Below are 144,179 nucleotides of genomic sequence, written 5' to 3' on the forward strand. Positions count from 1 at the left end.
CACATTTAGTGTGGATTATCAGCTACAGCAAAGGTATCAATGAAATGCTCAGGAAAGACTAACCCCTTTGCTCAGCTATGCCACTTATTCTCCATTCCATGCCATCAAGTTTTGAAGGGGGCCTGACTTCAAAAATGTTGTTTATTACTATTCAGAGCAAAACTGCTTGAAAATCTCTGTTGTAAAGCATTTATACATTTACACGCCACATTATTGTGAAGGGTTCTCAGTAAAAGTGTTCTGAAATCCGTTTCTCACCGTCCATTGAAGCACAGGCTTTACATGAGGCATGTAGAGAATGTTTATACCACTCCTGGCATGCACGTGTATGTAAGGAAATCTGCTGGGGCTGAGGGGTGTGAACATTGCAAGTGCTGCAGGTGCCTAGAAGAAACGTGTTCTGAAAGGGGCCTGCAGAAAATAAGCGCTGCTGGCACGGAAAAACACATACTTCAGCGGTCTGCATGAAGGGAGTGCTGCAGGGGACTAGAATGGCATCGCAGCAGGTGTTAGGAGCAAGGGAATTCTTTCTTTCGAGCACTGCAGGGGCTGAAGGAGTACAACAATGGCAAGAGTGCTAAAGAAGAGATCCCTGGCAGACCCACGCAGGAAGAGAGCGCGTATAATCCAGCGTGTGAGTGTATTTAGGGGAGAGATCTCTAACTCCATGGGGCATATTATCATATCAAGAACGGCGTTAAAATGATTGCCCCTTTAGCGGCAGGAAACTGCCACTAAAGCGGCAATAATGGGCTTGATAATATGCCCTTGAGAATTCCCATAGAAGTTCATGTTCACACCAGAACATGGGCTTCTATGGGAATTCACAAGGGCATATTATCAAGCTAAATATCGCCGCTTTAGCGGCAATTTCCTGCCGCTAAAGCGGCGATAATTTGAATACGGTTCTTGATGATATGCCCCCATATCTTTACATGGAATATTTTGTTGTTCAGTGAGAGGATGCCACCAATTGAAAGGGAACGACGGCCCAAAGACGTCCACTATTTACTAACTCTCAATATGTGAATGTTAATAATACTGTGTACAGGGCTTTAAGTGGGATGAACAAACTGGGGGGTCTCTCACAGAGGCGTGTTCAATGTAATTAAGGGTGTGGATTAAAATACATTAGGCTAAAAATGTTTGCTTAGCATAGTGTGCCGCCAGACTTGTATTTTGCTGTTTCTGCCATTGCATCCAGGTATATGATACAAGTAGCATCATACCTACACGAAGTCAGGACTATTGGCTTTGTCAATGGTTGTTAGTTGCAAAAGATATATAGGCAGCAACTATAGCTTGTTACATATAATATTGAAAAAGCTTCCACTTAAAGCCCTGGTGACACCACAACAGTGTTGCGGCTCCTGCGTTTCAAAAAGAGAAGTGGGAATTTGCAGTGTGTGCCATTCAATAGGGCCCCCTCACTCACAACAGCCCTCAGAGTCTTGTGTTTTGAAAAGCAGACACATGGGAGATGTAACAAGCAAGGATTTCCCTCCCCCTACAACGCTCACCTGCATGTCGTCATGCCGTAACTTCTCCACTAGTGAGAAGTGAGCAGTGTGTGCTCGCTCACATCGTTGTGCCTGCTGTCACTGCAGTCTGGAAAAAAATGGACCGCCTGTTCCAGGGCACAAAACAGAGCCCGATAGAGACTCGTTGTGGTCCCCCTTTAAAAAACTGCTAGTGCTCAGACCCAGTGAGACCCAGCCAACTTAAAGCCCTGACTGTGTATGCTGCAGAATTGAAAATAACTGCCTACCAAGGATGTGTGGAGGGGGAGGGGGTGCCTGTAAAATACTTGATATTGAATAGTGATTTTAGATAACAAGAGGGAACCGTCAGGATTGAAGAGGAATTAATTCCCCAACTTAAAACGCGCCACAGGGCGTGTTTGCACACATATCACCTCAGGCCCCGCCCGTTCCTTCACCACTGTGAAAACGCCCCCCCTGGCGAGTTGTAAATTGGGGGATTTATTCCCCTTCAATACCGAGGGTCCCTGGGGGCCAACTAGTCCACCAGGTACCTCCAGTATGCGCCAGAGAGCTGCGTTGCAGAGATGTGTTCAGAGGCCACGCCCCTTTTTACACCTCTCTGCAACGCAGCTCTGTGGTGCTTACTTTAGGTACCTAGTGCGCTAGTTGGACCATAGGGACCCTCAGGATTGAGGGGGAATCAATTCCCCAACTTACAACTCACCAGGGGGTGAAGAGAGGGGACTGGGCCTGAGGTGACGTAGGCAAACATGTCCTGTGCTGCGTTTTCAGTTGGGGAAAGGATTCCCCTTTAATCCTGAGGGCCCCTGGGGGCCAACTAACCTACCAGATGCTTCCAGTAAGCGCCACTGCGCTGTGTTGTAGAGAGGTGGTCCAGGCCGTGCCCCTTTTTACACCTCTCTGCAACGAGCTCTGTGGCGCTTACTGGAGGTACCTAGTGGGCTAGTTGGACCCTAGGGACACTCAGGATTCAAGGGGACTTAATCTCCCAACATAACAGGGCCACAGAGCGTGTTTACACAAGGGTGAATTGAGGGGACGGGGCCTGAGGTGACGTGTGCAAACACGCACTGTGGAGCGTTTTAAGTTGGTGAAATAATTCCCTGTCAATCCTGAGGGCCTCTGAGGGCCAACTAGCCCACCAGGTACTTTCAGTACATGGCACTGCGCTGTTTGCAGAGAGCTGATCTAGGCCGTGCCCCTTTTTACATCTCTCTGCAACGCAGCTCTTTGGCACTTACTGGAGGTACCTAGTGGGCTAGTTGGACCCTAGGGACCCTCAGGATTCAAGGGGACTTAATCTTCCAACTTAAAATGGCCACAGAGCCTGTTTACACAGTGGTGAAGGGAGGGGACGGTGCCTGAGGTGATGTGTGCAAACACACCCTGTGGCACGTTTTAAGCTGGGGAAATAATTCCCCTTCAATCCTGAGGGCACCTGGGGGCCAACTAGCCCACCAGGTGCTTCCAGTAAGCGCCACTGGCTGCGTTGCAGAGAGGTGGCCTAGGCCGTGCCCCTTATTACACCTCTCTGCAACGCAGCTCTGTGGCGCTTACTGGAGGTACCTAGTGGCCTAGTTGGACCCGTGATGTCATCAGTGATGTAATTGACCATTTCATGAGTGATGTAATATGTGACATCATCAGCAGTGCATTGCGGGTGCGCAAGTTATAGTTAGCTCAACTAACTATAACAGGCAAATTTCTCTGGTTTTATATGAGTCAAATGTCCCACTAACTATGACGTCCCTTAAACCTATGTCTTTTTAGTGAATTTTTAAGGTTTTTTAAATGCTAATTCCTAACTATAACGTGCCTGAAATCTATGTTTTTTCAGTGAATATATATATGTATTACCTGCTGGCGGTCGCCAGTAGGTATATATAGTTAGGATTTTTTCTCTATGGGATTTTTGAAAATTCTATGTCTAATAACTTTGGAGATTGTGGACGGAATTGGCTGAAATTTTCAGGAAAATGGCACATTTTGTTTCTGAGCAGCCCTTGAAAATTGGGGGGGGGTTCGTCAAGGGGGGGCCGAGAAAAAAGGGGGGTCCCAAAACGTGTTTTTAACATTGAGTTTTCCATAGGGCGGTTGGCCTCACTTTTAGCCCGAACGGCTGAATGGATTTGCACGAAACTTGGCAAAATTGTAGGGACTGGTAGCCCGATGTGCCTTTTGTAGGTCTCAATATATGTGCTACAGTGGATTTTGAGAAATTAACGTTTAAAAAAAGATATATATCTGTAACAGCGGACCGGGCAGCGCTCCAGGACGCGTACTTTTCGCGCAACGGAGCTTTGTGAAGCGAAGCTGATTGGTTCTCCGGCGTCTGTCCACATTCCAAACAGTCCGTAGCGGCCGCCATCTTGTCTCTCGGTAGGATCGAGAGACAAGAGGAGGCCAAAGCGAAGGGGCAAATGACCATAAGGGGGAATAGTAGATCCTCGCTGACCCCCTAGGTTTGATGTGGAGGTTTTAAAAGGGCCCCGCGGGGCAAAAAAAAAAAAAAATAATAATAATCGAACGGCTGAATGGATTTGCACGAAACTTGGTAAAATATTAGGGACTGGTAGCCCGATGTGCCTTTGCTAGGTCTCAATATATGTGCTCTAGTGGATTTTGAGAAATTAACGTTCAAAAAAAGATATATATCTGTAACAGCGCTCCGCTTCGCGTAACGGAGGTTTGCGAAGCTAATTGGTCATTCTGTCACTGGGCTATAGTTGGGCTACATCTGGCTGATATTTGGGCTACATTTGTTTTTTTTGTCTCTGGCGGCCATCTTTGGGCTACATTGGGCTACATTGGGCTTCATTGGGCTTCATTGGGCTACATTGGGCTACATTTGGGCTCCAACATATATATAGGCCAATGTAGCCCAATATATATTTTTCAAAGTTAATTTTCGTAAAAACCACTGGAGCATATATCTTGAGACATAGCAAAGGCACATCGGGCTACCAGTCCCTACAATTTTGCCAAGTTTCGTGGAAATCCATTCAGCCGTTCGAGCTAAAAGTGAGTCCAACCGCCCTATGGAAATGAAGGAAATGAATGGGTAATTTGTAATTAGCAAATAGCTAATCGCAAACTAGGAATGGTAAAGAATCGCTATTTATTCCTTAAAGTTCGCTATTTAGGAAATGCAAAAAACTTTGATGATACATATGGCGGTTCATCTCGAACAAGATAAGAAGCATAGGGATAGATTTATGATGACTGGCGAATCACCAGGGATGTGTTAGTCATTCTGTGCCGCTGTTCCGTCACCTATGGTGTGCTGCATTTACAATGCGGCGCATCATGGGGCAAAAACAGCACAGATGCGTGATGTAACTGTGCCGTAAAGGTAGCGCATTGCTGGAGTTGTATCGCAAGTGTGATGAAGCTCCAGGAAGGGTCGGGGGTGCCCCTGTCGCAGGATTTCTGTTCTCACACAGAACTGTGGACAGAGGATTGGAACCTCGGCGAATTAGGGTGCCCCAAAACTCACCTTAGTACTCAAAAACCCCTTAGCAAGCTAGGTACAGTGTCACATTGGATATAACAAACTCTCAATGTTTAGACAATCCAGAATATGAACTTATAGTACCTCAGGATACGTGGAACTCATGAACAGTCGGTCGTTATATATTTCTTAGAAACCAGAACATGGAGTTAAGAAGAACACATGTGTATTTGAAATGTTTATTTACTAATGCCGTCTTCTCAGGCGTAGTATCTTAGATAATACAAGTACACATATTATCAGTAGCAAAATTACCAGCATAGTTACTAGTACATAAAAAGCGAATGGTGACAGTATGTTAACATGCTGTAAATGAATAAGAGTTATCAACACTTATAAGCAGCCACGGGCCATGGAGGGAGTTACGGTGGGGCAGGGAGGCGGGGAGGGGGAGGGGCAGGGTAGAGAGGGCTCCACCCTGCCCCTCCCCCTCCCCGCCTCCCTGCCCCATCGTAACTCCCTCCACGGCCCGCGGCTGCTTATATCTCACCCTCCCTAATACACATATTATATTATTTGCTAAGAAGGTCTCTTTGTGTTGGTTTAGGGCGTGCCCATACTTTAGTGTCTTAGATTTGAAGGAATCACATCAGCATACACCAGCTCTCTCTTCATGTGAACCGCATCAAGTGTTGTGTATGTGTGTTCGGCAAAGCAATATAAAACCCGCCTCATGCCCAGAATTGGCAGAAGCTGCACTTATGTTATGAGTATGAAGTCGTGGAGATCAGACCTCATAACAATTCTGTATCGTGTTGTTCTTGAAACTTCAGCACTCGCTGTACAGATATAGTTTAACAAGTAAAGCAGATAGTAGAGCAATAACATATTATTCTCATGTAAATCACGATGAACTATTAGGTTGAAAGCTAAAGCAACAACTAAGTGTCGTGTGCAGAAGTTGCAAAAAAGGAAAAATGGCGTTTAAACCGGTAATGAGCCCATGCTAACTTAACACGGTGTAAAGATATCCAGGACCTAGATGACACCTCCCCATGATCCGGAAACGAACTGAATAAGATAATAGAAGTGCCATCTCATGAGAGCAGATTGCAACTTTATATGTGGACGGTCCGCAAGGTAAAATATTAAAAACTAGGAAAATTTAATGCTAAAGAAAAATAAAACAGCCAAGTACTTTATCGAGTCTTAAGCCAATAGGCAAGCTAAATAATAAAAACTTGACAAATAAGTCAATGAATTGTCAATGAAATGCTAGTACTCAGCATATCAAAAATGAAAAAGGTCTATGACATAACTGTGTATGCAAAATAAGCTGCAACAGCCTCCAATAGGAAGTCACCGTCTTCATCCGAAAAGAGTTCAGCCATCCAATTTAAAAGCGGAAAAGAACATACGTGCTCTCCAAGCACCGGATCCTCTATCACCATCAGAGGACAGCTCGGTGGGTTTTCAAGAAAGCTCTGTTCCAAGAAAGACTGTGTTGCCGCCAGTAAATTCCAGGGACCAATTAGTCCATGCATCAATGCCACAGCCATAATCCTTTCGCCAGGACAAACCAACTCGTGAGTAATGATAGGAGTCATCAGCTGATTAAAGTCGACGTCAGGAGAAACCGGTCCGCAGAGACACAAATCAATGGCCCAATCGAAATCACAGGTCAGGCAGTGAAATACAGGCTGGACACAGGTGAAGTAGGAGAATCGAAAAGATAATCCATATGCCGTGCTTAATATCGCCAACGGCATTGTGCCATAATATTCTAGCATGCGATTGCGGAACAGTGTCAGCAGCTGCAGGGCGGGAGGTTGCATAGGAGGGACATCCATATTTAAAAATGTAAAAAAGCACAAGAGCGTCCGCTGGTAATGCAAGTAAAAATGGCAATCCACGAAGCAGAGTGGAAAAAATAGAATGAAAGAAAGCAGGGATGACTCCAAAGATTTTCTCAAATGAAGTCACGAGACCACTGGTAACAACTTTAAAAAAGTGCGCCAGGGCCTTTGTGGAGGATGCGTTAAAGATAGTCCGAACCATCTTGCTGAAATGGAAAGGCAAATCTGAATTGAAAAGGGTCTGCACCTCTGTACGGGTGTTCGCTATGTGAAGCACGAAAGTTTCACGGGCCGAACTCAAGGCCACCTCTCTCTGAGACAAAAGAGCTCTTATTCTTGCCATGCCGTTGAAATCTGCTCCCAAGGTTGGTATTTGTGGCGAGATTGAAAACTCCCTATGTTCATGTGTGGGAGGAAATAGAACATTTCTGCAGCAAATAACCCGTTCACTTACTGTTACGATAAAAGGAATACTTTTAATTAACCCAGAACAATCTTCATTATTGAGCATCAAATAACTACCATTTTCCAACAACTTGAACGTGGGGATGATAGCAGGAACTGGCGTGCCTTGCAACACGCAAGCCATATTTGGTCGGTGTTTGTTGCATGAACCGTGTAACTGTATGTGCCTACACATTAGTGAATGATCTGGCGTCTCAGTGCATTCCTCTCCATTCAGATAAACTTCTTGATCATCTTTGAAACATCTGTATGTGTATGGAAGCGACCAGACCTCATGAAGAAAAGCACTACCTAAAGGTTCATAACGACCTATTGGTATATATTTCATACAATTTGAAAACTTATATAAAGCAAAAGGCAGCGTTATTAAACCGTGGATAAGGCACGTTGCCAAAAAACCCGCAATCCTCTGCTGATGATGTCACTGAGCATGTCATGAATGATGTAATATGTGACATCATCAGCAGTGGATTACGGGTAATAGTATCTCTAGTTTACTCCCCTATAGCTGTCTTTCTTTTAACATAAGTGTCTGTTTCCTTCCCTTATACTTACTGTTTTTGGTTCGCTTCCGGTTCGCGTACCGGCGAGCGAACTGGGAAGCGAACTAAGAGAAATAGAGGTTGGCACAGTTCCAAATATTGTACCAATTTTTTAATAACGGGGAGGTAGTTCTGAAAAGAACTTTTTTTTTTATTGTTTTTGTTGTTTTATATTTTTTTTATTATTTTTCGGAACATTTTTTTACTTTTTTTGAATTTTTCTGAACAGTTTTATATTTTTTTGGGTTTTTCTTGGAGGGGGCAATGAAAACGATTCATTGTAAAGGGCTCAACAGGAGCAACAAAACAAAAAAAAAGTATTTATTATTTTTAAGCATGGGCGGATTTTGCGGATTGGCAATCCGCGAACTTGCGTATTTACGGATTCGCAATCCGCGAAGATCCGCGAACTCTAGCGGATTTGCGGATTTTTCCGTTTTTTGTGTTGGCGCGTGTTCGCGCCGATTTTGGGACAAGTTCACAATTGCGAACTTACTTTTCGGCTTGCAACGGCCGCGACTATGTTGTTTCTACGTCTGGTTTATCATCACAGGTTCACAGCACCCTCTGTTTCACCACTGCCACCCTCTGGGACACCCATGCCACCCTCTAGTACATCCTCACAGGCACCTATTAGGTTTATTTATTACTGTAGATTATGGTGGTTGAAAAAAGCTAGCACACCTGCCCTTCTTCAACTGCCATCAATTAATTTGTGTTTCATTAATGTGTCAGTAATTTTGAAAGTTCCAGTCTGGCTGGCACCTGCTTCCTTCCTTATCTGTAATTTGCTTTTTGTTGCAGTGAAATTTTTTTTTTACAGGACCTTTATGGTGCTATTCTATGAGCCTGCTGTTTGGGTCATAGCAGGGTCATAGAATTGTTGCAAACTCTGGAGGGGCCCATCAGGAAGCACTACCTTGAATGTTACTAATGTTAAGTTTGAACTTTTGCACCTGCTCATTGCTTTCATTTTAGCTAAAATCGTTTTTTTTGCAATTTCGCGCGTTATTTGGGGCGCGAATCCGTGCGAGATCGATTTCGGAAGCCACGAATACGTGCGAATACAAAATTGTTTTTGTTGCGACGTGTATATTCGCGTGATCTTGCGCGTGTTCGCGAGGCGCTTCTAGCTATTTGTTTGCCAAGTTACCCTATCGGTCGTACACGGGCGCGGCCATCTTGTTGGCGTGACGTAATTCCGTTTCCGCCCGCTATGTGTAATCTCGCAAAGTGTGCTGCTCGCGAGTACAAGTTCGCGCGTACTCGCAAGGAAAATCTCGCGCGAACTTACCCACGCGGTCGTGAACGGGCGCGGCCATCTTGTTTCTCATTCATTGCTATGGTTCTGGGCATGCTTTCTCTATCCTCTCTCAATCTCTGCCATCCTTTGCTTGTTTGAAGTTTTTTTGATCTAATTTTACTTATTATCTAACCCTCTATTTTTCTAGCTCTATATTTTTGTGTTTTCTGCAGCTTTTAGTTACTTTTAAACTACTTTTTTAAACTCTTTTCTTTTCTTCTTCACTATTCTATTTCTTCTTTATCATTTAAGTTTATTTCTGCCCAGACCATGGTAAAGGGAGCCGGGAAGCACCCTGAGAAGGGGAAGGGTCCCGCACCCCGTGCCCGGCTCCCGTGCGGGCGTTTAAGGGGGGAGCAAGTGGTCCCGAGGGAGATCTTCAGCGCGGAGGAAGTGGCGGCACTGATCTTCCATGTCCAGCGCCGCCTCCCCAAGACGATCCTGGGAGGCGGCAAGATCGCGACCGGCTATGGCATCCGGGAGCGCCGCCAGCGGTGGGAGAAGGTGTGCCGGGCCATGTACAAGATCTCTGGGGTCCGGCGCACATATAACCAGGCCACCCACCGCTGGACCGATGTCATGGACCGGGAGCGGGACTTGCTGGACGCGCTCGGCGTAGAGGTCCCCGGGCTTGGTGAGTAGTAGTAGTAGTCCATTTACTACTCTGTTTTATCCTGCTCTGTTATTTGCAAATCTTTGTTCTTTACCAAGAGCAATAATGCTGCCGATTACATTGAGGTAAATTATATTTCAAAATCTTCTATGCATTTCATTTTCAGGTGCACTGCTCTCCTTCTCAGTAGCCTTGCTTGCTACTATGCTTCTTTGTTTTGTATGTTGTGTTCAGAAGCATTTCATTGGCCTGAGAAATTATGTATCAGTGTACTGTAAAGAAAAGAACTGCGTAATGCTAGACAGTAAGGGTCATATTTTCAATTACCGGCGCATCCCTGCAAAGTAGCAGGGATGCGGCAGTAATTGTGTGCCATGCCACCACCACCCATTGGCCCAAAACGTCACAGAAGCCTTACGCATCTGTGCCGTAAAGGCAGCGCATTGCTGGAGTTGCGTGCCAACGATGGCGCAGCTCCAGCAATGCTCTGGGGTACCCTATCTCCCCAATGCTGCATCAAGCCGTACGTCGGCTTCAAGCGCGCAGGGTTTGAGTCATGCATCATTGTCATAAAAATGACTGATTGACATCTTGTAGATTTCCCCCAGCCACTTTTAGGATTCGTTCCTGCGCAGGTACGCCCTCCCTTGCGCCGGAACGCCCCCTGATGGCGCAGGGCTTTACAACGTGATGCATCGCCCATATGCCCATATGTGTTGTTTTTTTTAATATATACGCCGCACCAACACCATGGCGAGTCTTTTGTTCTGCCGCTGCGTCAGAAAAGGCACGCAACAATGGAGGAAAATCAGCCGCAACTTCCGCAAGGGACTTATAAATCAGCCCCAACAGACTGAAGTCCAGTGTCCTTCCTTTAGACAGTCACATGGCTATCAGAAGAAATAGTGGCGGTGGTGGCGGGTGGATTGATAGTTTGAGTATTCACTGATCTGCAAGCAGGATGGACTTTGTCTGTCACGTGTTGCGCACTACTGCCTGCAGTGCCAGGCCTAGGCAAACCTCTTTAGTAGTCTGTTTATTGAGTTACATAGGAACTTTCTAAGTCAACGTTCCGCAAATCAGGCAATACGAATAACGTAGTATACCACATGAGATAGATCCCGTGGAATAGTTGTCTATCTATTTGCTATTTTTCCAAAATATGTTGTTATTGTTCTTTTGAAATGTTTGATTTGGTTGAAAAATCTCATCCATGTTTTATGGTTTTTCTTTCTTTCATGTTGTACATCAGCTCCCCCCAAGGGCAAGAGGACACAGGAGGAGGGTGCTGAGGATGCAGGCCAGGATCGGGCAGGCGAGGGCTCCTTTGCTGGCCCCAGTAAGTTTACATTTTACTAAACAGTACCTATTTTTTCCTAGCGTTCCTCATTCGATTTTTTCTAAATCGTCTTTGATCTTCTTGTAGACTGGATATAAATTCTTATCCTGCCTCGAATATGACTCCCTGTGGTATTACTAGACTATTCTTATTAGTCTGTCTGTGTAGCTAACTAAGATTGGACATTTGGCAATTCCATTGGACTCCCATTATATTCAGCAATACCTCTATGCACTGTCTCCTTACTGACTAGATAGTGTGGCAGAGTCATTCAGCTCCCGAAGTCACCGATTATAGATCCCCAATGATCTCTAGATTATCGTACGCAGGACAAGAGAGTAGTACGGAGTCACAGCACAGTCAAGAAGTGTCAGAGGCACTCATGCTTGCAAAAATTCCAAAACCTTTAGCTCATCCACTCTAGTCTAGAGGAACAAAAACCACAGAGTCTATTTAAGTGTAAAAGCTTTATTAAAAGTAAACACATTTATTGAAATCTACTTTGTCATAAAACTATTTAACTGTAAACGGAAAAGTGGTTAGTGCTGACGATTAATTGGACACATTTCTTGTGGTCGAGCCGAACTCTCACCTACTTTGAACTTGATCCTGGTCGTGTTCTTAGGACTCAGGAGTCAAGCTTCTGTCTGTTAGGAGAAAAAGTGGTGCGTGTTAAAAATCAAAAGCAAGCATTCATCAGTTGTGCATAAAAGTGCAGCAAGACAACAGCCTTCCCTGGAAAATGGGACATTTTTACTATGGAGTAGACAGTCACAAATTATTACATTGTATTCTGTTTTTTTAACATTTCTCCTAGACCAAATATTATATAGTAGTGAGTGGTGTATTCTAACTTTCTTAAATGTACTTTGTAGGTGTAACATCTGGTGACGGGGCCAGCGCGGAGGTGGCTGATGTGTTGGACTTGGACTCGGAGGCCTCTGGGGAGGATGCGGCGGTAGAAGAGCTGGTGGCCGTTCCTGTGGGGGATCAAACGGTGGTGGCGGAAACAGGTAAGCTATATATTCCTTACTTATTGAGATTGAAGACTGCATAGTGTGCTTTCTGCACGGGTGTATTACAATTACAAATCAACCAGGTAGTAGCCTCCTCGAAATGTACTTCGACTTAGCTGTGAAGTTTTTGGTGAGAAGAATCCCAATAAGTTCTTAGACGAACGTGATGGATGGGATGAACGAAAAGCGAAAGAAGGGTGTAAGTAAGTGGGACGCGAACTTGTATGATGGCTGGCAAAGAAGAACGATATGTGTTTGCTTGGACCCAGAGGTGGCTGGGAAGGAAAGAATATGGTATGGTGCATGGCTGGGTCAATGATGAAGCAAGGATGGGTGGAAGGACAGCAGCCTGGGTGGGTGAAACAGAAACTGTATGTGTGCGTATACTTTGAATGAATGGATGCCTGGAGCATGGTATTCTCTGACTCTTACATAGCAAATGTGTATCTAGAGAGAGTAGATGGTCGCCAGGTGAAGTAAGTGTTACCTTGAAGAGCATGTACCACCGCACCCGCACGTCCGTCCCAGTGCAGGGAAGGCAAGGAAAAGAAATTGTAAATGTGTCCAATACTACCATGAATAGTAGCAGTACTTTGTATTGCGTTTGCATTCACAGCATATATCTGGTTATTACGGTGGACACTCCGTACCTCTCTTAATAACTTTAGTTTACTTGTAGTACGTCATTCATGTGTGGGTGTATCACTGTGTTCACTCAATATTAAGCAAAGCACCTAAAGTCATCTCATCTGTCATTAAATACGTCCCATGTGAAGTGATAGATAATCAAATTAGTTAGCTTCTTCAGTTTCCTTTTCTAGTACTCATTTGCACTGTAGGGTGAAAGGTAAATTAATTAAGCAGTAGCCCTTGTAACAGAGTATTCTCAGTGCCACCCGTAATAGAAAAGTAATAGCTTCACCACCTGCATGTACTGGACCGGTACAGTAACGCAAGTCTGTCTCCATCATCATGGTGTGCAACTTTTTTTCTCGGGTGCAACTTCACTGTGCTGTGTCCATGTCATTCTGCCGGCTTGCATAAGATAACGTACCCATTTCCCTAAACAAGAGAGAAGAAGAAGAATAAGACTGGTGTACTGTCATAGTCGACTGTAATGGAAGTCCATAGTGGTCGTAGAATTAGTTCATTAAACTACCACTACTGTTAGAGCAAGGATGCAGAAGTGGGAGGTTACATAGATACTGTCCTCAATAGTTATGTACTGTGCTTTCAATTTGCTACTTGTACTCTGTGACCCAACTTTCGGCTCAATCACTTTGTGTTATTAATAAGGAGCATTGGTTACAGACTATGTCTTTCTTTCTTCATATAGTTGCTCCTTCCAAATCAACAACAAGGAGGGAGCAGGCTAGATTGGCCCGGCAACGGAGGCTGGAGGCCACAGTCGCCGAGTATCGGCGGCTGGTGGCCCTGGAGGAGGAGGAGGACACGCAGTCGAGCGGGGCAACATCTTCGACTGTGACCACTGCATCCTCCTCCGTGACTAAACCAGCGGGACCGAGCCGGGCTAAGAAAGCCGACCGCCACTGCCAAGCACCCGAAATACCAGCTGCCCCCCACAGGAGCTGCAAGGAACGCCAACACCGCCTACGAGTCCGCATGTCCAACCTGGAGCAGGAGGTCCTGAGGTATAAGACCTTGGTTAAGGGCCTCCGCTCCGAGCTTGCCACCCTCCGCAAGGAGTATGATGCCCATGCCGCATCATGCACCAGCACCAGCACCCTCCAGTAGTGGAGTGTCCCTTGCCCTTTTTTTATAGACTTTTGGGGGGTGGGATTTGGGAGTTGGGATCGTTTTGGGACGTTTCAGAGACAATCGTTGGGGTTAGGGTGGGTGAGGGAGATTATTTTGTTAGGGATAAATAAATATATTTTTCAACTACTTTATCTGACCATACCTGTTTTTTACTGCTTTTCAGTCTGGTGGGTGGGGGGCGGGGGTGTAACAGTAACTTTGTTTTCCTGAACAGTCGTAGGACTTTAGTAGTACAACCGTCAATCTCTTGTCTACTTCGAAATAATACTCCATTATACTACCTCCCACCAAACGCTTATCTTACCTGTAATTTGTGTTAGAAATTAGGGCTAGGCCCAGGGCTGGCTCCAGGTGAAATGGGGATTAACGTTGTCATTCCTGGGCGGGTGACATTTCCTCATTGCGGTGTTACTAGTGGTGTGACACAGTGGCAGTTGCATGCCTATGGAAAAAAAGAAAACGAAACCTTGTTTGTACTCCTTACTGTAGCATTACAACGGTTACGGTACGATCGAGAAAATAGCAGGTGACAGTACACTAGAACAGTGCCATAATGTAGCCTAACAAATGGTAAAGTATTGCAAGTATAACTAGTACTTGCGTTGAATTTATTTGACATTGGCTACTACTACTAGAAGATATAGTACTGAAGCTGAGTAAGTCTAGAAGATATCCTCGTATTCCTTCACCAGCCTGTTGCTGCTATCACCTTATCCTCCCCAGCAAGTGTGTGGAATTATTGATGTCATTTTAGTCAGACATCAAGCAAAACAACACAGCCCGGGGGAAGAGGGTTAGGGTTTGTAAAATGGATGGGAATGGGGGTTTCTTTTTGGGTAGGTTTTGTTGAGAGAAGGAAAAAAAAGCAGAGCATGGACAAACAATAATTGAAGATACAGAGTTTACAGACAATCTTTGGTTACAAAGTAAAGGTAAGCACATGCAGTCACACTCATAGAATAAAAGACAACAATGGATACTGTATCTGTATTGCGTATGTTGTTGGAGTTGTCCTGTTGAAATTGGTAAGTAAGTTGCATGCAGCAAACAATTCCTCTTATTGGCGGCACTCCTCCATTCCAGCTGACGCTTCGTCCATCAATGTGGTGGTGAGTGACCACTGACAGAAGAGACACCCTGTCCACTGCCTGCCTGGCGGATGTTGACTGAAACCCGGCCTGTAATTATTGAACGGAAAACAGGAAGTGCTATTACAATACCACTGATAAATAAATAAAAGGTATGTACGCTGTGTGGTTCAAAAAGTCACACTTTGATTTCCCTAATAGACAGTACAATATTTTTGAAATTGCGTGCTCTGTCTGAGTCACCTTTTTAAGGATCAATAAGTATGGCCAAAATATTATAGCGGATCTTTCCCCTCAAGGTGGGTGTACTACTGTGTTTTAGAACAAAATTTGACCTTCCCAGCAATGCTCCCACCAAGACCCTTACTAAAGCCAGTCGCAAAAATGAAGAAGAACCCAATCATATCTCCAAAAACGATGCCTAGCAGAAAAATGGTTACAAAACGTACTTTGAAAGTAACAGTAGACCCAAATACAGACCGTGGATTGTATTCAAACCACTTGCCTGCAAGCAAAAGTATCCATAGCCAGCATCGCTCCAACAGTGCTCTACAACAACAGAACCGCGTTGCAATAGAACCCCCCTAAACACATGCAATCCTGCTGCTAGGGCTAACCCTAACGAACCCTAACTTACAAAAAGTGCAAAAACTGGTGTTTCCTTATGGATTTTGTCCAACAAACTTCTAGCCGGTATTAGACCTTCCCAGGAATGCCCCAGGCAAGACCCGCCAACCCACCCGCAAAAAAACACGCGACACAACACCACCAAACAGCGAAAAAGCTAAATCTCATACTTACAATGTCTCTCGGCCTTCGGTCCAAACGCGGCGCTGTGCAGCTAGGTCGTCATCATCATCAATCATCATAACTCCTGTTTTCCACCACGGATTTCCTGAAAAGCAAATGCAATCAAGATTAGACTGTCGCAGCAGTGCTTCGACAGAGACCCCGGCCGCAACCCACCCACGAACAGCAGGAAGCCCCCCAAAACGCTACATTGAGCAAGATGTCTGAAGAAATGGCAAAAAAAAGGCTGTTCCTTATGGATTTTGTCCAAAACACTTGTATCCGGTATTAGACCTTCCCAGGAATGCCCCAGGCAAGACCCGCCGGCGCCAACCCACCCGCAAAAAAACACCCGACAACACCCCCAAACAGCGAAAAAGCTAAATCTCATACTTACAATATCTCTCGGCCTTCGGTCCAAAGTAACGCGCTGTGCAGCTAGGTCATCATCAATCATCATAACTCCTGTTTTCCACCACGGATTTCCTGAAAAGCAAATGCAATCAAGATTAGACTGTCGCAGCAGTGCTTCGACAGAGACCCCGGCCGCAACCCACCCACGAACAGCAGGAAGCCCCCCAAAACGCTACATTGAGCAAGATGTCTGAAGAAATGGCAAAAAAAAGGCTGTTCCTTATGGATTTTGTCCAAAACACTTGTATCCGGTGTTAGACCTTCCCAGGAATGCCCCAGGCAAGACCCGCCGGCGCCAACCCACCCGCAAAAAAACACCCGACAACACCCCCAAACAGCGAAAAAGCTAAATCTCATACTTACAATATCTCTCGGCCTTCGGTCCAAAGTAACGCGCTGTGCAGCTAGGTCATCATCAATCATCATAACTCCTGTTTTCCACCACGGATTTCCTGAAAAGCAAATGCAATCAAGATTAGACTGTCGCAGCAGTGCTTCGACAGACACCAAAAATTACACACAAACCCCCGGAACCCCGCCAAAGAGCACCTCAAAGGCAAGCAAGTCAGCAAAAACGGCAAGAAATTTCCACCTCATATTTGGTCCAAAACACTTTTGTCCATTATTAGAGCTTCACAGCAATGGGCCCAAAACCGTCAACTCACCCGCAAAGAAGTACAACACCCCCACAAGTGCTGAGTCTTTCTTCATTGTGCGTAATCCAGCACTCTGCTTGGAGGGAAATCGCAGTCTGGAGGAGGAGGATAGAGGAGCATGTTCTTCAGAACTTGTGAACCTGAGGAATGTAGACTGCGGCACCTTCAAATCAATAAGCAAACAAGTGAAGACAGTTCTGATGATGGTCTTGTTTTTGGGATTAGGTGATTAAAGTTTGAATTAAATTAACTGTGCAAAACAAAGAAAGAGAGACACAAAGCACACAGGAATAAAAGTGAATAAGGACGAAAAAGAAAGTTCTTGATTGATTGTCTCATTTTCAGGGCTCGGTGTCAGGGAATAAGAACAAGATTTCGTCATCATACTCTGCGAATTCAGGCTGGATGAGGTCAGTGGCACCGAACAGAGAAAAAATCCCCTCATCTACGTTGCTGTCCTCATCGTCTTCATGTGGCGTGCTTTCTCGCACTTTGTAATCTGGTGGTATGAGGTGCTGATTCATCTTGATCATTGTCAGCCGCTCCACATTTTTGGGCGATAGGCGGCTCCGTTTGGCAGTTACAATGCCACCAGCAGCACTGAAAACACGTTCAGAAGACACACTTGCGAGTGGGCAAGACAAATAGTTTATAGCCAGGTTGTAGAGCTGTGGCCACAATTGTTTTTTGCCATGCCAATACTGCAATGGCTCCTCATTAAGAAAGACCACTGTTGAGTCATTCAGATAGTCCTGCACCATCGACTCAAGGTCATCAACTGTTCCTCCACTTTGCTTACTTTTTGCTGTGCCTGTGACATTTTTTAGAGAACCATACCCCATCAAACTTAGCCAATCCTCCTCCCCAGCCACTGTTAGTGTTGTCATTGTGTGTGGTGCAGATGATCCAGTTGCCGGTGTCTTTAACGGCTGAGAGGTCACTTGTGCCCCAGCCACAGGTGCAGAAGTGGATTCTTGTGACTGCGGATGGCCTGCTGATGCTGATGCTGATGTACTGGCTTCTCCTTCAATAACCTGCCGTTCTTTTTCAAACCTCTTGGCTGACCAGGCTAACCAATGTTTGTACTTTTGAACATCTGCATCAGCGAAAGGAAAGAATGCGTTGTCTGCCAGCGCCTTTTTGTAGCGTGGATCCAGAATAGTAGCACAAATGTAATGCTGATCTGAGTTGATGTTTTTAAGACGTTCATCACCACGTAGGCGATGTAATAATTTCTCAGACAAAATGAAATGGTTTTTTTTTTTTCATCTTTTTCAAACTCAGAAGAAACCGCCATCAGTTGGTGCTCCAGTATGCACAACAATGGGATAGCTTTTCCCAAATTACAGTCCTCCTGGCTGACTGCACGCGTGAAGAACTCAAAAGGACGAAGCATGTCTGTCAGGCTTTTAACTATGGCCCATTGCGCCTTACTCATCCGCAGGTCCTCCTTCTGAGATGTAGCCTCTGTCAAGAAATAGTGATCGAGTACCGTATACTGCTCATGCAGACGCTCAAGCATGTAGAAGGTTGAGTTCCAACGTGTTGCCACCTCCTGGATGAGTGCTTTCACTGGCATTCCACGTTGAAGTAGCAGTCTCCGCAGATGCTTCCGGGCCTTAAAAGAATGGCTGAAATGGTTGCACATTTTGCGGCAGGTGGCCATTACCTCGAACGCTGGACTCTCTTTATCACTCAAGAATTTTTGAACTACCAGGTTGATACAGTGCGCCAAACACGGCACTCTAACATGGTGACCCTGTGACATGGCCTTAACTACATTGGCGCCATTATCCGTGGAAACATAACCAATCTTGCGTTTTAGGGGGGATAGCATTGACAACACCTTTTTGTCAAACTCTTCCAAAAGGTTTTCTGCTGTGTGACTTTTCTCCAAGGCAAACATGGCTAGTGTTGCATGTTTCCGAGCAGCTTTGAAAACTTGGTCCGGGTCAACACCTGCGTTTAGCTTTGCTATAACACCTGAAAAAGAGACCCAGTGTGCAGTGATGCACATGTAATCATCGCCTGGGCCACTGGTCCACATGTCTGTTGTCAGATGTATTGTGTGAACAGCACTCTTCTGCAAAGCTGCCCCAATCGCCTGCAGCACATCTTCATGTAGTGCTGGAACCGCAACTCTGGCAAAATAGAACCGGCTCGGAACCTTCCATTTAGGGCAGAGCGTTGCAACTAATTCAAGAAAACCTACCGCTTCTACAAAAGAAAAAGGTAGAAGGTCCACAGCTAGCATTTTAGCCAGCTTAGTGTTATACAGACGCGTCAGTGGGTGGTTGCGTTCATATGGCACGTCTGAAGTAAGCATTGTTCTAATGTTGGCCTGGACCAAGCATTTACGGGCTGATAATGACTTCGTTGACCCAATTTTGCTCGCTGGTGAACTTTTGTGCGTTGGTGTCTCACTCGCTCCAACACTCTTAGTGTGCCTCACATTGGGTGTGCTGCTGAGAGGGGTACTGGGTGTAAGGGAAGTGTTTGACACGTCTTCTTCCTGCTCGTCAACATCAGATGAAACATCAACGTTTCCTTGATTTTGGCCTTTCTTGATCGCAGCTAGGTGCGCAAACCATTGGACAGCGTGCTTTCTGTCAAGATGACCACTCTGGCCGCCGGTACCATAGTTGCTACCTGGCTTACCACGACTAACTGCAAGCTTACAAAGGGTACAAATGGCAAACCTTGGATTTTTGGGACAAACAGTAAAGAAGTCCCAAACTGGGGACTTGAAGTGTCTGTGGGACCTGGAGGAGGCGGCGATACTGGTGGTGGTGGTGGTCATGAAGCTAATGCCAGATGAAGTGGAGGATCTGGATTGGCCAACTTTTGTACGTTTTCCACTTTCACCGCCACTAATTAAGGTCGAGGTTGACGCAGGTCTCTTCTTGCCAGAAAGAAATATGGAAGCGGGACGAGTTGGTGTACTACTTAACTCCAATGATTGTGGTGTTTCCACTGCCTCCTCATCGACAACATCATCATCATCATCATCACGCGCAGCAGCTCTTCGGGCTAGGGTCAAAATGTCTGTTTGCTGCATGCCCGCTGGGGCTGCAGTGACCTTTATGATGACTGGGTCGTCGTTGGCAGAGTCTTCATCAGCAGCAGTATCCGCCACTTCTTGTTGAGCCTCATCACACTCCATAAGTCTGAGACTTTGGACGAGCTTCCTTTTACGCTTAAGTACCTTTGTTGGATCATGGTGTGCCTCACTCTCAGACGGCTGTGGTGCTGGTTCCCAAGTTTGATCCGTATCATCAGAAGGAGGTGTGCTTGAAGAGGATGTAGACACCACCCTTGATCTCTTCCTTGCTAGGGTTGTGGAAGACAATGAAGGATCATCAGGAGGAGTGGCTTCCTCAAATGATACCTCGCCTTGATTGTCGATTTCCTGATGTGCCCCTACTTCGGGAGGAACAACTATTGTGGGCACTTGTTGTGACCCTCCATGCACCTCTGCATGCGCATCTCCTTGCGCTGCCTCTCCTTCCACATGTACTTGGGCTTGTACTTGCACATGTGATTGTTGTTGCCGCTGTGGTTGTTCAACACTCGTCAGATGAGCTACAACAACCTGTGTTGATTGAGGGACATTGCTGCTGCTTTCTTGCGATGAGCCAACATCACTGGTCGATGGTGATTGAAGAAGTATACTGGCTGCCTCTGCAGCACTCAAGGGCTTGGACTTAAGTTGGCGTGGTGGTGGTGGTGGCACTGAGCCCAATGGAGCGGGGGTGCTGCTGCCAGCTTGGTCCCCAGCAGATCCCGCTGCAGCTGCTGCAGGCATACTTTTTTTTTTACTCACAAAAAAAGGGGCGGGCGGCACACCAGTGTCCTTGGTAACTTGCTTCTTCTGCTCCTTACTGGCACCTTTCTTGCTAGAGGAGCTACGGGTTACTTTTTTGGGGGCCATCTTCTTCAGAGCAGGTCAGCAGGCAGCAGTTGCACGAGTTGCAGAGGGTTCTGTGTCCAGACGTGACGTCGCGTGACGTTATGCTGCACACACCGCTGCAGGACTTCTTCCTGGCACTGGTGGTTCTATTGAGTCTTCTTGTGCACCTAAAAGCAATGGAAGACAGAGGAACATCAGTTCAGTTATACACCCCAAAAAATCGACAAAACACAGAAAAATGAGCACAATCCCATGCCATCCATGATGTTTACATTGAAGACACCCCACAGAAAGACTAGGGACATGCAAGTATGCAACACTCACTACCCCTGGGCATAAGGGATGAAAAGTAGGCAAAATAAGTGCAGGCCTCAGACACTGCCTCTCCTCAAAATGGCCCCCTTACACCCCAAGCACATGTTGCCTGTACCAGCCAGCACTCAAGATGGCCACCACCACCACCCACATGGCCAGTCCACATCAACAGTACACCCCCAAAAAACAGAAAAACAGCCAGAAATCACCACAATCCAATGCCATCCATGATGTTTACATCAAAGAGAGTGAGACAACACCACAGGCACACTCAGTCCATGCACCACCACCACCCCTGGGCAAGCAAAAGGCCACACCAGCAGCCCCCCAAAAACGACAAAAAACAATAAAATAAGCACAATCCCAGCCCATCCATGGCCTCAATTATGTTTAAATTCAAGAAGACACCCCACAGAAAGACTAGGCCCATGCAACACTCACCACCCCTGGGCAAAGGGCCACACCAGCAGGCCCAAAAAAACGACAAAAAACAATAAAATCTGCACAATCCCAGCCCATCCATGGCCTCAATGGTGTTTAAATTCAAGAAGACACCCCACAGAAAGACTAGGCCCATGCAACACTCACCACCCCTGGGCAAAGGGCCACACCAGCAGGCCCAAAAAAACGACAAAAACCAATAAAATCTGCACATTCCCAGTCCATCCATGACCTCAATGGTGTTTAAATTCAAGAAGACACCCCTCAGAAACACTAGGCCCATGCAACACTCACTACCCCTGGGCATAAGGGATGAAAAGTAGGCAAAATAAGTGCAGGCCTCAGACACTGCCTGCCTCTCCTCAAAATGGCCCCCTTACACCCCAAGCACATGTTGCCTGTACCAGCCAGCACTCAAGATGGCCACCACCACCACCCACATGGCCAGTCCACATCAACAGTACACCCCCAAAAAACAGAAAAACTGCCAGAAATCACCACAATCCAATGCCATCCATGATGTTTACATCAAAAAGAGTGAGACAACACCACAGGCACACTCAGTCCATGCACCACCACCACCCCTGGGCAAGCAAAAGGCCACACCAGCAGCCCCCCAAAAACGACAAAAAACAATAAAATAAGCACAATCCCAGCCCATCCATGGCCTCAATTATGTTTAAATTCAAGAAGACACCCCACAGAAAGACTAGGCCCATGCAACACTCACCACCCCTGGGCAAAGGGCCACACCAGCAGGCCCAAAAAAACGACAAAAAACAATAAAATCTGCACAATCCCAGCCCATCCATGGCCTCAATGGTGTTTAAATTCAAGAAGACACCCCACAGAAAGACTAGGCCCATGCAACACTCACCACCCCTGGGCAAAGGGCCACACCAGCAGGCCCAAAAAAACGACAAAAAACAATAAAATCTGCACAATCCCAGCCCATCCATGGCCTCAATGGTGTTTAAATTCAAGAAGACACCCCTCAGAAACACTAGGCCCATGCAACACTCACTACCCCTGGGCATAAGGGATGAAAAGTAGGCAAAATAAGTGCAGGCCTCAGACACTGCCTCTCCTCAAAATGGCCCCCTTACACCCCAAGCACATGTTGCCTGTACCAGCCAGCACTCAAGATGGCCACCACCACCACCCACATGGCCAGTCCACATCAACAGTACACCCCCAAAAAACAGAAAAACAGCCAGAAATCACCACAATCCAATGCCATCCATGATGTTTACATCAAAGAGAGTGAGACAACACCACAGGCACACTCAGTCCATGCACCACCACCACCCCTGGGCAAGCAAAAGGCCACACCAGCAGCCCCCCAAAAACGACAAAAAACAATAAAATAAGCACAATCCCAGCCCATCCATGGCCTCAATTATGTTTAAATTCAAGAAGACACCCCACAGAAAGACTAGGCCCATGCAACACTCACCACCCCTGGGCAAAGGGCCACACCAGCAGGCCCAAAAAAACGACAAAAAACAATAAAATCTGCACAATCCCAGCCCATCCATGGCCTCAATGGTGTTTAAATTCAAGAAGACACCCCACAGAAAGACTAGGCCCATGCAACACTCACCACCCCTGGGCAAAGGGCCACACCAGCAGGCCCAAAAAAACGACAAAAAACAATAAAATCTGCACAATCCCAGCCCATCCATGGCCTCAATGGTGTTTAAATTCAAGAAGACACCCCTCAGAAACACTAGGCCCATGCAACACTCACTACCCCTGGGCATAAGGGATGAAAAGTAGGCAAAATAAGTGCAGGCCTCAGACACTGCCTTTCCTCAAAATGGCCCCCTTACACCCCAAGCACATGTTGCCTGTACCAGCCAGCACTCAAGATGGCCACCACCACCACCCACATGGCCAGACCACATCAACAGTACACCCCCAAAAAACAGAAAAACAGCCAGAAATCACCACAATCCAATGCCATCCATGATGTTTACATCAAAGAGAGTGAGACAACACCACAGGCACACTCAGTCCATGCACCACCACCACCCCTGGGCAAGCAAAAGGCCACACCAGCAGCCCCCCAAAAACGACAAAAAACAATAAAATAAGCACAATCCCAGCCCATCCATGGCCTCAATTATGTTTAAATTCAAGAAGACACCCCACAGAAAGACTAGGCCCATGCAACACTCACCACCCCTGGGCAAAGGGCCACACCAGCATGCCCAAAAAAACGACAAAAAACAATAAAATCTGCACAATCCCAGCCCATCCATGGCCTCAATGGTGTTTAAATTCAACAAAACAGTTGTATCATGCACCCATAACCAACCCTGGTCCTACTGGATACTGTGGCTACCCACAATATAATTTATTTAATTTTCTGAAAAAGTTCCAAAATTGTACTTGCAGCAACTGTAATGCCCCAAACAAACTTACTTGTGAAAGTTGATTTCTAATCCAAAAGTGATCCAAAGACAGTCAAAAAGGCCTCAAATCCAAATATCCAGCAGCACCCACAAAAAGTAATCCTTCCAGCTCCAGATCCAAATGAAAGTGACCAGGAGATGGACAAAGCACTGGGAGGAGCCTGCTGGACAGGAACAGGAAGTTGGAGACTGTGGGGCACTTCCTTCCTCCCCCCCCCCCCAAAATGGACTCCTTGCAAAAAAAAAGGCCATGCAAATGTCAACCTGAGGAGTGATTCTGATAAAAATCATAATTTTCTGAAGGTTTATCCTGTTTGCTGGTGATTTTCTTGTGCGAAATTGCAAAATCTCTATTTCGCAAGTGCGAGATTGTTCCTTTCCGCCGCAACTACATGTTCGCAATTGCGAACTCTCGCGAGGTGTGCTGTGCAAGGTGGCAAGCCGCGAGTACGTATTCGCGGGCGACAAACTCCCGCGGGAACACGCAGCAAGATCTAAAATGGCGCGTCACTCGCAAAGAAAAACAACTCGGCAAACGCTAAAATGACGGAAAGTGAACGCCGTGCACCACGCCGCGCGCCGCAACCAAGCAAAAAATCCGCCGCGAGCGGATTCACGGATTTTCGACAAATTCGCGAGCGTTCGCGGATTGCGGATTTGCCGAAAATCCGAAAAATCCGCGAGCGGAGCGGATTTTACGCCCATGCTTAATTATTTTGGGCGTTTCGTACAAACTTGCATATGATAGTCAATAGCTCTGTTGATCAGAGTGATGCTTCTTTCTCCGTAGCAAATGAATCCATCGCAATATACGCAGATGTGTTTTACTTCACCAAATCTCATTTGTATATTTGGCACCATCTCCCTGCCCTCTGGTCCCGTTACTTCCGGTACAACAGATCTTCTGGCCATAATAGGGAGATTATCTAGGTCGTTCCGAAACTGTGCAGCACTGTAGTTGTTAGGATGCCACCTAGTCATATGGCGATGCATTGTGTAGTTTCCGAAACTGTATTTTTTCTCGGTTCCTCTGGACAGTCTATCTTGACATATAAGGCAAGTTACGTATCTTGCATTTACTTTTTTCTGACCTTTGGGAATTTTAAAAAATTGCCAAATGAAGTTTTCTTTCCGGTGAGACGTCCTGGGCTCCTCAGGCAAAAACTGCCTCTCTTCGTGCTCGTCGTCCTGTTCCTCTTCTTCCTCTTCTTGTTGAATTATAACTTGAGCAGGTGGTCCACTCTTCCTTGGATGTGGTGGAGGTGGTGGGGAAGCACCAGCTGAAGCTACTAAAGAAGCCATTGCTCAGTGATCACAAAGGGTCTTTCTCTCACAATGATGAAAGTCAGAGTGAGGAAAGAAGGAGGGATTTTCATCATTTGGGAAAAACAAGAGTTCTCAACCAATGAAAAGTGTTCATTTTAGATTATATGACCTAGTCTTACATCATTAGGAAACCAAAAGTGAAATGAACCAATGAAAAGTGTTATTACCAAGTCACATGACCTGCTGTGTTTACGTTAAGCGCTTTGCAGGGCCTCCCGGTTTGCTTCCAGAAACCTGCGCTTTGCGACTCGCTTCGCGTACCAGTTCGCTAACGTAGCACGTCATATGACGTATCACGCGACAACGTGAAACGTCATGCGGACGGGAGGCGTCACGATGTTGTTTTCTAACGCGGCAGTTGCGGTAAAGAAACGTTTACTGGCTCGCGGTCTATTTCGCGGCATCAAGGTCAGCTAACGGGAAGCTTCCCAATTCGCGAAGCGGGAACGAAGAAAAAAAAATATTTAAAAAAAAAATTATTCATAAACATATAAAATATATTTTTGGATTTAAAGAAGAATACATTTTACAGCTACAGATATTAGCTGTTAAAAAACCAATGAAATTCACTGAAAAAACCATAGGTTATAGACCATATATAGTTAGGAATTAGCATTTACAAAACCTTGAAAATTCACTGAAAAAACCATAGGTTATAGACCATATATAGTTAGGAATTAGCATTTACAAAACCTTATTTTACTCACACAAAACCATTGAAATTCCATATATAGTTAGTTGCACTAACTATATATCGCGCACCCGCAATCCACTGCTGATGATGTCACATATTACATCATTCATGACATGGTCAGTGACATCACTGATGACATCACTGATGACATCTCAAATGACATCACTGATGACATCACTGATGACATCTGATTTGACATCAATGACCACATCACTGATGATATCATTCATGTGACAATACAATGCATCTCCTCACATTTTAATATAACCTCTGTTTCACCCAGTGTTAAATACAGAGTATAATTTTTGAAACCATTGACACACCAATACTACTTACTACATACGCACTCACTGATTCCTATGTCTACACACACATTCACTCATTCACCCATACAATCATTCATACATACAATCACTCATCTTTACAACACTATCATATGCACTCATACACCTATACAGACACTCACAGTCTGCCACTCATCCATGGAGTTACTCACACACGTAGTCAGTCCTGTTAAAGAATCAATGACACTTCCATTTTCTTGTCTATACAGTTAAACATAGAGCACCTTACATTTTCAAACATATACTAACACATACTTACCTTCTTATAGAATCATTGATACAAGTACACATTGATCTGCACAGAGTCACACACCTCCCAGCCAGCCAGCCACACACACACTCAGTCTCCCATACAAATACTTGGACAATCAATCAGTAACCCATATAGTTAATCATATAGCTACTGATCAACACATGCAGCAGTTTACAGAACAACAGACATAATGATGCTCAAATTAAGATAGTTTAGTCACTAACCCATGCACTCAGTGAGACACATTTAATCACTCACTCATACATTCAGTCATGCACCTACTAAATCCTTTGTCCAGACACTTATACTTCCACTCATTCTTCAATATGTAAGACACATTTTAACTTTACAGAAACACACAGTCACTGGATGATGTCATCAGTGATGTCATCAGTGATGTCATTTGAGATGTCATCAGTGATGTCATCAGTGATGTCATTTGAGATGTTATCAGTGATGTCATTTGAGATGTCGTCAGTGATGTAATCAGTGATGTCATTTGAGATGTCATCAGTGATGTCATCAGTGATGTCACTGACCATGTCATGAATGATGTAATATGTGACATCATCAGCAGTGGATTGCGGGTGCGCGATATATAGTTAGTGCAACTAACTATATATGGAATTTCAATGGTTTTGTGTGAGTAAAATAAGGTTTTGTAAATGCTAATTCCTAACTATATATGGTCTATAACCTATGGTTTTTCAGTGAATTTTCAAGGTTTTGTAAATGCTAATTCCTAACTATATATGGTCTATAACTATGGTTTTTTCAGTGAATATATATATATATATATATATATATATATATATATATATATTTGTGGTTTCGATCCGACGTTGTTTGCCCGAGTGGTAATGGAGCGTGATGGATGGCGTCTGTTGAGCATATATATATATATATATATATACCATTTCTTACCTTAACCACTTGCACCAAGTATATATCTTTGCCTTGTAATGGCATGCGTGGTAAAGGCATATGCAATGTAAAAGTGTGCGTTGTAACAACACTGACAATTGATATTCTATCCAATAAGGACAATAGCGACCCAGCAACTTAAGGCATTACATCTTTAGTTGAAGCCAACACCTGGCCCAAGCAAACTATTATTGTCATGGTACACTTGAGTTCCCTATTTCGGCAACAAATCAGGCTTCCCCATAAGTGTAGCATCCATCGAAATCCACTTCTCCATTCGCATATCTGCCAATGCTTCAGATTGCTTATGTGTTATATTTTCATAATTTCAGTGTAATTGTGAGTGACATTTCAAGGACAATGAGTGACACGTTCTTGTTTGTTTTGACATAAAAATATCAGCAATTTCACCCATTTGAGAAATGAAATGGTCTCTAGAATCATGTGCTCAAATACACGTAATTAAGCTAAACAGATGCAGAGCAGACTGGTGACCAACAACTCTAAATAATGATAAAACAACAGTAAGCCTTCTCCATCTATGCATTAAGGATCTGTAAAAACAGCCCTGTATCTACCAGGACTCCCGCAACACTGCTCCAATTAATGAAAGAGTTGTAGACGCACCTTTTTAAAGAAGACAACAGTACAATACAGTGATATTACACGTCTACTCCCAGAACCCATGTAACTCTCCAATCACTCGCTGACTGTATTCCTGCCTTGGACCTGCCTAGGTTTGTGCTACTAAAATAGCACATAGTCTGACAGACTAATCTCCCTTCACAGAAGCTACACTTCAGAGTACACTACATGAACAGGTGCAATAATGCAAATGTGTTGCTTACTCATATACAGAGACTACTAGAATGTTATAAGCAGAGAAGAAATACTAAATACAATGACCAAATTAAAAGTTATCTTTTATTTAAAAGGTACCACTGCAAATCTGGATAATAATGTTGAAGTTATTTTAATATAGTAATATATCTAATGATTGCAGCATTATCAATGCACTCTTAAAGAAATTAACACAGTTAAAGTGCTCTTGTACCTTAAGGAATTTTGACTTCTCAACTGGCAAGAATCAGACCGAATACAGATACAGCCCTGCCTGTGGTTGTTTCTCTTCACTTTCTCTGTTTATTTTCTTTTATTGTTGTACCCGAGCTCGGCTCTAACACTGCCTGACGTAGCTCCAAAAGTGCCTAGGAGCTATTGCTGACTGTGCCATGACTCAGGTGTAAGGGTCTGGAAATACCCAGCTGCTCTGCTGACCTGTGCATGGCTGAGATGGTGCAAGGTTTGAGGATTCACCTGCCGTGCTCTAGCATCTAGCTCTAGATAGCGCCTCTATGACAGGAGATGGACTGATGTCTCGGAAATGGTGGCTTTGGTAAAGTGGGGGTGTGGTAAGAAGGAGAGAATACACATTTTATTTATTTATTTACCAGTGAACATCATCCAAAAGTGCCAGAGCGTTGTATAGTAGTAATATGGCATTACATGGATGGTTACAGTTTCATAAGCGCTACAACTGAAATCCCCACAATTAGACAACTCTCAGTTTGCAGACAGTTTTCTAAGCATGGGCGGATTTTGCGAATCGGCAATCCGCGAAATTGCGTATTTACGGATTCTCAATCCGCGAACTCTCACGAATTTTGCGGATTCTTTTTTTTTGTGTGTTCGCAAGTGTTTCTGCCATTTCGCAAGGGTTTTTTACCAGTTTGCAAACGCGAACTTACTTGTCGGGTAGCAACGGTCCCGACCATGTTGTTTCTACGTCTGGTTCATCACAGCACCCTCTGTTTCACCACTGCCACCCTCTGTTTAACCACTGCCACCCTCTGGCTCACGCATGCCACCCTCTGGCTCACCCATGCCACCCTCTGGTTCATCACTGTAGATTATGGGTGGAAAAGCACACCTGCCCTGCCTCAACTGACATGAATTAATTTGGGGCTGATTAATGTGTCACTGAATTTGAACTTCCAGTCTGGCACCTGCTTCCTTATCTGTAATTGCTTTCTGTTGCAGTGTAATTTTTTTAAACAGGACCTTTGTGGCATACTTGTAGCTATTCTCTGACCCTGCTGTGATGGTCAGAGCAGGGTCATAGAATAGTTGCAAGTAGGCAACTGAACTCTGGAGGGGCCCCTCAGGAAGCACTACAGGGAATGGTTACTAATGATAAGATTGAACTTTTGCACCTGCTGAGTGCTTTCAGTTTTGCAAAAATCGTTTTTCTGCACAATATATTTTATTTAATGTTCTGAAAAAGTTCCAAAATTGTAGTTGCAGCAACTGTAATGCCCCAAATAAACTTACTTGTGAAATTTCTAATCCAAAAGTGATCCAAAGAAAGTCAAAAAGGCCTCAAATCCAAATATCCAGCAGCATCCACAAAAAGTAATCCTTCCAGGTCAAGATCCAAATCAAAGTGACCAGGACATGAACAAAGCACTGGGAGGAGCCTGCTGGACAGGAACAGGAAGTTGGAGGCTGTGGGGCACTTCCTTCCTCCCACCCCCCCAAAATGGACTCCTTGCAAAAAAAAGTGCAGGCAAATGTCGACCTGAGGAGGTTTTCTGATAAAAAATCATTTTCCGAAGGTTTATGCTGATTGCTGGTAGATTTCTTGTGCGAAATTGCGAATTTTGCAATTTCGCAATTGCGAGATTGTCGCTGCCCGCCGCATCTACGTGTTCGCAAGTGTTTACTCCCGCGATGCGTGATCACGGGCCTTTATGACGTACTCGCGTTGCCAAACTCTCGTTGTGCAAGGTGGCAAGCCGCGATGACGTAATAGCGGTCGACAAACTCCAGCGGGATCCCGCAGCAAGATCCAAAATGGCGCAGCACACGCAAACATGGAGAAAAACAACTCTTCAAACGCTGAATGACGGTAAGTGAACGCTGCGCGCCGCAAAATTGTATAGTATTCTATTTGGCAAGTGCGACCAAGCAAAAAATCCGCTTCGCGCGGATTTGCGAATTTTCGGCAAGTTCGCGAGAGTTCGCGGATTGCGAATTTGCCGAAAATCCGCAAAATCCGCAAGCGGAACGGATTTTACGCCCATGCTTACAGTTTTCCTAGCTATGGGTGTTGCAATGCTTAACACAGAAATATATTCTGACAACAAACACATTGGCCGGACCGGCATCCGACAGACACCCACTCCCCCTTCTCCAATAAATAACCCATATTGTGCCCCATTACTTCAGCTCAACCGGGCTCATGGCCTCTTCACCTGATGAGGCACCAAAGACAGGGTCCTCCTTAAAAAGACATTGATAAATGTTAGGTAGGGGCATCCTGTTCAGGTTTCTAATGAGTCTGCCGGAAGAGGGGCAGTACCCTGTTTCAAAGTGCTAGGATGGCCCTACAGGTAATAGTGTCACAGGGCTCTGCAAAAAAAGGATTGACACAGCTGAAAGCTATCCCCTACAACTATGAGAGGGAGCCGAGGAGAGGGCATGGACTAGTCTGCAAGAGTGACAGTGCCTGATGAAGAGGAGCTGGTGTCTTTCAGTGCCAAGAGGTGAATGAGACCGCAATACTGCAGATTAGGTCTAGATAAAGTGAAAAACTATCTGGTAGTCAAAAGGTAGTCAGTGTGACACTTACTGTAGCACTGAAGTGCCATCACAGTACAGGCCAGCCTGCCCAATGACTTCCCCTTGCCGCAGTGGCTGCAGTTCAGACCTTGAATCGAGGACTGGGGCGGTGCGGCATTTTGGTCATGGCCTCAGTGCTGCTGGACTCACTGGAGTACTACAGGCTTCAGTGCTTGTTGAGGCACCATCGCTTTTGTGGCAGAAGGGTCACAGTGATATTATTGTCACATTATGGCACAGGCAGTCGTTCAGGGCACAAAAGTTCAAGTCAGCAGCGTGCAGGAACTTTCTGCACAGAGGTGCCATGGGTGAATTACAGAGGCGTAGCTAGAGCTTGTGGCGCCCGGGGCTATCCCTCAGATTGCTGCCCCTGGGGAGGGGGGAAGAGGGCAGGGGAAAAAGGACTGAGAGACACGTAGTATTGCCGCTAATAGTTACCTCGATCATGCAAGTTACATGCATATACATGACACGGTCCAAGGCTACACAGTTAAATACACCGGTGACCGGCAGTACAAAGGAGAACACACAGACTGCCACCACACTAACACTTACGTTTGAGACATTCAATTGCAGCTCTCTTCAGCACCAGCACCGCCAAATATGCAGTTCAATGCTTAAATAAAATATTGTAGCGTGAAGAACAAACTGACGACTTAACGCTCACTATAAGACAACACATCTTTGCTAACATGGATTGTATGACTTGGATGCATTTCTCAGAATATGTATCTACAAATTGCAAAATGCTCTGACGTCATCCTGATAATTTCTTTGTAAATATATATGTTAATTATTTGGAATCATTTCTCAAATTTTTTTGTAAAAAAATAACTGTAGAGTACTTTAATGTTGTATGCATGTGGTATAAAATTTCAAATAAAGAAATAAAAACGTAGAAATTTCGAGCATTCGCAGGGTTCTATACTTTATGGAATGTTGTCCGACACCCCACTGTACAACCGGCGGCCATGTCTATGTTTCTGCAGTGCCTGCAATGTTCAGCTCATGGTTTGTGCACGTGGAGGGGCGCAGCTGGCACCGGAAGTACAGGTAACAGCAGGCCGGACATAACATAGCTGCCAAGACTTCAGATTGCTAAGTGTGACATTTTTATAATATCAGCGTAATTATGAGTGACATTTCAACAACTATGAGTGACACTTTTTTTGCAAGGAAAATCAAGCAATAAAAACAATGGAAACATAAATATCAGAAATGACACCCATTTGAGCAAAGAGAACTGTAAGAAGGCACACTTACTTCAGTTCACACATCATGCAAACATTGTACATCAGGCCGCACCTCTTTCCTGCAATGCTTTCTTTGACAGATCAATTTGCTAATGGTAAATGAGTAAATGTGCAGTTTAATTTGTCGTAAAAGTCATAACTTTCTGACAGAAATAAGAAAGTAGAAATATTTGTAGTTCTTGCCAAGATGTGAGGTTTTTAACAAACCTACACAAAGATTCTAAAAAATCTCTTTACATCTTCACGCATGGCTGCATGGATCAGTATCACACATCACTGCCTGGCACATTCCTGCTTGAAACACGACAGCAGGCCACTGAAGACGATCATAATGACCACGCTATTAATTTAAAAGAGAATGTTCTTGAGCAGAGAGATATCATTAGGAACTCACTATTCAGTAACGGGCCGCCTCAAGGTCGCAATGACTTCCGCGGAAAACACAGCAGTCTGGCATGCTTCTGGGGCTCAGCGGAGCTCTGCGCAGAAGTGAAGTGCAATCATAGTGGTGGTGTGTTGTCTGGGCTGCTGAGAAACCACTCCAATGTCGACCAGCAGGGTCAGTGTGGTTCACTCAGCTGCCGGTGGATCGTCGGGTCTGCTCGCAGGATCGGCATTTACTTCACCGTGACACACGCAGGAGCAGCACACACTGCCATTGCCAATGCACATAGCTGCCAAGGTTTCAGATTGCTATGTGTGAGATTTTCATAATTTTACTGTAATTATGAGTGACATTTCAATGTCTGTGAGTGACACTTTATCACAAGCAAAATCACGTGATGAGGGAAACCTAAATATCAGAAAAGACACCCGTTTGAGCAACGAAAAACTCAAGTGACGCCGGCCGTGCTGAAAGTTGACAGGCACCAGTGTACTGGTCACTGCACGCTGGCACTGTCTCTGCACTGATTAGGGCTGCCTGGGCCTCCGGTGCTATCTTGATCCTCGGAGGAGATATCTCGGGACAATTCTTTAGGAATCTATGTGCTGCCCACAGTGGCTCGGGAGATTGTGCCAAGAGGTTGTGTTGCCTGGCAGCCTTGTTAATAACCCCCGTTTCATACCAAGAGTTCTCAGGCCCGCTGTAGTGTTTCGAGTGATTCATGGTTTTGAATCATTACGTGTTTTTAGTTTTTAGTTTTTTTATTGCACATCCATTTAGTGAACCTGTTATGTTAAAGATCACTTGCCACCAAAAGGGTCTCTGTGCTAGAGTAGAGGGGGCCACTACTGTTGTCCTAGGTATTTACACATAAGCTCGTCTGGCCAGCCAAGTTTTCTGCGTTTTTATTCTAAATCTCTAGTTATTCACAGAAGATTTTATTTCAATCAAGGGGGAAAGTGGTCCGAGTGAAGGAAGAAGACAGAAAACCTGACTCCCTCAGTCTCTTTTACTTCTAGTAACAGGATATGTGGGCCTAGATGGGGAGTTTATCTGCTGCCCTGCCCCGCGGTGACGGGTCTCGCTGGCGGGCTGCAGGTCACAAGGTCATTCCAATCCAATCTGAACATCGGGCTCTTAGTGTCTCTGTAACGGGACATGCGGTGAGTTATGGTATCTGCGCGCTGTAGGACTATTTTAGGTAAATGTAATTACGGTTTTGCAGCCTCAGTGCATGCAGCGTGAGTGCGCTACAGGCAGCAGTGAGTTTGCTTGCACTTCATCAAACTGTGCCGCAGCCTTAATAATTTATTTGGGGGCTGGGGACACTGACTGACAAAGTGTCAGACAGTGAGTGTCTCCAAATAAATCATAAAGGCCGCGCAACGGGCCACAAGTGCCCCTCTTGCCACCTCCAAAACAGTGCCGCCTGGGGCGGTCCGCCCCCCTCGCGGTAAACATCCTTTACAATGAAACTTTTTCCACGCAGTACCTTTACAACGCAGGAATTACAATGCAAGTCATAAAATGAATTGCGCCGGAGGGCACTGTAGGATAGGGAATAGTTTAATTTACTATCCAAAACCTTTGCTACTATCCACATGGACTGGAGTTGGAATAGTAAATTAAACTATTCACTATCCAGCGCCCCCCAGAGCAAGTCGCTGTAACGACTTGTGTTGTAAAACCTGCGTTGTAAAGGCATGCGTGGAAAAAGCATGCGTTATAACGACATACATCCCCCTCCCCCCCCTAGCTACCCCAGTGGTGAATTATTAACATTGTAACCTCACCTGCCTGAGGCCAGAGCGAGCTGAGACAGACCCCAAGCCAGCCTGCAAGCAGCAAGGACCTTGTGCTGCCTGCCAGCTTTCTGTCAGTCACTCCAGCTTGTTGACAGCCCAGGAGGTGCCATAAATGCATGACTTTCCATTTCAGATGCAGACCACCGCACTGAAATGCGTTCATTTAATGCCTGATGTGTGGTACTTGGCAGGGCTGCATTGAAGTCCCTATACTAATGGGAATACTCATGCCTTTCCCCATTTCATTTGTAAACCAGAAACACAGGAAAATATAACTCAGCATTACTTCAGACATATATTGTTTTGGATCTTTAAGGGGGAGGGTCTAATCTGCATATAGTGAGCGAGGACAGTCTTTCCGCAACTCTGAGCTGTACGCTGGAGCGGTCAAGCAGCTTTAATGTGCCTGACCTGACAGGTGCATAAATCACAGGTCGGTGCACTTCGGGACACGATATTCAATGTCCGTACAACACAGAGGAATCCGTTGATCTCCGAGCTGCAAGGCTGGAGGTAGTTCTTCCTTGAGTGTAATTTTGGAAGACAGAAGATATGGTTATTTGCGTTTAATTTACTGTGCACCATTCATGCGGATACTATGATTTTCCTACTTAGGAACTGAAGGAAGCTTTACGTATTCTTTAAGAAGACCCTTTTCTAATGAGGCTACCGTGATTGACAACGCGCATCACACACTCGTTTTCTAGTCCTGATGAAGACCACATAGCGATGGTCACAAAATTAGCACTGACAATAGAGGGTCGAAATGTTGACGTATTTAAAAAATCAAACGCTGTAGTCCATGTTGAACTTTGAGTTTCTCATTAACTTTATAGGTTTAGCATAAGACTAGTCTCATATGATTTGGACGTTGATACTATTGAAAGCTTTTGTTGATTGGATTCGATTTGTGTATTACGTATATAATTGTCTGTATTGTGCACTACATTTTCACTTGAGTTTTTGTTTTGTAATTGTTTTTGGAATAATACTGCGTGTGACTATATGTCATGCCTCTGTAAATTTATATATATGAATTATTTACACTTCACAATTTCGTTAGTTTCTTTCTTAATTTTTGGAATATTGAGAGAATCGTTTTTTCTATTTCATTAATTGAATAATCCTTTCATTGAGTTGGTGGACAAATATAAGTAATTAACCCCCTCCTTTTGAAAACCCAGGTTCTGGACATTATTGGGTTACCCAATTGATATTAATGGGCCTGATGTGTGGTACTCGGCAGGGCTGCATTGAAGTCCCTATACTAATGAGAATACACAAGCCTTTCCCCAATTAATTTTTAAACCAGAAACACAGGAAAATATAACTCAGCATTACTTCAGACATATAGGGGCCAGATGTAGGTTTCCAAATACCGGTCGGAAACGGCCGAAAATACCGATTTTCGGCCGTTTCCGACCGGTATTCGGACATTGGCATGTAGGGGTTGCAAAATCATACAGATTCGGTAATTTTACAGATTCAGTAAAATTACCGATCGGTAAAATTACCGAATCTGTAATTTCTTATGTAGGTAGCACTTTAAAGCCTTTAGAATTCGTTATTTGCCACCTAATACCATTGGGTGGTAAATAACGAATTCCTGTGTACATGCACATCTGTGCATGCACACCTGTGCCATGTGGCACACATACATACCCTAAGGGCCATGTGGCACACATACATGCCCTAAGGGCATGTATGTGTGTCACATGGCACACAAGCCAGAAACAGGGGTGTAACAGGGTGTCAAAGTGACACCCTGTCCCCCTTGTCAATTCTGTATTTTTACTGATTCGGTAATTACCGAATCGGTATTTGCTATTGATTCCTATGGGCTTCAAGGCCCATAGGAATCAATGGCAAATACTGATTCCGTAATTACCGAATCGGTAAATACCGAATCCTACCGATTCGGTAAAAATTACAGAATTTTTACCTACATCTTATTTACCGATTCATAAATACCGAATCGGTAAAATTCTGTATGTATGAATCGGTAAATAAGATTTATCTACATCTAGCCCATAGTGTTTTGGATCTTTAAGTGGGAGCACGGTCTTATCTGCATATAGTGATATAATGAAGAGTCCTCCCAGGTAGCTGTTTGCCCCAGGCTCATGCCTGAGTCTGCAGCCTCACACCCAAGGACTCCACAGCTAACAAAACAGTTCTTGGGACAGAGGGCATCTGTGTCTGGTATTCATGGTTGCTGAGAACCAAGCTGAACAATTCAGACCCTCATCATTGGTGAGGAGTACAGCAAGCATCTCCATTTTAGGATATCTTCACCTATTCCGATACTAGTGAGAACCACAAACAAATAGGGCTAAAGTACCTTGTTGAACACCCTTTCTATAACTTGGTCACCACCACAGGTCTCACTTTCTCCTGTGGCACCATATCCTTGGCACAGTAAAGCAACGCAAATTCAAGTGTGCACTGCAACCTGGGATAAACCCATTTTATCATCATACACATGATTCCCCACTATCCGCAAAATCTAGTTAGCTAATACTTTGTCCTGGATCTTATTTCCTACTTTTAGTATGAAGCCTCTATGAATTTAAATCCAAGAGGTCCTTTCCAGGCTTCAAAGGTCTAACAGCAAGGATTTCCTATAAATTGCTGGCAATGTACCTGACTCCTATGTGTCTGAATACTTTTTCAGTAATTTAGGGACCAATTTTACCTGGTATTTACTATAAAAATCAAAGGGATGGCCATCCAGTCCAAGAGTATTAATAGTGGGCAACTGTTTTATTTCCTCCGGAGAAGTTGCTAATGTCAACATCTCAGTTTTTACTTGCATGACTCTAGGCAGTTGTACCGTGTCCAAATACATAACCATCTCCATCATATCTAACAATGAAGGTGCAGCATACAATTCCTGATAATATTGCTTGGATAAAAAATATATTTCTGCCTGTAAACTGACTATATCTCCAGCAGGTGACCGTATGGCGAATAACCATTTCATCCTGCACTACTTTTAAGCAACTAATCCAATAATTACCCATATTTACCTCATTCCCAGTGACTGCTGAAGATGCAAACAAAAGCATAAACTCTCATTCACATCCCATAGGGTCTCTTGACCAACCCAATTACTCAGAAACCCCCCATTCCATACTTACCGACCCAACATTTGACCTCACCACTGTTTAACTGTATCCACTATGTGTACTACTAGAACCACAGTTGTCCAATATCAAATTATGTTATCAGCCAGCATGCAGGTCACTTAAGGGCTTCCTTCGAGGACATCTGCAAGTTCTTCTTCATCTGCATCTGCCCTCAACAATACACAGCTAGAAGCCGGGATAATCTCATGCAACTGATGTATTTATTTATTTTATTTATATTGCGCAACATTCATCCGGATGGATATCACTGTGCTAAGGAGAAAGCGACCTAATTGGGAGTGAAGTAATGGGAAAAGGTCTCTAAGTCACTGATCAGACCCTAGGGAACAGATGTGTTTTCAGTCTCTTCCTAAATACCAGGTAGTCATCTGTAAGCTGGAGTTCTAGTGGTAAATCTTTCCAGTGAGCTGCTGCCAGATGGGAGAAGGAGCGACCCCATGCCCTGGTTTTCTTGATGCATTTAGTTTTTGCCTGTGGTTGATAGCACGACCTCAGGTTCCATGGAGGGGCATTGAGTTCAACTCTATCTTGCAGAATTCTGGGACCAAGGTGGTGTAGAACTTTGGGTACATGGCCCAACAGCTTAAATCTAGCCCCTTTGTTGCACAGGCAGCCAGTGGAGCTCACTCATGCATTCTGACGCCAAGCTGTACTTGCTCTTGTTGCACACTAGCTTGGCAGCCGCATTCTGGACCACCTGCGGACGAATGAAAAGGTAGTCTGTCATGCTCACATAGAGTGCATTCTCATAGTCCAATTTACTTATAAGCAAGGCCTGAATTATGGTTTTCCTACACTCCAGGGGCATCCAATTTTAGCAAGTTTAGGTTGCAAAGTCAATGAGAATGCCTATGTTTTTGCAATCTGTTTGGGTGCGGGTGCATTTCCTAGTGATGGGGCCCATCAGGTTGCGTCCCAGACTAGATGTGCTCCTCCAAAAAGTAGAATCTCTGACTTATCTGCATTCAGCTTCAGACAATGGTCAGACATCCATGCCACTGTTGCTGAGAGACAGCTGGTTAGTCTGATCCTAGTATCCTTGTGTCCATCAAGAGCAGTCATCTGCATAGGAGCAAATACTGACTTCCCATTTTTCGCTGATGGAGAAGATACATAGACATTAAATAGGGTGGGACTCAAAAAAGCTCCCTGGAGAACGCCATACTTAATAGATTTGGGGTTTGAGTAAAAAGGGCCTAGTTGTGTCGTCTGTGTTCCATTGCTTAAGAAGGAGCAAAGCCACTGAAGGCCTTTAGAGTGTATACCCTTTTCATAAAGGGTTCTCAATAGTAGGTCATGTGAAACTGTGTTGAAAGCCACCGATAGTTCCAGCAGGATCAGAACGGCGGCTTTACCCTGGTCAGTAAAGGATCTAATATTAACTAGGACTGCCAGGAGAGTGGCTTTAGTGCTATTAAAGACTCTGAAGCCGGTTTGAGTTGGGTCCAGAAGCTCATTGGTTTCAAGATAGTCAGTCAGTCAGTTGTTTGTTTACCAACTTTTCCATCACTTTAGATAGGTATGGGAGCTGAGAAACTGGTTGGTAGTTTGCCGGGTTTTGAACCGCTGTACCCGCTTTTTTTATATAGGGGGTCTATAGTGGCTTTTTTCCAGATCTCTGCAAATACTGCGGTATGTAAGGATTGGTTAAATATGCAAGTTACATAAGGGCATACAATTGGTATGATCTGGGAGAAGATAAAGTGAGGGCATGGATCGAGTGGGGACCCTGCTTTAACTTCAGCCATTGCTTTTGCGACCTGCTCCTATGTAAAGAGGTCAAAGTTGCTGAGGTAGAATTGTGCCTTAGGATGAGGGTCCAGGGTTTCCCAATCTATGTCATCTGATGGGGGCTGATCTTTGAATGAAGAATAAATTACAGAGATTTTATCTGCAAAAAATTGCTGAATGCCTCACAGCACTCTGTTGAGTGGGACAGGAGTTAGGACATGCTAGATGGTTTGCATAGCTCTTTAACTATTCTGTAGAGCTTCTTGGCGTTTTTAATGGCATTATTATAAGTTCTCATTTCCACTTTATATGACAGTCTATCTGTATCCTGCTTCGTCAATCTCCACTTGTGTTCTAGTGCTTTGCACTTTCTCTTCAGTATCCTAAGATCAGGTGAGTACCATTTTTCAGATGGTGTTCTTCTATTGGATCTGTTCCCTAGTCTATGGGCACATTGGTCCAGCGTATTGAAGATTTCTGCTTGGAAACTTTCTGCACTCATTTGCACAAGGGGTGACTTCAGAGCTTTTGGGTAATTTAGGGAAAAGTGAAGCTCGAATGTGTCAGGGCTAACTAGCCTCCAGGTTCTCTTTACCACAGCTGACGATATTTGGGGATTAATTAAATTTGCCGGTAGGTTAAGAGTAAAGGAAATCAGGGAATGATCTGTACACGATAGAGGCCTTACCTCTGGGATTTTGGTGGATTCTATATTAAAAGACAAAAGGTCCAAGGTGTGCCCGGCAATGTGTGTAGGTTCCCTCAACCACTGTTTTAATTGCAAAATCTGTATGTCTTTGTCTAGGTGTTTTGCCACTGGGTTGTTGGTGTCTTCAAAATGAACATTGAAGTCTCCTATTAATATAAAGTGCTTGTGCTCTAAACATGAGGGAAACAGCTGAGTGAGTAGCTGAGTTTGGAAATCTGGTTTATATCCCGGGGGGTTAGAGATAAGTGCCCCCCAAGTGTTTTGTGGGCACCGTTGGATACTTGGAATGCTTGGATATCGTGCTTCCCCAGCTCTACCACTGATTCAGGAAAGCATGTGAAACAATCCTTAAAAAGCAAGGCTATTCCACCTCCCTTCCTGCCCATTCTGTCCTGTCTTAATTTGTAGCCAGTTGGTAGGGCGATAACGATCTCTGGAGAGTTTTTATCGTCTAGGAAAGTCACTGTAATAAAGGCTAAGTCGGGCTTTATCTCAGCCAGTACATCCCACATCTCAAGAGAGTGTTTGGGCACCGACCTTGCATTAGAATAGATACATTTCAGGCATGAGAAGGGACCCACCGTGCTCCCTGGAGAGGCTTTGGCACAATGTGCCTTGTTACCTGGCATGCATTCTGCTAATTTGGTGAGTTTTTCTCTTGATTAGCCACGCCGACTGTTTGAATCTGAGTTGGGAGATTCAGGGGTTCTGGCCCCAGTCGAGTGTGGACGGGCAAAGACAGGCTTGCTTTTGGCATGCTGCGGCCCCGTTTATATGGCTGCGCATGTGTAACATTTGCCAACTAGACCGCCGATTCCGGATACTGCTGCTTCCGGTAAATTCCGGCTTCAGTAGGTCCTGGGTCATGATCCCAAACCCTCCCGCCTTTTCAAAAGTGCTACATGCAGGTAGGCAGTTGCAAATTCAGTTCAAATTCAATTTTAACAGTTAAAAGGCGTCTTGTGGGCAAATGTTTTGGAATACTAAAGAACCTAAATAAAACCTTAGACCTCCTACCCTTAGCGGCCAGAAGGACACTAACACAGGCACTGGTGACCTCGCGGTTGGACTATGGAAACATTTTGTTCCTAGGGGCAACCGAGGGCAGCCTAGGCCGCCTACAAGTCATACAGAACTCCGCCGCCAGACTGGTGTTAAGAAGACCTAGGAGAGCTAACTCGCAAAAGGCGCTGGATGCGCTTCATTGGCTGCCTGTTAAGAAACGTGTGCTGTTTAAGTGCCTCCTCTTCTGTCACCGAATTGTCTGGGACAGGTCGCCCGCATACCTAAAGGATTTAGTCAGCCGATATGAACCAACTAGGACCCTCCGTTCGGAGGGTGCCGGACTGCTGACAGTCCCCAGCACAAGGAAGGCTAGATTAGGTGGACGATCCTTTGCGCTCCAAGCAGCTCAACAATGGAATAAACTTCCCCCTGCTCTGAGACTGGAGAGCAGTGAAGCGAGGTTTAGGGCCATGCTTAAAACACCACTATACACTGCGTAGATCATAGGCTCTTATGTCATGCTGTTTCACTGATAGCTTCAGCGCGGGGACACGCCGCGATGGCGTTACTGAGCGCTCTATAAGCTCTTTTATTATTATTATTATTAAAACAGTTTGACATTTCTGGCTATGAATATCTAAAACAAGTGCGAATTTCGGCAACTCAGTGCGCAACTTAAAATGAGCTGATCCCTAAAATAGGGCTCGTAAAATATGTTAATAACAAGATTAAGAATGGATAAAAATGCTGCGAGTGAGCTATCTCACTTAGAACAGACAATCCTTATTGTTCACAGCGCCACAGCCCTGTTGTTATGGCTGCCCATCTTTAACATTTGGCAACTAGACCACTGACCTTGGATACTGCTGCTGTCGGTAACTTCCAGTTTCAGTAGGTCCTGGGTCACGATCCCAATCCCTTCCGCCTTTCCAAAAGTGCTATGTGTAGGTATACAGTTGCAAATTCAGTTCAAATAGAACAGGCAATCACTGATTAATAGAGCAGGAACATTTAGCTTAAAATAATTGCCCTAATTGCTGCAGTATAATAATATGAGAATGCTTACAGTATGAAATAAAAGACAAGATGCCTTTTCTTAAACCTGCAAATTAACATGTAGCATGTTTTTTTTTCTTTTGGATTAAGTACTCCTTTCTTTTGTAATTACGATGAAAAGTCAGATTAGGCCTCATTTATTTCTCTAACACTTTCCTTAAACCCTTTTCTGAACATTTGCTTTAACTTTCTTCTTAAATAACTAAAGGCTTTTAGCAGGTGCTGAACTGTTCTGTGTTAAATAAATAATTAACTTTTGACTTCATTAGACATGTCTTCTTTGTAGAAGGTGATGATGTTGAAAATGTATTTTCCTTCCGACCTAAGCTATATGTTCTCATCATATTTAGTTAGATAGTTGCCGCCACATATTCCATGTAATTATTGCGAAGCAGTTTATTAAAACAATGGTGCCTACATTAACATGGTGATCTCAATGCTTCATTCAGTAAAGTTACAACTGTAATGTTTCTGCTGTAGAATAGTTCAGTGTTATGCAGTAGAGTTTGAATAGCTAATAGTATAAACTGCAGGGTTATCGACGGAACTCAGAGTAAATCTAACACATATGAATGTTAGCAACTGATTACATGTTCTGTAGACAATACCATGCCGATGTCTTACATTTACAGTGTGAAGTGGGAAAGAAGCAGCAGACCATCAGGCAATTCTTTTCCATTGGGTCGAGATGACCTAACACCGGCGTGGATGGAAATATGTATTTTTGTGTTTAATATACTTGTTGCTAGTTAGATTTACAATACTTCTTCTTCTTCCTTAGAACATGCTCTGAGTTGTTTATGCTGCCCAGATTGGTCCAGGCTATTTGTTCTGCGACCATCCTTTTCCTTAGCCTTAAGCACTAATATTTGTGAGCTACTGCTGACGGTGATTGATGTTACCTACTACTTTATGTGTGTCTAATTTCTTTAATGGTTATAGCTACTGCTACTACTTACCTAGTTTAACTTTGAACAGTTGTTACTGCAATCTTTTGCTGATGCTGTTTGAGAGAGGAGATTCAGATGAGTTTCGAGAACTGCTCTTCATGAAGAGTTCAACTACAATCTGATTCTATTTCAATGCTCCCTTAACCTCTTCCATGCTCATGATGAGCTGAGCTGGTCATGAGCCACGGCGCTCCTGTGCTCATGACGAGCTCAGCTCGTCATGAGCCGTGGAACGCTCACATGCGGGGATAATTCCCCTGCTGTGCTGAGCGTTCCACGGCAGGTAATGCACCTGTGATGAGCTGAGCTCGTCATCAGCACCGGAGCGCCGTAGCTCATGACGAGCTCAGCTCGTCATGAGCATGGGGGTGCTGTGCGCGCCCCCCTCCCCCCAGCACAGCGGGGGATTAACCCCCGCAGCGAAGGGATTAAATCTCTCTCTTTTCTGAAAGGACTCTTTATTGGTTCTGGTAGGTTAGGATATGAAAAAGTAGAATGGGACGTAGCTAATATTTCCTATAAGGAACACATTATACTTTTCTTGATTGCCTCTAACTATAATTTTCTTAATATGTCTGTAAAAGAATCTAATTGCTAATTTCAATCAGGATACTAAAAAGCTAAATACTAAACTCCTAATGATGAATAAAGGTTTCTGAACTAACTTAAAATTCTCTTTATTGACTGAACATAATACTAAGGGGCCCATTAGGATGGCGGGCAAATCGGTCCGGCTGGGCCGGTGGTAGCCACCGCTGGCACGGCGGGGGCGATCCGCCCAACATCCATGCCTGATTGAACCCCCCCCATATTAATATGGCTGGGGGGTTTGCAGTGGATGGAAAGACCGTCCACTGCTTTTCCGCAGGTTGACTCATCAACCGGGCGGAAAAGGAGCATAATATGGTAGCAGTGTCAGCAAGACACCGCCATCCATATTATGATGCAGGCGGAGATCAGCCTTTCCACGGCGGCGTTGCAGCCATGGAGAGGCAGGCGGTTCTTGCTTTTGAGGGTCTGTTGCGGGCCCCCAGTGTTTTGAGGGTGCACATGGGGGGTTCCTATGGAACCCCCATGCATTTGCATGCACAAGGTGGCAGGCACCGCGCGGTGGCTGTCACGCTGTGCATGCAAATGAACAACATGCATTTTTTACATTGCGGCAGGTGCTGCTAACAGCACCGCCCGCCGCAATGTAAACAATGCGGATGCACCCACCAGTGTGGCGGGCGCATCCTAATTTCAATGGCGGGACCGCCGCAACATCGGCAGTCGGTCCCGTGCTCCGATGCAGTGGCGGTATTGTAATAGGCCCAATAGTCTTTATTGTAATGTGGTTGGCTTATGCTCCATTCTAAAATAGTGGCAAAGATCCAGTCGACTTGAAGAATACGGCACAGAGTTGGGGGCGATCTTTGTAAGTCAGGGGTTCAAATGCTTTAAATGAAAAGTATTTCCGTGCCAGCAATTGATCATACTGTTTCAGATCTGCCACAACTCTCGCACAGTCTTCTTCTGGCTGTTATCTAAACATTGTTTGGGGATCCCCAACAATATGCTCTACTCGCTGGTGGTACCAGCCCAATTTGATTTTAGGGCACCAGTTTCTGTTGGACAAACACAATTCCATTGAAGAGCAAGCAGAGTTCCATTAAGGAGGGATTTCGGTAGTTCTTTTTTGTACAGTGTAATTAATAGTGTTGCTCCCAAAGTGCTTATCTGAGCTCTTTAACCTACCTACCTGTGATAACTTGTTTGTCATCTAAACAATTGTGGCACTATTAAAACACCGTGGCAATATTTTAAGCCTATTTTTAGTCTTTATATTAGGTACATTTTGAAATGGAGTGGGCTTGGCTTGCACATTAAAACGCGTTTGTAGAAGTGCCGGCATATGCGCTTTGTTTGTGTCTAAAGCAGGAATAGTGTACAGCAAAGCTTTAGAATTGTTTTCTTTATGATACTAATATGGAGGTAACTAAATGCAGTAATGTGGAGCTAAACCATCAGGGACAACTACAATGGAATACTACAAGTCCCAGAATACAAAGTGTTCTTGGATAATATAACAGGAATGTTCGAAGGTGTCAATCACTCAGAGAGTGATGGTCTCTCGGCAGGTATCTTAGGGGCTACTTATTTGAGTCTCCTTTTATCCCCCCACACATTGCATATTAAACAATGATTCCAATAAAAACTGTTTCTCATACTCACATTGAAATATGATATCTCTATTTATGTAGATTGTGTTTGACAAATATTTGGACCTGCATTCAACAATGTATTGAACTGTTAAAATAATACTGAGGCATATTCTGACCACCAGTCAAGAGAGTTTTGACACACTTTCTAGAACAAACTTGATATGAACTTCCTTTTTAAAGTGTTATGTATGTCTGACAAACTTTTATGGTCCATGGATCAGAATAAAGTTACTTTTGACTTTGACTTTGACACACTTTCTAAAGAGCATGGAGTTGATACACTTAGCTGTTGCTTTCATCTTAATATAGGATTCTGATTTTCTTCCATGTCACAGCTACCAATAGCAGCAGTCCCATAATCAAGTACCTTCATACCTTTAGACAGTAATTAAGTGTATGTTGCAATGTGGGACTTGTAATTTTCTTTTGTTATAGGGCCTATTTGCAAAACAAGAGCTAAAGGTGTATCCCACATCTCATGGTGTGTAAGTATGTTCTTGAACCATTATAATGTCGAACAGAAATGGTCAAATTGTGAAGGGACATCAACAGGCCCTGGGCAATGAAGGTGTCATCTGTTGTGGTGAGCAGTAATTTAAAGGGCAACTGCCATCTTTTCCTGCCATAACGAAAAGGGGGCATTAGCAGATTGAATTCTGTTTAACACTGTAATTATTTATACAAGCTGGGACCTATCTGTAGCCCAGCCTTGATCCACGACCCACTGATGAAATGTGTGCTGTCATTTCATGTTCAAAGGTGTTTTGAACAAAGAATCACTGATTAGTATAATGGCATAATATTGGTGTATTATGTTTTTTACATGATCACACAGACATGGAGTTGATACACTTACAGTTAGCTGTTGCTTTCATCTTACTACAGGATTCTGATTTGCTTCCCTGTCACAGCTACCAATAGCTACCAATAGCAGCAGCCCCATAATAAAGTACCTTCATACCTTTTGACAGTAATTAAGTTTATGTTGCAATGTGGGACTTGTAATTTCTTTTCTTCTATAGGGCCTGTTTGCAAAACTAGAGCTAAGTAGTGTCCCACATCTCATTGTGTGTAAGTATAGTATACCCTAAATACAGCAGAGAGACTGATGGATAGTCAATACTCTTACCATCCTATTTAGACTTGATTGAGACATGGCAGTTTATCTCCCACACCTGTGTTGGAGGAAAAAGAGTTTAAATAGCCAAACCTTACCCACAGTACCCACACAACATACTCAACCAATTTGTCCCTGATACTACCAATCCGTTGACTCTGTTTGGTCGTGGTAGGGTAGCAACAACCCAATGTACAAAAATTAGAAGGTAAGTTCAAAATTCACAGTGTTTTTATACACTGAGTTTGCTACCAATGTCACCTAAATTTATTCATCATTGTCCTAAACATTTCATTCAACAATATCTCCTGCCTACCTTTATATTAACATACCTCATACTAACCATCCATAAAAATACACTAATACCCCACAATCCCTAATCTGTAAAATACTACACAATTGTTTGTAACAGATATTTGCAGCGTAACATATAATACAAACAAACTATACCTAACTACCTTATAATTAAGTGACTAAAAGAAAAACATTTAAAACATGCTCTGTGGTTTGACTGGTTATTTGCCTATGCAGTATGTTGATTTGATCACTATTAAATAAATTACCAGCATTTGTAAAGCACACAGCTACCTCCAGAGAGGTGTGCTGGTGCTGGGGGACCTCGGGAAGATTAAGCAAGCTATTGCCCAGAGTCACATGGTGCTGGCCTAACCTGCCGCCAGCACTGGGGACCAAACCGTGAACCCTGAGGTCTAAAGTCAGGCACCCTGGCCACTGCGCCACACCGCTTCATGCTGCAAAGGGACGATATGGGTATATCTTATTTACGAGTAAAACTAAATGGAATAATGACAGCAGGGAAGACTTTCTATGGGCGTCTCATGGAAGGGATATCAAATTGTTTATCACAACATCGCACATGGCAGTTTGGATGGATGCACACAAACCTTTCAACCCACAATCACTGAAAGGGAAACAATTTGATACCTTGTGACACCAAAGACCTACTGAGCAGTTCTTTCACACATAGCAAAGGCTTTGTATTCTCTATTGCTGACACCATGAAGGCGATTGAGTCTCCACATACTGGCAGGGCACCTGCCCTGAAAAGGTGTCTTTGGAACTCCACCATTCAGAGATTGGGGTATGAGCCCCGGGCATTGATTTACTGTCCAAATGCTATTATGGCAGGGGATCCCATGCCTGACTCTAGGAGAGGGGCAGGAATCATCTGTAAAAAAGGTGATAGGAACAAGTGAGTAACCCTTCTAATTGTAACCCGATTAGTCTGCTGGACAACCTGCTATATATTAATGATGCGTTAACCCATCAATCTGACTGCATTCATGATTACCCCATACCCTATAGCACACATATTCCATGCCTACTTAGCGCGCATGACACTCTGCTTATCCCAAGAACACCTGTGGGGCTGCGAAATCTGCTGAATAGGTTCCAAGCTTTCTGTGGTTCAAGTGACTTTGAGACTAACATCCGAAAGATTAAGTTTATGGCAACTAGGGAACATAAGTTCTTTGGCAACCTGAGAGTCAGGGAAATCGTTCATGTAGAAGTCAAGTCTGGGGCTGGAAAGTATGTGGCGTGACCCTTCTTACACCAAGGGAGCAGCAAGGGGCATGTTATAAAACACCTCCTGGCTCCATGTGGTGGAAAAATGGCAAATGAATATAAAATCTAGGACCATATTAACAAACAAGGGCGATACATTATTGCCGCTTTTATTGGCAGGAAACTGCCGCTAAAGCGGTGATAATGGCCTTGATAATATGCCCTTGTGAATTCCCATAGAATCCCAGGTTCTGGTGTCAACCTGGGCTTCTATGGGAATTCACAAGGGCATATTATCAAGCCCATTATCGCCGCTTTAGCGGCAGTTTCTTGCCGATAAAAGCGGCGATAATGTATCGCCCTTGCTTGATAATATGGCCCTAGTTTCCTCCCAAGGCTAAAATGTTATATATTAGAAAGGTGAGATTTGGAAAGTTACTTCTTAACAGTTTTACTTGCAGGTAGGACAGTGAAACGGCTAGCAATGGGTCGTGCAAGGCAAATATTGAATTTGTCATGTTTTTTTACCCTATCTATGCAACAGTAAGAAGGAAATGAATACACCCCTTATGTTGCAATCTATGGTTTCAACATTATAAACTAGCTCTACTAGTGCTACGGTCGGATACAGGACAAAAAATGGGCAAACCAATAAACCTCTGGAATCTTGGGTAATCTAAATGATCAGGTAATAGTGCCTTCAAGGGATTCTTTTTGATATCAATATCATAAGAAAATATACAAAATGATTTATCTTCAAGCCCCAATTGATGTCTTAGTACAAACAAATGTCAAAAATGAATTCTCTGATTAAACAACAAATCAAGCGCAAAATTCTTGCTATATAGTAAGGATGTTGGCTCCTGCCCACCTATGCCCATGCACTGCAGGAGCGAAGATAACCCCGTTCCCCTGAACCCACCACTCCGTGGCTCACACCATTAATAGTACCATGGGCCAACGAACTGGCTAGGGACAGGGGGCGGGAATAAGGGAAGGACAGACAAGGGATCCTAGGTCTTCTTTCCAGGGAAAAGAGTCCTTCTGCCAGGATCTCGTAACTCCACGTGCTGTATCACAGGGGACGGGCTGAATCACCGTCTGCCACACAAAAAACAACACAATGTCAAAATCCTAAATACACCAGCCCTCTTTCTCTTCTCATGCCCCCACACACCATCCCATAACACTCCTCCTTACCCAGGACAGCTGTGATGATTGCCGGGTGGAGTGCTCCGTCCAGGAGTGTTTGCAGAGTCCAGCAGGCAGGCAAAGGGGGGGAGGGAACCACCAGGGGAAGATAGGGCTAAGCAACAGGGGTAATGCTTCGGACCAAGGGGGCCAGTGAGGGGGGGAAGGGGAGGAAAAAGTCGTGAAAACGACTAAAAAAACCTCCTCTCTCAAAGCCACTGGGAGTCTTCCTTTTCTTTTATCAAAACAAGGGACCAATTCGGGTCTGCACCGAGGCTGCAGTTCAGCGCAACACAGGCTTCGTTGCGCGTTGCCTCCAAACGCGGAAATGCCCAAGCCGCGGCTCCGCCTCCACACAACGATGCGGAGAGACTGACAAAGATGCGGAAATGCGGGGCAGCGTCTGAATACACAGCCAAGTGCGGGGCAGCGTCTGGATACACAGCCAAACCAGGAATCACCGGGTAATCCCGCCGGACCACCGATTCCCAAGTAAGCAGCGCCGGAGCCCCAGCCACTCCTTAATCCCAGCCGGGATAAAATGACTCAGAAAGCCCACACGATAGAAAGCACATACAAACAAGACAAAACGGAATGAGACAAGCTAACAAGAAACAAACCAAGAAACAAACACAAAACACAAAGGGACAATACCAGGGGAATCAAAAAGGGGGCAATGGAGTCAAAAACACGATACAGGGAAATATCACGAGCCCGTGAAATAATTAAATATTCCCAAAAGTACTAATATAGCTCCCAACAAAGAACAGGAACCACAATGCTAGATAACGAGCACCGGTATCAGGGAATTTCAGCCTTTTAACCCCACCTAGTGTCACATGGGCTCTGTGTACATGGCAAGAGAAAGAGGACTGTAGAGGGCAAAATCCTAACAGTACCCCCTCCCAACGATCCTCCCCACAGGGCATGGCTTAGACGGATGTTGACGATGGAACATACGGATCAGACGAGGAGAGTGTACTCCCCCAGCCGGCTCCCAAGTGCGGTCCTCAGGGGCATACCCTTTCCAATCTATCAAATAGAAGAGACGCCCCTTCCGTCTTTCTGAATCCAGGATAGCCCGGACCTCATACTCCTTCTGTCCATCCACAACAATAGGGGGAGGAGGTGGCGTCACCTGTGAGGAAGGCACATAAGGTTTTAATAGGGACGTATGAAATACAGGGTGAACCCGATAGTCACCGGGCAGCTCTAATTTCATGGCAACAGGGTTTATGATCTGTACTATCGGGAACGGTCCCGCATATCTAGGTTGTAATTTGCGAGAGCCCCCAAACCTCAGATTCTTCGTAGCCAACCATACCTGGTCTCCAACTTGATAAACAGGTGCAGGGACACGATGTTTGTCCGCCTGCAACTTCATAGCAGTCTTAGCTGCCAACAACTGCTCCCGGGCAATATCCCATATCTTGCCCAAACGACCACACACATCATCTATGGCTGGCACGTGCCCAGTGGGCTGAATAGCCAAGGCCCTAGGATGGTAACCCAATGAACAGAAGAAGGGTGTCATACCCAAGGCCGAGTGCTGGCTGTTGTTATATGCAAACTCGGCAATGGGAAGAGCCATAACCCAATCACATGCCAGTGACGACGTTAAACACCTAAGGTACTGTTCCATTGTCTGATTGGTGCGTTCGGTCTGGCCGTCAGACTGTGGATGATATGCAGTTGACAATCTGACATCCACCCGCAACACCGAACACAATTCCCTCCAAAAATGGGAAACGAACTGAGCCCCTCTGTCTGTCACCACTGCAGAAGGCAAGCCATGTATTCGTACTATTGAAGACATAAAAACCAAAGCCATCTCTCTGGCTGTAGGAATCTTCGGAAGAGGGATAAAATGAGCCATCTTGGTAAACAAGTCTACTACCACCAGAATAGCAGTAAACCCAGAAACAGAAGGAAGCTCAGTCACGAAATCCATACTGATGGTGTGCCAAGGTGAAGGAGGCACCTCCAAGGGTTTCAACAGACCCGATGGTTTATTATGTGAGGGCTTACTAATAGCACATACCGGACAAGCCGTGACGTACCCCTGAACATCCTTAGCCAACGATTCCCACCAAAACCACCTAGCGCACATCTCCTTCGTCTTAGGGATCCCAGGATGTGCCACCAGGGCAGATGAATGGCACCATTCCATGACCTGATCTCTCAGTGAAGGGGGTACAAACAACCGATCCTCGAAATACAATAAGTCATCCCGAAATGATGCCTGGGGCAAAGACACCCATGGTGTAAGATCCATCGTACGCAGCTGCTTCTTTACCGATGCAGTGAACACCTCCCCATTCACCGCCCGACAATCCTGTCTTCTGATATCATGGGCCTGCTCTCCCTTTCCTTACCCTGTTCACTAGGGTCTACATGGATACGGGACAAGGCATCAGACTTAACCTGTTGTGCCGCTGGCCTGTACGTGATGATGAAATCAAATTCATTAAAAAAGAGAACCCACCGCATTTGGCGTGGCGTCAAGGCTCGCGCCGAACGAAAAAACTCCAAGTTCTTATGGTCCGTATAGATAGTAACTGTGTGCCTCGCCCCCACAGATAATGTCTCCATTCCTCGAAAGACAACTTGACTGCTAGCAGCTCCCTTTCTGCCACAGTATAATTACGCTCTGCAGGCAGTAGGGTCTTGGAGAAATAGGCAATAGGATGCATACAACCAGTCTCGACCACCCTTTGGGACAGCACCCCACCAACTGCACACAATGATGCATCCGTCTCCACAAAGAATGGTAAAGCCGGGTCAGGATGGACCAACACCGGTGCCGATGTAAATGCCCGCAACAGCCGCTGGAAAGCCCCCTGCGCCTCCGTGGACCACTCAAAGGACACACCCTTTCGCAACAGTTGAGTCAGGGGAGCCACGATGTCTGAGAAATGAGAGATAAAACGCCTATAGAAATTGGCGAATCCCAACAACACCTGTATATGTTTTACAGACGTTGGAACAGGCCAGGTGAGTATGGCCTCGATCTTTCTTGGATCCATCCGAACCCCTCCGGCAGACACCACGAACCCTAGGAACTCCACCTGCGTGGTGCCAAACTGGCATTTTGTCAGTTTTGCATATAGATGGTGCTCCCGCAACTTGCGTAGAACCTGAATCACGTGCTGCTGATGCTCAACCCCTGTCTCAGAGAAGATCAAGATATCATCAAGATACACGATTACACTCCGATCCAAGAACTCCCGAAGCACCTCATTTATGAAGTACTGGAATGCCGCCGGTGCATTGCATAGCCCGAACGGCATCACACAGTACTCAAAAAGGCCATGCTTTGTTTTAAAAGCCGTCTTCCACTCATCCCCATTTCGTACACGCACCAAATGATAGGCGCCCCGCAAGTCCAACTTGGTGAACACCTTTGCGCTGCGAAGTTGGTCTAACAACACAGGGATGAGTGGAAGAGGGTATTTGTTCTTGACGGTGGCCTTATTGAGTGTGCGATAGTCCACACATGCCCGTAAAGTGCCTTCCTTCTTCGGAATAAAAAAGATAGCCGAAGAAACAGGCGAACACGATGGACGGATAAACCCCAAACGCAGCATCTCATCGAGATACACCTTCAGGTGCAACTCCTCTGGCTCAGAGAGAGCATACACTCTACTACAAGGAAGAGGCGCCCCAGGGATAAGATCGATCTTACAATCAAATGATCTGTGTGGGGGTAAACCCTGCGCCTTTTCTACGTCGAATACCTCCCTGAATTCCTGATATTGCAAAGGCACTGCATCCATATCAGTAGCAGCACAAGATAAGGACACCTCCTTTTCACCTGCATCCCCGTAACAATGTTTTAAACAATACGAGGAATCAAGAGACACTAGCCTTTGTACCCAATCTATCCTGGGATTGTGCTCCTGCAACCATGGCACACCTAAGACCATCCCGAAGGAGGGGGCATCAATGAGATCAAAACAGACCATCTCGGAGTGTCCGTTCTCACACACCAGACACAGAGGCATCGTCCTCTTAGTAATTGAGCCCGATGTTAATTCGGTGCCATCAATCGCCCGCACAGGTTCGGGTTGATCTTTTACGCAACAAGGAACCTTCAGTTTGTCAGCCAACGTAATATCGAGGAAATTCCCTGTAGCCCCCGAATCCAACAATACCGACACCGGCACTCTATTCTCTCCTCCGAGTACCAAATGCGCATTAATGATGAAGTGCCTAGGGGCCCTGTCTACTGCCCCAAGCACCTCGTACTGCCGCTCCTTCCGTTCATGGTACAAACAGGCCACCTTCTTTCCATAAGAGGATCCAGAGGGTTTCACGGGACATTCCCTCGCAAAGTGCCCACCCTGACCGCAATATAAACACAGACCCATCTCTCTCCTTCGTTTCTTCTCTTCATCAGACAAAGGCCCCCTTACTCCACCTATCTCCATTGGCTCTGACACACCCTTTGTCTCACCAGCTCCCAGGGACTTCTGATCAGGCTTCACAAACCCTCCCCGAGACACCTGATAACGACTCCTCTCCCCCCGTCTCTCCGCCAAGCGATGGTTCAACTTAACCACAAGATCAATAAAGGCAGCACAATCAAGTGGGGGGTCTACTACCTGTGAGACTATGTCCTTAAGATCTTCGGACAATCCCTGATAAAACAAAGATGTTCTCTTATCCTCGGGCCAATGTGTCTCCGACACCAAACGATTAAAAGTGGAAATATATGTCAATAGGTCCTGACGTCCTTGTCTTAATTTCAAAAGTTCTGCGTCACTTGCCTGCATAAAGGCGTGTTTCGCAAACAGACCACGCATCAGTTCTTTGAATGCAGGATAATTAGTTAACACTGGATCATCCCTGTCGACTAACGGTATAGCCCACTGTGCCGCTGTGCCAACCAAGTATGAAATCGTAAACGCCACTTTGGCCGAATCATTGGGAAAAGCAGTTGGTTTGCACATAAAGTGCAGTTGGCATTGATTCATAAAGGTGCCAAATTTGGCGCTATCCCCTGTGAACCTCTCTGGTGGCGCCAACGGTACAGGAACAGGAGTGTTCACAGTCACTGCTACCGGTACCCCCCCACTAGCTCCCTGCCCTTGCCCACCAGTATATTGAAATGTGGCTGGATGTATTACCTGGGCCTGAGGTGTCCTAAGCTGCACCCTTTCTCTGCTAAGTAGTGCCCCAACCTCCTGCTTCATAGCCACATTTTCCTGTCTCAAATCATGAATCTGACTCTGAAGAGCAGTCAAAGCACCCATGACATCCTGCAAAGTGGGAGATGTACCAGCCGTAGCCCCCACATCCTCATCCATCGTCGCTCGGGCAGTGCAATTATTACGTGGGCTCGTTATTCTGTTGGCTCCTGCCCACCTATGCCCATGCACTGCAGGAGCGAAGATAACCCCGTTCCCCTGAACCCACCACTCCGTGGCTCACACCATTAATAGTACCATGGGCCAACGAACTGGCTAGGGACAGGGGGCGGGAATAAGGGAAGGACAGACAAGGGATCCTAGGTCTTCTTTCCAGGGAAAAGAGTCCTTCTGCCAGGATCTCGTAACTCCACGTGCTGTATCACAGGGGACGGGCTGAATCACCGTCTGCCACACAAAAAACAACACAATGTCAAAATCCTAAATACACCAGCCCTCTTTCTCTTCTCATGCCCCCACACACCATCCCATAACACTCCTCCTTACCCAGGACAGCTGTGATGATTGCCGGGTGGAGTGCTCCGTCCAGGAGTGTTTGCAGAGTCCAGCAGGCAGGCAAAGGGGGGGAGGGAACCACCAGGGGAAGATAGGGCTAAGCAACAGGGGTAATGCTTCGGACCAAGGGGGCCAGTGAGGGGGGGAAGGGGAGGAAAAAGTCGTGAAAACGACTAAAAAAACCTCCTCTCTCAAAGCCACTGGGAGTCTTCCTTTTCTTTTATCAAAACAAGGGACCAATTCGGGTCTGCACCGAGGCTGCAGTTCAGCGCAACACAGGCTTCGTTGCGCGTTGCCTCCAAACGCGGAAATGCCCAAGCCGCGGCTCCGCCTCCACACAACGATGCGGAGAGACTGACAAAGATGCGGAAATGCGGGGCAGCGTCTGAATACACAGCCAAGTGCGGGGCAGCGTCTGGATACACAGCCAAACCAGGAATCACCGGGTAATCCCGCCGGACCACCGATTCCCAAGTAAGCAGCGCCGGAGCCCCAGCCACTCCTTAATCCCAGCCGGGATAAAATGACTCAGAAAGCCCACACGATAGAAAGCACATACAAACAAGACAAAACGGAATGAGACAAGCTAACAAGAAACAAACCAAGAAACAAACACAAAACACAAAGGGACAATACCAGGGGAATCAAAAAGGGGGCAATGGAGTCAAAAACACGATACAGGGAAATATCACGAGCCCGTGAAATAATTAAATATTCCCAAAAGTACTAATATAGCTCCCAACAAAGAACAGGAACCACAATGCTAGATAACGAGCACCGGTATCAGGGAATTTCAGCCTTTTAACCCCACCTAGTGTCACATGGGCTCTGTGTACATGGCAAGAGAAAGAGGACTGTAGAGGGCAAAATCCTAACAAAGGAAACCATTTAGTCTTTGGTGGATGACCTGCTAACCCACTAGGGATGTGGTGGTCATAACTTCTGCAACGATGGTGGATAGCCAGCCACCATATTACGAGGTCTCTGCTTTCCTGGTGGAGATTTCTGTGCCTCTAGAGGAGCATCCAACACAGCAGCTCCTCTAAATACAGGGTAAGTTTCGAGACCTGCCACTCAGCACACTTTTTTGCTATTCAAAAACAAACTCTCAATTCAGAAGTTTGTTTTTGAAAAGCAGCATACTAATGGCCCGGATGTCCTGTGAGTTTTCTCCCAGGGCGTTGATGTAATTTTTATTTTTTCCTGAATGGCACGACCAGGCTTTTCCTACCGCTATCAAACAGGGAAAAATGTATTTCAGAACACCTACCCTAACTAAGGAGGATGGTCTGAGTTTCTTGGAGTTATGGGCTGATGCACCTGGTGCTGTTGGTCTTAAGATTCCTCAGCCAGAGTCAGCGCAGGGGCTTAACTAGGGAAAAACATGGGGGTTCTCCTGAAAAAAGAGCAGGAAAACCATCAGGTTTTACTGGAGCACACTGTCTGCAACACTTTAAATGGCCCCATAAGTCTCTACCAAGTTTTTAAATATCTACAACAGTAGAGATTTTAAAGCTTTCTTGAAAGCCTTTGGAAGCACTATGTGTTGTACATTTCCATTAGTACTGGGCTGAGGTTCGATTTGAAGTTTTTGAAGAATAGGTTGGTGAAAGAACCTTGTTCAGGTGATTTGCTTTCTTTCACTGAAACATGGCCTGATTCATATTTTGGACAGCGATTGAAGCATCCTTGGATATTATATCTTCTTCTGAAGCCTAGGGTATTCGAAGTGAATTTCATTTTCTTTTATTTTTATACAATCATTTTGGGTATCTCTATACAGACAATGTATTCAACTCCCCCCTCCTACATAACTGGTGGGTGAAGAGTGCTTGGAACAAATTAAACAGGAAAGGCACTTTGCGAGGGTATCACCTGACACCTTGGGACAGAAGAAGGAGGAGGCTCAACCTGCACCTTACTCAGAAGCCAAATACATTATAGACCGCCGCCCCCACTCAACCCACAGCTATTACTGTTATTCCAGCTAAAGATGATAGGAATAAAAATGGCAATAATAATAAGTATTATTAGTAGTAGTAGCAGTTGTATTAGCCATATTAGCACTTTCATTGTGATCAAACAGCAAACAAAACAGTGATAATACTAATAATAATGACGATAACAACAACAACAACAATAATAATAATAATAATGTTGCTCGTTAACACATTTTCTTCTTATCAAAGTTGGCATCTGATATTTCATCCCCAATACTTTCCATGGTTTATTTTGAGGTCTGGCCTAGAGTCAGCTTTAGATATTTTGCTAGCCTCATAGAGTCAAAACAATTATTAATCAAAAAATTAATATGTGCATTCATACTTTAGGTCTGCCCTGTACATCTATTGGTCTGTCTAGCTGTCATTCACATTTTGCTTCTTCCCACCACAACATACAGCATCGAGCAACGGGTCAGCTCTTTTCAGTCACTGGCTCTCTTATACTGTAAATAATTGACTTTAACCTCATTATAGTTGAACATCTGCCCACAAAGAAGTGCACTTCAGTGCCAGGGCCGATGGGCCAGTCCTCTATTCTGAAATGATTTTTTTCTTTCTGCTTTTCAACCTGTTTATATTTCATTTACAGCCAGCTCTTGTTGTCTGATGACAAGAAAATCTAATATATCCAATACAGGCTTAGACTTGGTTTTTGCACGGCTGGATGCATTTCTAGTCTATCTCAGTTCTTTGCTCCTAATTCAATGTCTTTCTCCCTTTTGCTTGGTGTTTCCTGCACAAGGACCATTTTGGTCTAATTGTCTTATTGTTGGATGAGTTGTATCCTTTAACTGCTGATGTAAGCAGACTCTTTTTTTCCTTCAGCATGCGTTGGGAGTGTATTTATTGAGTCTCTTCACCTTTTCCTCTCCTTGCTTTATTTGTTTACTTTACTTTTTTGAAAGGGCTCTGCACCTGAACAGTGCTACTGGGCCACATCTGCTACTCATGCAATCCCCCACCTTCTACCCTCTGTGACATGATGCCTGACTTTTTTGTGTGGCATATGCTTGCAATAAAAAAAAGCTGCAAATGTAACTGCAACTGCTTGTAAGGAATGGACTTATTACATTTATCTGTCCTTGTTTTCTTAAACGTCAGTAAACCTATTTTTTTCAATATTTGTGTGCATCTCTTTGAACACTTAGGATTAGAAAACAGTTCTTTTAAAAAAAGTGAGTTGGACACCAGGGTAAGGGACAACAGTTATTTGGGGTGACATCAGCAATGTGTGCATGTGGCTGTTTTCAGAATATCATTCTTCTGAACATTTACTTCTTCACCTTCTTCAGTATTTTACTATCCGTGCATGAATGGTTCAGTGCTGCTCCTGCCTAGGCTTTTCATTGTTAATGCCCTTAATTAGTGGTGTTTCAGACTCACACTGCTTCAATAGTTACATTTCACTAACAAACAGGCAGCGCCTGCCATGATGCCTCAGAACAACTTGTCCTTAGCTTTACATGCTCGGTTTGAAACAGAGCTGTGTGACTCTCTTCGGTTCTGGGTCACTCTACAATAAAAAAAGCTGTCGGAAAAGCTTGACACCTATCTACCTAGGCAATTACTTTGCACTCCAAAAACACGTTGCTGTCCTGACAGCTAAATAGGACTTCTAAAAGGGTTACAATAGTCAAGCCTCTTCATGGATCACTGAGTTAGAAATCACATCATTACAGCTGAGTGAAGTACTCTGCCTGCCGTATTATAATGCTGCCACAGCCAGACGCGCCTTCTTGCCTCCACACTTGGATTGACTGATAATTAGAAAGATCCAGAACACAGCCTTTCATTAGTTCTTGTTATATTTGAGTGAACAGTTACAGCTACAGTGAAGTGTTAAATCAGATTATTGTTAAGAGATACGTCTGCCCTCTTTCCAATGCAATTAAGGATGTTTGCATTTATTGTGTCTCAAAGTAGCAGCAATAACAACTTTTTTTATTGCAACGTTCTTATTTATTTATCATTTTGTGGAGTCTTAACCCTGCGCAGCAGAAGCAGTGATATCCGTGTAAATTCTGAAGTTGGATGGAATATAAAATATTGCAGCCTGTAATATCAATCATCTCATGATTAAATGTTTTTGAGTGAGTGCTAAAACTTTACAATTTGGACGCAGAAGCAGGCAGTTACGTTTAACCAATTAATGATTAAAAGTAATGATTACAAGTACCAAATATTAAGAATAGCTATGATGGCAATTGGTTATGAGGGATATGAGACTGACCTAAACGACAAATAGTGTATTGAAATTATATACTTAACTGCAGGTGTGTAGGAGACACAACATTTCTGGGGGGGAGGGGGCAGGGGGACAGGGACAACTGTGTGGACTTTCCAGTGACCCAATTCAAATCTCCCGTTGTGTAAGACCATATGCCCATTAAACGAATACAATTGCAAAGGTTTTTAAGTGAAATATTGAGAAAGGCAGGCATTTAGTCATAGTTTGCAACTATGCCTTATTTTTAATTACATTCACAAAGTAATTAGACCAAATATGACAATAATGTATATAAGTCTTGCATCTTCATGCACCAAGCAAACAAAGTTGGGATGAAAAAAGGAAGAATAAACGTAATGCTCTTTGCGACATTCCAACATATCAAAATGCAATTGGAGTAATTGAATTAGAAATAGTTTTTCTTGCTGCAGTTATCTAAAATAAAATCTTTTATTTGAAAAGCCAAATAATTTCTTGTGCAGTTCAGTGCCGAGGACACATTCTTTCATTATTGTCTGTAGGTCAACTGAGTTCATCATCTCTTTATGTATGTTGCATATGGCAGCATGATTCAGTCTTCTCCGGGACATAATTGATCTCAGTCAAGTTTTCAGCCAGCAGAGACCACTGAAGCTCCTCTTATCCTCACAAACACATACTAGATTAACCAAAATAATCTTTAGTAGCTTCTCAACCTGTGAAAAGAAATCTCTCACCCTTGGAAGCATTTTTCAGAGTATGCCTGCCAGTTCCAGGACTGAAGAGTACTTGAACATACTTGATAGTAACTTAATTGAGCTGAGAGCAACAAAGGGTCAGTTTATTTGTACTGAGCAAGAGAGTCAAGCACACTGTTCTAGTTTTTCATATGTTTGGATGCCTTCCTGGTCAAAACTCTGAGTAAGATGAAGAGAAACAGTATCTAAAAGCTCAAAATACTGAGGGTGATGGAAGGCCCTGATGATTGCAGGTTGAAAAGTTTCTGCTGCTCCATCATCTATCCAATTAGGGAATTGGTGCAGCCATGGCATTTTAATGGCATTAAGATGGTACTTAGCAGTCATGTGGCTATTGGTACTGAGCAGGCTGTCAAACAACTCATCACTACGAAGCTTTAGTATTACACCTTCTGCTACATTCACAGCAGCTAGTTGCCCTGATATAGTTTGCTGGTGTCCTTGCATGGCAATATTTAAACATTCCAGAAGCTGTAGTAACTGGAGGGCAATCTGAAAACCTAGGGCAGTTGTTGCTCTCCGAAAGCGTGCCAGAAAACCACAAGTTCGAGCCTACATATCACTACTGGACTTGACTGTTGATAATTGTTATAGAGTTTCCAGAACCGGTTCATAATTATCCCTTTTTGTGCAGCTTTTACATGGACCATTTAGAGTGTTGGACACAGTGGCTTTATTTTAACACATTTGCAGGGCCATCTAAACTCTGCTAGATGAGGTCTGAGAATATTGTACGGCATGTCATATATTGGCCAAACAGATTACCAAGTTCTTGGACATAAAGAAGTGTATCTTCCATTATAGAACATTTATATGCCACAGCCTTCATAACCTGATTTGTACAATGTGCTCCACAATGGACATAAAGAACAAATAGTTGTTCTTGGCGATTGAATGCCTTGTGCACTATGGTATGCCGTATTTGCTGCACCATCATAAATTTGTGCTCTCAACTTTGATGGAGAAAGTCCATAACGGCATAAAACATATTTTCCAATTGTAGCAATTGTAGTACCAGTGGTATTATCAGCCTAATAAAATCCTCACAAGGGTACAGCTCTTCGCTAGGGTAACGAATACAAAAGCTTTCTTGCTTCTGACCAGATATATCCTGTGTGCCATCAACAACTACTGTGCATGGATTGCCATCAATATATTTATGAATTTGATATAAAATTTCATGGGACAATAACTGAAGAAATTCATTTTGGATGTCTGGACTGAGATTTCTGCTCAATATGCTGTGATACACTGTTTCAAAGAAGGTACATCCTCTGCTAATTCACTAAGAAATTGACAGAAATTCCCATCACTTACATCATGACCTCGAAGTGCAAGGTCCTGTCTTGCTATAAAAACTGTGGCATGAATGATTTTGTTAAGACAAATCAGGCTTCTTTCTGTTGTTGTTGGTCTTGCTTTGATTGATTGATTGATTGATTGGCATCCTCCATTCTGTACTAGTTGACTCAATGCATATGAATGAGCATAACTGTTCTGGTACTTTTTGAACCTTCCTATTGACTTCTTCTACTTGATGTAACCGGTGCTGCAAAATGCTTCCTCATGAGTTCTTGGAAAGCTCAGTTAATTTCAGTGACTTAGCCTTTGCACAGTAAAACCATAGCCCTCCTGCCACTCTATCACTTTAATGCAGCCAGTGGAATTCCTGGAACCATCTTATTTGAAAATGCAGATTGCACTTTTTCTTTGTAACTGTGTTATAATGATTTGAATGGACAATGTGCTCTCATGCAGTTGGTTTGGTGCCACTACACTACCAAGTGTTTCCTCATTATCCTGAAGAATGGGTGTTGTTGCAGAAGAACTGTTGCTTGATTCATCTGAGGCAATGACAACTCAACAAAATGTTCCTGGGACTGGTGCGTAATCACTTGATATTTCTAAATTTTCAGCTCCAACTCCAAATTGAATTGCAGACTGCAGCTCCAGCATATCACTGAAATGACTAGGATTCGTTTCTGAGTTGTCTGAACATAGGTTCACTTCACTTGGCTGTTTCTTTGCAAAGAATTTCCGGATGTCCTTTCTAAGAAAAAAGGAACAGATACGTTTGTATCAGTTGCAATTTAGGAACATGCAGCAAAATTAAGTGCAGTTTAAAAGATTCAAACAGTCGTTTTTGTGCTGACTCACATGTAATCATCACAGGGAGTATTAGGGGCAAAACCTGCCTCCAGTGTAAGGATCCTCTTCCAATGTAGTGGAACAGTGAGGGGAAGTGATGCATATGCAAAGGCATCAAAGAAGGTCTGTCTAGCTGCTTTACAAAACTTTAGGTTTCCACAGCAAGAAGAGAATTCTAGTCGGCATCTTACCTGACTAAAGTGTTTCAGCAATACATAAGACATTGCAGAATATATTTTAGAGTGGCATAGGAACCTGCCTGAAAAATCTTCTTTAGCTGAGGATGACAGGTAATGAGGTCAAACAGGTTTCTAAAAGCAAAGTATTTTTGGACTTGTGGCAAAATGAATCTGTTGGAGAGCATCATATGACATTGTAAGGCTTTAGATTTTGGTCAGAGTAATACAAGTACAGTACTATAGAAAACAGTGCACAGCAGAGAAAGAAAAAATGCACAAATTATGTGATGCTCAGAAAGGGATTGCATTATCACATTTTGACAAAAAGTATGAAAATAGATTGGCCAGGAAGTTATTAATTTTTTACTGTAGACACAACATTATAGTACACTTACCTATTAGCAGTAGTAGTAGCAGTGGACCTCTTTTGCGATTATCTTGATCCACCCACTGGCTATAAGTACTGGTCTAACTGAATACTGGATTCTTTTGGTGCTGAGTTTCCTTCAGCTAAGGAAACTTACTACCAGGTGATAGTTCAGGTGAGCACAGCTCATTCTGTGGACTTGGAGATGAAGAGAGAAGAGGAGCTGGTTACTCAATGGAGACACTAAGATAGTCCTGTTCAGTTAATAAATGGTAGTATAAGTACATAGAAAGGAAACCGAGGGGGTTGAGACCTAATATACAATAGCAGTACCCTGGGCCAAGCTACCATCAGGCCTAAAACTCCAAACAGTTTCAAGGGCAATTGAAAATAGTCAAACACAGAGCTAGGAACCAGCATCCCATGTACCTGTTCAGCGTGTGTGTGTGTGTACAGTAAGCATGTGACACAAGTATGGTTTAAGATTTTCTGTGTGTGTTTAAGTCAGACAGATCCTTTTGGAAGCCTGCAGTTTAGCATGGCACAAGCTGGAGAGCAAGAATGGAGATGTTTTATGAAATAGTGCATATAGATTTGTGGCTGTGGTACATCACATCTCGTGTAATTAACCACATGTTTCTAAAACTATGTGCTGCACTTAGGCTGGTGATTTGTGTCATATGCAGGGAATAATGTGCATCAAGTTTATTATGAATAACTATCACATATATGTAAACATGCTACATTTGGGAAGTGTGAAGATGGAGATCCAGCAGTAGGAAGGGAGTGAATTGTATTTGTCTTTTGACCAGCATTTCAGTAAAGAACATTTTTTGTAGGGACAAATATACGAAGAGGAAGTAAAGCTGGCACTTGCTGACCATAGACAAGCATGGAAATTAAAGTGACAATGAAGTCAACCAATGTGTGGGCTCTCGGGCCCCTAGGAAAACAAAATGTCTTGCAAGCAACAGTGCCTGTGCTGTCTCAGGCGGGGCCAAAAGTATAGGGTTTGGGTGGAGGGACGGGCCAAACTGTCAAAGAGCCGAAAGTTCCTGCCAAATATACTGAAGGGCATAAAACAATTGACAGGCACCCTAAACATTTGTGGCCTGCCTGAGGGGAATTAACCTTTGGTTTACAGCCTTTGCCGCACAGTCCTTACCACGAAGGTAAGTTTTTTTCTTTAAATACTATTTTTTTCACGTTATTTAATAAAAGTGAATTTAGGGTTTAGAGATGGGGAGAGGTGAGCTAAGGATGACTTGATGGCTCAGAGTGTGGATAGAGGTACAGGAAAGGTGAATAGAGGTGAGGGTGACTTGCGGGTTCAGAGGTGGGTATAGAGAGGTAAAGGGGATGAGAGTGACTTTAGTGTTCAGGGATGGGTAAAGGTAAAGGCAGGTGACTCAATCCATCCTAATATTAGTTGGCTGGAGATAAAATTTATTGATTATGATTTCTATTCACACTGTATTTGAGTTCCAATCCCTTTACCACCTCCTGGAATAAATCTTGCTACTTGGTATTTCAAATTTTGAGCAGCACGTTTAGAAAATGGGCTCCAATATGCAAATGGAATTTAATTACTAAGCTTGAAATACAAGTAGTATAAATAAGAATCTACCATGCATTTTGATTCCATGTAAAATCTTCTAGACAGCGAATGATTTAAAAATAGGCTGAATATTATCTGTAAGGGGACAAGTGACATGTTGCATGGTATATTAACCTAAATGCAATACAGTGGTAAATGCAATTGTGGGCCACGGCATTTTCATATCATTATGAATTTTCTGCATTTGCCACATAAACCAACATCTGCTGCATAATCTACAGATTGTAACCCAAAATATATTGTTTCTAACTCAAACGGTTCAAAACTTACTAAAAACACGGTGACAGATGTTGCTGTGCAGTGAGAGGCCCTTTTCCCTATATTTGGATGTTAAACTTGTGCGAATGAGGGCCCCCAATGCTCAGACAGTGTTAACATGTGTAAAATGAGAAAATAAGTAATTCTATCACAAAATGTACTGCACTATGCCACACAATTGGCCTTTTCTTGCTGCATAATTTAGTTGCCCTGTCGAGCCTGTGTACCAAGTAGCAGTGCGCTGCAGTCTTAGATTTACTAATTTACCCGACTGTTTGATCCTGGGCAAATAATATTTTCCCTGTGTCTTATCCACCTAGTTGACACTGGGACAGCACTTTGAAACAGCCTTGGTGGACGAAATAACAGCAAGGCAATATTTTCAGAACAGGTCTTGAACATGGGTCTCATTCAGTCATTCAAGGCTGTTTGTATTCCAATAGCTGAAGGTTTTCCTGAAACTGCTTTTTGAAGGATTCCTCTATGCTGCAGTGCCTTCTTTCTAGTCTACATGCTTCTATTTTACAACTCATCAAGGCTGAAGGAGAGTTTCTTGTCCTTTGTAAGGGTTAAAAGTGTGGGACTGTGGGTGTCCTGCAGTGCCTTTGTGTGGTAAGTGCTGGACTGAATCCCCAATTACAGCCCAAACCTGCCAAAATACAAAGACTGGCCCCTCTACCCAGGGCCCCTACCAATTTACTTCTGTCTCAGCCTCAAAAGAGCAGAAGATAGTACTGCATTCTGCAGATGTAGAATATCAGATGGAAATCATGGGCCCCTATCAAAATTAGCTCCTACGTTAAGAAGCACAAAGCAGCCATACTGATTATAGAAGGTGCTATACAAATGTTGATGCCATAACAAAGTACAACAAATTGTGTTTTAATATAATGCTCCATAACACCCTCTCCAGTTTCCAAGCCCTGTAAATACCAGGCCTTAACATTACCATTTTGAAGAGTACTCAATGTGCTGAGCTTATAATGGTTTCAGTTCGGAGAGCCTAGATGTGAGCTTGAAACTTCCAGATAAGCGTGCATGTTGGCAGAGAACGTTTAGCTCAGTGAGTCACCTTACCAACTTGATTGGGGGTGTTGTTGTCATGCAAGTAGATAAAATGCTGCCTTCAGAACTTATTTTTATTGATTTTTATGAAATGTTGCATGTTTTTAAACTTTAGGATTTTTGAGTTACAGGAGCAAAATTCCATCTGGAGAGACTGACGTCCCAAGAAGTGTGTTATTAAGTATTTGTTTCTGCACACTCCCAATATTTGTGTGCATGTGTGTGTGCCTGTGTGCAAGTCTGCTGTGTCTATGCATGTGTCTGCGTTTTCTGCAAGTGTGTGTGTCTTGAGTGATGATCAGTGCACACTACGGCCATGCTTACTGGATTCTCATTCAGAGTAGGACTGTTTATAAGGACATGGTTATTGGTCAAAGTCACAGTTCAAATAACATGTGCCACATTGGCTTCACATTTTGCTGATTATTTTTTGGTGCTCAGAACAAGAACTATCACCTTTGATCACAGGGCTTTCTCAGTGGTGGCAGAAACGGTGGAACCATCATACCCTCTCCTAGGGTGACAAGTCTTATTCGATCTAAGAAAGGTAATAACTATAGCCGTTTTAAACAACAAGCCCAGTTTTACTCACTCTCTACCAGTTTGAAATTTGAACCTTGGTGTTTTTGCAGCTGTTGGTGAATAGTTAGGTGTTTTCACAACACTGCCAAGAAGCTTTTCAGACATTGCACTAAATACATTTACTTAACGTGACATAAAGAAACAATAGCAAAATCCTGGAAAGAGGCAACTTTGTTTGAAACTTCTATAACAGAAGTCTTACCAATCGCATTTTTGAAAGGAGTAAACTCTATTATATTTTATACAAGTGACACCAAATATGCAAATAATCTCTCATCAAATTTCTAAGAAGTATCTCACCTTCCTACATATTCATTATGGATCTTTCTGAAAAAATTGTCTGGATTCTACTGGCTTCGGTAAATGGAGATCTGCTGTGGTGGAGATTAAACATGAGGTGGGAGACAAAATACATCTGAAGATAATGTGTGGGAGTTTGAGTTTGTTTTTAAAAGCGTTCGAATGCCTGTGGGCGTCTTGGCGCTGCATCTACAGCAAGGAAAAAATCAAAGCTGATTGCAGCAAGGCCCTAATATGATTGAACTAATTGCTGAATAGCCATGTTTTAGGAGATTTTCAAAGGGCATAAGATTTTAACTGTTTTTAAAATTCATGGGTAAGGAATTCCACAATTTGGTAGTTCCCACAACAAAACTTCTTCCCGCCCAAGAGGCTCATTTAAACATGGGTATTACCAAAACGTAGCTGAGGATGATCTAAGTTTTCTCAGGTGAGAGTACCCGATAATTCTTGTCTGCAAGTAGGTGAGGCCAATGTTATGTAAAGCTTTGAAAGCTATGCATAAAGCCCTCTTCAGCTGTTTTGCCTTTTCTGCTTGACTGCCAGCAGTATCATGAACGTATTTTTGCCCATGAAAAGGCTAGGGGTCCTAAAACAAAGGGTGCACTAAAGGGCCCTCTTTTGCCTATGTCAAAGGGATGCATGCTGAGGGGCACAACATGTGCCCCCTGTGTGCATGCACCCCAGTTCCTGCACCACATGGAATTCACAGTTTTTGGTGCTCCCATTGTGGTGCCCATTTTCAGTGGCATTTCCATGGGACCGCCAAAAACAGCCCACCAGACATGAGGAAACTTGTAATCTGGCAGGCATTACAACCAGAGGTCTGCTCCTACACCACCAAACTCGTAATTAGAGCCTTAGAGTTTTTAAGTACACAGTGTAGTGTCCTGAGGTTATATGTGGTCCTTAATGAAAATGATATCTACTGATATGTACATTATTCCAGAAATTGAAATGTGTCCAGCTATGAAGTTTGAAATTTCAGTTACTATTTTTGATCCATCTGCCTTTCATCGTTGAAGCATCAATGTAATGTATTTACCACTTCTGTGTATCTGTAACATAGACATTACAATCAGATCTACAATTTGGGCAGGTCATGTTCTGGTTTGCATTTCTTATCAGGTTGTAAAATGGTACTGTTTTTAAATCCAGTAATGTTAAATAGATAAACCTTTCGGAATTCATATTAGTAGCAGATGTAGAAGAGCAATCCACACAGTTAAGATTCCATTTGTAACGTAGACCAAATAACTCTTCAATATTCACTTCTTCTCCCGGATGTCCAAGGATAACCATAATAAACTCTTGTGCATCTTGTTGAGAACTCTGGGAGAATTGTACAGATCCAATGATTATGTCCACTGTATGTCGTATTCCTGAAACAGAATGTTGTACAGTCCTATCACTATGTAAACTTTGCAGCAAACTATATAGTTCTGAGCAGAACTTGCTGTCTCCTGTATGCTCAATTCTATTTACTAGATTTTCCTATTGCAAGCCCAAGATTTCTCCTTAATGCTGCTGTTTTTTCTTCTTCTTATCCTCATATTTATCTTTCTTTTGCTTCTTTTGCAGAACATCCATTGATTGCTTACCAAGTTTCCATTTAGGATAGATTGTCTGTTTCTCATAAATGGGATACTAACCTAAGTGAGGAGCACATACACTTCTCAACAGATTATAATCTCTAACACAACCAATGTCAGCACTAACTTTGTTTTCATCAAAATCAAGTAAAACCAAAGAGTACAAAGTTCTAACTCATGATAATACAATGTATGGCATGGCTTCTTTGAATACACTACTACCAATGTTAATATGAGCTGCATCTGCAATTAAACCCTTGTTGAAGTGTACATGCAGCTTTACCGCATATATGAGAGAGAATGGGAACTAGAGCCACCTCACATATAAGTCTTTGACAAGCAATAACTGTATAACACAGCTACATATTCAACTTCATTTCTAGTGATAAAATTAATATTATCAATTACTTTGGCAATTGCTCCATTTACTAGGCCTTCCACAATTACTCTACAATTTCTACAAAGACATAAACACTTTTCTAATCTAGAATTCCTGGAAACAGATGTTTCTAAAGAATGCAATGTTGCTTGCAGTTTTTCCAGTCAACAATATTGGTATTCACTAGTGCTCCATTTTGTCAATAATTGTTAGTTCAAAAATTCATTTTTTCCAGTTTCGGTAATTCCTCATTGAAATGACTGCACTTTGTGAAGTGAAGGCATTAAACGCAGGATTGTTTTTCGATCTTTAATGAAACTGAACATGAGCTGTGCTATTGTTTTCTTACAAGAGAAAAGTCAACTTTCTAAGGTACTCTTAACTTCCTTGGTAAGAACTCCAACTTTAATGTCCTTTAGGATATTACCACACACCTCATTAGTCACTTGACGCATAATTTTCAACAGTTCCTTGCATTGGAAATTCAGCCATATATTTACATTTCCAATACTTCGTAAGGAATTACATGTTTATTCATGGACAAGGATCTTGAAATTAGGTTATTTTTTTACAGTGGTAAGCTACAGCAGGTCGCCAAACACAATTAAATGCTTTCCTCCAAAGAGAACATCGTACTCTGTTCTTACAATTTGTTGCATTCATAGAGGAATACAGGCAAACAATACATTTGAGACCATGCTTATCTCATAAATAATTAAAAGTTAAATTTTCTTCAAAACTCTTGCAAGCTCAAGACATGCTTCATCAAATTTGTGTTATTAAGTGGTGCAGAACTTTGCCTTCTTTGAAAACATTCGCTAGCTATCGCTGCAGCATTTAATTCTCCTTGTTGAAGCTCATCACTTAACATTTTCTTATACATTTGGAAGATTTAACACTATTGTCTTTAACATCATAAAGTGAATCTTCATAGAAATCATAGCCTTCAAGTAATTCGGATTCTGCATGCCAATGTTTGAAAAGTTAAAGAAGTGCCAAAATTCTCTTTTCTCTTGAGCTTGGCAACTAAGGGGGATATTAGCAAGGGTGTTATCGCTGCTTTAGCGGCATGTTTTGCCAATAAAGCGGCGATTTTTTATCACCAAATTACCAAGCTGTTGCTAACAGCGGTTAGCGGCAGCTTCCAGGCGATAGCGACCGGTTTGGGGCCCTCTTTGCATGTCAGCGATATTTATAGCTAATGACATGCAAAGTGGGTGTACCCAAACTGGTAGCGACTGAAAGCAGTCGCTAACACAGCTATCGCCTATTAGCAATACCAGCAACGAGATAAAAAAACATGCGCTAACCGCGATTAGCACCAGGATTTTACACCTGGTAAAAACCTGACTTAGCCATAATAATCAATGGGAGGTGGATTCTATGGCTAAGTCCCCACCTGCCTATTAGCGAGATTTTCCTTAGCGATAGGATTTTTAGATGGGATTCACCGGTATTGCTGGATTTTTTTATCGCCGTGGAGATAAACGTTGGTAAAATTGCGTTATCTCTGCGATAAAATCCAGCGATAGGAGGCGATAAAATAAATCGCCGTAAGCGCGGTTTGTGATAATTTACGCAAGTTGATGCTAATATGCCCATAAGTTTCCTGTTGTTAATCAGATTTCCTTTTGCATGTTTCACTAAACAACCACAACACCTGAGAATCGAAAACTTGCCTTCTTCTATGTTTTCTTTTACATTGCTTCTGTATCTGTAATACTGAAGAATTTCATATAAACACATTTTCCAAGTGTACACTTCTTCTTGGGTAGTATGTATCCAACATGTTTGTTTTACTATTTCTGTACTTTCCGTGTCAACTTCTGCTATATACTGAATTTCCGGAAAAAACTTTAACACTCAATTTTGTGTACTTGCAAGGCCTAAACTTACCCAAACTATTTCCCTATACTTAGAGTACAAGCTTGCCAAACTCAACCTATCCAAACATTCATAAGAACTAATCTCCATAGGCGACAACATTTTTAAACTAAAGCTGTACAACTCTTTTGTTAGATTCTTTTCTGTACTAATCTCTTGCCACATCTCTTTCATCTCAGTCTTTTCTGATTTTGTAATGTATGAAGTGACTAATGGAGCAACAGTATTAGAATTATCTGCAACAAATTGTATGTTTATATTTGCATTCCACATTTTCAAAATTACTTCGGTTAAAAGATTAATGTATTTGGATGCCTCTGTTCTTCTCAGATTGTATGTGTTTTTCAGTGTTGTTGTGTTATTGTATATCACACTGCAGACAAAAGCTGTTTACTCTTCCTTGGTCTTCCTTGGCCTTCCTTGAAATAACAGGTCATTGGAATCCAAAGCAACATCATGTGTAAAATGTTCCTTTAGATCAGTATCTTCTATTGCACTATTTCCCATCCGTGTTTGAAACTGCAGAACTTGTTTTCTCAGGCCTTTGTCACTAGTGTGTTTCTGGATGACGCAAGTTACATACTGTTTTATGAAAAAGAGCATACACTCATCACTCTCAGTTCCAAATTTTGGAGCATCTTTTATCCATAACAGCATGTGAATATGAGGAGCACCTCTTGCTTTAACCAAGTGGAGGATTACTTTTGTTACAGATGAAAGACAGCATGGCTTGGAATCTTAGGTTAACATATCTGCAAACATTAGCAGGATTAAAAGTGATAAGATCTCCTGCTGCTTTTACATTAATATCCTCAATAGTTGAATTTGTCTCAAAAATTCAAGCAGATCATTCCATGTGTATTCAGCACAACTAAGTGTAACAAGCCAAGTAGGTGCTCCAAGTTTTCCCAACATGCATTTGAATTCTCCATGACCACAATACCAATACTCATTTGTTCCCCATTGGCATGGCATAAAATTCATTAAAATATATTCCACGTTTTCATCTTTTTCCTAAACTTTATCAACAAATTCCCTTGGAGACAAATTTTGACGATTTACTCCTGTCTTCAATATATGATTCACAGCATAAGAAAGTCCAGACAAACCGCTTTCAAACAGAACATGAAATATATATGTGATGCACTGACGAAATCCTATATCCTCTGAGTATAATCATGTTGAGCAATATTCAGCTACTGGTATCTGTATAGGATGGTCATCATACTGTCTACCGATGCAAGTGAGAAGCAGTTGCCGAAAGCTACAAGCCTCTAAGCGATATTCCCAGACACCTGAGGAACTTCCTTATGCTTTCTTCATTTGAAACAATTCAATAGCATCAACAATTTTGTTTTTAGAATGCAGAGGATGGATGCAGATGCGACCCTTGACCCCCCAGGTAGGTCGCTCCCCCACCGCACAGCACTGCCTGTGTGTCCTAAGCTTAGCCCCAGCTGCCGCTGCTGAGGAAGATCGAGGCCTTCCACCACCCGCAGGCTTCCACCTGCACTTCATCCCCGGTGGCCAGTGGTAGGCCGTAGGTTTGTTCATCTTCCGCTTTATAGTTTTATTGTTTTGCCTGTATTTCATTGTTGTGTCTGTGACTGCTGTTGTTCTGTATTCCCCCCTGCCTGTTCGTGGTTCGCTGTCCATGCCTGTTTTCCTCCCTCTGTTCCCCTCGCTGTCTCTGTGTCTCTGCCCGGTTTTTCCTTCTGTACCCCTCGCTGCCCCAGTGTCTCTGCCCAGTTTTTCCTTCTGTACCCCTCACTGCCCCCGTGTCTCTGCCTGGTTTTCCCTTCTGTTCCCCTCGCTGCCCCGTACCTCTCTGCTCATTTTGCCTTCTGTTTCTCAGCTGCTCCTGTAGTCTTGTGCCCTTTTTGCCTTCTGTGCCATTCGTTTTTTCCCTGTATTTCTGTGCCATCTTGCCTTCTGTGACACTCATTTTTCCTGTATTTCTGTGCCCTTTTTGCCTTCTGTGCCACTCGTTTTTTCCCTGTATTTCTGTGCCCTCTTGCCTTCTGTGACACTTGTTTTTCCAGTATTTCTATGCCCTTTTTGCCTTCTGTGCCACTCATTTTTACCTTGTATTTCTGTGCCCTCTTGCCTTCTCTGACACTTGTTTTTCCTGTATTTCTGTGCCCTTTTTGCCTTCTGTTCCACTTGTTTTTTCCCTGTATTTCTGTGCCCTCTTGCCTCCTGTGACACCTGTTTTTCCTACATTCCTGTGCCCTTTTTGCCTTCTGTGCCACTTGTTTTTTCCCTGTATTTCTGTGCCCTCTTGCCTTCTGTGACACTCGTTTTTTCTGTATTTCAGTGCCCTTTTTGCCTTCTGTGTCACTCGTTTTTCCCTGTATTTCTGTGCCCTCTTGACTTCTGTGACACTCATTTTTCCTGTATTTCTGTGCCCTTTTTGCCTTCTGTGCCACTCGTTTTTCCCTGTATTTCTGTGCCCTCTTGCCTTCTGTGACACTCGTTTTTCCTGTATTTCTGTGCCCTTTTTGCCTTCTGTACCACTCGTTTTTTCCATGTATTTCTGTGTCCTCTTGCCTTCTGTGACACTCGTTTTTTCTGTATTTCAGTGCCCTTTTTGCCTTCTGTGACACTCATTTTTTCCCTGTATTTCTGTGCCCTTTTTGCCTTCTGTGCCACTCGTTTTTACCTGTATTTCTGTGCCCTCTTGCCTTCTGTGACACTCGCTTTTCCTGTATTTTCGTGCCCTTTTTGCCTTCTGTACCACTCGTTTTTTCCACGTATTTCTGTGTCCTCTTGCCTTCTGTGACACTTGTTTTTCCTATATTTCTGTGCCCTTTTTGCCTTCTGTGACACTCATTTTCCCTCGATCCTGTGCCCTTTCTCCCTCTGTGCCACTCGCTTTCCCTCGTTTTTTGTGCTCTTTTGCCTTCTGTTCCCTTCATCGTCCCTCACTGCCCCTGCCACTGCGTCTCCTGCGGCCCTGCCCCCCATGACTGCCCACTGCCCATTTGCTGCCCCTGCCTCCCGACTGCCAGCTACTCCTCCCTCCCACCTCCCCTTATAGGCCGGCCGCTCCACGGTGAGGAGAGCGTCCCTTGACCCTACCAGGTAGGTCGCTCCCCCTCTGCACAGCACCACCTGTGTGTCCCTGCCCCAGCTGCCACTGCTGAGGAAGTTCGAGGCCCTCCTCCACCCGTAGGCTACCACATGCGCCCTATCCCTGGTGGCCAGTGGCAGGCCGTACGTTTGTTCATCTTCCGCTTTATTGTTTTATTGTTTTTCATGTATTTCATTGTTGTGTCTGTGACTGCTGTTGTTCTGTCACACCCCGCTGCCTGTTCGTGGTCCTTGCCCGTTTTCCTCCCTCCTATCCCCTCGCTGTCCCCGTGTCTCTCAGCCCGTTTTTTTGTTCTGTTCCCCTCGCTGCCCCCGTGTATCTGTCCGGTTTTTCTTTCTCTACCCCTCACTGCCCCCGTGTCTCTGCCCAGTTTTTCCTTCTGTTTCTCAGGTGCCCCTGTAGTCTTGTGCCCATTTTGCCTCCTGCACCACTCGTTTTTACCTGTATTTCCGTGCCCTCTTGACTTCTCTGTCACTCGTTTTTCCTGTATTTCTGTGCCCTTGTTGCCTTCTGTGACACTCGTTTTTCCTGTATTTCTGTACCCTCTTGCCTTCTGTGACACTTGTTTTCCCTCGTCTTTCGTGCACTTGTGCCTTCTGTTCCCTTCATCATCCCTCACTGCCCCACATCCCCAGCGACCCCGCCCCCCTGACTGCCCACTCGCTGCCCCACCTCCCACCTCCCAGCTGGTCCTCCCTCCCACCTTTCCATGTATGCCGGCCATTGAGCTGCCGTGCCAATGGCGTGCCAAAGGCGTGCCTAATGTAAGCCCGTCTGCGCCCGTCCCCGCCTGGCCCCCGCACCCTCCACGATGACTGCCGCCACTATGACACCAGCATTCTGCACGCTCTCAACTCCGGACGGACCCACACCTGCTTCAAGGTCGCCCCGAAATGCACACATGGTCCCTTCACCTGCCGGAACTGCAGCTACACCAGTCTCAGAGCCGACGAACCACCCACCAAGAAAGACCTCAACCACCCCCGATGCATGCTACTAAACACCCGCTCCGCGCGCAAACACGCTGTTGAGCTCTGGGACCTGCTCAACACAATATTCCTGGACGTTGCCTTCCTGGCAGAGACCTGGTTGAATGACTCCTCCGCACCCGACATCGTCATAGCCGTCCTAGACGGCTACAAGATCACCCGCAGAGACCGCACCAACAGGGTCGGAGGAGGAATCGCCATCGTCCACAAGAACAGCATCAGGATCTCGACTAGCCCCGACAACGCGCTCAGCACTGCCGAACACATGCACTTCCAGATCAACACAGACCCTAACTCCACCCTCAGTGGCACCCTCGTCCACCGACCCCCCGAACCCTGTCCCCAGTTCAACTACTCCATTGCCGACTTCATCAGCACTCACGCCCTGACTTCCACCGACTACATCCTCTTCGGAGACCTGAACTTTCACCTTGAGAACAACAACCACAACAACTCCACAACCCTGATCGATAACCTCGCCAACCTCGGAGTGAAGCAACTCGTCACAACACCCACCCACTCCGCCAGCCACACGCTCGACCCCGTCTTCTCCTCAAGCCTGCACGTCTCCGTCAGCCACACCACCAAACTCCTCTGGACCGACCACCACTGCATCCACTTCGCCTTCCAGAAACCCACCACACCCCACTGCACCCAACAAATCCCCCCGCTGCTGGAGCAAATTCACCCAAGACCAAATACATGCAAACCTTGCTCTCAGCCCACCCACCGAACCCTCCAACACCGACGATGCTGCCCACAGCCGCAGGCGCCAACACCCTTGCCCCACTGAAGAAACCCCCCCGCAGAGACACTAGCAAGAGGGCCAGCTGGTTCACCCCAGAACTCCTTGCCTCCCAGCAAGCCTGCCGGAAACTAGAGAAGGAATGGCACAGTGAACAAACTCCGGACAGCCACACAGCACACAAGGATGCCATCCTCAATTACCACCACCTCATCAGGGCGGCCAAGAGGACCTCCTTTAAAGACCGCACACAATAGCAGGGAGCTCTTCAACATCATGTAGGAACTCTCCAACCCCAGCTCCAACACCAAAGCCATTGCAAGCCCTGTGTGACTCCCTCGCTACCATCTTCCACTGCAAGATAGCAGCCATCCATGACAGCTTCAACACCCAAACAGCCCCAACAGACAAGTACACTACACAACAGACCCGCTGTACAGCATCGACCACGGCCCCCTGCTAGCCTGGGCCAGGGTGAGCGTCGATGACACCATCAAGACCATGAGCACAATACACTCCGGATTTCCGTCAGACCCATTCCCGCACCACGTCTTCAACAAAGCAAGCAGCTCCATCGAACCCCACCTGCACAATGTCATGAATCTCTACCTCAGGACCGCGCCCTTCCCAGAAAGCTGGAAACACGCCAAGATCAAAGCCCTACTCAAAAAACCTAAGGCAGACCCAAGAGACCTCAAGAACTTCCAGACGATCTCTCTGCTCCCCTTCCCAGCCAAAGTCATCGAGAAAATCGTCAAAAGACAGCTATCCCAATACCTTGAAGAAAACAGAATCCTGGACCCTTCCCAGTTAGGGTTCCGCAGCAACCACAGCACAGAGACTGTCCTCATCGCACCACCGATGACATCAGGACCCTGCTGGACAACGGGGAGACCGCAGCACTCATCCTCCTAGACCTCTCCGCCGCCTTCAACACCATCTGCCACCACACTCTACGCGCACGCCACAGGATCTGGGACAAGGCTCTGGAATGGACCATCTCCTTCCTCTCCGGCAGAACCCAGAGCGTCCGCCTCCCCCATTTCGTTCCAAAGCCTCCGAGATCATCTGCGGCATACCCCAGGGATCCTCTCTCGGCTCAACACTGTTCAACATTTACATGGCCCTGCTCACACACGTCGCCCGACAGCACAACCTCAACATAATCTACTACGCCGATAACACTCAACTGATCCTCTCCCTCACCAAGGACCCCATCACAACCTAAGCCAACCTCCACGAAGGAATGAAGGCCGTCGCCGACTGGATGAAGATCAGCCGTCTGAAGCTGTACTCGGGCAAGATGGAGGTCCTGATTCTCGGCTCCAACCCTTCAGCCTGGGACGACTCCTGGTGGCCGACGGCACTGGGGGCAGCCCGACACCCACCGACCACGCACACAACCTGGGAATTATCCTCGACTCAACGCTCTCAATGACCAAGCAAGTCAACGCCATCTCCTCCTCCTGCTTCAACACCCTCCGCATGCTCCACAAGATCTACTGATGAATCCCGACAGATACAAAAAAGACAGTCACCTAGGCCCTCGTCAGCAGCAGACTCAACTACGGAAACGCCCTCTATGCGGGAGCCCCGACCAAACTCATCAAATGACTACAGCGCATTCAAAACGCCTCGGCACGACTGATCCTCAATGTACCACAACACAGCCACATCACCCCCCACTTGAGAATCCTGCACTGGCTCCCCGTCAACAAGAGGATATCCTTCAAGCTCCTCATCCATGCACACCAAGCACTCCACAAGACCGGCACAGCCTACCTCAACAGACGGTTCTCCTTCTACATCCCCAACCCCCAGTTTCCCTCGGCCAACCTCTCACTCGCCGCCATCCCGCGTATCAGAAGAACAACCACCGGTGGGAGATCCTTCTTCCACCTCGCCCCCAACACATGGAACACTCTCCCACTGGGCCTACGACAGACCCAAGAACTGCTGACCTTCAGGAGGATGCTCAGGACCTGGCTGTTTGATCAGTAGCAGCCCCCCCTCCCAGGCACCTTAAGACCCTCGCGGGTATGTAGTGCGCTTTACAAATGATTGATTAATTGATTGATTGATTGTAGTGTTCATAAATTTCTTCTTATCTAGATCAATTCAATTTTTCAATCTGTCCACATAAGTTATCATCTTGTATGCAAAGTTCATTTTCAGCAACATAAACATTTCTATAGTTAATATAATTGTCAACAAGGTATAATGTTGCTTTTTTAACTCTATGAGCATCAACTAAATCTTGCTAAATGTGTCTATTCGTTGTTGAACGACCATTTACTAAAATGATAAGTGGTTCTTCTGTCTCTCTATCTATTCCTACTGTTTCAATATTCTTCTTAAAATTTAACAGTAGTGGGATGGTGAGTCTGAGTCAAAACACCCTGTGCACCTCTGGTGGCAGTTGGATTTCGGCCTATAACTGTCTCCAGGTAAATGACAGGACGTCTACTACTGGTCGCTCTACATAGCCTAACGCTTCCAGTATTGAAACAGTGACAAACATCGCCACATATTGGTATTTAACTCCGATCAGTGCACATAAGGGGAAACCAGAGTGCACTGACAGGTGCTGGAGACATTGTGACTCACCGGGGACGCTGGTACATATACTATGGGAATGGCCTAAACTGACACAGTTCTGGGCTGAGATCTTATCGGACATTGACGCACACTTTAACACCCAGCAACTCAGATTTCCTTCTTATTTCATGCAGGCAGCCGCGGCCCACGGAGGGAGTTCCGTGGGGCAGGCAGGGCGGGGTGGGGCAGGGTGGGGGGTGATAAACACCGGAATATGGATGATTGCAGGTAAGTAAACAATTACATTAATAAAACACATTTTGTTCCGTGCCCTGCATCGCAAAATGCGATGCAAGGCTCGCTACGAAACCTGCTTTCATTCCCACTTAAATCCAGAAGGGGACGCCACATAGCCTTGGCACTGGCGGCAGTACATCAATCTATTCTGGCTCTCTAAGGGACGAATAAGGTGCCATCTCAGCAGAACTGGCTGCACCGGATTTGGCATTTTCTCAGGATAGAGAGGCTCTCTTTAACATTCACACAACAAGGTGACTCATACCGGGAGATGTGGCAGCCGTTTCTCATGCTCGTCTCCCAGGAATTTACTGAGCTCACCTGTCCCAGGTACCTAAGACCACTGTGCCTAACCACACCACCAGAGTGATCCCAATTGTGGTTCCTGTCTGGGGAGACTGCTATGCTATGACCTTTGTAGGAATTAAAGACTGGGTGAGCACACAGGGGTGGGGGGGCTTCCAGGAAGGGAGTGTGTGGAGTTTAATGAAAGGTTGCCAAGAGGTTGGACATGACATATTTTGGCACTGCTATGGCATAATGTATAATTTTGTATATGTGCTTCTTGTTGCAACATTAAAATCACATTTAAATATAAAATCTTACAGTAAATACACAGCTCTTCCTTTAAGTCCTCTCTGGAGCTCAGTTAGAGGTCATTTCCTTGTCTTTTACTCCAGACGAGCTATTGCTAGAAAAGGCTGTACATGTTGTATAACAATTGATTCATAAATATTCAATGCTTTAAGCGCTTCTGAAACATACCAATACTAACTTGTTATGTATACCTCTAGCTAGCATTTTAATATTCTCTGTTTATCAAAACAGTACTCACTGATAATCTGCACTGTAGACAGATCAAATCTTTCCTCAAGAAATAAACATGTCCAAATTCTTGCCACTTATCATTGTTCTCTTTTTCATATTTAGAGTACACAGCTACATTCTGAGTTGGCGTTTTGTAGTGAGTGTAATGAAAACAAATGCTAACACATTTTGGTCTTTCTGAGGAAACTGTGTTAAACTTTGCAATCTCTTGAGCAAAGTTTTCAGTTGTAATTTCTGTACCTTGCTCCTCTACACCTCCAGCTACGAACTATTCATTTACCCTAAACTCTTTTTCTGGACCAAACAACCGAAACTCAATATCTTTACAAACTTTCTAAACCTCTGCTAATGTCCCGTACAATAAACATCTATTTTTTCCTAAACATAAAGCAGGAGTTTTTACATGGTAAAGTATTCTAATTAAAGTTTGTATTTTAGAATGGTGAACAGCTAGAATCCTAAAATGATGGAACATGCTTCTACAAACTTTCCTTGAAAGACATGCCAGGGATTGTCCCTGTAAATTACTATATATCCTAACTATGCATGGATCTAATCCTTGCAAAATGGAAATTTTCTCTTAAAAACTTCTGCATGGAAAGTCACAAAGGAAATTCAGTATTAATTTAATTGATTCCTGACGAATAATACAAATACTACTGTAATTCCATTTGTATACTGGGACTTGTGTACCCCTTCCTATCACCTCTTAAGCTATCACTTGCTCTACATTCCTAAGAGATACAAAAGGGGATGATGGACGGAGCATTTGAACAAATCAAACACTCACCCCCAGTCAACTGATCTGGGTTTAATCCATCACCATTCTTTAGTTCACTCAGCCACCCCAGTTTAGACATGGCTATATGCAAATCAGTCTGACCCTGTGCCTCATGGGAACAGTCCAGCCTGAACTGCCAAGCCATGTCTTCCCTGGACCGGAAACAAGCATCCTGGGACCGGTTTCGGATTCATAATCCTCATCAGCCAGGCTATCTTGAATCCAGTGGCCAAGACATTCCTAAGAGCCATCACCTCTTTTGCAACAGGAATACCATCATTTATTTCATAACAACAACCAACTAAATCAACAGCATGCATTAGTGTATTCTCCTGGAAATAGCTTTCCTCAATGAAATAGGGTTCTGTACTAGATGTGTGTTTCCATTCACCTTTAAAAAGTTTGCAAAAATGAGTTCTATTAAGAAGCCCTTTTCTAGCACTTCTTTTCTTCATACACAACATTGTTTTTTGAGTGTCCTTATTGTATTCAATATTAATATGGATACTTTCTTCTTCAATGCAAATGCTTTCTCTACAGGACTCTTAATATGTTGCTTTTGCTTAAATGAACCACTTCTCCTCTTACATTTTTTCATTAGTTTCTGCAAATATTGTATTACCCTAGTGTAAACATTTTCACTCCTAACTCCTTAAGCTGTTTCTATCTTCATGACGAACTCTATGATTTCGTAGAACATTTCCTTCCTTGTGACACATGTATGTATTGTTTTTTACCACTTGCCGTACAAATTCCATTTTTAGATAAGACTGTACTCTCATTCTGCATTTTCGAACATAATGTTCTCAGAAACTGCTTAGTACTCTTACTAGCTTCTCTTTTTTTCCCTCTGCACATGGTTCACCTTACTTTGTTTGTCTGTGTCACTTTGAAGTTGATAATACTGTTTCCTCAGTTTCTTTCTTTTTTGCGCTTTGTCAGGTATTGTATATTTTCTTTGTTTTTCAAAACTGTATATATGGAAAAGTAATAAACAATACATTAAAAGATAAGATTAAATCATGTAATTATTAAGTCACTATCTGGCACATGTATCACGCATAATTGCCCTTGCAAAGTTAGCGAATTGGCAAAATCGCCCGTTAGCGACTCGCAAACAACACTTTCCAATGCATCAACCGAAATACCGAAAATACAAGAGAATCGCAAAAAAAATCTTGCAAATTTAGCGATTAGCAAAATAGCAAATCCATAATAGCGAAACATACAACAGCAACCTCAAATAGCGATTAGCAATAAAGAATCGCAATCCAATGCAATGAAAATCGCAAATAGCGATTTCCATGAAATTCGCTATTTAGCAAGAGCAGAATAAGGGGAACCTCAACCAGGAGGTAAAGTTTAAAAAAAAAAAACTGAACAGTGCAAACAATCAGAAACCCTTTAAAAATGCCGTAGGATACCCCGTAAGCCTTTCACAATGGCAGCCCTCTACGTGCTGGCAAGGAGAATGAGGATCAATGCAGCAGCCCAGCGCAGGAGGATGATATAGTAGAGGGTATTCCGAGTGCGCATAACAATGCTGGGCCAAAATGAAGACGAAATATATGATAAGTACCGGCTGAACCGTGCAATGATAAAGCGCCTAATTTGGAACCCCTATTTCAGCACCAGACCCATAGGACCCATGCCATCCCTGCACACGTACAGGTCCTATGTAGCCTGCACCTACTAGTGTCAGGTAGTTTCCAGGGGGTAGTAGCCGTAGCCGGAGGTGTATCCCAAAGCGCACTCTCAGGCTTCTTCAGAAAATTCCTTGACGCCATGATGACAAGGATCCACACCCACATCACTTTCCACACAACCCCACAGGAGTTGAATCAGACATTACTGGAGCTCTACCAGGTGGCCCAATTTCCCCATGTCATCGGATGCATAAACTGCCCACATGTCCCCATCTGTCCACCAGCAGCCAGCGAGTACATCTTCCGGAACAGGAAGTCGTACCACTTCATAAATGTGCAGGTCGTGTGCAATGCAAAGCATATAATAACGGACATCGTGGCACAATATCCAGGGAGCACCCCTTACTTGTATATATTCCGCCACAGTGACATCCACAGGCGTCTGCTCAGAGTTAATTTGGCGAAGGACACCTACGTGGTACAAACATATACCTACCCAGCCACACCACACGAACAGAGGTACAGCGCGGCACACATAAGCACACGGAATGTGGTAGAACGGACCTTCGGCATACTCAAAAGTCGCTTAAGTATCCTTCATAAAACTGGTGGAGCATTGCAATACAGCCCCGAGACCTGCTGCAGGATTGTGGCTGTATGTGCCATGCTGCACAACATTGCCACCAGAAGGGGCATACCCATTGAGATGCACAACAGTGATTCTGATGGTGACGAGCAACCACCCGCACAACACCGACAGGTGCATGTGGCAAACACTGCAGAAGGTCAGAGGAGACGTGCACACATCACACAACATCATTTCTGAGGTAGGTAATAATGAGCCATTACAACCAAATGTTGAACCTAAATGTTTAATTAACATGAGCACATGTCAAACTGAAGGAGTGTGTCTTGAAAATTTGGAAGGTGTTTGCATTGGTCTATAAAGTAAAAAAAATACTCAATACTGGAGGGCAATCACTACGTTGAGATTCACCATGGTTACTCTAGCATGGCCAAAAAAGAGTATAAGCCTGGCTAGCGCCTCTTGCCACGTAACCCCAGCCTCCTGTCGCCTGCCTCGGCAACATCACCCTGACGTGAACCTGTGGATGTGGAGCTGCGCGAACTGCGCCTCCTGTTAGTGCTCACTGGTACTGATAGGCTACTCAGGCTTGAGGCCTCCTCACTCCCCTCCTCCCCTTCAAGTTGATGGCACTCACAGTCCCGGACTGGATGTGTTCCACAGCAGTGGTCACTTGTCCTAAGGACCTGGCAACATCCCCACAGAAATGGCCAAGCGCCGTGCCAATAGCATAGTGGTGTTGGAGAGCTTGTTGATGGCCCTTGTTTGTGCTGACATGCGGTCCGCTTAGCGCGTTGTCCTAAGGGGTGGGTGGAATTTGCGTAATCGCGTTACGCAAACCTCCGCGAAATGGTAAAAAATAATTCCACGAACATGCGGAATTGCTTGTTTACAATGCTTTTTTCCTGTTCGCAATTGCTGTTTGCATGCTCGGGGGAAATATCTTGTGAATACGGTTTTTGAGAACGCAAACAAGCAAAAAATTTCACGAAGTTGCGGAACGCAGAATTTTGGGAACGCAAAATTACCCAAATTCTGCAAATTTAACAAGCGGAGCAAAATTTACCGACCAGGCCTAGTTGTCCTGCAAGCACCGCACGGGTGAGCTCCTGTAGGCTCAAGATTGTCTGCCTATTCCCCTCAACAACCACTGTTGTTAGCTCATGCACACTGTCTGCCATTGTGCTTATGTTCTTGGCCAGCTTTGTGATCTGCATATTGATTGTGCCCATGTGTCTCCCCTGCAGGCGCTGCACGCGTAGCATCTGAGACTCCACGCCTCCATACACATTTGGAGCCTGCTCATCACGTGCCACAATACGGGCCCTGGACCTGCGCTGTTGTCCTGGTTGGACCTGTGCCTGTGTTGGAGTAGGTGAAGGGACACATGGCTGGCTGGAGGCTGTAGTGGGTGCTGGAGTCTGCTCTGATTCCATTTCTTGCAGTGAGGGTACATGTGCCCTGCGTTTTGGTGGTGCTTTTTATGGACCACAGTAGTCACTACATCCGTCTCTGCAGGTGTCTCCAAGATGACAAGCTGGTCACTGTCCTCGAAGTCTGCCTCAGCTGCATCTGTGATGTGAAACAGTGCAGTGTTAGTCTTGTATGATCCTAATTCTGGTTACATTTGCATACTTAGTTCAAAATAATTCACTGATTTAAACACACTGGCTGGCATGCGGTGTTGGTATGTTTAATTAACCATTGTTGCATTTGAATGCCCACTTGTCTGACATGACTACAACTCCCATGATGCATTGTATGTATGATGGGAAATGTGGCACGGGGTTTTACCTGTACACTGTGATTTGCCTGGGGAATGTGCACAATTATACCGTACGCAGAGGAGTCGCGCTTGCATGCATCTTACCTTGTGGTGTTCTTGCTGCGCCGGATGTGTCCAATTGTGTCACTCCGACGTCGGCCTTAGACTCGATTGTCCCCTCAAAAAGGTCCACCAGGCCTGTATTTGCGGGTGCATTCGATGGACCCCCTTCTGTGCCAGCTGCTTCCTTCACCCTTTCGGCTATGCGCTCCTTGGCACGTTTCCTCAGGTCGTATCACCTTTTCTTCAATTCATCAATGCTGTGGTGTCTGACTCCCACAGCTTTCACTTTTTCCTTCATACGCAACCTTAATCTTTGCTTACAGCCTCTGGCACCTTCAGGGACAATTTGCCGAATAGCTTATCATTGCTACTGCTGACCCCCTCAATCAGGTGTTCAAGTTCCCTCTCAGAGAACTTCAGCTTCCTCTTCCTGGGCGTGGCGATCTTCCCTGCATCGGTTTTGTCAATCCTGGGTCTGGGAACAGTAGCTGGATACCGAGTGTGAGGTTTCTCAGCTCAGCTTCAGTACTTCGCCTCCTCATCTGAGGTCCTCAGGGCACTTAATGAATCATGGACTGGATGACTTCCTGGTGGTGATGTCATCAGCCTGCTTTCAGTGTGACCTGCTTTTTGCGAGGTCGCTAATAGCGAGTTTACTAATACCGAAATCGCTATTAGCGACTTCGCATTTTACGGTTTCCTGGGTTAGCGAGTCGCAATTATGTCCTCGGTCTTGTTTTAGCGAATTTTCGTGAATCGCAATATTTAGCTATTCTCTTCATGCATTCTGGATAGCGATTTTTTATTTGCGATTCCTTATTTTTCGCAAATAAGGAATCGCTTTTTCTAATTTTGATCCATGTGCCCATAGGTAACTAGTTTATTTATGAAACAATAGCACATATTACAAGAGAGTGTGAGAGTCTCTGTATGAGTATGTAAATGAGTATCAATGTGAGTGGGTCTCTATAGGTACATGAATGGTTGTGACAGTGTCGGTATAGGTACGTTGAAAGGTTTTGACAGTCTATGAAGGGATATATGAGAGGGAGTGAGTGCTTGTGTATGGGTATCTAAAAATATGAAATGGTGTCTACATGGGTATATGACAGTGTGTGTGAGTCTCTCTATGTGTGTATGGAAGGTTATCACACTATTTGTATGGGTATCTGAAAGGGTGTGACAGTCTATGTATGGGCATGTGACAGAGTGTGGGAGACCCTCTATAGGTATATGAGAGGATGTCTGTATAAGTATGTGAAATGGTAATAAAATATTTCTCAGTGACTATGTGTAAGGCTGTGAGAGACTATGTATGGTTATGTGTGTGTAAATGGGTCTGACAATATATGTATGAGTATGCGTGAGGGTGTGACAGTCTAAATATAGGTACGTGAATGGACATAAAGGTGTCTAAATGTTATGTGAAACTGTGTGAGAGTCTAAAATTGGTTATGAGGATGATTATGTCAGAGTCTGTGTAACAGTATGTTAAAGGCTTAAAAGTGTCTGTATGGATAACTGACAAGTGTTTTTGTGAGTATGGGAATAGATGTTTTACTGTCTGTATAAGTATGTATAGCAAGTATGTTAGCTTTCTATCCGACCGCACCTTCCAAGTCTTCTCTTCCTCATCCGCTTCCCAAACTTTTACATCTGCATATGGAGTCCCACAGGGTTCCATCCTGAGCCCCTTGCTCTTCAACTTATACATCAGACCTCTGGCGTCTATTGCGGAGCAAGCTGGGCTCACCATTTACTCCTACGCAGATGATACCCAGATCCTCTACTCTCTTTCCTCAGACTCTCATGCCCCCTCATCCGCCCTTTGCTCAGGATTGAGCAACATCGCAGCTTGGATGTTGGACAACAAACTGCAACTGAATGGGGGAAAAACAGAACTTCTTCTCTTTGGCCACAATACCACTCTATGGGGACCCCAACACTGGCTCGCTCAAATGGGCACTCCACCCACTCCTTCTAAATCAGCACGCAACTTAGGCGTGATTTTCGACGACCAGTTAACTATGAAAAGCCATGTGATCAAAACTTCCTCCACCTGCATCACAATCATTAAGTGGTTGCGCAAGATCATCTGGATGCTGCCTGTGGATACCCAAAAAACTGTAGTCCAGGCTCTAATCACTTCTAGACTAGACTACAGTAACATTCTTCTCCTGGGTGCCAGCAAAGAGGTGACCCGTAAACTGCAGACAGTCCAGAATATGGCAGCAGGACTTCTCTGCAAATTACCCAATACTTCCCCTACATCTAACTCCCTTCGCACACTACACTGGCTCCGCATTGAAAACCGCATGAAATTCAAGGCTGTCTGCATCATGCACAAAATAAATACTGGTCTGGCCCCACCATATCTCACATCCTTGGTTCACCAGCATTGCCCCCCCGCACTCTGCGTTCATCTAACCAACACCTTTTCTCAGTGCCTAGAATCAGAAAAGCCAGAATGGGAGGCCGTTCCTTTGCCTGGCTAGCCCCTTCACTTTGGAATTCTCTTCCCCTTCAGTTACGAAAAGAACCCAATTACCTTAGATTTCGCAAACAGGTAAAAAATTGGCTATTCAACATGTAGCTTCCTCCCTTCTGACTTCCCCTCTCCTTTTGTTGGTTTTAGCGCCGGGAAACCTACGGGTAGCTGAGCGCTTTATAAACTTAAATATAATAATAATAATATGTGAACGGGAATAAAATAATAATGCATGTGTGTAAGGGTGTGAAAGACTCTGTATGGGTATGGGAGAGGGTGTGAGATTCTCTGTATGAGTATGTGAAAGGGTGTCAAAGTCTGTGTATAGCTATGTGAATGCCTATAAGGTGTATGAATATGTGAGAATATCTGTATAGGTATTTCAGTGGGAATAAGGCTGCCTGTATGGGTATGTAACAGGGTCTCACAGTGTATTTATGATTATATGAGAGGCTCTGTCAGTATGTGTATGGGTTTCTCAATGGACATAAAGTTCTCTACATGTTACATGAATGTATGTGAGAGTCTATGTGAAGATATAAGGATGCATATGACACTATCTGTATGGGTATATTACAGGCTATGACAGTTTATGTATGGGTGTGCGAATGATTGTGACAGTCTCTCTACAGATATGTGAGAGGATGTCAGAGTCACTGTATCAGTATGTGAATAGGTATAACAGTATCTGTAGGGGTATGTGAGAGAGTGTAAGAGTGTCTCTATTACTATGTCAATAGGTGTTACACTCTGTATAAGTATATGAATCAAAATATAGGAGGTCTCTATGAGTATATGAAAGGATGTCAGAGTCTGAGTATAGATACCTGAATTTCTATAATGCTGTATGTATGCATACGTGAGAGGGTGTGGGAGTATCTCTATAGGTATGAAAATAGTTGTGACAGTGTCTGTATAGATAAGTGACAGGGTCTTACAGTCTATGAATGGATGTATGAGAGTGTGTGTATACATCTGCAAATGAATATGAGTCTATACATGGGTATGTGGGAGTGTGTAGAATGGTGTATAAATCCCTGAATGCATACATCAATAGGTATAACTGTGTCTACATGAGTATGTGAGATGATAAAATAGTATCTCTATGGGTATGTGAGAGGATGTCTAAGTCACTGTACCAGTATGTGAATAGGTATTACCGTACCTGTTATGGGTAAGAGATAAGATGTAAGACTCTCACTATGAGTCTGTAAAAGTAAGTCAATAAGAATAAAAGAGCTCTATATGAGTATCTGAAAGGATGTCACAGTCTACAGGTATGTGAATGTATGTAAGGGTGTAAATATAAATAGGTAAGAGGGTGAGAAAGTACCCCTATAGGTATGTGAATGCTTGTGAGAGTGTCTGTATAGATATATGAAAGGATCTGACAGTATATGAATGAATATGTGAGAGGGTGTGAGAGTCTGTGTATGGTTATATGAATGTATGTCATACTGTCTGTATGGCTATGTGAGAGGGTGTAAATGTCTATGTACGTGTATGTGACAGGGTATGTGAACCTCTTTATGCATATCTCAATGGGCATATAGGGTATCTACATAGATATGTGAGAGAATGTAAGAGTCTATATATGGGTATATGAGAGGCTGTGAAAGTCTGTGTATGGGTATGTGAGAGGGTGTGAGAGTCTATATGAGTATGGGAATGGGTATAAGGGTATCTACTTGGGTATATGAGATGATGTGACAGTCTCTGTATGGGTATGTGAATGGATATAAAGATGTCTGCATGGGTATGTGAGGGGATATGAGAGTCTCTTTATAGATATGTGAGAGGGTGTAACTCTCTGCATGGGTATGTAAATGGGTGTCAGACTGTTTAGGTATATGGGTGGGAAGCAGGGAAGTCTGAATAGGTATATGAGAGAGTGGAACAGTGCATGTCTCGGTATGTAAGAGGGTTTGATAGTCTGTGTGGGTAGATGAGAGGATGTCAGAATCTCTGTATGAGTATGAGAATGGCTATTGAAGGAAGTGACCCTTAGAGGCCACCCAGGTTACTTACAACCACCTGCTATGCCTTCCCAAAAATGAAGAGTCGGTCAGACAGTAGAAAATAAAAACATACATTTTAATATTGATACTCTGCAGAGGAGTCCATCCTGACCTGCACCCTAAGATGCCTGCCCAGGGACTGGCCACCCCAACAGACTACAACATGTAATGAATCATCCCAACAGCCTTCAACCATGCCCACAGTGCTAAGTTACCGGCCTGGGCCAAACATGAACAAAGAGGGCACAGAGGCATGAACTACCACCTGCCAGATGGGTACACGTTATCGGCAACTCAAGGTTGCCATGCTGGGCCTCAGCATCTCTTAACGTGGCAGCAGAACTGCACACTCAGAAAGATTTGTGAGGGCTGAATGGTCTATTCATTAGGTAAGTTGAGAAACATCCTTGAACAGAAGAGAAAATAATAACAAAATACAGTGTTCTGCTGAGGCAAGCAATCAGAGTAATGAGGCATAGTTTAGGCACAGTCTAAGCAGCCTAATAGGGATTAAGAAATGCAAAATGGAGTGACACTCGCTAACTGAAGCCTGCACATTATGGGGATTACTCAGCAGGTTGCATAATGTGAATACGAATGGCATCTATTTAGCCACACACTGCTAACCTAATATAGCATGAAACGGGTGCATTGCAGGAATGAGAATTTGAAACCTAACACTATAACGGTGTCTGTATATGAATGTGAATGAGAATTAAGATGTTCTGAATTAGTATGGGAAAGGATACACACATCAACTTACTTCTGACTTTGTAAATGCATGCATCATTGAACTTTATGATCTGCTACTATATGCATTGTTATATCATTATCTGTGAAAAGTAAATATATTTAACTAAACCTTGCTCCCTTACCAAAAACATCAGTGTGAACCAGCTCATATTAATCCACATATTTGAGCATATGTTATTATATAGATAATATATTGCCTTCATGTTAACCCTGGGCGTCCGAATCGGCTACGCCCACGGAGTAGGCGTAGTGTTGCCTCCTACGCATTTTGCGTAGACAGCATAGCCGGCAACACTACGCCCACTCTGTGAGCGTAGCCGAGTCGGCCGCCACCCGCCTCCCTCCCGCTCTCCCCTACATACATTATTTAAGGCAAATACCCTTAATAAAACAATTTTAAAGCACTTACCGTGTCCGGGGCTCGTCCGGGGCTCCCTCTTGGAATAGCGTCCCATCCATAGATACCAATGCGCATGCGCGGGCGGCCGCGCATGCGCATTTCTCGGGAGAAATGCGCATGCGCGGCCGCCCGCGCATTGGTATCTATGGCGACGCAATTCCAAGAGGGAGCCCCGGATGTGCCCCGGACACGGTAAGTGCTTTAAAATTGTTTTATGAAGGGTATTTGCCTTAAATAATGTATGTAGGGGAGAGCGGGAGGGAGGTGCGTAGTGGGGCTACGCGGAGTGCAGGAGTGGGCGTAGCTTCTCGCCCACTCCGCGTAGCTCCGCGGAGCCCCACTACGCCCACTACGCCCAGGGTTACTTCATGTCCTACTGCATACATTAGCTTTTCATTCCTTATGTCACTCCCTACATTGGTGTAAACCCCTGTTCTGTTTTTCATCACTAGTTTTTCTTTATAGCTCCTGATTAATACACTTTACTTTATTTTCATCTTCTATTCACATTGAATGTTGCCTTTTACTATTGTCAAAAATCCTGTTCACTTTTATCTACCTTACACTCAGTCCTTCTGTATCAATGTTTTATGATTCTACAGCTTAATACACATATCTAATAAATGTGATTGATGATTAGTATTTTTATTTCTCAATTTCAGGATGTCAAAATTGTCTGAAGAAAGCATAAAAAAAACGAGCAGGAGAATGGTTAACCACTCTCATACAGGGTGACCCTGAATGGCACATTATTAAACTTAGCTTTCAAGGTTACAGAGACTGTAAACAAATAGAAACAGTAAATTAATTTTATTTCATCTCCTTACTATTCATACAACTCTTCTGTACTATTACATTCCTTAACCCTTTGTTTAACTCCTTTAAAGAGAGTCCAATTTGGTAGCGAATTTGTGTTGGATCTGCGGATTTACGAAAGCTGTCACCACGCCCCCCCTCATGAACCCTCACATAGAATCTACAGATTCACTAGGTAAACCAAGATTGTTTTTTAAAAAACTGTTCCTAATCACTACCACTTACACGCCACTTCCTAAAAAATCATTACATTTAGACCCAAACAAATCTTTTTTTTGTTTAAATTTCTTTATTTGCATTTTATCATATTTTAACATCAATAGTGCTGAATTCACATGTTACATGGGAGAAAATATATGATGGGATCAGATTCATCTCACTTGCACATATTAATCATATTATAAAGATATGACAGTTTGGGTGCAACCGCCTTGAAAGGCATATGTTTAGATTCACAGTGTATTAGTAACAGTCAGGATATGACCAAAATGTCCAGAGATGATGATGGTAGGTGTCACCCGCTTCTATTATGTGCCATGTCTCAACAGAATCATGAACCAATCTGCCCACTGTGGTCCAGGTGGAGCTACGTGATTCTTGTTACAGGAAATAGTGCAATTCATATTTAACAAAGAAAAAAAATAAGCAAGTAAACAAATTACAACACTCCAACACACTAAGTTAATTTCAGGCTATTGTTGGTGCTTCCATCCTATGCGTACATATCCTTCAGTCCTGAGCCCCACCATTACAGGATACAGAAAGAGAAACATCTAGAGTTATCCCTGTTCCCTACTACAACAACAGTACACATTCAGGTGATGTCAATATCAAATTGTTATATGCGGTATCTCAGTCATTGATCACTCAGGTGTTTACACTTGGTAGTCCTATCGCTGGTTGACACAATATTAGCATCAAAGCCCTGGTCTGATTCTTTTAATTGCGACAACATTGTGTCCCAGTATCACGCGATGGGGTATTTATGCCAGTCTGCTACTTCCTCCCTGTGCAGTGCTGTGCTTTGGCCTATGCCCATGCCACTGGTGAATTTTTCCAATTGTTGGAGGCAGTGTGGTGTTTACTTTTCCATAGCTTAGTGATTAGTTGTTTAGCTACAATAAGACCCAAATCTGTAAATCTGGAGGTGACTTTGTGTTTCTTGGGTCTAGGAAATAAGCCCAATATACATTTCTCCCATGAGCACAATTAGGGTCTATCAGTGTAGGCCGCTGCTGTCACTTCCTTCCAGTAAAGCTGTAGCGTGGGGCAGGACCACAGTATGTGTAATAAATTGGCTCCAACCTGATTGCAGTGCGGGCAATCGGAATTGGTTAATTTGAAACAGTTGTTTAGTTTGTCTGGAGATAAATATGCTCTGTGTGTAATATACATTTGAATAACACGAAATTTGGCATTTCGTGGTATCTGCGTGGAGTGGGGAGTCTGGCCATTGGGTGAAACAGATGATAAATCTGAGAGTGAGACCAATGAGGTAGTGTTGAGGCTCTGTCTGCTAGATTAAGTCCTGCAAGCCATTTCACCACCCAATGGAGCTGTGGTGCTAAATAATATAGATGCATGTTTGGGACAGCCAGTCCCCCCTTAATTGGGGGCATAAATAGTTTCCAGGTGCAATTCTTGGACAGATTGAATTCTAAATAAAGCCCTGAAGCAGCTGTACCAGCTATACCAGCTCATAAAACATTTTGGTGGGGACATAGACAGGGACGTTGGAGAAGTAATTAAGGAGCCTGGGCAATATCACCATTTTGGTCAAGGCAATTCTGCCCATCACATTTAATGTCAGCGTTTTCCAAAATTGCACTTGTGCCCTAATGGAAGATACAGCTCTAATCAGATTGCCCTCCAGAATGTCTGCAGGACTACAATCGATGAAAATACCTTGATACCTGAAGGTGGAAGGCTGCCAGTTAAGAAGTGAGTTGTTTATGAATAACTCTGGGTTATGGGTTTCGCTTCTGAAGGGTTAGAGGTACGACTTAGCCCAATTCACCTTCAGGCCTGACGTTGCCTCAAACTGTCCTAATGTGTCTGCTATAAAATTCAGTATAATATGTACGTTCCTGAGATATAGGAGGAGGTGGTCTGCATATAGTGAAACCTCATGTAAACCGTCTCCCAGCTGGATACCCCAGTCCCCTCCCCTGCCACGCAATTGTATTGCTAATGGCTCCATCACTAGTGAGAAGAGAAGTGGGGACAGGGGGCAGCTCTGCCTAGACCCAAACAAAACGTATTCACTATTTCTCTTGTAAACAATGTGTCCTCACATTAACATTCTATCCTTTTCTTCTCCCCTTCCCCATACTCCTGTAACTCTTTTTCCAAGATGACCAACAATGTAACATTCTCTGTTACCAGTAGGTCAGACGTTCACAACTGTCTCTACCGCAGCATGGTAACTTCCAAGGCAAATCTTTCAGGTGTATACAATTACAAATATATTCCTCATAACCAATCACACATGTAATTATTTGAAATTCATTGCACTAACTAGTTTAAATCACTGTCTTCCTTATACCACCCAATCAAATGTAATGTATTACACTTTACTTGCGAGAGTCATTTATAACTAAATCATTTTGAAAACTGCCTCATTCAGCTGCAGACTTCTCCTGAGTGCTACTTCTCTATCCTTCAAAATGGTTAAAATGTGGACTGTAGGTAGCAGTTTTATATTCAGGGCAAGAGAGTTTGCTAGAAACAGATTTATTGACAGGTTTGCCTAATGTGGGTATTAATTGATTTTGCCAGAGATGGTTAAAGTGGCATCAATTGCTTCCATTGACTGAAAGCATTATAGAGAAGCAGCATCCAGACATCATGATTGTGCACTGTTGTGGCAATGACATAGGCACACTGACTGGGGTAGGACTAGAAATCATAATGAAGAATACCTTTGACCAATTAATGCAACTTTTCCCTCACACTGCCTTGGTGGTTTTTAACATACGCCCGAGACAGAAATTGAAATGGTCTTCTGAATGTTGTCCACAGATAGAGACAGCCAGGAAACTGTTTAAGCATTCTTCAGAGACCATAACATAGGCTCCATCTACAATAATAACAATTCTTACATATCGATGTTATCCTGGAACATCGCGGGACTGGGATCCAAAGTAGCTTTGTCTGATTGGTCAGATTTCATAGAAAAGCATGATATTTGTCTCTTCCAAGAGACATGGTCAATAGACCCAGTCTTTCGAATGGGGTACCTTAATTTTCAAGTCCCTGCAGTAAAGAAAGGCAAAGGTCGCCCGTCAGGAGGATTAGTGATCTGGATTCGACAGGCCCTAACCTGTAAAGTGCAGCAACTTGCCGTATCAAATAAGGATTTCCTTGCAGTCAGATTAACCTCAACCCTAGATAAATATATAGATATTTACAACATATATGCAAGAGGCCATCCGGGGGGTCGTAAATCAGAGGTAATTCCAGTTCTAGAGCATTTGTTAGATGCTATGCCCAGTAATACTTTGCCGCTGTGGCGGGGGATTTTACTACCACCTTCGAGCCACTAGGTGCCTTATGGAAGAGGAAGATACCAGATGGGGTATCCCCAACCTAGAGTTAATACCCATAAAAAAATGGACTGAGGTGGCTGTCCAACTGAAGGGGTTGTGCATGGGGAAAGGATTGAGGGCCGCTAATTGCCGAACACCATCTGATAGGCAGGGCGTATGTACATATGATAATGGCTATAGATCTAGCCGTATAGATTATTTGTTAGTTAGCATAAAACTGTGGCACTTCCTTAAGGATATGGTCATAATGGGTCGGATAGAAAGTGACCATAATCCCCTTATTTCATCATTTAATTTGCAGGTAGGAGAACCGGCACCAGTAACCCATGGTGTTTCAGCACCAGATCTCATTCTAACCAATGATATGCTCCATTTAAAATGGAGCAAAATCAGTGTTAGTTGTTTGGACTTCCATTCCTTAGTAAATAAAGCCCATATAGATCTTTTTGCTCGATTAAAAACATATTTTTGCAAAAAATGTTCAGGTAAGATTACAAAGATTAAGAAACCTGAAGGGTGGGATAATGAAACTTGTCGACAAGCCCGGACCAGGTTGGGTTTACCACTATGAGTTGGGGATCCTGGCAATGTAAGAGTGGTCCGACACAGCTATAGGAAAGCCCAGATAGAGGCTAAAAAGCTATGGGACCAATGTAGATGGCAGGCACTAAAGCAAGCATGTGAGGCTAAGAACCCAAAAGTGTTCTGGGACACCTACAAATGGGATAGGGGGGACGTCCAGATCCCCCACAGAACAACATACTCCAGCATCTCTGGGTTGATAATTTCAAGCGGCAGTATGCTAGCTGTGCCAATGAAAGGAACAAAGAAATATTCCCACATACATTTTATACAGGCGTGGTTTTTACACTAGAGGAAGTTGATAGGGCACTACATCCGGAAGAGCCCCAGGTATAGATTGTGTGCCAGCTGATGTTTTTTTAAAAGATTAACAAACCTGGTGTCAATATATCGTCCACCTGGCTAAGTCAATAGCACATGGTGCTGCTATCCCTCCCTCATGGAAGGGGGCAGAGATCATCCCGGTGTACAAGAAAGGAGCCAAATCTGTTGCAGGCAATTACAGGCCTATTAGCCTAATCGACTCGATGCATAAGATCATGGGTAGACTGGTCCTGTATAAAGTACAGACTTGGATAGAGGAATATAAAATCTTGACCCCATTGCAGGCTGGCTTTTGACCGCTAACAAGTACAATTGATCAATTGTTTCGTTTTATCACCATCTATTGGAAGGTAGTGGTATTGGGAAAAGGGGCATTGTATGCCGTGTTTGTTGATCTAAAGTCAGCTTTTGACTTAGTACCACGAAGCAAACTATGGCGAGTCTTGGGGGAGATGGGGATGGCCTCGGAGCTGTTGTCACTGATCGTCCGCTTGCATGAGGATAACTTCGCCAGGCTCCGTTGGGGGTCATGGGGCAAGGTTACGGGGACCTTTCCAGTTGACAGAGGAGTGTGACAGGGATGCGTCTTAGCACCCACCCTGTTCTCGCTCTTTGTCAACGGAGTGGCAGACCATCTTTCCCTGACCCCCACGGACGCGCCAGTACTGGCAGGTAATCGTATTCCTATCCTCATGTTTGCGGACGATACTTTGATCATCTCGAAAACACCTAGCAGCCTCCAGAGGGCCTTACAGCGGTTTGAGGAATGTTGCCTCATTCGTGGCCTAGAAATTAACACGGCCAAGACTAAATTAATGTCTTTTAACGAACACAGATCTTTTAGAGGCAGGGTGTATATGAATAAACTCCCTTTGGAACAGGTTAATGAGTTTACTATTCTAGGCGTAACCCTACTGACGGACATGTGCTGGAAAAGCCAACTTAATACTTAAATCTTCATACACCAAACCTATTAGTCCGGTCTTAGAGATATATGGTATGAAGGCACTAAGCTCAGCTTTATATCGTGCCGAACTATGGGGGTTCGCAAACACAAAGGATCTTACTTTAGTGGAGAATGCTTTTTTACATAAAATCACCGGTGTTCCACAAAGTACTCCTTTGTGGCCACTTTTTCTAGTCCTTGGTAGGAAAGCGGTAGTTGATTTGGTGAAGCTCCGCCCTTTACTATATTGGCGCAGAGTATGGTGCACAGAGGAATTATCTCATTATGCTCAGGGATTCAAGGATAAAATCGATGTTGACCACTTCCATAAAATCAAATGGTTGAAGGAGATCAGATCGTTGCTTGAGAGGCAGGGTATGATCGAATTATGAGATGATCCCTCTAATGCTAACTTTCCTTCTAAAAAGATCTTGAAGGAAAGATATTGGGAAATGGTTCACTCATCTGCAAGTTCTAAAGGACTCTCTACACATCTGACACTGCATTTTTTAGAATATAAGTCCTGCCCTACCTTAGAGAAATATTGGGATCTTATTGAAAAGCCACACGATCGAAAATTGTATTTCCAGTTTAGGGTAGGCACTCTTCCAACAAGGTTATTTACTGGTAAATGGGCTGGAGCTACTAATGACAAATGTATTACGTGTTCTGACCAGCAGGAATCAGTAAGTCACATACTGTTCTTCTGCCCATTATATTTTGCTCGTTGTCGTATGTGGATAAAACCTATATGTAATTTACTGGGCATCAGAAGACATGCCGTGGCTTTGCGAATTTTATGTATTGATCCCACTCCAACTATACCCATAGCCATAGCAAAATATCTGAGTTGGGTATGGTCTATTCGATCAAAGATGCTGCTCCCGGCTACGTAGCAATAGTTCTCCTGAATTATCCTCTTGCACCACGTTGTATAGCTGAGCTATGAATTATTGAAATATGGTAACAATGCTCTTAAAGTGAAAATCAATGTTATTCCAATAATGTATTCAATAGTTATTTACATTAATTTAATACATTTTTAACTATTTATTTACCACTATCAATTGTGGATGTTTTTATATTGAGATGTACATTGATATATTGATATATGATGTTTTTATAATGTATGTGCTTTTATGACTTAACTGTCGAATAAAGTTTATATGATGATGATGAAATAACCTGTGCTTCAAAATGCATGGAATATACATGAGAGATGGTGTTCACTTCACAGATGAAGGCACAGCGTGTTTCTGAGCAATTTGAAACTCTGCATTTCCTCATTTGTGTAGTCATCATATACACATAATGAACATGTCCCAAACAGTTGTTATTTTTTATATGGTTATGTAAATGGATGTGACAGTATATGAATGGGTAACTGAATGGATGTGAGAGTAAGAATGAGTGTAAAAATGAATATATATTGATTTTTTCCTACTTGCTCCAACTGCGGATCCCCGGCAGAATTACATGGGGCAGACCTCACAAGGGTTACGTGGATTTTGCCAGTTACCAAAAAAACATTTCTACATATTTCTGACACCCAAGATACATGCTCACCCCTCTTTTATAATATATACAGAGTGCAGGAAACCTCTCACCTAACCGATTCATTAAGTTTGCAAAGAAATTTTCTGCCCGAGAACCCTTTCCTAGACAAACAAAATAGCTGCAGCAACTTTTCTGTGAAGCTGCGGCCAGGCAATCAGAAGTTTTCCAGTCCGCTTGAATCCACAGAATACACAAGACTGAATCCATGAACCATTCACATCCCTAGATGTACACATTTGTTCTCCAGTTACTATCTCAAAAAATATTGAACAGATTTACACCAAATCACAAAAAGCATGATGTGCGTACTATCAACTTGCTCCCTGCCAAATGTGATGTAATTCCATCCACCGTTTCGGGCTGTAGTCTTGTTCAAAGGTCCTAAGGAAATTAACAAGGGGAACACCTTTTGGGACCCCCTTTTCCTTGGCCTGCTTGACGGACACCGCAAAACCTTCCAGACTCCATCTGAAGTGCAGAGCAATTTTTGGGGGAAAGCTTCATAGTGATTCATCAAGATACGCCAAAGATATACGGACCTGAAAATGACATCTTCCTATGGAAGCTAGGTCCTAAATAAAACTACTCACTGGTGACTGACAGTAGATTATATATATTATTGATGTTCTTTGCTTTGGACATAATCCCCCACCCCCAATTTAAGATAAGGCAATAGAACCATAAATATGAGATGTTTAGAATCTAGGTACATCTTGGATTTAAACACAAAATTTCCCAATGGGTTGAACAGGGGTGAGGAGTTAGAAGTTCACTTGGGATGATTTATTATCTCCTTATTCTGCCTAGCCTCATGCCTCCTCCCTAAGGAGGGGTTTAAAAGGTCTTTATGATGAAAGGCTGTGCAATAAGATATGAATCTACTCCAGCATTAAGGTACTTTAGATATCTATGACTAATTGACACTGAACTCTGGCACTTGGACACTCTATGCATCTCATATGTTTTATATATTTATAGCTATTTATTATATGTATATACATATATATATATATATATTACATAGTAATTGATTTATTGTATAGTGTATTGGATTCTTCATCAATTTAGTTATTTATATCCTCTCATATTTAGCTTTTAAATCATATGATGTATGAAATGTATTTAAGATGGTCTGAATGCTCTGAGTTGGCCTTGACTATTCCATAGAAACCATTGGTATGATTCCCGAAATGTCATATGATGCTTATATTTGGCTAGGGCACTGGCGCAAAAGTTTGCTCCCAAAGCAATACTTAAGTCCAAGTGGGAGACGTAGGAGGAATTGAACTGTTAAGTTGGCTTGTTTTTTATATAAAATCATTTTTTCCAAAAATAAAAAAAGAGTGGAAATAAAAATATATATATATATTTTAAATACATAAAAAATTATTATAAAATGGACATCTATTTAGCCAGTTTAAAACACGGTATGTACAAGGATTAAGGCATAAAAAGTAATGGAGGTTGTCTTTTCTATGTCTGTTATTTACTGTGCCTTTTAAATTAGAAGGATTCCAAACATAATGTGACTTTGACAAAGGCTGGGATCAGCCGAAAAGCGCCAGGATGGACACCATATTTTGAAAAAGTAAAGAAATCGCTTGACTTGCCTGGAGTGCCCACCTTTGCTCTTTTGTGTAAGAGTTTTTCAGGTATATATATACATCTATATATAAATATATATATATATTACCTACTGGCGGTCGCCAGTAGGCAGTTATAGTTAGAACCTAGTTTCCATAGGAAAAGCATTATTGTTTTCCTAATAACTTTGGTGTCGGTTTACGAATCTGCGCGAAATTTCAAAACTAGTGGCACACTCCGGTCAGCTCCTGTCTTAAAAGATTCAGGGTGATTCGCCAAGCGGGGGCCGAGAAAAAAGGGGGATCCAAAAACAAGTTTCCCCATGTTATTTTCAATAGGAAACATTAGACAAAGTTACAGCCCGAACTGCTGAACAGAATAACACCAAATTTGGCAAAATGGTAGCCCTTGGTTCAGAAAGAGTCATTTTAGTTAAATGGTGTAAATCTGTTCAGTAGTTCCTGAGGAATTAGAAAAAGAAAAGGTTTTGATATCTATGGCAGCGGTGGGTCCGCGAACCCTCCAAACCATGAGCTTCATTCTAATTGGCTGCCAAAACTCCAAATCAGGAACTGTTGGTAGAACTGAGTCACAAGAAAACAGTAAAAAAAAGATTAAAAAATAAGAAAAGGGGGCAGGGTAGAAGCACCCTGGCCCCCTAGGCCTGCTCAAGGGGTCCCACAAGAGCCCCAGGTCAAAAAAAAGCATTTGTTTTATAATTTCGGCAGAATTTGTGCTGGGCTCGCGAATCCCGCCAAAATGATTTTTGAAAATGAAGCGCATTTAAATGAGGCCCCCGGGTTGGTCAGGTCCCGGGGGCATTGCCCTATTAATAATAGCGGGGGCCCCCGCAGCCCCGGGCAGTGCCTCCTCCTCAAGGCTATGCTGATTATTTATGGGGGGCATGCAGCCCCCCTGCAGCCCTGGGGACTGCCACCTCCCCAGGGCTATGTGATTGTTTGCAGGGGCATACGGCCCCTGCAGCCCCGGGACTGCCACCTCCCCAGGGCTTTGGGATTGAAAAATGCGGGGGGGGGGGTCCCACCGGTCCCACCCCCCACACTGCCCCAGGGACCGCCACCTCCCCGGGGCTTTTTTAATTGTGTGCTGGGGCATGCGGCCCCCCTGAAGCACAGGTGACCACCACCTCCCTGGGGCTCTGTTTAAAGAAAAAAGTAGTGATGGGGCACTCTTTTTTCAATGTTGTCCATTATAGACCCCAGCCCTGGGAACCACCACATCCCTGAGGCATTCTAAATGAAGGGAGGGGGGCTGCTCGGCCCCCCTCCAGGAGCCCTCGATAGCCATGGGGACCGCCACCCCCCAGGGACGGCTCCTGCAGTGTGGGTGCCCACCCCGGGACACTGCTGTTTGCTATGGCAGGGTGGGAGCTGTGTGGATACTGCCCTGTCATAAAACCCTGCTTTGGATTTTGGAAGCAAGAGCAGGTTTCCTGCTCTCGCTTCCAAAATGTTAGCATGTTAGCAGCTCCCTGTATGAAAAAGCAATGCCTGCTACCGCAGGTGGCAGGGATCCGGCGGGACCGTGGGGGCAATGTGGCTCCCCCAGGGTCCCCATTAGAGTGGCCAGGCCCCGGGGATGGGCTCCCTCGGGCTAGAAGTGGCCCCAAAAAAATTTTGTTTTATATTTGGAGGGGGCCACGTGACCCCCCTCCTCAGGTGATTTATGGCCACGCAGCCACCCTCCCCTAAAAAAAAATAATAAAAAGGAAAGGTAGGCACCGGGGGATGGGGTCCTCAGGGCCATAAATGGCCTGAGGAGGGGGGCCACGAGACCCCCTACAACTGTATATTTTTTAAATTAAATACTGGCCATGCCTGAGGGATGGGGTCCCGGGGCAGAAAATTGCCTCAGGAGGGGGGCCTCATGGCCACCTACCTGTATTTTTTTTAAATTTAACAAAATAGGGGTCAGGGGGGAGCATGACGGCCGGAAGCTAACGGCCGTGACGGAGCTCCTCCCCCTGTGTATGGCGTGCAAACTCCACTAGCGGTATGCAGAAGCTGCAGTGGTGATATCACCTCCAGGTTTTCCTCTCGTTTTCGCTGTTTTTCACAAAAACCCTGCGGTAAAAGTTGGCTCTTCTCTTTTACGCGGGTCAAAATTAACCCGATTTTCAGCATTTGGCATTTGTGATAGCAACGCGGATGGTCGGCGAGTTGTCAAAGCCGGCGTAGTTCCGGGAGCTTGGTGCTGCCAGGGAGTGGCGACGAGACCCAAGAAGATTGTCTCAGTGGCTTGGCGGACGGACGATACAGCTGACATACCCCAATGTCAGTGTGGTAAGGGCGACCCATGGTAACACCCCCGGTAAGACGCCAGTAGTTGCAAGCTATTTCTGCTGCGGGGGCGCAAAATATTGTCACGCACTTGAGGGAGGATAGCCTTGCAGGGGGAAGCAGGGAACGTGCAAACTGCAGGAGATACTTGGACAGTGAGGTGGACTCAACACCGGCCCTAATTTATGCTACACTGGGTCTTGGCAGCAGGGAGTGGGAGCCCTGTATGGAGGAAAGTGGCTATAACGCTGTTAGCCTACACCCTAGCGCACAGCTAAGTAAACCGAGTTGTCCTTTGACAGTGCCCCCTTTTGAGGTGGGGGTCAGCCGCTACACAAATCGCGCTGCCAGCATAGCGCCTGCATCCCAGAAACCATCTGTTTCCCCACCAGTAATCCAAATCAAAGCTACCTCTCGGAAAGGAAAGGGAAATCATACTGGTGCCGACACCCCTTCGGGGAAAGGGAGAGGTAGGAAAAAGGTAAAGGGCGCCGTATCGGTTGTACCAAGAATCACCCCTTCACTGAAGTCCTTCTAGAAAGTTCTCTCCCTATCTACTACAGACAGAGTGAAAAAGATGGCCACAAATAGAACCCCAACCAGCATGGGGGTGGGTGTTGGTGATACTACATTGGTCACGGGTCCTCCTGCAGGCGGTATTTCCATGCCCTCCCAGTCTGACCAACTACCTCAGTCTTCTTCGTCTCCAGTGCTAGATATGGTCCATCCAACGATAGAACTCTCAAACAGCTTTTCCGCCTTGGAAATACAAGATACTGAGCAGGGGGGCCCGGAGAATCTGAAGGAGGATGCAAATGGCCCTAAAGAAGAAGATGGTCCCCAGTTAAGGGCGCGCATACAGGCTCTGCTCTACCGACAATGTCTACCCCGGGTACCTTGGCGGATATTCTGCTGGGATTAAAGGTGGACATTGGGACGAGATTCTCAATATCAGAGACCAATCAGATCGCCATTCAGGCATCTTGTGAGGCTTTGGCCAGGAAAGTTGAGGAAGTTTCGCTAAGGACGGACGCCCTAGAAGTGGAGCTACCTAACATTAAGGAAGCTCTAAGTACCTCCGCAGTTGCTATGGATAAGTTGGTGCAGCAGAATCGGGAGATGAAAGATGACATTGAGAGGCTTGAAAACCACTCTAGGAAGAATAACCTAAAAATGTTTTATGTCCCCGATGATGTTGAAGGAGGCGACATTAAGGCATTTGTGGTTGCACTACTTAAAACGACAATCCTGAAGGATTCCCCTGATGTCGATTTAGATCTACTAGCCAATATCCAGAGACTTTACCGGGACCCATATAGGCGGAACCCTTGGAAGGAGCGCCCTAGGAATATTTTGGTGAACTTCCTGACATACTCTACCAAAGAAAGGATTTTGTCCATGGCCTTAAAAACTGGCTCTATAAGGTCAACTTCCCTTTCCAGTCCGTTTTCTTTTACAATCCGTTCGGATAGCTCCCATATAACTGCCACAAAACAATGGGAGATGGGCTAGAGACTTGCAACATTTAATTCGTTAGGGGCCCAGATGAAATTTCCTGCATCACTCCGCATAATGTGGAATAACCACATGTACAACATACGCCAGATTGAAGAGGCAGATAATCTCATTGAAAAGATTAGGGCAGGTAGTAAGGGGGAGGAGGAGAGGTGGCGCAACTTGCTGGGCGGTAGAGTTCGGTTTTGTAGCTGTTTAAATGGAAAGGCGGGATTTGTATCCTGAAATATTTTGTTTTTCTTATTTAGTCTAGATCATATGTTCACCTGTGAGGCAGTAGCCATCACTGCTATAAGGCAAATCTAGCGTTGTACAAATATGCATTACATTAGACCATACACAGAGGGGGGGCACCCGTCTAAGAGCGTATGCTCAAGAAGAAAGGGAGGGCTCCCCAGGGAGGACGGGGGGGGTCACGGGGGGGGAAGGGGTGCATGGGTGGGGTAGCAAGGGGAAAAAAGAAAAAAATGAGTCCTCATTTCATCTTAATTTACAAGAGTTTTTCACTGAGCAGATGGGCGTATGGGCGGTCGCTTAAGGAGTGGGAGATGGAGATCACAAATGGCTTGTAACAAGATACCATTTATCTCTTGGAACGTGAATGGGCTTCAGTGTTGCTGGAGAAGGAGACTGATAAAGAGATCTTTGGGAAACTTGGATGGATAGGTTCATTTTGTTGCTCTGGGCAGACGGTGGCAAATAAGGGTGTTGCAATATTAATTAAAGCCGGGATCAGGGGGTCCATAAAGTCAATATTAACAGATCAGTCAGGAAGATGGGTCTTGGCGCAGGCTGACTTCAGTGGAAGCGAACAGACAATTGTTTCCTATTATGGGCCAAGTATAGATGACCCTACCTGGTGGGGGTCACTTCTCCTGTGGTTATAGGGGGGGATTTTAATGTTCTTCTTGATCCTCGACAGGATCCATCTAATTATAGTCAGCATGTTACTGCTCCGTGTTGCCGTCGAGCCATGGTCAATATGATGCAGGAGTTAAGGCTTACTGATGCCTGGAAGATTAATAGGGGGGCGGCAACCTGCTTCACTTATTTCAGTAAAAAAACACGGGCATTCGTCAAGATTAGACTATGTCCTGGTAGATAGGTTAGGTTTAGAGGCTCTGGCCGATATAAAAATACTCCCTAGCATTTTATCAGACCATGTTCCTATTATGTTCACACTTTTGATTGGGAAGGCAAGACACATTTTAACACCTAGATGGACCCTAAAAAGGGCTGTATTGCATAATCAGGACATAGTCACTGCCGTCAGTATATCTATCAATAACTACTTCTCAGATAATATCGGTTCTGCTCCACCCGAGTTTGTCTGGGACGCTTATAAGGCCCATGTCCGAGGTCAGATTCATAGCCTGACCTGCTTAAAGAGGGAGGAGGCAATGAAATTTAAAAACCTGGAAGACAAAATCTCCTCCTTAGAGTATAAAAGACAGAGTGCCCACACAGATAGCCTGCCACAGGTCTTAGCCGATTTAGAACACCTCCGCTTGGAATATCGTGGGTTGCTAGATCTAAAAGTCAAGGCACAATGGGCTGTACATGCCATGGAGAATTACGAATATGGAGAAAAAGCCAGGGCAATTTTGTCCAGTAAGATTAGAGCGGATCGGGTGAGGAATAACATAAATAGTCTAATTATTGATGATCAGGGAACTATATCATGCCATCAGGAGGCTATGGAAAAACATTTGCTTTCACTGTTTTCTAAACATTATGATGAGGAGGAGTCATCGCCAGGCTCTGTCAATACCTTACGGTGGTTGGAGAGCAAGGCATTATCCAGGTTAAATGATGAAGGCCGAGATATCCTTAATAGTCCCTTCACGGAGGAAGAAATTAGATCTTACATCAAAAATATAAAGAACAACAAAGCGGCCGGGCCAGATGCTCTCCCTGGGGAGGTGTACAAAGTGTTTCAGGATGTGTTGGCACCAAGGCTTTGCGAATTGTTTAACTATGTTTACAGCCCGGAGGGTAGGGCCCCCCCTCGTGGAAGGAGTCCACAATTGTGCTTATATTAAAACCAGGGAAGGACCCTCTCAAGGCAGACTCTTTCAGGCCCATCTCCCTGCTAAACGCAGATTATAAGATCTTTACAAGTGTTTTGGCAGGGAGATTGGCTAACCTGGCTCCACAACTCATCAATTCCGATCAGAAAGGCTTTGTGCCTGGAAGATATATTCATGACCTGACTCTCCAATTGATTGGTAGTATAGACCTAGCGGAGGCACGGTCGGAACCCTTGGCAGTGGCTGCATATGACCCTGCGAAGGCCTTCAACCGGGTCAATTGGGGCTTCCTGTGGGATGTACTGAGCACCATGGGCTTCGGCGCAACCTTTATCCAAACATTGAGGGTATGTTATGAGGGCGCCTCCGCTGCAATATTATTAAATAGCCTTTTGACTTAATATAAAGAGGGGAACTAGGCAGGGGTTCCCCATCTCGCCCCTCCTGTTCGATCTCAATATTGAGCGTCTGGCACAGGCGCTGCAGATGGATGACCGGGTAATATCCTTTAGAGTTGGAGACTATAGTTGCAATTTGATGCTATACACCGATGATTTGCTAATCTACACCAGCAATCCGGCTGAGGTGTTCCCTAGAGTGGAAGAGGTAATGACCGATTTTGGCCAATATTCTGGTTATATGATCAACAATTCTAAAACCGTAATATTGTGCTGGGGGTTGACAATTGGGAGGGAGTTCGAAGCAGTCAGTTTAGGTATCTGGGTATAATAATAACATCGGACCTTAACAGTATAGCGCAGACCAACATAAAGAAGGTGGCTAAGGATATTGATCACCTTCTTTCGAGATGGCAGAACCTCCAGCTGACAATTTATGGCCGTGTCAATTTGGTCAAAATGGTAATTTTGCCTAAATTAACATACTTGTTCAACATGATACCTCTGACTTTTCCTTATAAAATTCTGGGAACAATTCAGGGGAGAATAGGTAGTTTCATTTGGGCAAATACAAATTCTAGGTTATCCTTGAAAAAGTTAAAAAGAAAATTGTGAAAGGGAGCGTTAGCGCTTCCGGATGTCCTTTGGTACGCTTTCTCCTTTCAGCTGAAAAACATCCGAAGCCTCCTCACCAGCCCCGATGATTCCAACTGGGGCGGTTACTAAACACAATGGCGGATCAAGAGGGGGGCGGGCCTGGTTTTTTGTATAAATTTGGTGCGCCAAAATTCTACAAAAAGGTACGCCTAAAGGTATTAAAACACGGACTTTCAGTATGGATTAGAGTTAAAGGGAGATGGGGCATAAAGTATTATTCAGACTTCGCCCCAATTTGGGACTCTCCAGGTTTGCCGTTATGTCTTGGGGACAGTCTGTCTCTTCCCATTAGGAAAGCAGGGATAACTATATGGTTGGACTTAGTAACATCAGAGGGGGTTCTCCCTTGGGAGGTTTTGAGATTGAAGATTGGGGATTCCCTCTCCAGATTTAAATACATTCAACTCTGTTCCTGGTTTGCCGCTGAGAGAGAGAACATCGGAGGGAACTGGGATATAGAGTTTGCTCTCCAATCCCCCTGTCCCAGGAAGAAGGAAGTGGGATTCTGGTATAGAAAAATGCTAGAGGAGGAGGAAAGACAGGCCCCCCAATGTATCAAATCTGGAACTCCTCTAGGCTGGAAGATGAATCAGCTGCTCTTTACGATACATCTCTCCATATCTTGTATAAGTATGTTAGATCACCCTCTCTGAAGAAAAAACATTTTTTCACCATTAATAGGCTATATTATACGCCAAAAAAGATTGCGAAGTTTGTGAGCCCGTCCCCTTTGTGTCCTACATGTGGACTAGTCGAAGCAGATGACATTCATGTTTTTTATGACTGCCCTATCTTGGGTCCCTTTTGGATTACTGTGGAGAAGGCTTTGGAGGTATTTTTAAAGTTAAATTGAGTTTGAATTTAGCTAGAGTTTTGTTTGGTTTGGAACCAGATCTTTTTAGTCTGTTAAGGGGGGCACAAGTGGCTTTATTTCTTAGTCTTGTTTTAATTTCTCGCAGAGAGATCTGCGATTTATGTAAGGACGCTAGCCCTCCTCTTTATGAAAGTTGGGTTCGGGCGGTACTGAGTATTGCACGTTTAGAATCTGGTATGGCACAAAATGTAAATAGCACGGTTTGGGATCCTTTGTTGGAATAGGGAAGAGAAATGAGGTTGGTCTAAGGCCCTGCAAAGTCCTATGATTACACCATGCCTAAAAACAAAGGGGCTGGCCGGGTTGGCCCCAGGTGAATGCAAGAACATCAGCTCTGGGCGCCTAGGACGGAATGAGGTTGAGAAAGTTTATTTGCACTGCCTTTGGTGAAATCAAGACAAAAAAAAAATAGGGGTCAGGCCCTGGGGTATGGGGACCCCAGGGCAGAAAAAAAGGAAAGGAAGGGGGCCACACAGCCCCCCCCTCTAAAAAAGAAAAGAACATTTTAAAAAAGCCAGCATCGCACCGGAGGCCCCATCCCCTCAGTGCTTCAGTCTCCAAATGCACCCCTTGGCACGCTGTAAATTGGGGAATTCATTTCCCTTGAATACTGGGGGTCCCTGGGGGCAACTAGCTCACCTGGTACCTCCAGTATGCCCCATTGAGCTGTGTTGCATTGGAGTGTGATTAATTCTTTGCATGACTGACTTAGTGTGCGAGTAACTCCATGGACGAGTGGTGGTGTGTGAGTGTCTGTATAGGTGTATGAGTACATATGATATTGTTGTTTTGATAAGTGACTGCATGTATGAGTGATTGTGTGGGTGAATGAGTGAATGTGTGTGTAGACCTAGGAATCAGTCAGTGCGAATGTAGTAAGTGGTATTGGTGTGTCGATGGTTTCGAAAATGGTAGTCTGTATTTTACAGTAGGTGTATCAAAGGTTATATTAGAGTTTGAGAAGGTGCATCAGATTTTCACGTGGATGATGTCATCAGTGATGTCATTTGAGATGTCGTCAGTGATGTCACTGATCATGTCATGAATGATGTAATATGTGACATCATCAGCAGTGCATTGTGTGGGCGTGAGTTCTAGCTAGCTGAACTAACTATAACGGCTGAATTGCTCTGGTTTTGGACGAGTGAAATGTCCAACTAACTATAAAGTCAATGAAACCTATGTTTTTTTCAGTGAATATATATATATCACTAAAAAACCATAGGTTTCGGGGACGTTATAGTTAGTTGGACATTTCACTCGTACAAAACCAGTGAAATTCTGCCGTTATAGTTAGTAGAGCTAACTATAACTCATGCCCCCGCGATGCACTGCTGCTGATGTCACATATTACATCACTCATGACATGCTCAGTGACATCACTGATGGCATCTCAAATGGCATCACTGATGACATCACTGATGTCATCATCCATGTGATCATCTGATGTACCTCCTCACACCCTAATAAAACCTTTCATACACCCACTCTAAAATACAGTCTACCAATATCAAAACCATAGACAGAACGATAACACTTAGTGATGTCATCAGTGATGTTGTGTGAGATGTCATCAGTGATGTCATTTGAGATGTCATCAGTGATGTCACTGAGCATGTAATGAGTGTTGTAATATGTGATGTCATCAGCAGTACACTGCGGGGGCACAAGTTATAGTTAGCTCTACTAACTATAATGGCCGAATTTCTCTGGTTTTGTATGAGTGAAATGTCCAACTAACTATAACGTCCCTGACACCTGTGGTTTTTCAGGGAATTTGTAAGGTTTTTTTAAATGCTAATTTCTAACTATATCATCCCTGAAACCTATATTTTTTTTAAAAAGAACTATATATATATATATATACCACTTGGAGACGAGGCTCGTTCTAAGGTGTTCTTAACCAAAGGAATTAAGTCCAGTTCCAATTGACTTGCAAACACTAAATGTAATAGATTTTATCTGTAAATCCTTGCTATGTATTAAACTTGGCATACGGAACTAGCGTTTTGAGCGCTTTATATCATGAAGTGTGTCCTCACTCAGGAACAGCTTTGAACCCAGAAATAATGAATTAGGATGTAGTTTAATACCTGCACCTTATTTACTACTCATTATTTACTACTTATTATTTGAATGCAATACAACTCTGTGTATTATTACAATGAAATACAATTGCAAATTTTTACTAGCATAGTGATGAACTACCCACGTTTAAATACAAGCACGATAATGCCGTTTCTGCAATGAGTTAAAATTTTAAAAATCGGTTCACTTGTTACTTTGTTTATAATTTTCCTACAAGTTTGTTGATATAATTTAATAACGTTACATCACTAGAATGGATCATGTAAGCATTGTTTTACAATTCTAAAAGTGGCTAATGCGATGTGCACTCGAGGAGTGCATTTAACTCTTCCATGTCCATTGCCGTTCATGTCATGATTCATGGTAACTATGGAGACGAACAGCCAGTCATACCATAGTGTTGTTGAAATGTGTTGGAATGTATATAATTGACAGCGTAATTTTTGACAGATGAAGTGAGCAAGGCGGAGGCTTCCGCCGAAACGCGTCTTTTGCAGCATGATGGAATAAATCATCTTTCTTGAGTAGAAATTCACGGTGTCAGTGCCTTCCTTGATCGGTTTGGATGTGGACTGGTAATCAAGATATATATATATATATATATATATATATATATATATATATATATTCACTAAAAAAAAACATAGGTTTCACACATGTTATAGTTAGCTGAACATGTCACTCATACAAAACCTTTTGAAATTGCCCCGTTATAGTTAGTTCAGGTAACTATAACTTGCGCGCCCACAATGCACTGCTGATGACGTCACATATTACATCACTCATGACATGGTCAGTGACATCACGGATGACATCACTGATGACATCTCAAATGACATCACTGATGACATCACTGATGACATAATCCAGTGAATGTGTGTCTTTCTGAAAAATAAATATTTTTTATATACGTATATCTAAAGGTTGAAGGAAGAATAAATGGGTAAAAAAGTGTGTAAATGGATACATTAGTAGTATATGGTGAATGTGAAAGTGCAGAACTATAAGGATGTGCTACAACATAAATCTATAAGGTGTTTACCTATAGTATGTTGTAGTACCTCCGAAGCACTTGAATGTAACATATGCATATAAATATGTTACAAGTCTATGCTTCAATTTGCACTACTGGTGAAACTTCCTGGATGAATTTGTATGTATTAGGGGCAGTTATACAACCCCCTTGTGCCTCTTTTACACAACCGTTGCATCACTTTTGTGATGCAGCGGTGGTGCAAAAGATGTGCCATGGTGTATAGTATTTACAATGTGACGCAATTGGAAGGTGCGTCACATTGTAAAGCCCTGCACCAGAAGGAGGCTTTCCTGCGCAGGTAAGGGGTGTTCTGGCGCATGAACGCCTCCTAAAAGTGACTAGGTGAAATCTGTAAGATTTCATTCAGTCACTTTTGGGCTTATACTGCGTCAAAACCCTGCAACTTCTTGAAGCAGGTATAAGGATTGACACAGCATTAGGAGCATAGGGCCCCAACAGCATTGCTGGAGCTGCATTGCACTTCCAACACAAGTCAAGCAATGTGCCACCTTCACAGCAGAGATACATCACATATCTGTACCATTTTTGCCCCATAGTGCAACACATTGTAAATACGGTGCATGCATGGTGTAGAAGTTACACTACACAATAACTGGCATTTCTATGAGGATCTACCACTTATTGTACATCTACTGATTAGTGTTTTAATGTAGGAATGCCTTAGTACACAATGATTAATGAGTCACTATAAAAGTATACCAACATTGACAGAGTGTTTGGTGGAAGTGTAAGGAGAGAAACTGCGGAATTCAACATATAAAAGGCAAATTTGCTGGTGCAGAGAACAGTGTGTGCATAGTCTTGAAGTACTCCTTGTCCTAAGGGCCACTTTCCACTATGAATACTTAGTTACTGACATAGCACCTCATTTATGAGATTTTGCCGTATGGAAGCACAGCAGGCCTTCCTGCTACACTTCCCTACGTCAAATTAAAAAGTGAAGAATTCGCCGTATCTATAAGATACAGCACATGTCTCTCCTTTTCCCCTGCCCTGGCACACAATGGTACAAGGGTGCCTGTGTTGCGGTGATGATTATTTTTGTTCAGCAAGGGAAACCTTTCTGTACAAAATTCATCACAAGAGACTTTTCTTTTTTCTATGTGTGCTGCAGAATGCAGCAAACATAAAAAAGGAGAAACAAATAGAAATAAAACTATTTTTCCTTGTCGTGCCTTCCTTACGCCTCCCCTGGGAGGCGTAAGCTTTTGCCACTGCCTCAGATATACAATTTCTCGTAAATCTAGGGCAGTGTCAAAAAGCTATAGGTGTTGCTGTGAACGCTCCCAGCAACACCCATTGCATACCCCTTTAATGCAGAACACTATGTTAAAGGGGCTGATATTTATCGTGCAGCAGTATGCCAACATTTTTTAGTTATTTGTGCATGATAAATATCATGTAGACAGCTGTGCCACAGAACATCACAAAAAGTGACATTCCGATGGCACAAGTAGCCTCATGAAACAGTAGAATGAGAGTGATTGCTGAAAGTCTAATGATACAGACTGGTAAATTCAATGTATAAAGGACTAGTTTGCAGGTTCATAGAAGACTGTTTACATAGTCTATACAGGGTTAAAGCAGTCCATGGCCTAAGGCAGAGCTTTCCAAACTGTGTGTCCCGACACAGTACTGCGTTGTCTACAAATGGTGGTTGTGTCGCAGGCACTCAGCACATAACGGTTGCTAATTAAGAGGCATTCCTTGACACTCTGCTCTATGGTCTTTGAAACACCTGTGAAGTACAGTAGTGCTGACAGCTCTCATCTCCAGGCTGGAGGAAGGGAAATGCCGCCTGCCTATCAGTTACAAAAAAAGTACACTAAAGGCTTTCAGTGTTAATCGGGGCTCTACAATTCCTTTTGTGGAAATTCCTTCGGTGTCTCGAACTTGCAGAACAAAGCCATAACCTAGGCCTCGGCTGCCTGCGTACAGCGAAGCCAGGGAAGCCTGTTGCAGAGAAGCTGGATGTACAGTATGCATGTCGAATAAAAGATGTGTGTACAAGCGTTCATAGTTTATCTTCACTTTTGGTGCACGCCAGGGCTATTCTGCAAAGAACCATTAGAGAGACGTTCCATGGCTGCTCTCTGAAAATTCAAGGCACGTTCTCTCTCCTTGCTCTCTCATTTATTGATGGTAGAATATTCATGATGTGTTGTGAGCTAAAACAGTGCACAATTTAGCAAGAGTAAACTCTATTGAAGAAGTGCTCTGTGTGTGGATCAAGGCTTGGCTTTTCTTGTGTTAGTGGTGTCTACATGGCAGACATCTGCTCTTGCAAAGGGCTCTAGTAAACCCCTTTCAGGGTAGAAACCAGTATGGAACTCAACTTCAGTTGGGTGTTAGGGAGAGTTTCTTGCTGGGAGAAAATTGCAAAACATGCTGACTTCCCCCTCTGTGGGCTTGTAGCAACAGAGAGACGGACACAGATGGAATGAGTGAGACAGACAGAGAGAGTAAGAAAGAGGTAGAGAGCAAGCTAGAGTATTGTAAACAGAGAGAAAGAGGAAGGGAAACAAAAGAGACAGAGAGACAGGGAGGGAGAGACAGAGAGAGACAGAGAGAGAGAGAGGGAGGGAGACAGAGATAAAGACAGAGACAGAGACAAACAGATAGAGACAGAGACAGGGACAGGGGCAGAGAGATAGAAGCAGAGACAGACATAGACAGAGAGACAGAGAGGGAGACAGAGGGAGGAAGACAGGAACAGACAGAGACAGAGATAGAGTGTGACAGACAGAGGAAGGGAGACAGACAGAGGGAGGGAGACAGAGAAAGAGGGAAACCATGGGAGACAAACAGAAAGGGAGAGTGAAGGAGACAGAGGGAGGGAAACAGAAGGAGAGAATCTGTGAGAGACAGAGGGAGGGAGGAGGGCGACACTGCGATGGAGACAGACAGAGGGAGACCATTTTCTCACTTGTATTTCAAAATGTTCTTCCAGAGGGAAAAAACACCCCCCCCCCGCAAACCCCCTTCGACGGTTTAGGCTCGCTTGCTACATTATCTTACTATGTTACAAAATTATGCCTCTCCAAAAACTGTGTCACCAATATGAACAGTTTATAAAGCTGTAGCCGAAGGCTTACTTTCCTCCATGAATATTTGGATACTGACTGGATTATTACAGCTCTCCAAGGGGACTGCCTAACTGAATTTAAAATAGGTTCATTTTTAGCACAGTGCAGAGATAAGAACATTCTGCTGAATAGCTCAGTACAATACGGAATCAGCAATCACAGAGACTTTGCTGGAAGTCAAATGATATAGACCTGGAAATCAAAGCTATAAAACACAACTTTGCTGGTGCATGGAAGACTGAATACATAATCTAAAGAGGTTTGAAGCAGTCCATGTCCTAAGGCCTACTTTGCACCATAAGTACTTGGATACTACCTGAATGATTACAATTCTGCCAGAAAAGTCTCTTAAACCATTTTTAATTTTAAATCATAAATGTATTCCTGTAACATTTCATAGTTTAATAGAGCTCCCAACATGATTTCATCTGAAATTTCATTTTCTTCATTATAAATTTGAAAAGTCATTTCATGTAACTCGATGTCCTCTAATGCTTCAATGAAATCCTCATCCATTGTTTTATCGAAGACGTTGCAGCTTATATCTGCAGCAATATTTCCATCTTCATTTTCACAATCAATAAAAGGTACATTTAACTCCTCTATCAAAGTGTTAGAAAGTTCAACACTTTCTTCTACATAATTCTGCTCTTCTTCTATACTGATTTTTTTAAAGGTTGTTGTTCCTTGTAGAAAAACATAAACACTTTATTGTATCGTTTTTCCTATTGCTTAATACAAAACTAGCTTTATCAACTAATTATCCTTTTAAAACTTATTTTACAAATACCATTGTCAACTACTTTATAAGACCATATTAATAAAATTGCTTATATGATTTTTTAGTTATACAATGTTCTTACATTTTCAAGCCAGTCACTCCTTATCACTATAGGAAAAACCTAAGGCAATTATAATAAAATGCAGTACTAAAAAAAATACATTATATCTTTTCACTTTACCATTTGCAAAGTAGTAGATATGTTGTAGTAAAATGCAAAGAATACAGCTACACTCAGTATATATTATTCCTATTTTCTTCAAATATGTTTAAAAGATACAAACCATCTTTACATACTTATGTATGTCATCCACGTTCTCTTACTCCAGCTCTGTAGAAGTACATCTCATTTTTAACACTTACTTATACTTACCTACAAAAAATAAATTAAAATAATTAATTATTACGAAATTATCATCTGTAGAAGACAAAAAAATACAGTTATAATTCATCTTTTACAACACACAATAATTTGTAAAGCATTTCATTTGGCTTTTTTGCTGTTCTCAGGATATATTGAATTTCACTAGAAACAGTGAGTTCAATAGTACTCATCACATAACAGCGGGCAAAAAAAAGACAATCAAGAAGTTTATCTTAAAAAAAAAAAACAATCTCAATAACAATCTAAACAATAGAAATAAAACATATGTTAAATGTTTTTTTCTAAGACCAATTTCTTACGTAACTATGAGGTATGTCAAACAATATAAAATAACAAAACACTATCAATAATTTTCTTCCGTTATAAATATTGTTACTAACAAATATATGCCTTCAAAATTTACAACAAAAAGTCCTTAATGGTTTCACATACTTTCCCCATGGCCAAATAGTATGTGTGAAATTCTTAGTTTAAAAGTTGTTCAATAGTAACTCTGAGCATCTGTCTCCCAGCTTTCTGATCCAAAACCACTGACATCATTTGCACCGTCCCCCAGTGCTCATCCCTCAGCCCGACTCTATTCAACATCTCCATGGCCAACCTCACACAAATGACCCGCCATTACAACCTCAACATCATCTCCTAAACCAACGACACCAAGGTCATCCTCTCGCTCACCAAGGAGCCACATACCACAAAAAATAACGTCCACGACGTAATTAAGGATGTCACCAACTGGATAAGGAGCATTTCTCTAAACCTGAAGTCGCACAACATGGAGGTACTCATCCTCAGACCCACCCTCCCAACCATGGATGACTCCTGCTAGCCAACTACACTGTAAACAGTACCAATACCTACTAGTCATGTACACAACCTACGATTCATCCTCAACTCCTCCCTCTACATATATAAACAAGTCTACAGCATCTCCTCATACTTCTATAACACCATCCACATGCTCCGCAACATTTACGAGTAGATCCTAACCAAAAGAAGAAGAACAGTATCACAGGCCCTCATTAGCAGCAGACTACACTATGGGAACACAATTTAGAGAAAAATTCCAGCCAAGCACCTACAATGACTACAACAAATCCAAAACACCTCCACCTGACTGATCTTCAATATCCTCTGCTGCAGCTACATCACTCATGACCTGATACTCCTACACTGCCTCAACATCTACAAGAGAATCACCTTCAAGGGCCTCACCATCACTTCCAAACTAATCTACAACACCAAACTAATCTACCTTAACAACAGTAATGCTGAAAGGCCGAATTTTGTTCTTAAAATTTTGGCTTTAATAATATTAGATAAGAATGTGGTAACTCTTTAGGCAAACATTGCTTAATAACTAATTGACTATCATTACAATATATCCAACCTTTTAGACATTTAAAAAAAAAGTGTAAAGTCCAGATGTTGTAGAAGGTCCTTCATGAAAAATAATTGCAACAGCTACAAAAGTTTTCCTGATATTGATACTTGACCAGCTACAAAATTTGAAATTAAAGTTTCCAATTATCTTCTATCAGCTCTACAACGCTGCAGCATTAAAATTACATACTGTCCATATCTTTGTATAAGTAATGTTGATGACATTTCTGATTTACATTGGCTACACTCCATGTTTTGACTTGCTCCTCTAACTAGATTGTTAAAAAAACACTGATTCACAGTCTGGTAAAGTCAAATATATGAATCTTTCAGTGTCTATGTTAATGGTAAATGTAAACAAACACATTTCACCGTCATGTAGCCATTTATAACAAAGGCCAAAAAGATGTTCAATATCTATACCTACATCTTCAAATACACCAAGCATAAACAATAAAAATTCCTGACAATCTTGCTGAATATTCTGCGTAAATTGATTAGAACCACAACATCTGTTCAAAACATTTAGAATATCAGAAACACTTTGTACTTTACTTTTATCACTACTACATTTCTCATAAACAGAAGACAACAATGAACAGAATCGTTCGTCCCGATTGTCAAGAAAAAACCCAACATTTACAACTACATTACCATAGCAGTTCACATCACAACTATTTTTAAACTGATAACCAACATTCTCTTCAACAGTGTCCTTTTTCTTTTTACTTGCAGTCGCAACTTCATCTTATTTTTTTCCTTTCTCTACAGTTTCACTACAGACATTCTCAAATCTTCTTTTTCTACCACCCGTACGCTTTTCAAATACTGGATATTGACCTGAATAGGGTGCATATTTTTTTCTTAACCTATTATACTCTTTCACACAATTTGCATCTGCACTAACCTTTGTCTCATCAAAGTCAATCAAGTACAATCCAGATAAAGTTCTCACTCGAGACAAAGCAACATATGCCATACCCTCTTTAAACACAGTACTTCCAATATTCACTAAAGCATTATCTACACTTAAACCTTGAGATTTATGAATAGTCACCGCATATGCCAAACAAATAGGAAAGTGTTTTCTGCGTACGTAAAAATCTTTTACATCAAAAACCAACTTGAAAAGCGACTAAATTGTTGTACTTCAGCATATTCCTTCAAATTTGATTTTCAAAAATTCAATCCCATCTCTATTTACATAATCAACAAATTCAACAATTTTACCCATTACTCCATTTACTAAACCTTTTTCCACATGGAAATTACGACGTAAAATTACCCTACAGTTTACACATGCATACAAATTATTTTCTAAACCAGCAGTTTACTTATTGATTTCTCTAAAGAATCCAATTTCCTCATCAACATTTCAGTCAAAATCATGGTGATTCCTTTATGTTCTATTTTATCATTTGCTTCCAATTTTATAATTTCTTCATTTTCCAACTTTAACATTTCTTCATTGAAAATAGAACATTCACGCATTGTTGGCATTAAGCAGATTGCAGATTTGTTTTCTGCAATTCTCCTATATACTTCCTCAGGAACAATATTTTCAATTTGAAACAAATGGGGAAGTAATCGACTCTGTAAAGCTTCTTTGCCATGATCTGTCACTTTTCCAACTCTTATATCTGGAACAATATTTCCATAATCTGCATCATTTGCATGACACATATTTGTAATAATTTCCTTATATTGAAAAAATGACCAAATGGCAATATTTCCAATACTCCCCAAAGACTTTCTGGCATCTTCATGTGCCAGTGTTTTAAACACTGGTTGTCCTTCTACAGGAGTAAGTTGTAGTAAATCTCCAAAAACTATGACGTGTTTTCCTCCAAATAATACGTCATACTCTGTTTTAAGAATTTGCTGCATTCTTAAATGCACAAAGGCAAGCATTACGTTTGATACTATGCTTACCTCATCAATAATCAGAAGTTTCATTTTCCTCAAGACTCTTGAAACTTCACAACAAGCTTCTCCAGATAGCTTGTGGTACACCAGTTTGTTTTCATGCTCTACTGGTAACATTAATAAATGATGTAAAGTAATTCCTTTAATATTGTGGGCTGCTAATCGAGTTGGAGCAGTGACAACACAAGACAAAGGTGACTCAGTTGTTTTCTGTAGAAAAGTTGTGATTACTTTAATTAAAAAACTTTTCCCTGTTCCTGCTTGTCCACTCACGTACATTCGGATAGGTTCAAATGATGATCAAGAACATTCTTTCTTCTCATGAACTAATCTATGGTTAATTTGTTCTCTCACTTGCTCATATATTTCTTTCTGCTCAACATTTAGTTGTTCTTCCAAATTTTGTAAATTTGTTACATCTTCTTGAGATTGATACATTTGCTGTTTCCACTTCTTCCTTAGCAGTTGCTGCTTTATTTTGAATTATTGGTTCTCCTAATGGATCCTGACTGAATGGAGCAGAAGTTTGACTGTCTTGAGAACAGTCTCTAGCAATCTCAGCTGCAATTGTAGCTTCTTGCTCAATTTCGTTATTCAACATTTCCACATAAATAGCAAAAACAGGACATTTTTTAGCATCTTTACTTGCATTGAAGGAATCTTCATAGCTCTCGAAATCTCCAAGTAATTCCAATTCTGGACGTCATGGCTAACCCTGGGCGAAGCACTACGCTACGCTCGCGTAGTTTGCGAAGTTTGCGCAACTTCTCACTACGCGAGCTGCACGTAGCAAAGTGCGAACACGCGTAGCGCAGCGTAGCGTAGTGCAGCGGTCATTTTTTGCTTGTTCGCGTTCCTCAACGTCATGTTCGCGACCGCGAGCAAGCAAAATTACATCCTGGCGAGACTCTTGATGAGAAACTACCAGTCCGGGTTGAGAAAGCTGCCGCTCGAGTAAAAATCTACTCGAGCAGCAGAAAACTACAGCTCGCACTGTGCAAGATGCCGTTTTCAATGATTGCACAGTGCCAGATGCTTGTCCGCACTGTGCAATCATTGATAACGCATCTTGAACAGTGCGAACATGCTCCTACGCAGCTCGCGTAGTGCTACGTGAAGTTCACGTAGTGCAAAGTGCACTTCGTGTATCTTCGCGTAGCGCTACTTCGCGAACTACGCCCAGGGTTAATCTTGAATCCAGTGGCCAAGTGAGCAAGGGACGCACGTCTGAGCATACCCTGCCACACTTAGGGCAAACAAAGCGATACAAAAGGGGATGATGGACAGATAGTTTGAGCAAATCAAACACTCACCCCCAGTCAACTGATATGGGTTTAATCCATCACCATTCTGTAGCTCACTCAGCCACCCCAGTTCAGACATGGCCATATGCAAATCAGTCTGACCCTGTGCCTCATGGGAACAGTCCAGCCCGAACTGCCAAGCCATGTCTTCCCTGGACCAGAAACAAGCATCCTGGGACTGGTTTTGGATTCATAATCCTCATCAGCCAGGCCATCTTGAATCCAGTGGCCAAGTGAGCAAGGGACTCACGTCTGAGCATACCCTGCCACACTTAGAGCAAACAAAGCGATACAAAAGGGGATGATGGACAGAGAGTTTGAGCAAATCAAACACTCACCCCCAGTCAACTGATCTGGGTTTAATCCATCACCATTCTTTAGCTCACTCAGCCACCCCAGTTCAGACATGGCCATATGCAAATCAGTCTGACCCTGTGCCTCATGGGAACAGTCCAGCCCGAACTGCCAAGCCATGTCTTCCCTGGACCGGAAACAAGCATCCTGGGACCGGTTTCGGATTCATAATCCTCATCAGCCAGGCTATCTTGAATCCAGTGGCCAAGTAGGCAAAGGACTCACGTCTGAGCATACCCTGCCACACTTAGGGCAAACAAAGCGATATAAAAGGGGATGATGGACAGAGAGTTTGAGCAAATCAAACACTCACCCAGTCAACTGATCTGGGTTTAATCCATCACCATTCTTTAGCTCACTCAGCCACCCCAGTTCAGACATGGCCATATGCAAATCAGTCTCACCCTGTACCTCATGGGAACAGTCCATCCCGAATTGCCAAGTCATGTCTTCCCTGGACCGGAAACAAGTTTCCTGGGAACGGTTTCGGATTCATAATCCTCATCAACCAGGCTATCTTGAATCCAGTGGCCAAGTGAGCAAGGGACTCATGTCTGAGCATACCCTGCCACACTTAGGGCAAACAAAGCGATACAAAAGGGGATGATGGACAGAGAGTTTGAGCAAATCAAACACTCACCCCCAGTCAACTGATCTGGGTTTATTCCATCACCATTCTTTAGCTCACTCAGCCACCCCAGTTCAGACATGGCCATATGCAAATCAGTCTGACCCTGTGCCTCATGGGAACAGTCCAGCCCGAACTGCCAAGCCATGTCTTCCCTGGACCGGAAACAAGCATCCTGGGACCGGTTTAGGATTCCTAATCCTCATCAGCCAGGCTATCTTGAATCCAGTGGCCAAGTGAGCAAGGGACTCAAGTCTGAGCATACCCTGCCACACTTAGGGCAAACAAAACGATACAAAAGGGGATGATGGACAGAGAGTTTGAGCAAATCAAACACTCACCCCCAGTCAACTGATCTGGGTTTAATCCATCACCATTCTTGAGCTCACTCAGCCACCCCAGTTCAGACATGGCCATATGCAAATCAGTCTGACCCTGTGCCTCATGGGAACAGTCCAGCCCGAACTGCCAGGCCATGTCTTCCCTGGCCCGGAAACAAGCATCCTGGGATTGGTTGTGGATTCATAATCCTCATCAGCCAGGCCATCTTGAATCCAGTGGCCAAGTGAGCAAGGGACTCACGTCTGAGCATACCCTGCCACACTTAGGGCAAACAAAGCGATACAAAAGGGGATGATGGACAGAGAGTTTGAGCAAATCAAACACTCACCCCCAGTCAACTGATCTGGGTTTAATCCATCACCATTCTTGAGCTCACTCAGCCACCCCAGTTCAGACATGGCCATATGCAAATCAGTCTGACCCTGTGCCTCATGGGAACAGTCCAGCCTGAACTGCCAGGCCATGTCTTCCCTGGACCGGAAACAAGCATCCTGGGACTGGTTTCGGATTCATAATCCTCATCAGCCAGGACATCTTGAATCCAGTGGCCAAGTGAGCAAGGGACTCACGTCTGAGCATACCCTGCCACACTTAGGGCGAATAAAGCGATACAAAAGGGGATGATGGACAGAGAGTTTGAGCAAATCAAACACTCACCCCCAGTCAACTGATCTGGGTTTAATCCATCACCATTCTTTAGCTCACTCAGCCACCCCAGTTCAGACATGGCCATATGCAAATCAGTCTGACCCTGTGCCTCATGGGAACAGTCCAGCCCGAACTGCCAAGCCATGTCTTCCCTGGACCGGAAACAAGCATCCTGGGACCGGTTTCGGATTCATAATCCTCATCAGCCAGGCTATCTTGAATCCAGTGGCCACGTGAGCAAAGGACTCACGTCTGAGCATACCCTGCCACACTTAGGGCAAACAAAGCAATACAAAAGGGGATGATGGACAGAGAGTTTGAGCAAATCAAACACTCACCCAGTCAACTGATCTGGGTTTAATTCATCACCATTCTTTAGCTCACTCAGCCACCCCAGTTCAGACATGGCCATATGCAAATCAGTCTGACCCTGTGCCTCATGGGAACAGTCCATCCCGAATTGCCAAGTCATGTCTTCCCTGGACCGGAAACAAGTTTCCTGGGACCGGTTACGGATTCATAATCCTCATCAACCAGGCTATCTTGAATCCAGTGGCCAAGTGAGCAAGGGACTCATGTCTGAGCATACCCTGCCACACGTGGGGCAAACAAAGCGATACAAAAGGGGATGATGGACAGAGAGTTTGAGCAAATCAAACACTCACCCCCAGTCAACTGATCTGGGTTTAATCCATCACCATTCTTTAGCTCACTCAGCCACCCCAGTTCAGACATGGCCATATGCAAATCAGTCTGACCCTGTGCCTCATGGGAACAGTCCAGCCCGACCTGCCAAGCCATGTCTTCCCTGGACCGGAAACAAGCATCCTGGGACCGGTTTCGGATTCCTAATCCTCATCAGCCAGGATATCTTGAATCCAGTGGCCAAGTGAGCAAGGGACTCACGTCTGAGCATACCCTACCACACTTAGGGCAAACAAAGCGATACAAAAGGGGATGATGGACAGAGAGTTTGAGCAAATCAAACACTCACCCCCAGTCAACTGATCTGGGTTTAATCCATCACCATTCTTTAGCTCACTCAGCCACCCCAGTTCAGACATGGCCATATGCAAATCAGTCTGACCCTGTGCCTCATGGGAACAGTCCAGCCCGAACTGCCAAGCCATGTCTTCCCTGGACCGGAAACAAGCATCCTGGGACCGGTTTCGGATTCATAATCCTCATCAGCCAGGCTATCTTGAATCCAGTGGCCAAGTAGGCAAAGGACTCACGTCTGAGCATACCCTGCCACACTTAGGGCAAACAAAGCGATATAAAAGGGGATGATGGACAGAGAGTTTGAGCAAATCAAACACTCACCCAGTCAACTGATCTGGGTTTAATCCATCACCATTCTTTAGCTCACTCAGCCACCCCAGTTCAGACATGGCCATATGCAAATCAGTCTCACCCTGTACCTCATGGGAACAGTCCATCCCGAATTGCCAAGTCATGTCTTCCCTGGACCGGAAACAAGTTTCCTGGGAACGGTTTCGGATTCATAATCCTCATCAACCAGGCTATCTTGAATCCAGTGGCCAAGTGAGCAAGGGACTCATGTCTGAGCATACCCTGCCACACTTAGGGCAAACAAAGCGATACAAAAGGGGATGATGGACAGAGAGTTTGAGCAAATCAAACACTCACCCCCAGTCAACTGATCTGGGTTTATTCCATCACCATTCTTTAGCTCACTCAGCCACCCCAGTTCAGACATGGCCATATGCAAATCAGTCTGACCCTGTGCCTCATGGGAACAGTCCAGCCCGAACTGCCAAGCCATGTCTTCCCTGGACCGGAAACAAGCATCCTGGGACCGGTTTAGGATTCCTAATCCTCATCAGCCAGGCTATCTTGAATCCAGTGGCCAAGTGAGCAAGGGACTCAAGTCTGAGCATACCCTGCCACACTTAGGGCAAACAAAACGATACAAAAGGGGATGATGGACAGAGAGTTTGAGCAAATCAAACACTCACCCCCAGTCAACTGATCTGGGTTTAATCCATCACCATTCTTGAGCTCACTCAGCCACCCCAGTTCAGACATGGCCATATGCAAATCAGTCTGACCCTGTGCCTCATGGGAACAGTCCAGCCCGAACTGCCAGGCCATGTCTTCCCTGGCCCGGAAACAAGCATCCTGGGATTGGTTGTGGATTCATAATCCTCATCAGCCAGGCCATCTTGAATCCAGTGGCCAAGTGAGCAAGGGACTTACGTCTGAGCATACCCTGCCACACTTAGGGCAAACAAAGCGATACAAAAGGGGATGATGGACAGAGAGTTTGAGCAAATCAAACACTCACCCCCAGTCAACTGATCTGGGTTTAATCCATCACCATTCTTGAGCTCACTCAGCCACCCCAGTTCAGACATGGCCATATGCAAATCAGTCTGACCCTGTGCCTCATGGGAACAGTCCAGCCTGAACTGCCAGGCCATGTCTTCCCTGGACCGGAAACAAGCATCCTGGGACTGGTTTCGGATTCATAATCCTCATCAGCCAGGACATCTTGAATCCAGTGGCCAAGTGAGCAAGGGACTCACGTCTGAGCATACCCTGCCACACTTAGGGCGAATAAAGCGATACAAAAGGGGATGATGGACAGAGAGTTTGAGCAAATCAAACACTCACCCCCAGTCAACTGATCTGGGTTTAATCCATCACCATTCTTTAGCTCACTCAGCCACCCCAGTTCAGACATGGCCATATGCAAATCAGTCTGACCCTGTGCCTCATGGGAACAGTCCAGCCCGAACTGCCAAGCCATGTCTTCCCTGGACCGGAAACAAGCATCCTGGGACCGGTTTCGGATTCATAATCCTCATCAGCCAGGCTATCTTGAATCCAGTGGCCACGTGATCAAAGGACTCACGTCTGAGCATACCCTGCCACACTTAGGGCAAACAAAGCAATACAAAAGGGGATGATGGACAGAGAGTTTGAGCAAATCAAACACTCACCCAGTCAACTGATCTGGGTTTAATTCATCACCATTCTTTAGCTCACTCAGCCACCCCAGTTCAGACATGGCCATATGCAAATCAGTCTGACCCTGTGCCTCATGGGAACAGTCCATCCCGAATTGCCAAGTCATGTCTTCCCTGGACCGGAAACAAGTTTCCTGGGACCGGTTACGGATTCATAATCCTCATCAACCAGGCTATCTTGAATCCAGTGGCCAAGTGAGCAAGGGACTCATGTCTGAGCATACCCTGCCACACGTGGGGCAAACAAAGCGATACAAAAGGGGATGATGGACAGAGAGTTTGAGCAAATCAAACACTCACCCCCAGTCAACTGATCTGGGTTTAATCCATCACCATTCTTTAGCTCACTCAGCCACCCCAGTTCAGACATGGCCATATGCAAATCAGTCTGACCCTGTGCCTCATGGGAACAGTCCAGCCCGACCTGCCAAGCCATGTCTTCCCTGGACCGGAAACAAGCATCCTGGGACCGGTTTCGGATTCCTAATCCTCATCAGCCAGGATATCTTGAATCCAGTGGCCAAGTGAGCAAGGGACTCACGTCTGAGCATACCCTACCACACTTAGGGCAAACAAAGCGATACAAAAGGGGATGATGGACAGAGAGTTTGAGCAAATCAAACACTCACCCCCAGTCAACTGACCCGGGTTTAATCCATCACCATTCTTTAGCTCACTCAGCCACCCCAGTTAAGACATGGCCATATGCAAATCAGTCTGACCCTGTGCCTCATGGGAACAGTCCAGCCCGAACTGCCAAGCCATGTCTTCCCTGGACCGGAAACAAGCATCCTGGGACTGGTTGCGGATTCATAATCCTCCTCAGCCAGGCCATCTTGAATCCAGTGGCCAAGTGAGCAAGGGACTCACGTCTGAGCATACCCTGCCACACTTAGGGCGAACAAAGCGATACAAAAGGGGATGATGGACAGAGAGTTTGAGCAAATCAAGCACTCACCCCCAGTCAACTGATCTGGGTTTAATCCATCCCCATTCTTTAGCTCACTCAGCCACCCCAGTTCAGACATGGCCATATGCAAATCAGTCTGACCCTGTGCCTCATGGGAACAGTCCAGCCTGAACTGCCAAGCCATGTCTTCCCTGGACCGGAAACAAGCATCCTGGGACCGGTTTCGGATTCATAATCCTCATCAGCCATGCTATCTTGAATAACCCTGGGCGAAGCACTACGCTACGCTCGCGTAGTTTGCAAAGTTTGCGCAACTTCGCACTACGCGAGCTGCACGTAGCACAGTGTGAACACGCGTAGCGCACCGTAGCGTAGTGCAGCGGTCATTTTTAGCTTGTTCGCGTTCCTCAACGTCATGTTCGCGACCGCGAGCAAGCAAAATGACATCCTGGCGAGACTCTCGATGAGAAACTACCAGTCCGAGTTGAGAAACCTGCCGCTCGAGTAAAAATCTACTCGAGTGGCAGAACACTACAGCTCGCACTGTGCAAGATGCCGTTTTCAATGATTGCACAGTGCCAGATGCTTGTCTGCACTGTGCAATCATTGATAACGCATCTTGAACAGTGCGAACATGCTACTACGTAGCTCTCGTAGTGCTACGTGAAGTTCGCGTAGTGCGAAGTGCACTTCGTGTAACTTCACGTAGCGCTACTTCGCGAACTACGCCCAGGGTTAGTCATGGCTTGAAAAGTTGCAAAAGAGTTAAATAGTAAAATTCTCTTTCGTCAGGTGTTTCGCAACTCAGTTTTCGGTGATTTATCAAATGTCCTTTTCTTTGTTTCACCAAACATCATTCAGAACCCACCACAGCATATATACCATTATTGATGTTTTCTGTAATATTCCGTTTAAAAATGTAGTTTTTCAGAACTTCATAAAGACAAACATTCTCAAGATGATAACTTCCATTTGGATAATATGTATCCATCATATTTGTTTTCACAATATCTGTACTTTCTGGCTCTTTTTCAGCTAAATATTCAATTTCTTGTACAGACTTAAGTACTCGGTTTCGTGTTGCAGCAAGTCCTAGACTCACCCAAATCATTCTTCTAGATTTGGAGTATAGACTTGCAGATTATAAGCGATCCGAGCATTCATATGCTCCAATTTCTCGATGAGATAACATCTTCAAACTGTAAGTATATAATTTCTTACTTAGACTCTTCTCATGGGAAATCTCTTCCCACATTTCCTTTAATTCCGTCTTTTCTGATTTTGTTATGTACGATGTTACATATTGAGCAACAGTAATGGAATTGTCCGCAACATATTGAATATCCATATTAGCATTCCACATAGACAAAATGACTGGGTTATAGTCATTTATGTATTTTGACTCTTCATTTCTTCTTTAGTTGTAGGTATTTTTTGGAGACTTTCTTGTGATAGTATGTCGCAAAGATGACATGAAAGTGTTCACTCTTCCTTTAGATATTACAGGACGTGGAAATGCAAAGCGGCATTTAGTGTAGAATTTGTCCTTAGATTTGTACTTTTGACAACAGTATTTCCCACAACGATGGCTGGATTCGTAAAACCTGTTGTCTTAAGTCCTTATCTTGTGCACTTTTGGGTAGATCACATGTAGCATATTTTTCAATAAAAGACAACACAGTATCATCTGAATCTGTTCCAAATTTGGGAGCATCTTTGATCCATAATAGCATATGTATGTGAGGAGCACCTCTTGCTTGATACTCCTTTCTCCAAAAGAAGTCCAGAACCTCTCCAAGAGGAGGATTTTTTTTATTGGTGATAAAAGACATCATAGCTTCAAATCTATGATTGAAATATCTGCATACATTAACTGGGTCCAAAGAACACAATTCTCCAGGTGTCTTGTATTCAATATTTAGTATATTTGAATTTGATTACAAAACATTATCTTTCTGATGTAATTTATCCATAAATTCCTTTGCTGAAACATTTTGAAGATGTACACCTATTTTGAATATATGATTTACAGCATAAGAAAGTCCAGACAAATCACGCTCAAACAAAAGATGAAACAAATATGGAATACATCGTCGAAATCTTGGATCTTCAGCATACAATCTTGATGTCCGGTATTCAGATGCAGGAATTTGCACAGGTCGGTCATCATATCGTCCTCCTTTTCCTGTGGGAAACAACTGAGGGAAACAACAAGCTTCCAAGCTTTTATCCCATACACTAATGGGACTTCCCTTTGCTTCTTTCATTTGGAATAACTCAATAGTATTCCCCATCACTTCTTTAGAATGAAATGGATGAACACTGTAATGTTCATATATTTCTTCAGTTCTGGACACATCCACTTTTTCAATTTGTCCAGATTGCAACTCACTATCTTCTTTTACATGTATTTCTTCTTCTCTAACACACATATTTTCATAGTACTGATTATTTTTTACCAGATACAACGTTGGCTTTTTCAAATTTCCTAACATCCACTAATTCTTGCCAGATTTTTGTACTCTTTGTAGGAACACCATTAACAAGAATAACCAGAGGTTCATCTTCTACATTTTCTACACCAATTGTTTCAATATTTTTCTTTAAATCTAGAGGCAAATATACAACTCTTCCCTTTAATCCTCTCTGTAAATCTCAAGAAGGCAATTTCCCTGTCTTAGGCTCCATACGAACAATAGCCTGAAATGGATGCACACATTGAATCAGAATAGACTCATAAGTATTTAAATCCATCAGTTCAGAAGGAATACTTACCAACTCAAGATTATTATGCACAGCTCTAGCAGGCATTGTGTTCTCATCTAATTTATTATAACAACACTTACAAATACGCTGATCAGTACCCAAATCAAAACAATTCTCTACCAAAAAATAAGTTGCAAAATCCTTCCACTCATTATTTTTCCATTTCACTTTTTAAATACAAATAAACAGTCCTGGTCTGATTTTTATAATGAGTTCATCGACAACAGATACAAGAATAATTTGGCCTTTCACCTGAAACCACCTCAAACTTTGTAATTTCTTGCTCAAAATTTTCCAGAGTACACTGTTGTACATTTTCGTCCACATTGTCTTCTATTAATGTCTCAGTTTCTGCACTGTCTTCCTGACTGCATGGGCGGATCTAGCGGATCTCGCGTACGCGAAATTGCGGATTTACGGATTCGCAATCCGCGAAGATACGTGAACTCTAGCGGATTTGCGGATTTTCCCGTTTTTTGTGTTGGCGCGCGTTCGCGCCGATTTTGGGACAAGTTCGCAATTGCGAACTTACTTTTCGGCTCGCAACGGCCGCGACTATGTTGTTTCTACGTCTGGTTTATCATCACAGGTTCACAGCACCCTCTGTTTCACCACTGCCACCCTCTGGGACACCCATGCCACCCTCTGGTACATCCTCACTGCCACCCATTAGGTTTATTTATCACTGTAGATTATGGTGGTTGAAAAAAGCAAGCACACCTGCCCTTCTTCAACTGCCATCAATTAATTTGTGGGTCATTAATGTGTCAGTAATTTTGAAAGTTCCAGTCTGGCTGGCACCTGCTTCCTTCCTTATCTGTAATTTGCTTTTTGTTGCAGTGAAATTTTTTTTCACAGGACCTTTATGGTCTACTTGTAGCTATTCTATGAGCCTGCTGTTTGGGTCATAGCAGGGTCATAGAATAGTTGCAAACTCTGGAGGGGCCCCTCAGGAAGCACTACCTTGAATGTTACTAATGTTAAGTTTGAACTTTTGCACCTGCTCATTGCTTTCAGTTTAGCTAAAATCGTTTTTTCTGCAATTTCGCACGTTTTTTGGGGCGCGAATCCGTGCGAGATCGATTTCGGAAGCCGCGAATACGTGCGAATACAAAATAGTTTTTTTTGCGACGTGTATGTTCGCGTGATCTTGCGCGTGTTCGCGAGGCGCTTCTAGCTATACGTTTGCCAAGTTACCCTATCGGTCGTACACGGGCGCGGCCATCTTGTTTGCGTGACGTAATTCCGTTTCCGGCCGCTATGTGTAATCTCGCAAAGTGTGCTGCTCGCTAGTACAATTTCGCGCGTGATCGCGAGGAAAATCTCGCGCGAACTTACCCACGCGGTCGTGAACGGGCGCGGCCATCTTGTTTCTCATTCATTGCTATGGTTCTGGGCATGCTTTCTCTATCCTCTCTCAATCTCTGCCATCCTTTGCTTGTTTGAAGTTTATTTGATCTAATTTTACTTATTATCTATCCCTCTATTTTTCTAGCTCTATATTTTTGTGTTTTCTGCTGCTTTTAGTTACTTTTAAACTACTTTTTTAAACTCTTTTCTTTTCTTCTTCACTATTCTATTTCTTGTTTATCATTTAACTGTATTTCTGCCCAGACCATGGTAAAGGGAGCCGGGAAGCACCCTGAGAAGGGGAAGGGTCCCGCACCCCGTGCCCGGCTCCCGTGCGGGCGTTTGAGGGGGGAGCAAGTGGTCCAGCGGGAGATCTTCAGCGCGGAGGAAGTGGCGGCACTCATCTTCCACGTCCAGCGCCGCCTCCCCAAGACGATCCTGGGAGGCGGCAAGATCGCGACTGGCTATGGCATCCGGGAGCGCCGCAAGCGGTGGGAGAAGGTGTGCCGGGCCATGTATAAGCTCTCTGGGGTCCGGCGCACATATAACCAGGCCACCCACCGCTGGACCGATGTCATGGACCGGGAGCGGGACTTGCTGGACGCACTCGGCGTAGAGGTCCCCGGGCTTGGTGAGTAGTAGTAGCTATTCATTTACTACTCTGTTTTATCCGGCTCTGTTATTTGCAAATCTTTGTTCTTTACCAAGAGCAATAATGCTGCCGATTACATTGAGGTAAATTATATTTCAAAATCTTCTATGCATTTCAGGTGCACTGCTCTCCTTCTCAGTAGCCTTGCTTGCTACTATGCTTCTTTGTTTTGTATGTTGTGTTCAGAAGCATTTCATTGGCCTGAGAAATTATGTATGAGTGTAGTGTAAAGATAAGAACTGCGTAATGCTAGACACTAAGGGTCATATTTGCAATTACCGGCGCATCCCTGCAAAGTAGCAGGGATGCGGCAGTAATTGTGTGCCATGCCACCACCACCCATTGGCCCAAAACGTCACAGAAGCCTTACGCATCTGTGCCGTAAAGGCAGCGCATTGCTGGAGTTGCGTGCCAACGATGGCGCAGCTCCAGCAATGCTCTGGGGTACCCTATCTCCCCAATGCTGCATCAAGCCGTACGTCTGCTTCAAGCGCGCAGGGTTTGAGTCATGCATCATTGTCCTAAAAGTGACTGATTGACATCTTGTAGATTTCCCTCAGCCACTTTTAGGATTCGTTCCTGCGCAGGTACGCCCTCCCTTGCGCCGGAACGCCCCCTGATGGCGCAGGGCTTTACAACGTGATGCATCGCCCATATGCCCATATGTGTTTTTTTTTTATATATACGCCGCACCAACACCATGGCGAGTCTTTTGTTCTGCCGCTGCGTCACAAAAGGCACGCAACAATGGAGGAAAATGAGCCGCAAGGGACTTCTAAATCAGCCCCAACAGACTGAAGTCCAGTCCTTCCTTTAGACACATGGCTATAAGAAGAAATAGTGGCGGTGGTGGGTGGATTGATAGTTTGAGTATTCACTGATCTGCAAGCAGGATGGACTTTGTCTGTCACTTCGCGTGCTGCGGACTGCTGCCTGCAGTGCCAGGCCTAGGCAAACCTCTTTAGTAGTCTGTTTATTGAGTTACATAGGAACTTTCTAAGTCAACGTTCCGCAAATCAGGCAATACGAATAACGTAGTATACCACAGAAGATAGATCCCGTGGAATAGTTGTCTATCTATTTGCTATTTCTCCAAAATATTTTGTTATTGTTCTTTTGAAATGTTTGATTTGGTTGAAAAATCTCATCCATGTTTTCTGGTTTTTCTTTCTTTCATGTTGTACATCAGCTCCCCTCAAGGGCAAGAGGACACAGGAGGAGGGTGCTGAGGATGCAGGCCAGGATCGGGCAGGCGAGGGCTCCTTTGCTGGCCCCAGTAAGTTTACATTTTAATAAAGAGTACCTATTTTTTCCTAGCGTTCCTCATTCGATTTTTTTCTAAATCGTCTTTGATCTTCCTGTAGACTGGATATAAATTCTTATCCTGCCTCGAATATGACTCCCTGGGGTATTACTAGACTATTCTTATTAGTCTGTCTGTGTAGCTAACTAAGATTGGACATTTGGCAATTCCATTGGACTCCCATTCTATTCAGCAATAGCTCTATGCACTGTCTCCTTACTGACTAGATAGTGTGGCAGAGTCATTCAGCTCCCGAAGTCACCGATTATTGATCCCCAATGATCTCTAGATTATCGTACGCAGGACAAGAGAGTACGGAGTCACAGCACAGTCAAGAAGTGTCAGAGGCACTCATGCTTGCAAAAATTCCAAAACCTTTAGCTCATCCACTCTAGTCTGGAGGAACAAAAACCACAGAGTCTATTTAAGTTTAAAAGCTTTATTAAAAGTAAACACATTTATTAAAATCTACTTTGTCATAAAACTATTTAACTGAAAACGGAAAAGTGGTTAGTGCTGACGATTAATTGGACACATTTCTTGTAGTCGAGCCGAGCTCTCACCTGGTTTGAACTTGATCCTGGTCGTGTTCTTAGGAGTCAAGCTTCTGTCTGTTAGGAGAAAAAGTGGTGCGTGTTAAAAATCAAAAGCAAGCATTCATCAGTTGTGCATAAAAGTGCAGCAAGACAACAGCCTTCCCTGGAAAATGGGACATTTTTACTTTGGAGTAGACAGTCACAAATTATTACATTGTATTCAGTTTTTTTAACATTTCTCCTAGACCAAATATTATATAGTAGTGAGTGGTGTATTCTAACATTCTTAAATGTACTTTGTAGGTGTAACATCTGGTGACGGGGCCAGCGCGGAGGTGGCTGTGTTGGGCGAGGACTCGGCGGACTCTGGGGAGGAGGCGGTGCAAGAGCCGGCGGACGGTCCTGTGGGGGTTCAAACGGTGGTGGCGGAAACAGGTAAGCTATATATTCCTTACTTATTGAGATTGAAGACTGCATAGTGTGCTTTCTGCACGGGTGTATTACAAATCAACCAGGTAGTAGCCTCCTCGAAATGTACTTCGACTTAGCTGTGAAGTTTTTGGTGAGAAGAATCCCAATAAGTTCTTAGACGAACGTGATGGATGGGATGAACGAAAAGCGAAAGAAGGGTGTAAGTAAGTGGGACGCGAACTTGTATGATGGCTGGCAAAGAAGAACGATATGTGTTTGCTTGGCCCCCGAGGTGGCTGGGAAGGAAAGAATATGGTGTGGTGCATGGCTGGGTCAATGATGAAGCAAGGATGGGTGGAAGGACAGCAGCCTGGGTGGGTGAAACAGAAACTGTATGTGTGCGTATACTTTGACTGAATGGATGCCTGGAGCATGGTATTCTCTGACTCTTAGATAGCACATGTGTATCTAGAGAGAGTAGATGGTTGCCAGATGAAGTAAGTGTTACCTTGAAGAGCATGTACCACCGCACCCGCACGTCCGTTCCAGTGCTGGGAAGGCAAGGAAAAGAAATTGTAAATGTGTCCAATACTACCATGAATAGTAGCAGTACTTTGTATTGCGTCTGCAATCACAGCATATATCTGGTTATTACGGTGGACACTCCGTACCTCTCTTAATAACTTTAGTTTACTTGTAGTACGTCATTCATGTGTGGGTGTATCACTGTTCACTCAATATTAAGCAAAGCACCTAAAGTCATCCCATATGTCATCAAATACGTCCCATGTGAAGTGATAGATAATCAAATTAGTTAGCTTCTTCATTTTCCTTTTCTAGTACTCATTTGCACTGTAGGGTGAAAGGTAAATTAATTAAGCAGTAGCCCTTGTAACAGAGTATTCTCAGTGCCACCCGTAATAGAAAAGTAATAGCTTCACCACCTGCATGTACTGGACCGGTACAGTAACGCGCAAGTCTGTCTCACTCATCATGGTGTGCAACTTTTTTTCTCGGGTGCAAGTTCACTGTGCTGTCCATGTCATTCTGCCGGCTTGCACAAGATAACGTACCAATTTCCCTAAACAAGAGAGAAGAAGAAGAATAAGACTGGTGTACTGTCATAGTCGACTGTAATGGAAGTCCATAGTGGTCGTAGAATTTGTTCATTAAACTACCACTAATGTTAGAGCAAGGATGGAGAAGTGGGAGGTTATTACATAGATACTGTCCTCAATAGTTATGTACTGTGCTTTCAATTTGCTACTTGTACTGTGACCCAACTTTCGGCTCAATCACTTTGTGTTATTAATGCTAAGGAGCATTGGTTACAGACTATGTCTTTCTTTCTTCATATAGTTGCTCCTTCCAAATCAACAACACGGAGGGAGCAGGCTAGAATGGCCCGGCAACGGAGGCTGGAGGCCACTGTCACCGAATATCGGCGGCTGGTGGCCCTGGAGGAGGAGGAGGACACGCAGTCGAGCGGGGCAACAACAACATCCTCGACTGTGACCACTGCATTCTCCTCCGTGACTAAGCCAGCGGGACCGAGCCGGGCTAACAAAGACAACCGCCACCGCCAAGCAACAGAAATACCAGCTGCCCCCCACAGGAGCTGCAAGGAACGCCAACGCCGCCTACGAGTCCGAATGTCCAACCTGGAGCAGGAGGTCCTGAAGTATAAGAACTTGGTTAAGGGCCTCCGCTCCGAGCTTGCCACCCTCCGCAAGGAGTATGATGCCCATGCCGCAAAATGCACCAGCACCAGCACCCTCCAGTAGTGGAGTGTCCCTTGCCCTTTTTTTATAGACTTTTGGGGGGTGGGATTTGGGAGTTGGGATCGTTTTGGGACGTTTCAAAGACAATCGTTGGGGTTAGGGTGGGTGAGGGAGATTATTTTGTTAGGGCTACATAAATATATTTTTAAACTTTATCTGACCATACCTGTTTTTTACTGCTTTTCAGTCTGGTGGGTGGGGGGCGGGGGTGTAACAGTAACTTTGTTTTCCTGAACAGTCGTAGGACTTTAGTAGTACAACCGTCAATCTCTTGTCTACTCCGAAATAATACTCCATTATACTACCTCCCACCAAACGCTTATCTTACCTGTAATTTGTGTTAGAAATTAGGGCTAGGCCCAGGGCTGGCTCCACGTGAAATGGGGATTAACGTTGTCAATCCTGGGCGGGTGACATTTCCTCATTGCGGTGGTACTAGTGGTGTGACACAGTGGCAGTTGCATGCCTATGGAAAAAAAGAAAACGAAACCTTGTTTGTCCTTACTGTAGCATTACAACGGTTACGGTACGATCGAGAATATAGCAGGTGACAGACAGAACAGTGCCATAATGTAGCCTAACAAATGGTAAAGTATTTGCTTGCAAGTATAACTAGTACTTGCGTTGAATTTATTTGACATTGGCTACTACTACTAGAAGATATAGTACTGAAGCTGAGTAAGTCTAGAAGATATCCTCGTATTCCTTCACCAGCCTGTTCCTATGACCTTATCCTCCCCAGCAAGTGTGTGGAATTATTGATGTCATTTTAGTCAGACATCAAGCAAAACAACACAGCCCGGGGGAAGAGGGTTAGGGTTTGTAAAATGGATGGGAATAGGGGTTTCTTTTTGGGTAGGTTTTGTTGAGAGAAGAAAAAAAAAGCAGAGCATGGACAAACAATAATTGAAGATAAAGACAATCTTTGGTTACAAACTAAAGCTAAGCACATGCAGTCACACTCATAGAATAATACAATGGATACTGTATCTGTATTGCGTATGTTGTTGGAGTTGTCCTTGAATTTGGTAAGTAAGTTGCATGCAGCAAACAATTCCTCTTATTGGCGGCACTCCTCCATTCCAGCTGACGCTTCGTCCATCAATGTTGGTGACCACTGACAGAAGACACCCTGTCCACTGCCTGCCTGGCGGATGTTGACTGAAACCCGGCCTGTAATTATTGAACGGAAAACAGGAAGTGCTATTACAATACCACTGATAAATAAATAAAAGGTATGTACGCTGTGTGGTTCAAAATGTGACACTTTGATTTCCCTAATAGACAGTACAATATTTTTGAAATTGCGTGCTCTGTCTGAGTCACCTTTTTAAGGATAAATAAGTATGGCCAAAATATTATAGCGGATCTTTCCCCTCAAGGTAGGTGTACTGTAAACTGTGTTTTAGAACAAAATTTGACCTTCCCAGCAATGCTCCCACCAAGACCCTTACTAAAGCCAGTCGCAAAAATGTAGAAGAACCCCAATCAGATCTCCAAAAACGATGCCTAGCAGAAAAATGGTTACAAAACGTACTTTGAAAGTAACAGTAGGCCCAAATACAGACCGTGGATTGTATTCAAACCACTTGCAAGCAAGCAAAAGTATCCATAGCCAGCATCGCTCCAACAGTGCTCTACAACACCAGAACTGCGTTGCAATAGAACCCCCCGAAACACATCCAATCCTGCTGGTAGGGCTAACCCTAACGAACCCTAACTTACAAAAAGTGCCAAAACTGGTGTTTCCTTCAGGATTTTGTCCAAAACACTTCTATCCGGTATTAGACCTTCCCAGGAATGCCCCAGGCAAGACCCGCCAACCCACCCGGAAAAAACCACCCGACAACACCCCCAAACAGCGAAAAAGCTAAATCTCATACTTACAATATCTCTCGGCCTTCGGTCCAAACGCGGCGCTGTGCAGCTAGGTCATCATCATCATCAATCATCATAACTCCTGTTTTCCACCACGGATTTCCTGAAAAGCAAATGCAATCAAGATTAGATTGTCGCAGCAGTGCTTCAACAGAGACCCCGGCCGCAACCCACCCACGAACAGCAGGAAGCCCCCCAAAACGCTACATTGAGCAAGATGACAGAAGAAATAGCAAAAAAAAGGCTGTTCCTTCAGGATTTTGTCCAAAACACTTCTATCCGGTATTAGACCTTCCCAGGAATGCCCCAGGCAAGACCCACCAACCCACCCGGAAAAAACCACCCGACAACACCCCCAAACAGCGAAAAAGCTAAATCTCATACTTACAATATCTCTCGGCCTTCGGTCCAAACACGGCGCTGTGCAGCTAGGTCATCATCATCATCAATCATCATAACTCCTGTTTTCCACCACGGATTTCCTGAAAAGCAAATGCAATCAAGATTAGATTGTCGCAGCAGTGCTTCGACAGAGACCCCGGCCGCAACCCACCCACGAACAGCAGGAAGCCCCCCAAAACGCTACATTGAGCAAGATGACAGAAGAAATAGCAAAAAAAAGGCTGTTCCTTCAGGATTTTGTCCAAAACACTTCTATCCGTTATTAGACCTTCCCAGGAATGCCCCAGGCAAGACCCGCCAACCCACCCGGAAAAAACCACCCGACACCACCCCCAAACAGCGAAAAAGCTAAATCTCATACTTACAATATCTCTCGGCCTTCGGTCCAAACGCGGCGCTGTGCAGCTAGGTCATCATCATCATCAATCATCATAACTCCTGTTTTCCACCACGGATTTCCTGAAAAGCAAATGCAATCAAGATTAGATTGTCGCAGCAGTGCTTCAACAGAGACCCCGGCCGCAACCCACCCACGAACAGCAGGAAGCCCCCCAAAACGCTACATTGAGCAAGATGACAGAAGAAATAGCAAAAAAAAGGCTGTTCCTTCAGGATTTTGTCCAAAACACTTCTATCCGGTATTAGACCTTCCCAGGAATGCCCCAGGCAAGACCCGCCAACCCACCCGGAAAAAACCACCCGACAACACCCCCAAACAGCGAAAAAGCTAAATCTCATACTTACAATATCTCTCGGCCTTCGGTCCAAACGCGGCGCTGTGCAGCTAGGTCATCATCATCATCAATCATCATAACTCCTGTTTTCCACCACGGATTTCCTGAAAAGCAAATGCAATCAAGATTAGACTGTCGCAACAGTGCTCCCAGACACCAAAAATTACCCACAAACACCCGGAACCCCGCCAAAGAGCACCTCAAAGGCAAGCAAGTCAGCAAAAACGGCAAGTAATTTCCACCTCATATTTGGTCCAAAACACTTTTGTCCATTATTAGAGCTTCACAGCAATGGGCCCAAATCCGTCAACTCACCCGCAAAGAAGTACAACACCCCCACAAGTGCTGAGTCTTTCTTCATTGGGCGTAATCCAGCACTCGCCTTTGAGGGAAATCGCAGTCTGGAGGAGGAGGATAGAGGAGCATGTTCTTCAGAACTTGTGAACCTGAGGAATGTAGACTGCGGCACCTTCAAATGGATGTATGACGCTACATCGCGGCCACACTCATCGCGTGCATTTACATCGCGTCTATCACATCGGCTCGACCATTACATCGTGAGTCAACACATCGCTCACCTTGGCAACGCGATTACATTCATTCCTATTGGCCCGAACATCACCCCGCAGAACATTACGTCGCAGTGGAAAACAACACGTTGCCGCCTGAACCCGCCCCTACCCCTGCCCTCTCCCCCCACCCGTTCCCCCAACACAAAATCTTCTATTTTTTATTTCTTTTTTTGAGGGGTTGTGTATCCTAGCTGCTGCCATAAATACTGAAGCGCGGGATAACAGACGCACATCCTGTGTGATGTACTGGAAGATACTGCCTGTGTGCCTGGGGCTCAAGCTACCCGAGAGACTCCCTGGAATCTGTAGTAAGGAGAGCCCTTTATTTGCGTACATTATATTTAATGTTTAGGAAGGTGAGCCGTTTACTCTGTGAAATCCGCCGGGAGATGAATGCTTTATTCCTTCAGACTATTTATTCTAAAGCGGTGTGAATCATTTATGCCGACAAACGCTGGTTGGTGCGGATCATAAGGAAGAAAGTGCAGGAAGAATGGTCATTCAAGGAAGGCACTGAGTGGACAGTGTAAAGAGAGCTGTGGGGAGATTGAGATAGAGAGCACTGACTTCTAAGGTGTTCCGGGTAAGGGGTATCAAGCACAATATGAATACGGTCAACGCGATTCCAAACAGCAAGATTTGTTGCGGTGGGTAAAGGCATCGAGGCTGCAGTGAAGAAGGAAACATTGGAATGTGCGTGGAATACTTGCAGCCTGTAGAAGGAAGGGCAAAGGTGCTCATGTGCCTCATTCTGAATACCTCAAGCCCTGTCTTATTCCTACTCATCTTCAACTAATCAACATAATATCATGTTGCGAGATTTTTTAATACTGCCTAAACCCATAGCGACATAGAGGCCTCCACTCCCCTTCCATGCCATTATCCAACACAATGAGACATGCAGCCCGCCATCCATTCATCCACCCATCCATGCATCCATCCATACAGCCATGACATCTGCACCATAATAACATATCTAGCGCTGCGTGGCTTTTCCGCATCCATGCATCCATCCAGCACCTATCCATGCATCCATCCACCCACCACACGGCATCCATCCACCCATACACCCATCCATGCATCCATCCATACAGCCATCCATTGATCCATTCACCATCCATTCATCCATGCGCCATCCATTCATCCACCCATCCATGCATCCATCCAACCATCCATTCATCCATCCGCCATCCATTCATCCACCCACCCATCCGCCATCCTTTCATCCACCCATCCATGCATCCATCCTTACAGCCATCCATTCATCCATCCGCCATCCATTCATCCATCCATCCACCCACTCACCACACACACATCCTTCCACCCAGCCTTCATTCATGCATCCATCCACCCTGCCATCCGCCACCCATTCATTAAATCTGACATCTTCGCCATTATATCTAGCGCTGCGTGCTTTTCCGCATCCATGCATCCATCCAGCACCTATCCATGATCTATCCACCCACCACACAGCATCCACTCACCCATACACCCATCCATGCACCCATCCATTCATCCATCCACCTACACCCAGCCTTCATTCATGCATCCATCCACCCTGCCATCCGCCACCCATTCATTAAATCTGACATCTGCGCCATTATATCTAGCGCTGCGTGGCTTTTCCGCATCCATGCATCCATCCAGCACCTATCCATGCATCTATCCACCCACCACACAGCATACACCCATCCATGCATCCATCCATGCATCCATCCATTCATCCATCCACCTATACATGCATCCATCCACCCATACACCCATCCATGCATCCATACAATAATAAAAATGTAATGTAGCGCTGCACCAGTAATAAAAATGTAATGTAGCGCTGCACTTTTACTTTTGGAGAGTTGATAGGCGGGTCGAACCGTGGTTGACAACACCAAAGTCGGCAGAGCTATCCGCCAGGCCACATTCTCTCACTGTCATCGATGTAGCCCGTTTTTAGTAAAAGGCCATTTGCTTCTGTTCTACTTTTTAAAAAAGTTTTGTCACCCCTTTTCCGTTAAGTATAATTTTAAATTATTTTAATTGAAAAGTTTTGTGTCACCCCTTTTCTGTTTTGTGTCACTCGTTTTTGTGTCACCCCTTTTCCGTTTTGTATATATAATATTTACTGTTTCCGTTTAGTATAATTGTAAATTATTTTAATTGAAAAGTTTGGTGTCACCCCTTTTCCTTATTGTGTCACTCGTTTTGTATATGTAATATTTATTAGCTTGTAATACAAATGTTAGTCCGTTTCGGTATATGTAATGTTTATTAGCTTGCAACATAAATGTTAGTCCGTTTCCGTTTGCATCCTTAAAAGTTCTGCTTTTATGAAAGTCTTGCGTTCTAATGGCATGTTAACATCGCATGCGTTGTAATTGCATGCGATGTTAATGCCATGGCGCCGTTGTAGCATGCGCACTAAAAGTCTGCGATGCCAATGACAATGCGCTGTAAAAGTCGCGGTGCGATAGCACCGCGATGTATTTACATCGATGTAATGGGTGTTTCCCCTTCAAATCAATAAGCAAACAAGTGAAGACAGTTCTGATGATGGTCTTGTTTTTGGGATTAGGTGATTAAAGTTTGAATTAAATTAACTGTGCAAAACAAAGAAAGAGAGACACAAAGCACACAGGAATAAAAGTGAATAAGGACGAAAAAGAAAGTTCTTGATTGATTGTCTCATTTTCAGGGCTCGGTGTCAGGGAATAAGAACAAGATTTCGTCATCATACTCTGCGAATTCAGGCTGGATGAGGTCAGTGCCACCGAACAGAGAACAAATCCCCTCATCTACGTTGCCGTCCTCCTCGTCTTCATGCGGCGTGCTTTCTCGTACTTTGTAATCTGGTGGTATGAGGTGCTGATTCATCTTGATCATTGTCAGCCGCTCCACATTTTTGGGCGAGAGGCGGCTCCGTTTGGGAGTTACAATGCCACCAGCAGCACTGAAAACACGTTCAGAAGACACACTTGCGAGTGGGCAAGACAAATAGTTTATAGCCAGGTTGAAGATCTGTGGCCACAATTGTTTTTTGCCATGCCAATACTGCAATGGCTCATCATTAAGAAAGACCTCTGTTGAGTCATTCAGATAGTCCTGCACCATCGACTCAAGGTCATCAACTGTTCCTCCACATTGCTTACTTTTTGCTGTGCCTGTGACATTTTTTCGAGAACCATACCCCATCAAACTTAGCCAATCCTCCTCCGCAGCCACTGTTAGTGTTGTCATTGTGTGTGGTACAGATGATCCAGTTGCCGGTGTCTTTAACGGCTGAGAGGTCACTTGTGCCCCAGCCACAGGTGCAGAAGTGGATTCTTGTGACTGGGGATGGCCTGCTGATGCTGATGTACTGGCTTCTCCTTCAATAACCTGCCGTTCTTTTTCAAACCTCTTGGCTGACCAGGCTAACCAATGTTTGTACTTTTGAACATCTGCATCAGCAAAAGGAAAGAATGCTTCGCCTGCCAGCGCCTTTTTGTAGCGTGGATCCAGAATAGTAGCACAAATGTAATGCTGATCTGACTTGATCTTTTGAAGACGTTCATCACCACGTAGGCGCTCTAATAATTTCTCAGACAAAATAAAATGGTCTTTTTTTTGTACATCTTTTTCAAACTCAGAAGACACCGCCATCAGTTGGTGCTCCAGCATGCACAACAATGGGACAGCTTTTCCCAAATTACAGTCCTCCTGGCTGACTGCACGCGTGAAGAACTCAAAAGGACGAAGCATGTCTGTCAGGCTTTTAACTATGTCCCATTGCGCCGCACTCATCCGCAGGTCCTCCTTCTGAGATGTACCCTCTGTGAAGAAATAGTGATCGAGTACAGTATACTGCTCATACAGACGCTCAAGCATGTAGAAGGTTGAGTTCCAACGTGTTGCCACCTCCTGGATGATTGCTTTCACTGGCATTCCACGTTGAAGTAGCAGTCTCCGCAGATGCTTCCGGGCCTTAAAAGAATGGCTGAAATGGTTGCACATTTTGCGGCAGGTGGCCATTACTTCGAACGCTGGACTCTGTTTATCAATCAAGAATTTTTTAACTACCAGGTTGATACAGTGCGCCAAACACGGCACTCTAACATGGTCACCCTTCAACATGGCCTTAACTACATTGGCGCCATTATCCGTGGAAACATAACCAATCTTGCATTTTAGGGGGATAGCATTTTCAAGACCTTTTTGTTAAACTCTTCCAAAAGGTTTTCTGCTGTGTGACTTTTCACCAAGCCAAACATGGCTAGTGTTGCATGTTTCCGAGCAGCTTTGAAAACTTTGTCCGGGTCAACACCTGCGTTTAGCTTTGCTTTAACACCTGAAAAAGAGACCCAGTGTGCAGTGATGCACATGTAATCAGCGCCTGCGCCACTGGTCCACATGTCTGTTGTCAGATGTATTGTGTGAACAGCACTCTTCTGCAAAGCTGCCCCAATCGCCTCCAGCACATCTTCATGTAGTGCTGGAACCGCAACTCTGGCAAAATAGAACCGGCTCGGAACCTTCCATTTAGGGCAGAGCGTTGCCACTAATTCAAGAAAACCTACCGCTTCTACAAAAGAAAAAGGTAGAAGGTCCACAGCTAGCATTTTAGCCAGCTTAGTGTTATACAGACGTGTCAGTGGGTGGTTGCGTTCATATGGCACGTCTGAAGTAAGCATTGTTCTAATGTTGCCCTGGACCAAGCATTTACGGGCTGATAATGACTTCGTTGACCCAATTTTGCTCGCTGGTGAACTTTTGTGCGTTGGTGTCTCACTCGCTCCAACACTCTTAGTGTGCCTCACATTGGGTGTGCTGCTAACAGGGGTACTGGGTGTAAGGGAAGTGTTTGACACGTCTTCTTCCTGCTCGTCATCATCAGATGAAACATCAACGTTTCCTTGAATTTGGCCTTTCTTGATCGCATCTAGGTGCGCAAACCATTTGACAGCGTGCTTTCTCTCAAGATGACCTCTCTGGCCGCCGGTACCATAGTTGGTACCTGACTTACCACGACTAACTGCAAGCTTACAAAGGGTACAAATGGCAAACTTTGGATCTTTGGGACAAACAGTAAAGAAGTCCCAAACTGGGGACTTGAAGTGTCTGTGGGACCTGGAGGAGGCGGCGATACTGGTGGTGGTGGTCATGAAGCTAATGCCAGATGAAGTGGAGGATCTGGATTGCCCAACTTTTGTACGTTTTGCACTTTCACTGCCACTAATTAAGGTCGAGGTTGACGGAGGTCTCTTCTTGCCAGAAAGAAATATGGAAGCGGGACGAGTTGGCGTACTACTTAACTCCAATGATTGTGGTGTTTCCACTGCCTCCTCATCGACAACATCATCATCATCATCATCATCACGCTCAGCAGCTCTTCGGGCTAGGGTCAAAATGTCTGTTTGCTGCATGCCCGCTGGGGCTGCAGTGACCTTTATGATGACTGGGTCGTCGTTGGCAGAGTCTTCATAAGCAGCAGTATCCGCCACTTCTTGTTGAGACTCATCACACTCCATAACTCTGAGACTTTGGACGAGCTTCCTTTTACGCTTAACTACCTTTGTCGGATCATGGTGTGCCTCACTCTCAGACGGCTGTGGTGCTGGTTCCCAAGTTTGATCCGTATCATCAGAAGGAGGTGTGCTTGAAGAAGATGTAGACACCACCCTTGATCTCTTCCTTGCTAGGGGTGTGGAAGACAATGAAGGATCATCAGGAGGAGTGGCTTCCTCAAATGATACCTCGCCTTGATTGTCGATTTCCTGATGTGCCCCTACTTCGGGAGGAACAACTATTGTGGGCACTTGTGACCCTCCATGCACCTCTGCTTGCGCATCTCCTTGCGCTGCCTCTCCTTCCACATGTACTTGGGCTTGTACTTGCACATGTGATTGTTGTTGCGGCTGTGGTTGTTCAACACTCGTCAGATGAGCTACAACAACCTGTGTTGATTGAGGGACATTGCTGCTGCTTTCTTGCGATGAGCCAACATCACTGGTCGATGGTGATTGAACAACTATACTGGCTGCCTCTGCAGCACTCAAGGGCTTGGACTTAAGTTGGCGTGGTGGTGGTGGTGGCACTGAGCCCAATGGAGCGGGGGTGCTGCTGCCAGCTTCGTCCCCAGCAGATCCCGCTGCTGCTGCTGCAGGCATACTTTTTTTTTTACTCCCAAAAAAAGGGGCGGGCAGCACACCAGTGTCCTTGGTAACTTGCTTCTTCTGCTCCTTACTGGCACCTTTCTTGCTAGAGGAGCTACGGGTTACTTTTTTTGGGGCCATCCTCTTCAGAGCAGGTCAGCACGGCAGCAGTTGCACGAGTTGCAGAGGGTTCTGTGTCCAGACGTGACGTCGCGTGACGTTATGCTGCACACACACACCGCTGCAGGACTTCTTCCTGGCACTGGTGGTTCTCTTGAGTCTTCTTGTACACCTAAAAGCAATGGAAGACAGAGGAACATCAGTTCAGTTATACACCCAAAAAAATCGACAAAACACAGAAAAATGAGCACAATCCCATGCCATCCATGATGTTTACATTGAAGACACCCCACAGAAAGACTAGGGACATGCAAGTATGCAACACTCACTACCCCTGGGCATAATGGATGAAAAGTAGGCAAAATAAGTGCAGGCCTCAGACACTGCCTCTCCTCAAAATGGCCCCTTACACCCCAAGCACATGTTGCCTGTACCAGCCAGCACTCAAGATGGCCACCACCACCACCAACATGGCCAGTCCACATCAACAGTACACCCCCAAAAAACAGAAAAACAGCCAGAAATCACCACAATCCAATGCCATCCATGATGTTTACATTAAAGAGAGTGAGACCACACCACAGGCACACTCAGTCCATGCACCACCACCACCCCTGGGCAAAAGGCCACACCAGCAGCCCCCCAAAAACGACAAAAAACAATAAAATAAGCACAATCCCAGCCCATCCATGGCCTCAATTATGTTTAAATTCAAGAAGACACCCCACAGAAAGACTAGGCCCATGCAACACTCACCACCCCTGGGCAAAGGGCCCCACCAGCAGGCCCAAAAAAACGACAAAAAACAATAAAATCAGCACAATCCCAGCCCATCCATGGCCTCAATGGTGTTTAAATTCAAGAAGACACCCCTCAGAAACACTAGGCCCATGCAACACTCACTACCCCTGGTCATAATGGATGAAAAGTAGGCAAAATAAGTGCAGGCCTCAGACACTGCCTCTCCTCAAAATGGCCCCTTACACCCCAAGCACATGTTGCCTGTACCAGCCAGCACTCAAGATGGCCACCACCACCACCCACATGGCCAGTCCACATCAACAGTACACCCCCAAAAAACAGAAAAACAACCAGAAATCACCACAATCCAATGCCATCCATGATGTTTACATTAAAGAGAGTGAGACCACACCACAGGCACACTCAGTCCATGCACCACCACCACCCCTGGGCAAAAGGCCACACCAGCAGCCCCCCAAAAATGACAAAAAACAATAAAATAAGCACAATCCCAGCCCATCCATGGCCTCAATTATGTTTAAATTCAAGAAGACACCCCACAGAAAGACTAGGCCCATGCAACACTCACCACCCCTGGGCAAAGGGCCACACCA

The sequence above is a fragment of the Lissotriton helveticus genome, chromosome 2_1 (genome assembly GCF_964261635.1).
Source record: "Lissotriton helveticus chromosome 2_1, aLisHel1.1, whole genome shotgun sequence".
Classification (NCBI taxonomy): Eukaryota; Metazoa; Chordata; class Amphibia; order Caudata; family Salamandridae; genus Lissotriton; species Lissotriton helveticus.